The following is a 104,601-nucleotide window of genomic DNA, read 5'->3' as shown; positions in this document are numbered from 1 at the left end:
CCACGGGCAGGGGGTGGGGAAGAGGAGGGAGGGGGCAGGGTAGGGGCCGGCTTACACCGATGTCACCGCTGTTCACCTGCTGCAAAATCACCCCTAAACTTGTGCCTTGGGCTTGAGCAGTGGCAGGAATGCAGGCATGCTCAGAGGAAGAAGCAGAGCACTTTCCTCTTCTTGCTTTCCGGGGCGGACAATGCAGCCCCATGAAAACCACCCTGGAGCCCCTGGCCTATGGTCTCCCCACGGCCTGCAGCTTAGAGCAGGCACCCGGGTGGCTAAGGTTGTGCGCATGTGATGCACTTCCCAGAGGAACAGAGCTCCTCCCAGACACACACACACACACAAAAACACACACAAACAGGTGACACAAGTACACACATGTACACACCCGTGTGCAATCCACAGAGAAACAAATGCAAACAGGTGATTCAGAGACTGAGGAACTAGTGTTTCACATGAAATGCATAGATTTCTTTATTTCTCACAGGAAAATGTTCATTCTGTGAAATATAAAGAAGTTCAAATTTCATGAAGGAGAATGATGCCTAGATTTTGATACAGGCAATATAGAGAACTCCATATTTCATGGTGGACAGTCCTTATTTTATACATTAGAAATACAAAGAATTAAGTATTTCAACAAGAAACAGTGGTGCCCAAAATTTCACTTATGAAGCAGAGATAATTCCAATTCCATATTCGTTCCCCAGGTATTAATTACATACTTCATGTTGGTAAACTATCATTGAGATTTTTATTTTATTTTTATTTTTACTTTATTTTACTTTACAATACTGTATTGGTTTTGCCAAACATTGACATGACTCCACCACGAGTGTACATGCAATCCCAAACCTGAACACCCCCTCCCACCTCCCTCCCCACAACATCCCTCTGGGTCATCCCTGTGCAACAGCCCCAAGCATGCTGTATCCTGCATCGGACATAGACTGGCGATTCGATTCTTACATGATAGTATACGTGTTTCAATGCCATTCTCCCAAAGCATCCCACCCTCTCCCTCTCCCTCTGAGTCCAAAAGTCCACTATACACATCTGTGTCTTTTTTGCTGTCTTGCATACAGGGTCATCATTGCCATCATTCTAAATTCCATATATATGTGTTAGTATGCTGTATTGGTGTTTTTCTTTCTGGCTTACTTCACTCTGTATAATCGGCTCCAGTTTCATCCATCTCATTAGAACTGACTCAAATGTATTCTTTTTAATGGCTGAGTAATACTCCATTGTGTATATGTACCACAGTTCTCTTATCCATTCATCTGCTGATGGACATCTAGGTTGTTTCCATCCCACTCACTGAGATTTTCATATAGGAAATGTATACAATTCAAGCAGGGAAGTGTATGCTCAAATTTTCATATCTGAAATATATATAATACCCCATTCGTGTAGGAAAACATGTCCACGGATATCCATATGTGAAACAGGCAAGATTCCATACATGATGAAGCAAAGTATACAAGTAGATTTTCAAACATGAAATACAGGTTTTCGATTTCAGGTAGAAATATCTGCACCCATGTTTTCACATGGGAAATAGAGAAAATTACATATTTCGTGCAGAAAAATCATGTTTCAGGTTTTCATCTGCACTAAGCAGGGCATATGAAGGAAGTGCTGTAGAACAACCCAGAAGAATAGCGTAAAAAGGGATTTGAGAGACACTCCAGGATGGATAGAATCCATATATACTTATGGCTTATTAATGTTGATGCATGGCAGAAACCATCACAATACTGTATAAGAATTAACCCCCAGTTATAAAAACAAACAAACAAACAAAACCTTCATTTTGAGAAAAGTAAAAGAACAAGGGGACTTGACTCTGCTCTGTGGTGACCTAAATGGGGAGGAAATCCAAAATTGATGGGATGTATGTATATGTAAAATTGTGTCTTCTCTTTACTCTGTTTTCAGGCTGAATTCCCCTCTGGGGTGTGGAGGCTCGCTATGTATACTTACTTGTCCCAGCTTCTAAGATCCATGAGAGAGGGAGCCCAAGGCGGGGCACTATCCAATATTCAAATGGATGCCAGTTGCCTAACATAGATGGTGCAAGCTCCTTGTCTGGAACTTTATTGGCTTTCCACATAAACCAAGTTATTCAGCCTCTTTTCTCCACTTAATTTTCCTACTACATTATTCCTTCCTAATCGAATCTTATATTTATAAATAAATAAGTTTTTTCCCTCGCCAATGCAGTCTCCACTTCGAATTCCCTAGATCCACTGGGGCTGGACCCCAACATTCCCTTTCTTTCTAATTTGAGCTCCAGACCAGGTTGACAAAGAATGAAGTCTCTGGGTAAATGAGCTGATCTCCCCATCTTTATCACCATATTCTCTGCGAGGATCAGCACCACTCTATGTTACAAACCCTATGTTATGGACCTGAAATTCAAAGCAAAGTGTTGTTGAGGTTGAAAATAGTGTAATCTTTGACCTTGGAGGATCCACAATGATGCTGAGCTTCATGGAAACCAACCATCTGGCTGGAGTAGTGCATTTTCCATATTGAAAGTAGGTGATAGTTGAGTAGAAACTGGCCAAATGTTCTCTCAGCCTCTTATGTCCAAGTCAGCCCAGGCAGTCAAGTAGATAATATTGTTGGGATAAACGATGGAGGTATTTAAAGTTTTTTCCTCCTGAACGCAAGAACGTGTTTTCTAGAAGAAGCCAAGTGATGAGTGTTATTCGCTATTTCCCTCCAGTGCCTGATCTCATAAGAATGTGGTGGTGTCTTCAAGATCAAAGCAAGGCTAAGATGAACCTGATGGAGGTGAGTGAGTCTGTCCAGCAGCAGTCTGCTCCTTTTTCTTCTCCTCTCTCCCAAGGGGCAGATTCACAGCAGATTCCAGCCAAATCTCGACAAGATATAGAGAGTTGCAAAGCACAGTGAGGTGTGTGTCTTGGGTCCTTGCAGGCAGCTGGTCTAGGTCCTCGTTTTGTCATTGTTATTAAGGATTTATGGAGGACTTCCTATGCCCCTTGAACTGTGTAGATTGTCCTGGAAGGTTGATACTATTATCACACCCATTATCCAGGGGAAGGGACAGAGGCTTAGACAGGTAGTTCACTCATTCAGGGTCACACAACTAGTAGAAGCAGAGAAGCAGGATCTGAATTCACCTACTTTGGGCTCCAGTATCCAAGCATGTGTGGCCATGCTTGTCATTCTGTTGGCCAACCTTTAGTTACTAATTGCACCAGCCCTGAGATCCAGAAATTAAACCCAATTTGGTTTTTAGGTTCTTTCCGTTTGAGTCTTGGAGGAGGTGGATATCATTCACTCTTGATCCTGCTGGGCTGTTGGTGGTTCTTACCCTTTTATGATTTTCTCTTCTGTGATCCCACTCAGGGTAACCATTGCTCTAGAATGAAGACAATACAGAGCTGATGGGGATTTCGTCTTTTCAAAATTGTAGGGTATCAGATTATTTACCTACAGATGGATGAGACTCACTACCAGGAGCAGAAAACATAAATGGGTTAAATGAAATTCTTGTTAGAAAAGAGATTTTCCCATTTTTGCTTGTATATGTAGGAAATTCCTGCTGTTTTATCATTTTTTCTTTTGCTTGAGGCATGGAAATGGGTGACTTTCCTCTGGACTCAATTACAAATAGAAAAACAGTTGGATGTGCTGCAGTCATGGGATCTCAAGGAGTTGGACACTACTGAGCAACTGAACTGAACTGAACTGAACTGAACTGAAAATGTTCAGTTAAATGTTAAATGAGTTTTAACAACTCCTGTGTATCATTTGCTTCCATGCCTCCCATTCTCTGTGTCCTGGTGTGTTACATATGCGGGCAAGATTGAGCTCTGGATAAATCAGAAATTCATGTTGTTTGGTCCCCTGTCATCTCTGAATGTCAGTAAATGATGCTCTGCCAGCAAGTTCCATTTGTTCCCTGTAGTCAGCTGCAACTTAAGTCTACTGCTAACCCCACCAGGCCAGTGTGATGCCTTGTATATTCCTTTTTATTCCAGCAGTGAGCATGGAAAATATTTGTGGGGTTTTGGTCCTGCTCTTTATTCTATGACTACACTACATGCTGGGTTTGCTTGTTTGTTTCAGGTTTATCTGTTCGTTTGCTTAGGCATACATGAAATCTCAGCAGATGTTTATATACCTGTCGACCATAGCAATTCAGGGGATTCTGAGAAGTCAGATAGTAGTTGAAATGACTCTATGAATGATGAGGAACAAAGGCCCAAGAAAGAGCCAGAAGATGCTGAAGAAAAGAGGGGGCTCAGATGTACAAAAAGCCATGTGCTGTCAAGAAAAAAGGCCAAATTGCTGAACCCAGTGGAGATGGAAGAGGAGCTGAAAGCATGTCACCAGCCAGTGAGAAAGTGGACCCAAGAGCAGTCTAGGAGAAGATGAGCCCCCAGCTTGAGAAGGACTTTTCAGACAAAGCAAAACCCTTGCCTCATCCCACAAAGGATATGCTGAAGGGAAAAGGTGAAGTGGAATCCTCAACAGTGCATTTGGGCCTGGACTCCGATTCAAAGAGTGGACTTGACATAGATTTAGGAAAACACCATTCTGCATAGGAGGGTCAAAAATATAAGTAAGCCAGAAAGAAAAACACCAATACAGTATACTAACACATATATATGGAATTTAGGAAGATGGCAATGACGACCCTGTATGCAAGACAGGAAAAAAGACACAGATGTGTATAACGGACTTTTGGACTCAGAGGGAGAGGGAGAGGGTGGGATGATTTGGGAGAGTGGGAATTCTAACATGCATACTGTCATGTAAGAATTGAATCGCCAGTCCATGTCTGGCGTAGGGTGCAGCATGCTTGGGGCTGGTGCGTGGGGATGACCCAGAGAGATGTTGTGGGGAGGGAGGTGGGAGGGGGGGTCATGTTTGGGAACGCATGTAAGAATTAAAGATTTTAAAATTAAAAAATAAATCAGAAAATAAAAGAAAAAAAAATAGGAAGGAAGCCAGAGAACCTTCTCCCAAGGAGGAGGGTGAGTGACTGTACCAGTTTCTGGTTTCTTGAATTGGTCTGAGGATGTCACCTTGCCATTTGTAGTGTTGCATGTCGTGTCACCCTCTGACACCAGAAAGTGTGGCACAACAAAGCTTGGATTAGCTCCTGGTCACCTAGCTAGTTACTGAGCAGGACAAGGACTTAAGCTGGGCCTGCTCACCTTTTACCTTTTTGATACCCAATGTGGTTGACCTTGAGCACCGGGAAAGAAGTCTGTTAGAAAGGAACAGTTGCTTCTAGCAGTCAAGTCATTTTGAACCTAAGCAGTTTCTTTTTCCAGTATGTTCACAAATATACCTAAACTGTTTGTCAATGTTAAGACCCTGGACAAGACTGACACTGATGAAAGTGTTCAGGTCAAAGACCCTGATGAATTTATTCTACCTTACCTCCCCTCACGCTGCCCAGGCATCTCAAAATACATTTTCTTACTAGACTATAAGCCCTTTCGGGTCGGTGGGACAAGACTGCTGAGTTCTTCTTTAGGCCTCTAGAAATCCAAGGGGCATTGTATGATATGCACCTGTGCCTGTGGTCTGCCATATTTGCATGTAACTGACATGGGCCTGATGTTTCACAACCTTGGTGCTATTGACTTTTTATTCTAGATAATTCTTTGTCCTGAGTATTGAAGGATGTTTAGCAGTATCTCTGGCCTTTACCAACTGGATATCAGTAGCATCTATCCAGTGGTGTCCTGCAAAAGTGTCTTGACAAAGCGAAATCTCCCCTAGTTGTGAACTGCTGCCTGAGTGTTAGCAGGTCTTAACAGCTGCTGCTGTTAGGGACTGAACCAGCAGTGGCTGCTCTCAAACCTGCCACACCTCAGGCATGCAGGCAGACCCCCTACAGAACATAGGAATATTTGAAGGATATTTGTCCCATTGGCAAAGCAGTCAGAGAATTTCTCAGCTGGCTTGGCAAGTGGGAGATGGTATGCCCGAGAAAGAGAAGAATTAATTAAGGACCCAAAGGGACATGGCTTAAGGACAAATTGGAGATGATAGCCACAAAACCTCTTGTACTTTGTGAGTTACATACAGGGATCAGTTCAGTTCAGTCGCTCAGTCGTGTCTGACTCTTTGCGACCCAATGAATTGCAGCATGCAACACCTCCCTGTTCATCACCAACTCCCGGAATTCACTCAGACTCACATACAGGGATAGTCAGGTTTCATTATGTGGCTCAGTGGTAAAGACTCCATCTGCCAATGCAGGAGACACGAATTTGATCCTTGGATCAGCAAGATCTCCTGGAGAAGGAAATGGTAACCTACTCCAGTGGTGTTGCCTGGAGAATTCCGTGGACAGAGCAGTCTGGTGGGCTTTATAGTCCCTGGGGTCACCAAAGAGCTGGACATGACTTAGTGACTAAACAGACAACACACAACTTTTGACAGGAGCTATCATCTCAGTTTTGTGTCCCCTGGGGCTTTCCTAGTCTGGCTGCTTAAAGCAGGAGCGGGGAAGTGTTCTGAGCAGTTTTTCCTCTGTGTTTGCATCATTGTGAACTGTTCCGGAACCTCAGTTTGGCAGTTCATTGAAAGAGGAGGGACTGTCTCTCAGTGACACAGGGCAGCAAGAGAGAGAGGCAGTTGAGTCAGTCAGGAAGGATGGATCACCACCCCATCCCTTAAAATTATGAATGGCATCTGAAACATCCAACTCTGTGTGGATTGGGGTTTGAGGGACCACATCTGATGTTGTAGAAAGCAAAAGGGGTGGCATTTATTCCATGAAGTTTGTGGAATTGTTGTGTCCCAAAGGCAATGGAGACCCACTCCCGTACTCTTGCCTGGAAAATCTCACGGACGGAGCAGCCTGGTAGGCTGCAGTCCTAAGGTCACTACGAGTCGGACATGACTGAACAACTTTACTTTCACTTTCATGCACTGGAGAAGGAAATGGCTACCTGCTCCAGGAGTCTTGCCTGTGGAATCCCAGAGACGGAGTAGCCTGGTGGGCTGCTGTCTATGGGGTCACACAGAGTCGGACACAACTAACACAACTAAGCGGCAGCAGCAGCAGCAGCCTGTGACAGTGTTCCTATGAATGATACATTTATACTATTCCTCTCTTTCTCAAATAGGTGTTTTGTTTGGTGGTTGTTTTCACCCCTTCCAGAAAGGATTTGCGATATACTGATAGAATGGAAATCAAGACAGTGAGAAAGATGAAAATAGAATAGTGAGAGATCTGGGGGAATGTTTGTACATGAAAATAACTATTTCAGCCTTCAGAAGTAGCAACGTCAGGCTTCCATTTGGCTCTGAGCTTCCTGTCAGTCAAAGTGAAAATGGAAAAACATATGAGTGCATGAAAAGAGCTTGTGTTTCACACCCTAAATAAAAAAGTACTCCAGTTGATAAAATGAAGCTGAGCTTTTCCTTTCACTGGTGTCTGACTGAATTTTCTCTAGAATCCTCCGAGTGTGTGGGGCTTTTAAGCAATGGATGATTGTGAAACAATAATTCAGTTAGAGGAACTTTGCACAGGTTGAAATCCAGAGCCACCTGAGTATGAGTGCAGTCTTGAAGAATCGACTTCACATCAGAATGCAGTTGAGCATCTTTTCAAAGGTATGCTTTAACTCATAAGTTTATTTAGTGATGGGTGTTTTTGAGAGTGCTTGGTAACCTCCAACCAATCTTCAGTTAGGAGTTCGGCTGATACACAGAATCTGAGTGTGTGGGGCTTTTAAGCAATGGATGATTGTGAAACAATAATTCAGTTAGAGGAACTTTGCACAGGTTGAAATCCAGAGCCACCCGAGTATGAGTGCAATCTTGAAGAATCGACTTCACATCAGAATGCAGTTGAGCATCTTTTCAAAGGTATGCTTTAACTCATAAGTTTAAGTGATGGGTGTTTTTGAGAGTGCTTGGTAACCTCCAACCAATCTTCAGTTAGGAGTTCAACTTATACACAGAATCTGAATCCTCTGGCTTTTCTTGCTAGAGATCCTGGAGCAGAGGCTAAGTGAGCTCACTTCAGGACCATGACTACACTTAACCTGTATCACATCTGTCATTTCCAGCCTTCTCTTTAAAAGCCCTTTATTAATGTACAAGACAGTGACCTAAGTCTGATATAAGTAGGCTAGCTGGGTGGGATCACTTTGGAGTGTTGACATTTAAGAAGTTCTCTTCTCTATGAGACTACAGGTGATTATATATTCCTAAAGTTTTAGGACAAATGAAACTTTCCATGGCCTTTCCTCCGTCGCCAGCACTGCCCCCATTAAACCATTAGTATCCTTTAGAAATTAAAATATTTTAGTGTTTAAATTAAAACTGCCCAAGGGTGTGTCAAGCCTGGAATGTTTTCAGATTGCATACCTCTGTTTCTGTTGTTGTTGTTTGTTTGTTTGTTTTAATTGGAAAGAGCTCCAGTGGGACTCTATCAGAGTGGTAAACATGCCAGAAAGCCAGCTATTTGCTTTTGCAAGATGAGAGAGGAAAAGGATCTTTTCCTGGTTGCCCTTTGCCTATGGACCTATTGGGCTAGCATAATGACAAAGACAGAATATTTTTTAATCACATGGCTGAAATGAGAGGCACTAAAGTTGCTTTTGCAGGTTAGAAGCCTTGCCTGTGGGAGCTCTGCCTTTTAGAAGGGCCAAGCTCAAAGCCAATTCTGCCCCTACAAGGGGAAGGGGCAGTGGCTGTGACTGATATCCAAAAGATTGTCCTAGGCAACGATGGGGGCTCCTCACTCTAGGTAGAGATCTGCTCCCAGCACCACCCTGTGTTCCTACCTAGGACTTTGGCTGAATTCTTCCCCAGAGGAGCAAAAGGGCCAGTCAGTTGTGTAATGACCAAGACACCCCCACCCCCAGGCAGAAAAATCAGCCTGTCAGCACACTTTTTCTTTCACACTCCTTGGTTGTCACAGACCCACAGTTAACTGAAACTTTCCCCTAGAATAATTAAGAACTCCTGTCTTTTTAGAGTGATAGAAATCTAAAGATGACAGGCATGGAGTCATGCAGCAGAAGCATGCTGGGCCCTAAAAGAGGTGTTGTCATTAAGGGCTTCCTTGGTGGCTCAGATAGTAAAGGATGTGTGTGCAGTCCTGGAGGCCCAGATTTCTTTCCTGGGTCGGGAAGATCCCCTGGGAAGGAAATGGCAACTCCCTCCAGCATTCTTGCCTGGAGTCTCCCATAGACAGAGGAGCCTGGCAGGCTACAGTCCATGAGGTTGGAAAAGAGTTGGACAAGACTTAGCGACTTCACGTTCAGTCCTTTTTAAAAATGTGTGACGATGTGTCCAGGCACATCGTCTGAGATCAAGAATGCTGACTTACACCAGTTTTGATGTTGTTGTGGGTTGTTTTTTTTTTTGTGTGTGTGTGAACATGAGAGAATCCTCTCTGGGGATGCATGTTCATCTCTCCAGTTCCTGGAGCCCCTGCAGTCAGAGGTGGCCCCCTTCCCCTCACAGATGAATATTCTTGTGGTCACCCCTTCTCCGCTGCTCAATGCTTCTGGCTCTAACCTGCATTCTGGCCAGTCCTTCTCCCTGTCTGTCCTCGTTCACCAAAATTCTGCCTATTCCTGGGCATGTCTTGTCTAAAACCGTTCTCCTCCAAATTTGCCCTGTTGCCTATTGAAATCCTGCCCTCCACACTCATAGCCCAGTTCCTCCCAGTAGATACATTCTGAAGGGCAGTGTTTTTCAAACTCTAGTCACTTGTATTTATTATTTTTGGCATTCCCAAGACCTGATCATACAATTACTGCCTTAATATATTTTTTATCTGAAGCAGCAGCTCTTTTGGAAAAAAAAAAAAAACAAAACCTGATTTCAATTTTGGACATTAACTTGACTACCAGACAGTAGGTTAAGATGGTATTTTTGCTCGGAATAAAAGATGCAATGTGGATAACTGCAGTCAAAACAAAAGCAACTCTTCTAAATTCTCCATAAATACCATTTTGCTGGGGATTGTTCTGTTCCTGGTGTGAGTTGCCTTGAGTGTTAGGTGTCAAGGTGCCAGGACCATGCTGAGACTATTCTGGAACGAATTAAAAGAGATGAGAACAATACCCATTTTTCTCAGTGATTGTTCTTCAGTGCTTTGGCCATTGGGAGGCTGTCAATTTCCTTGGGGTACATGCTCTGTAGGTTTCCTGGCCAAGGAAAGCGTTCTTGTTATTATCCAGATGGACTTTGGTTAGTCTTTCTCAGTGCTTACTGAACTCTAATTTTGTAAAACAAGGTACTTTCAATGATTCTGTTCATCCACTGGGTTATCGGCTGGCAGGTGGGCAACTCCAGGCCAGGGGCTGGGTCAGTTGGCCTCAGAACCTCAAAGGTTTTGGCAAGTATCTCAGATGTGAACAAGCACCTGATCCAAGGAAGCTGATGTTTTAAGCTAGAACATGCCGCAGAAGAGGCCTAAGGATATAAAGTGTGAATGTTCTCATTCATGTGGAAGTCTTTGGCATGGCAGCCTGGGATGGTCACATAGAACTCAGTGGCATGGTGACCCTGCAGGTCAGTCTGAGTCCCATCTACTTTCTGTTTTGTTTTTTCATGCATTGGCTTCAGTCGTAGTAAAGCTCCACCAGCCACAACAGCGGGCAGCCAGTTGTCCCTGAAATGCTGGTCCTCATCCACTCATCCTCCCAAACTCCCACGGCTAGGGTCACGGCCACTGCCATCACCACCTGCACGGTCACGGCCCAGCCGCCGGTGATGACACCAGCACCATGGGAAGCCCGGTGCAAAGGCTGAGGCCGCTTTTATCGAAGAAGACTGCCCTGGCCATGAAGCAGGTTGACTGGAACTCATCAAGCAGGTTTCAAACGCCCTCCTAAAAGTGGCATATGCAGAAGATACAGCGCCAGCAGCAGCAGCAGCCTCAGTCTTCACAGGGGACAAGATATCCGAAGAGACAGGCTGTGAAAGGTACCGAGCCTCCCCGCTCTGTTCTCCATGGTACCCTCTCCTTTTTTGCCACATGGACAGGAGGAAAATAGCCCTTGTTTTATTTGCTTAGTTTCCCTTCTTTTCATGGCCACTGTATCCTGGAGGCCTAACACATTCCATTTGGCATTGTTATTATTTTTTTTTAGTTTTTAAATTTTAAAATCTTTAATTCTTACATGCGTTCCCAAACATGAACCCCCCTCCCACCTCCCTCCCCAAAACATCTCTCTGGGTCATCCCCATGCACCAGCCCCAAGCATGCTGTATCCTGCGTCAGACATAGACTAGCGATTCAATTCTTACATGATAGTATACATGTTAGAATGCCATTCTCCCAAATCATCCCACCCTCTCCCTCTCCCTCTGAGTCCAAAAGTCCGTTATACACATCTGTGTCTTTTTTCCTGTCTTGCATACAGGGTCGTCATTGCCATCTTCCTAAATTCCATATATATGTGTTAGCATACTGTATTGGTGTTTTTCTTTCTGGCTTACTTCGCTCTGTATAATCGGCTCCAGTTTCATCCATCTCATCAGAACTGATTCAAATGAATTCTTTTTAATGGCTGAGTAATACTCCATTGTGTATATGTACCACAGCTTCCTTATCCATTCATCTGCTGATGGACATCTAGGTTGTTTCCATGTCCTGGCTATTATAAACAGTGCTGCGATGAACATTGGGGTACATGTGTCTCTTTCAATTTTGGTTTCCTTGGTGTGTATGCCCAGCGGTGGGATTGCTGGGTCATAAGGTAGTTCTATTTGCAATTTTTTAAGGAATCTCTGCACTGTTCTCCATAGTGGCAGTACTACATTTCTCCAAAGAAGACATACGGATGGCGAACACACACATGAAAAGATGCTCAACATCACTCATTATTAGAGAAATGCAAATCAAAACCACAATGAGGTACCACTTCACACCAGTCAGAATGGCTGCGATCCAAAAATCTGCAAGCAATAAATGCTGGAGAGGGTGTGGAGAAAAGGGAACCCTCCTACACTGTTGGTGGGAATGCAAACTAGTACAGCCATTTGGCATTATTTTTAAAAATTATTTGGCAGCTTGCTTTTTTTCTTTTTCAATTTCATTTCATATACAGTATATACACATCTTCTTAAAACGGGGTGAAATGGATGCCTAGACACATAAAAATCTGTTGTGTTTATTGACTCTCTGTTTCTTTCTGCACCCTTTCTCAGAGGTATTTTTAACCATGAGATCTTTCTCTAATTCATGTATCACATATATTTATCTACGTGTGTTTATATATACATAAATGACTTCATAAAGTTATTACTTTTTTTTTCTCTTTGAAAACATAAAAATTCTACTGTCCTTACCTTTTTCTCCCCCTACCCATCAGCATGTTTTGGAGAGCAATCGATGTCAGTGCATATGGCTCTCTTTTTCTTTTGGACTGGTGATTAATATTCCACAGTTTATTTAATAAAATATTTGCATCCTGATAGACATTTCAGTTGCTTCCAGTTTTTATCTGTTGTAAGCATTGCTACAATAAATATCTTTGTATAAGTATCTTTGTGCATGTTGATGAACCCCTGGGCATTATTTTTGAAAGAGTAGAGTGTGTGAAGTGGATGATAAAGGATACCTTAATACCAAGGGATTAGCACCTGCCACCCAGTGCAAGAAGAGCCAGTGTCAAGAACCATTGCCAAAGTGCAGAATGACAGCTCCCAGCTGGAGTCTCTTTCTGGGATGATGAAAGTGGAACAAAGTGCTGATCTGATGGGGACTAGTTTGTCTGGTTCTCATGAGGACTGATACTGGTCTTGTTTCATGAGGAAACCTGCATTGAGATCCTTCATTATTGGGCTCTTGGATTGGAACTCTCACATACTGAGTGCACCATGAGGAGGAGAACTGGTAAGAGTTGCAGCACGTTGTGAAATAAAAGAGTAGCCAGATATGGAACTGGCCCCCAGTGAAACTCTTCAAAGCTTGGGGTGGAGGAAGACCCAAAGATTGAACACAGAGTATGGGAGTACAGCCAGATTGATACTGCTGTCTGAAATTTTGCTATGGCCGAACCAGGTCTGGGATCTTTCAAGTTGGGATGGGCAGTTCCAGGCTCCTGAATTCATAACAATTAAGTATAACGAGCATTCCAGGGGAACTTGGGAGCTGGCAAGAAGGAGCTCACTGATGGTATGGTTCCTAATTCCCAGATTGTGCTGTTAAACATAAACAAAACTGTTCAAAACTAGTTGAGGTAGTTAGGATAGATTTTAATCTGCTATTTACTATCGCAGTAGGGCAAAATGTCCAGCATGAACTGACATCAACCCAAATGTGTACACAGGGGACTGGGGTTTAAAGGGAGAATCTGGGAATAGGCAGGGGGAATCATGGGAACTCTATAGAGTCGGAAAGTGACACTTTTACACAAAGTGGGAAGGGGGTGTTGGTCCATGTGAAATATCTGGGTTTGCTAACTCTGGTACCTCTTAAAGGTAGGCTTCTGCCCTCCCATAGAGACTGGGCAATGGGCCCTATCCTTAAGTGTTGACTGGAGCAAATAGTCAATTTTATTGGCAGCCTTGAGTTTTCTTAGGTGGGGACTTTAAAGGCATTTGGGGGGGGGGTCATCCTAAGAGGCAGCCTTGAGCTGTTGGAAACTTAAAGACCCAGGTGGGGGACTTACTGAGAAAGGGCTCCTTGGAGCCTTGCTCAAATTTGGCCAATGTGACAATCTCTGTTCTTTGAAAACAGAGAAACTCAAAGAGTGTGGATTGGGCCCTGCTCCCACCACAGCTTCCAGATGGGACAGCCTTCCCCAGGCTGTGGGTGACCAAGAACGTTTGCTTTTTCAGGTATCCAGCAGAAAGAGATCACACAGAACCCATCCACCTCCACAATCACCCTGGTGACCAGCACCTATTTGTGGCCCCTGGTGACCAGCTCAGTTACCATGAGCACCCTTGCATCTTCAGTCAGCACGCCCATCACTACTGCTTCAGCTGATGTCGCTGCAGACACCACCAAGTACACTAGCAATGTGAGTGCCAGTGGTTGGATAGGGGAGGGCCAACCTTGGATCTTTCCAGGAATTAAAGGGGACCGGGAAGTGGTGGAATCCCTCTCCAACTTGCCTGTTCTCTTAGCATGGTCCTTGTTAGGGATGTGGTGGGCAGGCTTACCTGCTCTATGTTCACTTGTGGGCACACTCTCCATTTAGGTTCTGTCTTCTGTCTTTTAAAATTTATTTTATTGAAGTATAGGTGATGTACAGTGTTGTATTAATTTCAACTATATAAGAAAATGATTCAGTTATATACACACATAGTTTTTCATATTCCTTTCCATTATGGTTTATCACAGGATATTGATTGTAGTTCCCTGTGCTATACAGAAGGACCTTGCTGTTTGTCTACACATCATAGTTTGCATCCGCTACTCCCAGATTCCCAGTGTCCCATCCGCCACCCCAGCCCTCCTCTCTACTTGTCTCTTATTTGCCAAGTGCTTTTATGCTCACTGTTTCATCTGGGCAAGCGCACACACACACACACACACACACACACACACACACACAGAAGAATTCTGAAAAGAAACTTGCAGACGTGCGGAACTATTGGTTTATTTATTCAGTATAATGGACTTTGGTAAGCACCACTCTCTTTTTGGCCCCGGTTAATTTTTCACTCACTAGTTGATCATGTCAGTGTCCTCTTCTACTTCTATGATATATTCGGGAAGGTGAATGGGATCTGCTTATGATGGGGATTGACATGCAAGGAGGTGTCAGGGTTGGAAGTCCTCACTGTGGACAGCTGAGTGACCTGTCCCTGTGTTCTCTACTCCTCTCACTGTGGACTGGTTCACAGTGCCAATCAGGTTGGTGTGATTCCATTCCCCGTGCTTTCCGTCTAGAAACGACACAGAAATAGCATGGGACTTTGAACTTGAAATTGATCATGCACGCCTTTTCCCTGGGACAAGAATTCCTTAACAACTTTCTCTTTACAGAAAGGCAAGCCCCAATTCCTCTCACGTGGGTGATGATTTACTGACAATCATGAAGAAATTCTGCGTGGGTAATGTCAGTTTAATGATCAAGGCAAGAATACATGAGTAGGGGTAAAAGTCAATGTATTTCAGTCCTGCAGTAGTGTTTTTAGAACACTTAACAAGTCAACCCCAAATCTTTCCTGACAGATAAAAAATTTCCTGACAGATGCATTCCTGCAACATCTTTGCCCTCTGCGATCCTAATTAATATTCTCACTTCAACGAGTGATATTCTTGCCCATCAGGCATTACTGTAAGTGTATGGGTATTCTTGTTTCCACATGTGGGTCACAGTTAACTATTCCTGTGATAAAGAATTTCTTGATGTGTGCAAATATCATGGAAGTCTTTTAAAAAGTCACAATTCAAGATGTTGGAAGCATTTGATCCAGGAATGAAAGAATAGGTCAAATTCACATGCAGTCTAACAAAGATACACAAACTTAAAAAAAGAAGGAGTAAACACAAGCAATACATGTATGTTGAATAGGGACATGCAAGACAGATATGACAGCAGAGCTGTGCATAATGGCACAAGCAGGGGTGCAACATGAAAGAAGATAGGAGGCACAGGCAGACTCACAGGAAGAAATATCAACTCACAATCATGGGCAAACACAACGGACACACCCAGTCTTCATTCTAAACATAGGAAAACATGAACACATCCAGGGCACAGGAAGCAAATGCAGCTCAGGATGATTGAGCCAGAATGCTCATGAATTCATCACTAATCCACTGAGTCTCACACGCATTGATATTCAGTGGAAGAAAACCTTACACAACACATCCGAGTGTGCAGTCAAATCTAATACTACCTAGACTTTAGGGCCCAAGAGAAAGCCCTGAAGAGTCTGGGGCACAAGTCATGGCAAGTTTCCAGAGAATGACCATCCAGTCAACCATCCACAGTTCAGATTTACTGACTGATCCATGACTATCTCTACACTTCACTGCAGGACAGGTTGGAGCTAAAGCCACCCCTGGTCCTGAAGCACTGCTAGGAAATATTAGGTGTCGGGGGACACTGTCCTAAACTTTTCTTGTCTTTATCTTCTTTGCAATGCTTAAAACTTCTGAATGTGGATGAATGCCATGCAGTCCCTAGAATGACCCAGTATAAGGTCCCGAAAACCATGCCCCATTATGCTATCTCACACCTGCTGTAGTTATCACACCATACTTTCTGCTTTAACTAGCACTAGGAAAGACAGGTACCAGCCTGCCAGAGCCCTAAGGATTCTTTGAAGTTTACAGATTAAGAAAGTAAGAAGACATGTTTCCAGTGTCTCCTGGGCTGCTTGTTCAGAAAGCACCCAGAGAAGGCCAAGCCTTCTCGAGCTGTAGTTGCATCTCTGTAGGAGCAAAGCTGGGGTGTAGATAGTCAAATGGAAAAGCTGGATCGCAGCCATTCTGACTGGTGTGAAGTGGTACCTCATTGTGGTTTTGATTTGCATTTCTCTGATAATGAGTGATGTTGAGCATCTTTTCATGTGTTTGTTAGCCATCCGTATGTCTTCTTTGGAGAAATGTCTATTTAGTTCTTTGGCCCATTTTTTGATTGGGTCATTATTTTTCTGGAATTGAGCTGCATATGTTGCTTGTATATTTTTGAGATTAGTTGTTTGTCAGTTGCTTCATTTGCTATTATTTTCTCCCATTCAGAAGGCTGTCTTTTCACCTTGCTTATATTTTCCTTTGTTGTGCAGAAGCTTTTAATGCTGGAGAGGGTGTGGAGAAAAGGGAACCCTCCTACACTGTTGGTGGGAATGCAAACTAGTACAGCCACTATGGAGAACAGTGTGGAGATTCCTTAACAAATTGCAAATAGAACTACCTTATGACCCAGTAATCCCACTGCTGGGCATACACACTGAGGAAACCAGAATTGAAAGAGACACATGTACCCCAATGTTCATCGCAGCACTGTTTATAATAGCCAGGACATGGAAACAACCTAGATGTCCATCAGCAGATGAATGGATAAGGAAGCTGTGGTACATATACACAATGGAGTATTACTCAGCTGTTAAAAAGAATTCATTTGAATCAGTTCTGATGAGATGGATGAAACTGGAGCCGATTATACAGAGTGAAGTAAGCCAGAAAGAAAAACACCAATGCAGTATACTAACACATATATATGGAATTTAGAAAGATGGCAATGATGACCCTGTATGCAAGACAGGAAAAAAGACACAGATGTGTATAACGGACTTTTGGACTCAGAGGGAGAGGGAGAGGGTGGGGTGATTTGGGAGAATGGCATTGAAACATGTATACTATCATGTAAGAACTGAATTGCCAGTCTATGTCTGACGCAGGATACAGCATGCTTGGGGCTGGTCCATGGGGTTGACCCACAGAGATGTTATGGGGAGGGAGGTGGGAGGGGGGTTCACGTCTGGGAACACATGTAAGAATTAAAGATTTTAAAATTAAAAAAATAAACAACAAAAACAACAACAATGGAAAAGCTGGCCCTAAGCAGGAGATCTCATTCAGGACATCTTGAAGGGGACATCCATAAACCCGTGAACTTTGACATTCAACATTTACCCTTTGCCATCAAGAGATGCTGCTTCAGGAAGGAAAGTCGTAGAGTGAGAATTTCATGTGGGACAGAACTTCATGTGGGACATCACCCTCAGGCATGCCCACGTTGGAGCCATTCTATCTGGGATGAGAGGACAACACTGGGGTTAAATAGATGTTGAACTCCCTACCCCATTTGTGCTAGTCTATCCTTTGCCCAATCCAGAGGTGGATTTGATTCCAGAAAGCAGTCATCTACTTGGGGAGGACCACCCTAAGTGTTGACCAGTCCTTCAGTGAGCTCCATACGCTCCAGGTGTTCCCATTGGCCCTTGAACAGACTAGCGACATAGCCCTAGATAAAGGACAGGTCCGTTGTGGTTGAAAACATTCTGTGCTGAGCCATTCAGCAAGGAAGAGAAACTGTCACCAGGGGGCTCGTGAGAAAAATGTTATTTCTACACCTTGGCCTGATAGAGGCGCTTGGGCAAAGAGCTTAAGCCTTCCTTGAAAAAGGAATATTTACCACTGAGCCATAGCAGCAGCAGCAGCATGGGACACAGAGCACATGGCTGGGTAGGTTGGCCCGAACATCCTCATTCCCCTCACAGCTGCCCTTGCACACTTTGTACCTACCTGAGTTCCTGGAAAAAAACAAGAGTTCACATGACCTCAAACATCTATGATGGGAGTTGTTTTCCTTTATCTGACTCCTTGCAATTTATCTTTCCCTCTGGTCACTTTTACCAGACACTAATATCCTCACTGCCTTCCCACCCCTCACTTTCTCCCTAGGCCACAGCCCCCCACCATATACTTTATACCTGATCCCCTAAGATGTTACCTGGAAACCTAGCTCTGGGAAGCAGACTCTCAGCAAAGCTGACTATGCACTCATATACATGCTCATATACATATGGCCTTCTAGGGTCATAGTGAGTTGAATGTTAAGGCCATTTCCTTGTTCTGTACTCTTAAAATGTCTGATGATATGCGACAGAGAAGATACCTGGGGCACCAGCTTCCAACAAAATTGTGTTCCACTGTTTCAATCTCTGGTCCTTGTTCACCAGATCCTCTCCATGAACATCCACATTTCTCTTGTAAAACTTCCAGACACACAGTTAATGGGCCCCTCATCTTTCTCCATCCTCCCCAACCCCCTCCCCATAGGAAGAACTGCATCCCTGACACAACCCCAACATATGACTTAACCCCCTCTACAAATCTCCATGGACTGGTAATTCACACGCAGTAAACTGAGAATCCTACATGCAGCTGAAGTGTTTGTCCTGAAATCCTGCCTGAACAAAACGCAGACACACACAGTAGATGCTTTTTATTTATCCTTCACAATTATTTCAGGTTTATTTGTGTCTCTCGCTCAATCCATTTCAGCACCAGACCACTCTTCATTAATTTCCCATCCGAGAACTATGCTGGCCATTGATCTTCATGTGAAGCAGCTTCTTCGGTTTTCTATTTTGGGTAAATGGGGACACTCCATCATAAGTTTCTCAACATCTAGGGGGAGGGGGTTCCTTTCAAAACAGAGAGAGAAAGAAATATGTAAACCTACCTTCTCTAAAAACACTAAAGACAGCTTGAATCTTCCAAGTCAGTTCCTAGGAGAGAGTGTCTGTGCACTTTTACATTACTTCCAAGCACATAGTAAAAAACACGTATCCCAGTCTTCTCCATAGAACTATTTACAATAGCTAGGACATGGAAGCAACCTATATGTCCATCGGTAGATGAAGGGATAAGTTGGAGTACAGATACACAATGGTATGTTACTCAGCTCTAAAAAGGAACACATCTAGGTCAGTTCTAAGGAGAAGGAATGAATGTGGAGCCTATTATACTGAGTGTAGTAAGTCAGAAAGAGAAAAACAAACACGACATTAACACAAATACACGGAGTTGAGGACCTTGTAGGTGGTACTGAACATCCAACATGCAGGGCAGCAAATAAGACAGAGACATATAAAGATCAGACTTTGGACTCAGCGGGAGATGGGGATGGTAGGTTACTGTGAGAAAACAGCCCTAAAACATTTACATTAGCTTATGTAAAATAGATGACCAGTGTGAGTTTGATGCATGAAGCAAGGCAACCAAAGTCATGTTGTGGGACAACCCAGAAAGATAGGCAGGGGAGGTCAGTGGGTGGTGGGTTCAGCATTTGGAGGGACACATGTTGGCCAATGTAGAGCAAAACCTGTCTAGGTATTATAAAGTAATTATCCTCCAGTTAAAATAAATAAATAGACTGTTCTCCATAATCCTGCACAGTGGTCACTATTCTCAGAATGAGGGTAGCAGGTGAAAAAGATGCAAAAGAAAATTAAAAAACAAAACAAGTGTGATGATCAAAATCGAATCAAATGCTGGGTCACTGGGGGAACCGCCTTGCACAAAGGAGACTCACAGACCTTTTTTGAAAGGGGACTTCATGAGGAATAGTAGGTGGGTTCCAATTTAAGAGGAGCCTGTGGGTGGACGTTTTGGCCATGGAATGAGAGTTGAGAGATGTGCAGCTGACTTAGATATAAATTGGAGTGACTTTGGCCTGGCCAGGCCACTTCATCTGCCTCAAGCTTCTCTAATTAGAACCTGTTCTTCACTACATTTCTGTACCCTTGCTGTCTCTTGCTGATTCCCTCATGCCCTGGTGTCACTCTGTATTCCACAGAGTCCCACTTTCTCCACAAGTGAAATAAATGACCCAAGTTCCTGGACAACACTTATCCCAGTGCTCAAACCCTGGGTACCTCACCTCTTGTCCTCCCGGTATCTCTCGTGGTGGAGCCTTCCTCTTCACATAGTACTGCAAAGGATTGGGCCACAGATCCTTTATGATGATCTGCCAGGGAAATGAGCAAGGTCAGCACAGGGCTGGCCAGACCACAAGCCCTCCTGTGTATCACCAAAAGCTCCAACATATATCACCAGTTCTGGCCCATTGGCTGTGTGGGACCCCACCTCAGCAATCCGGTCAGATCCAGTGAAGTTGTGGTCAAAGAACCAGTTGAAGAAATTAACGCTGCTGTCATGGTGCCTGCGGCTGTATGCCTTACGTTCAAAACCCTGGTACCACTGAACTGGAGTCGAACAAGATGCTTGGTATCCTGCAGGAAAAGTCGCATGGGAGAAAGACCTAAATCGCTTTCCAATTCAACCTACACTTTTCTGCCCCCACCTCCCAAATCCAGGGAGCTGCTTCTTACCAGTGACGTTAATCAGATACTCCTTAACAATCACTTCATTCTGGAAATACCTATTCCTCCGAAAGGACAATGTGATCTTGCAGTGATGAGTGGGATGCCTGAATTCCTCCACCTGCCAGGACAAAGTGTGGGGAGCTGGGGGTGGGGTAGGTGTGAACCTTTTACAGAAGAGCTGTCCTTTCATGTTTTAAGGATAAACAATGCCCCCGCCCAGTCACCTCTCCCCCACAATCATCAGTGTCCCCTGCCTGACCTTCAAGTTGGTCATGAAGTGAAGCATGTCTTCATCTTGGTTGCTCATCAAAACTGACATTTGGGGGTGGTTCATAAACTGCTTTAAGTCAAGGAGCCTCTAGATGCTAGAGGGAAAAGTGCTGGAAAAACAAAGCTAGCCTAAAGAGTAGAATGGCACTGTTTGACTTCAACTTGCTACCAGTTAACTCGTCACATTTCTGTTGACCCAAACTGTATGAATGCTGAATAAGGTTCAAGGCTGTGCCTATGCATGCAGTATCAGGAAGTTCTCTTCCTAAGAGCATAAGCTTCATCACAGCCCCTTGAAAGTTAGCTTACTCTGGAAAACAAGCACTCCTAGCTAGAACCAGTATGACCACTTACACATCACAACATCACCCCCAAAATTCACTCAGCTTTTCGGAGAAGAACTGGATTCCAGACTACCCTTTTCTCTGAAGAGTCCCTGGTGCTAATGACAATTCTGACTGAGACCTCTGCAAATAAAGTCCAAGTTATCAGTTTGAGCTAACCAGAACGCTAGGACATCACACCTGCTTTCAGGAACAGATATGCAGGAATGGATATGCAATACACATCATCCAAAAAAGTAAATTTTGTACCAGAACTGCCAGATCTGTAAACTGCTCCTGCAATACCCCAGGTTAAAAAAAAAAAAAAATCACAAGCACCACACCAAGGGATACAACTTCGACCCAGAAGCCAGGGATTCCCTGGATGATGGCACTTCTGTGTTCTAAATGCACCCTCCGCCTCTGGCAGTTCTTATGCTTCAGGCGAGCATGCGCCCTTTGGGCTTTCTTATTCACGGGATCCAACTCCAGCTGCAGGGCCACCAGCGCCTCCAGTGCAGGCTGGTCACTCGGGGCTCTGGGCCTTGGATGTTCCTGGCCCTGATCCTCCGAGAACACCTGCTCCTGCTCTTCGTACACCACCACTTCCACCTCCTCCATGACGTCTAACACCAGCAGCTGGAACTCCTGCCCGATTCCCGCCACCTCTCCCTCCTCCAGGGCCGCACCTTCTTCCACTGCCTCCACCCAGAAGAGGGCGGCCTCCTCTCCTGACTCACCACCTGGGGCCTGCATCGCCTCTGCCGCCCCCACCAGGCTGGTAGGCCCCAGGGCCCCTCCCTCGTGAAGACCCGGGCTCACAACTAAGATCCAGGATCCTGGAGTGCTGCCACCTTCCTCTGGCCCCGTCTCACTCTCCATGCTGTTTTCACCGTAGCCCCGAGCTGCAAACAAACTGGACACTAGAGCACAGCAGACAGCCCTCACAGTCCGCCCACCCGCCACAGTACACGTGGTACTTCAACGGGTTACTTGCCCACAGCCAACGAACAGGGAAAGGGAGAGACGCATGCGCAGAACCCTGTGCCACCGCGCACGTCTAATATGGCGGCGGGAAGGGGTTGAACTCTCCACCCTGACCTCCAGACCTCATCACAGAACCAATCAAATGGAGTCTAAAGGCGTTAGCTCTTTGGACACGCCCCTCGGAGGTCTGGGCCTTCTGGCAGCAGGTGAAGATCCGCCAAACCCAACCCAGCGCAAAGTGGGTGTGTCCTCGCAAGCTATTTGCCTGCCTAACAATGTAGCAGTGCCTGAGGAGCGGCTGGGAGAGCCAGGGCACCTGCCGCTGCAATCATCCTCAAGCTTGAAATTGCCCCTGGGGCAGTGGGCGACTCCGCATGCTCAGGGATCCACACAGTTGTGACAGGTTTCCTGGGTACCTCAGGTTCAGAATTGCTCACTTTGATTGATCCAAACTGCAAGCCACGGGTTGGGGGTGGGGGGAGTAGGACGGAAGCGGGCAGGGTTGGGGGGTTGGGAGGGGAGTGCACGGTGGAGGGGGTGGGGGAAGGTGGGCGGGTTGGGGGAGGGCTTACGCCGACCTCACCGATGTGCACGTGCTTTAGAGTCATCCCTAAACTTGTGCCTTAGGCTTGAGCAGTGTCAAGAATGCAGCCATCCTCTGAGGAAGAAGCAGAGCACTTTCCTCGGCTAGCTGTCCAAGCTCCACAGTGCTGCCCCTAGCCAACCCCCACTGAAGCCCCTGGCCTACACTCGGTCAGCTCTTGGCACATCCCCCAGGCCTGTGGCTTAGAGCAGGCACCTGGGTAGTTAAGGATGTGCGCCTGCGGATGCACTTCCCAGAGGAACAGAGGTATTCCTGTAAGTGTTTCAAGTGGCCCAAAGTGCTCCTCCTGACCATTAGTTTCTCCTACCTCCCGGCCCCATAGTTAAGGTGAGCACACTCAGGTTAAGTGCCTGGACAGTTTCCACTGCTCACACTCTTGTCTCCTAGGATGTCTGGTGTTTCACACTGAGCACCTATCTTAGGCCTGACACACACACACAGACACACACACACACAAACAGGTGACACAAGTTCACACTTGTACACGTGTGCAACACGCATAGACACAAATGCAAACAGGTGTTTCAGAGACTGAAGAACCAGTGGTTAGCATGACTGCATAGATTTCTTTATTTCTCACAGGAAAATGTTTATTCTGATCTTCAGATATGATATATAGAGAAATCCAACTTTCATGAAGGAGAATAATGCCTAGATTTTGATACAGGAAATATAGAGAACTCCACATTTCATGGTGGACAGTCCTTGTTTTATACATTAGAAATACAAAGGGTTAAGTATTTCACAAAGAAACGGTGGTGCCCAGAATTTCATTTATGAAATAGAGATAATTTAAATTCCATATTGGTTCCCCAGATCTTAATTACAAACTTCATGTCAGTAAAATTTCATGGAGATTTTCATATAGGAAATGCGATTTCCTATTCCAGTTTCAGAATCCAAGAAGGGAAGTGTATGCTCAACTTTTCATATCTAAAATGTATAGAATTCCCCATTCATGTAGGAAAACATGTGCACAGATACACATCTGTGAAACAGACAAGATTCCACATATGATGAAGAAAATTATGCAAGATTTTCTAACATGAAATACCAATTTCCTGTTTCAGGTAGAAACATATGCACTCATTTTCTCACAGGTGAAATGGAGAAAATTACATATTTTATGCAGAAAAATCATCTTTCAGGTTTTCATCTGCACAAAGCAGGGCATGCAAAGCAAGTGGTCTGGAACAACCCAGAAGAATAGCGTAGGAAGGGATGTGGGAGCGGCTCCAGGATGGGTGGGACACCTGTGCACTTATGGCTTATTAATGTTGTTGCATGACAGAAACCATCACAATATTGTATTGTAATTAACCACCAGTTAAATTTAAAAAACTACTATGTTTTGAGAAAAGTAAAAGTAGAGAGGGGCTCAACTGCTGTATGGTGGATAAATAGGACGGAAATCCAAAATTGACTGGATGTAGATATGGACGTGAGAGTTGGACTGTGAAGGAGGCTGAGCGCCGAAGAATTAATACTTTTGAACTGTGGTGTTGGAGAAGACGCTTGAGAGTCCCTTGGACTGCAAGGAGATCTAGCCAGACCATTCTAAAGGAGATCAGCCCTGGGATTTCTTTGGAAGGAATGATACTAAAGCTGAAACTCCAGTACTTTGGCCACCTCATGCGAAGAATTGACTCATTGGAAAAGACTTTGATGCTGGGAGGGATTGGGGGTAGGAGGAGAAGGGGACAACAGAGGATGAGATGGCTGGATGGCATCCCTGACTTGATGGACATGAGTGTGAGTGAACTCCAGGAGTTGGTGATGGACAGGGAGGCCTGGCATGCTGCAATTCGTGGGGTCACAGAGTCAGACACGACTGACTGACAGAACTGAACTGACCTGATGTACACGTAAAATTGATTCAGTGTGACATACGTACAGCAGAAACGAAAGCAACACTGTTATGCAACTGCAGTCCAAATATGATTGTTGGAAATACAGTACATGTCAGCTATAATTCCAGCAATGAATAAATAAATGGTAGCTCTGTTTGCAGTATATGTCCTTGAGGATGTTATGCTAAGTTAACTACTTCAGTTAGAGGCAGACAAAAGCTTTTACATCACATAACATTGTAAAGTTCAAATCCCTGTGTTATAGAAACAGAATAGAATGTGGTCATCAGGCTAGTGGAAATGGCCCATGATGGCCCAAGTTACCAACTTTTACTCACAGGTTCAATAAGCCCATCAAGGAAGATACTGCAATAGAGGCAGGATGGAAAACAGAGCTGCAGGCCTCAGCCCAAAACCATTAGGGAAATTAGAAAACCCCACACCACCAACAGAATGCCTCTCAGCAGAATGTACTGAAAGATATATTACAGACTTCCCACAGGGCCCTCCAGGCCCTTAGGCCTTGGGCTGGGTAATGAACTGTGGAGCTTGGACAAGCTTGAAGACAGGCTTTGTCTTGCAGAGTCCCGGAGCCCTTGCTGGATCCACTCACTGGCCTGGCCCAGGTTTCAAAGCAATGGCCAACATGTCCCATCGCCATCTTCATGTCCGATTGGTCATGGCAGTCTCCATGGGTCACAGTATACAGGACCCAGCTCCCCATTTGGGTAGACTGAGGGTGCTGAGGGTCAGCAGCATGCTGGTTACCTAGTTCCCTCATTGAAGGTGGCTGGGCAGTGTGTGGGGGCCTTGGTAAGGGAAGGGCGCAGAGAACTGAGATCTGCGTCTTCCAACTGGGACTGGGAACTGCTGGAATTAACAAGATTGGTGCTAGATGGATGCTCTCAGACAGGATAACCAGGCTATACAGGGACCCCATCCTTGCAGCCAGGACCTTGGAAGGTAAAAGTCGATCTTCGAAATCTGCTTTCAGGGAATAGGGAATAATAATTGTTTCCCTTGAGGATTACAGGACACAGTTAGCTGTCCACCACCTTACCTCAAGAACACAAGATCTGACAGCAAGAATTTTGCAACAGCTAATCACACCCCGCTCCCCGCCACCACCCCCCCCCCCGACCTCACATTTCCTATACGTGGCCTTTGCTGAAAGCTTTGAGGGAGTTTGCAATTTTTCTTTCCATTGACTTAGCATTTTATTCTTTTTTAATACAAGCATTTATAATTATAAGCACTTTTAGATATGCATCTCACAAATTCAGATATGCTGTGGTTTTATTCTCACTCAGCTACAATATGTTTTTAATTTTTCTTTAATACCTATTTTTAAAATTTTATTTTAATTGGAGGTTAATTACTTTACATTATTGTGGTGGTCTTGGCCATAATTTCACGTGAATCACATGCACTCCCCATCCTGATTCTCCCTCCCACCTGTCCCCCATCCCATCTCTCAGGGTCATCCCCGTGCACCAGCCCTGAGCACCGTGTCTCATGCATTGAACCGGGACTGGTGATATCTGTTTCATATAGGATAATATACATGTTTCAATGCTATTCTCTCAAACCATCACACCCTTGCCTTCTCCCACAGAATCCTAAAGTCGGTTCTTTACATCTGTGTCTCTTTTGCTGTCTCGCATATAGGGTCATTGTTACCATCTTTCTAAATTCCATATATATGGGTTAATTTTTCTTTCTGACTTACTTTTCTCTGCATAATAGGCTCCAGTTTCATCCGCCTCATTAGAGCTGATCAAATGCATTCTTTTTGATAGCTGAGTAATATTCTACTGTCTATATGTACCACAAATTTCGTCTCCATTTGTCTGCCAATGGACATCTAGGCTGCTTCTATGTCCTATCTGTTGTAAACAGAGCTGCAATGAACACGGGGGCACACATGTGTTGTAATTCTGGTTTCTTCGGTGTGTATGACCAGCAGAGGAATTGTAGTTACATTTCCAGGGTTTTGAGGAATCTTTATGTTGTTCTCCATTGTGACTGTACTAGTTTCAGTTCACACCGACAGTGTGAGAGGGTTCCTTTTTCTCCCCACCCTCTCAAACATTTATTGTTTGAGAACTTTTGGATAACAGCCTTTCTGACCGGCCTAATATGGTACCTCATTGTAGTTTTGATTTGCATTTCTCTGATAATAAGTTATTTTGAGCATCTTTTCATGTGTTTGATAGCCATCTGTATATGTTTCTTGGAGAAATATCTGTTTAGTTCTTTGGCCCATTTTTTGATTGGGTCGCTTACTTTTCTGGAATTGAGTGCAGGAATTGGTTGTGTATTTTTCAGATTAGTTATTACTGTTGCTTCATTTGCTATTGTTTTTTTTTACCATTCTGAATGCTGTCTTTTCACCTTGCTTATAGTTTGCTTCATTGTGCAAAAGCTTTTAAGTTTACTTAGATCACATTTGTTTCATTTTTGCTATTATTCCCATTATTCTGGGAGATGGGTCCTAGAGGATCCTACTGTGATTTACATCAGAGAGTGTTTTGCCTATGTTTTCCTGCAGGAGTGTTATAGTTTGTGGTCTTACGTTTAGACCTTCAATCATTTTGAGTTTATTTTTTGTGCATGGTGTTGGAAAGTGTTCTAGTTTCAGTCTTTTATGAGTGGCTGACCAGTTTTCCCAGCATCACTTCATAAAGAGATTGTCTTCCCTCCATTGTATATTCTTGCCTCCTTTGTCAAAGATAAGGTGTCCATAGGTGCGTGGATTTCTCTTTGGGCTTTCTATTTTGTTTCATAGATCTATGTTTTTGTCTTTGTGCCAGTACAATACTGTCTTGATGACTGTTGCTTTGTAGTATAGCCTGAAATCAGGCAGGCTGATTCCTGCAGTTCCATTCTTCCTTCTCAAGATTGCTTTGGCTATTGGAGGTTTTTTGGTATTTCCATACAAATTGTGAAATTATTGATTCTAGTTCTCTGAAAAATACCCTTGGCATCTTAATAGGGATTGCATTCAAGCTATAGATTGCTGTGGGTAGTATATTCATTTTCACTATAGTAGTCCTTCCATTCCATGAACACTGTCTATTTCTCCATCTATTTTTGTCATTCATCAGTGTTTTATAGTTTTCTATATGTAGGTCTTTTGTTTCTGTAGGTAGATTGTGATTTTTAAAGGCATAAGCCATCCATCTCCTTGCATGTCTCTGCAACAAAGCATATCTCTGCTTTAAACTCTAGTGTTTCAATATTGCTTGGCCTAAGGATGTTGGTTGCATGAGTATTTTGTTACAGTAACGAGTTACCTCTCAAGTCTATAGAGGGTAACAGACTGAGAGAATGACTCAGTTCAAAACCACATACACTCAGAAAAGTATGAGCAGTTTTTCCTTCTGTATAAAGCAAATTAGCAGAGACTGATAGCTCCCCCAGTTACCAGGTGAATTTAGGATCAAGTGTGACAAAGGCTGTCATCCGGTCTTACTCAAGGACTGCTTACTATTTTGAAAATTTTGTAATGAGCTGATTTTCTAGGATGCACATGTAGAGTATATCTTTGTCTTGTCAGTCTTTTAGTAGTTTGCTTATAGAGTGTACATCAAATTATAGTTTAACACTTACTCCAAGATAGAAATGCTTTCCTTCCATTATGTCTTTGAGGAGAGGATTTCTAGATTGGTTATAAATTCTGAAATTTGTCTTCATCTGTATTACCCCTGGACAATCCTTTTTTTTAACCAGTTGTTTTCTGTGTTGTGGAGACCTACTTCATAGGGTGAATTCTGGTAGATAGAGCAATACCAAGTGGAAAGAAGAAACTCGATATTATGGAATAAATTGTGTTCTCTCAGAATGTGTATGTTTAAGGTGTAACAGTCTGTACTTTATGTATAGTCAGACTGCATAAATTATAATTTATTTCTGACCCGTTTTGGAAATAGGGTCTCTATATAGGTAGTTGGGTTAATATGGCTGGCACTTTATAAGAGCAGGAGATCAGTCACAATCAACACAGAGACATTATTATGTGAAGACAAAGGCAAAGAATGGCCAGTCAGAATCCAAAAGAGACGTCAGAAAAAGACAAATCTGCTGACCCTTTGATTACTGAATTGATCCCCAGGATTTGGAGAAGACATTTACTGAAGCTACCTGGTATGGGCCACTTTGTTATGGCAACACTAGCAAACCAGTACATGCACTTTCTCTGGAAAATAAGCCGTCAGTTCCAAAACAGGCATCCTTTATTACTTTTCAAAAAATTTCTTCACTTTAATTGGAGGTTAATTACTTTACAATATTGTATTGGCCCTGTCATGCATATATTTTCAGGGAATGGAAAATGCTAAAGAGCTCTTTTTGCCATCAACTGATAATCCTCATAGATACCTCATGCTCCCTAAGAGCTTTCACTGTCTCTTTAGAGATTCAGCTGGGCTAGAACGTACTCCTCTTTCATGGATCAAGTTGATCTATTAGAGTGAGCATAATTCACAGGCAGTGGTAGATGAAAATAAGTACATCAGGAAGGCAGTCTGACCTCATTAAAAAGACACAGTCCTCTCCTTTTAAATCCGAGGAGGCGAATGGTAGTGACCAAGGCGTCGCTGCCCATTGCTGTAGTGAAATCACACAGTTGTGATGTCATGGTCACCATGACATCATGGTAAGGAGGGAGGTCTAGGCGTCCCTAAACCTCCCCTCACCAAGACTCTAGGCTGTAGTAGCCATGAGGCAGCCTAGAGGATCTCAAGCCCTCTCAAACCATTGGAGCTGCCTGGGCCTGCCCCCCACACAGTTGGCCAGGTGGGTGTGTTGGTGTCACTTTGTCCACAGCAGAGTTTGTTGTCTATGGCCGCCACGCCTCTCTCCAGTCCTCTGGATTCCTGAGACCCCAAAGAGGCCACCATTCTAGCTTCCTAACTACATCTCTGGAAAATAAAAAAAGAAAACAGGAATACAATCCACTCCAGGCTGAAGGGCCCCCAACCCATGGAGAGGTACATGGTCCTCAACCCCAACAAGGGCCACTATGGGCAGCAAAACCGCAGCTCCAGGCAAGCTTAATATTAACACTTTCAGCCATGCCAGGGACACATCCCCAGGATTGATAGAGTATAGACTTCAAGTCCTCTACCAGCTCGAGAAACTGTGCTAGCAAGACCTCTCCACCGTCCATGTTAGCCACACCTGGAAGAGTCTCTACTGCAGCCCATCATGACCAAGGCATGCTCAAATGAGAATATTGGAGGTAACAGTACAGGTACAGTAGGCCTTGGAGAAGTCGAACACCCAAAGTGAAACCAATAGATGCCTTTAATTCCAGTTTTGGAGAGAAAATGCTCATCTCCCAGATGATCAGATCAATAGGATTCAAATCACTAACAACACTCAGCTTAGCTAAAAGGAAGTGCAGGTTCCCTTTATGGAGCTTAATTAATCTCAGTGCAGGCCTGCCTTCAGCCTCTCATTTCCATTCCTCAAATGTTGCCAGTCAGTCAGCAGGCAGCTCAAAATATGGACAATGGATGGGCACTCATGGAATTCAGTGAAGACTCTAAGAACAGAGAATCTTTCCCAGGCCAGGGACAGAAAATGCTACAGGTAGGTGATATGCTGGAGGAAGTTGGAAAGGAGAATGAAGGGGAGATTTCTGAGCTACGATCTGACTTCCTGAGGTGGTGGGAGCTGCTTCAGACATATCTGGAGGCCTTGGGGACTTACGGTCAAATTTAATAAAGAAAGGTGGCTACTGCCCTCCGAGCTTTTACGGTGTTAGTGCCTCAGCATATCAGACTCAATGGACGTGAGTCTGAATGAACTCTGGGAGTTGGTGATGGACAGGGAGGCCTGGCGTGCTGTGTTTCATGGGGTCGCAAAGAGTCAGACATGACTGAGTGACTGAACTGAACTGACCTGATACCAGACTAGACTAAGTGCAGTATCACCAGTTAGAAATTCAGGACATATTTCTGTTTGCCTTTCTTTTCAGCATGAAGTAATGGGACTGGATGCCATGAGCTTAGTTTTTGAAGGTTGAGTTCTAAGCCAGCTTTTTCACTGGCTACTTTCACTTTCATCAGTACAGACTCTTCAGTTCCTCCTTGCTTTCTGACAAAGGGTGGTGTCATCTACATAGCTGAAGTTGTCATATGAACATCTGAAATATGCAGGTATTTCTGGGGTTGTTGGAACTTCCTGGAGACTTGCTGTATCAGACTTGTTCCAACACCTTGAATACTTCATAGAGCTGGAGCCAGGACTCAGCTATAGTGGACGGTTCTCATAAGCATTATTCAGTTCAGTTGAGTCGCTCAGTCGTGACTGACTCTTTGTGACCTCATGGACTACAGCACACCAAGCTTCCCTGTTCCTCACCATCTCCCCTTAGCTTGCTCAGCCTTGTGTACATTGAGTCAGTGATGCCATCCAACCATCTCATCCTGTGTCATCCCCTTGTCCTCCTGCTTTCAGTCTTTCCCAGGGTTAGCATCTTTTCCAGTGCTTCAGTTCTTCACATCAGGTAGCCACACTGTTGGAGCTTCAGCATCAGTCCGGCCAATGACTATTCAGGACTGATTTTCTTTAGGATTGACTGGCTGATCTTCTGGAAATTCAGGGGACTCTTAAGAGTCTTTTCCAACACCACAATTCAAAAGCGTCAACCCATTCTTTGGCTTTCAATTTCTTTATGGTCCAGTTCTCGCACCCATCCATAACTATGGGAAAAGCCATAGCTTTGTTGGATGGACCCTTGTCAATAGATTAATGTCTCTGCTTTTTAATGTGCTCTCTGGGTTTGTCATAGGTTTTCTTCCAAGGAGCAAGTTCCTTGAATTCCATGGCTGCATTCAGAATCTGGAGTGATTTTGGAGTTGAGGAAAGTAAAGTCTGTCAGTATTTCCACTGTTTGCCTTTCTATTCAGCATAAAGTGATGGGACCAGATGCCATGATCTTCGTTTTTTTGAATGTTGAGTTCTAAGCCAGATTTTTCACTGTCCACTTTGACTTTCATCAGTACAGACTCTTCAGTTCCTCCTCGCTTTCTGAGAAGCGGTGGTGTCATCTGCATATCTGAGGTTGTCGTCTGCACATTTGAAATATGCATATCTGCATACCTGAGGTTGATGTTTCTCCCGGCTATCTTGATTTCAGCTTGAGCTTCATGGAATCCTACCTTTCCTTTGATGTACTCTGCGTAGAAGTTAAATAAGCAAAGTGGCAATAGACAGCCTTGACGCACTCCTTTCCTCCAGTTTGGGACCAGTCCATTGTTCCATGTCCGATTCTAACTGTTGATTCTTGACCTGCATAGAGATTTCTCAGTTGTTCTGTGTTGATGTTTCCTTAAACATTTTCCAGTTTGTTGTGATCTACACAGTCCGAGGCCCTAGCATACTCAGTGAAGCAGAACTGCGTGTTTTTCTCTAATTCTCTTGCTTTTTCTACGATCCAGCGGTTGTTGGCAATATACTCTCTGGATCCTCTGCCTTTTCTACATCCCTCTTGATCATCTAGAAGTTCTTGGTTCACTTGCTGTTGAAGACTTGGAGACTGAGCATTCCTTTGCTAGTGTGTGAGATGAATGCCGTTGTTGGTAGTCGGAACATTCTTTGACATGCCGTTTCTTTGGGATAGGAATGAAAACTGACCTTTTCCAATACTGTGGCCACTGCTGAGTTTTCCAAGTTTGCTGGCCTATTGAGTACAGCACTTTCATAGCCTCATCATTTAGGATTTGTCATAGTTCCACCGGAATTCCATCACCTCCTCTAGCTTTGTTCATAGTGGTGGTTTCTAAGGCCCAACTGACTTCTTGCTCCAGGAAGTCTGGCTTTAGGTGAGTGAGCACACCATCGTGGTTATCTCAGTCATTTCAGTAGTTCTTCTGTGTATTCTTGGCACCTCTTCTTAGTATTGTCTGCTTCCGTTAGGTCCATCTTGTTTTTGTCCTTTATTGTGCCATTAGGTCCATATTGTTTTTGTCCTTTATTGTGCCCTTCTTTGCATGAAATGTTCCCTTGGTATGTCTAGTTTTCTCTAAGAGATCTCTATTCTTTCTCAGTCTATTGTTGTCCTCTGTTTCTTTGCATTGAATGCTTAGGAAGGCTATCTTCTCTCTCCTTGCTATGCCTCAGAACTCTGCATTCACGTGGATATATCTTTCCTTTTCTCCTTTGCTTTTTACTTTTCTTCTTCACTCAGCTATTTGAAAGGCCTTCTCAGACCACCATTTGCCTTTTTTGCAGTTCTTCTTGGGGATGGTTTTCATCACTTCCTCCCATACAGTGTTACAAACCTCTGTCTGTAGTTCCAAGCATATTTCACACCTAGTGACCTGTGGAATGCAGTGAGCCAGCCAGCAGTCTCCATCACAGCAGCAGGTGGTGGGGCTGTAACTGCCACCCTACCTAATCCCAGGCCTTACCCTCTACTCTTTATTACTGATGTCATCATTTTATTTAATCCTCCAACCCCTTCCTCCGCAACTTGGGTACTATTCCAGGTTCGATGCATGAGACAGGGTGTTTGGGGCTGGTGCACTGGGATGACCTAGAGGGATGGAATGGGCAATGTGGTGGAAGGGTGGCTCAGAATGGGGAACACATGCAACACCACTACAATATTGTAAAGTAATTAGCCTCCGATTAACAAAAAGTTATAAAAGGAGATCAGTCCTGCGTGTTCATTGGAAGGACTGATGTTGAAGCCGAAACTCCAATACTTTGGCCACCTGATTCGAAGAGCTGACACATTAAAGAGACCGTGATGTTGGAGAAGATTGAAGACAGGATGAGAAGGGGACAACAGAAGATGAGATGGTTAGATGACATCACCGACTCAATGGACATAAGTTTAGGTACACTCCAGGAGTTGGTGATGGACTGGGAGGCCTGGCGTTCTGTGGTTCATGGGTCTCAAAGAGTCAGACATGACTGAGCAACTGAACTGGACTGAAGTCTCTTATGTGTGAACCTTCAAGTTGGCAATTTTGAAAGACGTGAATGTTTGCATGTCTAATCATGTAAATTAGTTCACATCTCTTTTAAATGGCTTTTACTGGAGCATCTGTTAGAAAAGATGGAGCATTTGTATTTGTTTTTCTTAAGCAGACTTTCTCATGAATTTGAATTAACTTACTGGCAACCATCTGGGGGAGGCCAGGAGAGACCAGGCTTCCCACCCTTTGACTCAGCACATGACATTAACCCCATAGTGATAGCTGGAGCTTCCGAGCCCTATTTATTGGCAACAGGCACCCAGATGCACTTTGTAAGTCTTTCTGTCTCCTTACAGCTCCACAGAGCTACAAAATCTCCAGTGGCTGTACCAACAGTTCTCGGACATGAAACTTGGGTAAGTGCTGCTGACCTGGCCTGCACTGACAAAGGTTCTGGATAGGAGCTTCTTGGCATGTCTAGAGCTGGGCCCAGATGTGAACTGAGTCAAAAGTAGGCTGGGGCTACTTACCACTCCTAGGGAGAACACAGCATCCTGGGGAGTCTAACCTGGAGAAACCGTGTATGAAGCAAGAGGTGGCAGGAACCCCTTTTCCTCTCTTCCAAATACCAACATCAGCAACAAATGCAACACAACAGCTGTGGTAGCTGCTCCTGCTTGTGAGCTGCGACCTGTTGTAAAATTGAACAGTAGTCTGAACAGTTTGATAATTGTCCTTTCAGCCTAAAGATCCACCCTGTCTGGCAGATTAGATCTGCTGCCGCTAAACACTTCAAGAAGGAAGTATATCTAAGTTGTTGTCCCAGCTCTGTTCATCTTAGCTGTGTGCCTCAGTTTCCTCATCTGTGAAATGGGCATTATAATAGTATTCACCTCCTTAAGATTAGAGTAAGGATTAAAAGAGTTCCTCTTTATAAAGTGTTTACAACAGTGCCTACCAATCACGGGTGCTGTATAAGTATTTGATAGAGAAAAAAGCCTATACAAATGGTAAATTTTGAAGTGAATTGAGTGGAAATTTTTCTGAGGATTTATGTGAGCACTTCCTGCGGAATCACCACAGGGCCCCATTGTCAGTATCCTCAGGACCTGACATTCATGATCGTGCTGACATTCATGGTCAGCAGGGTGGACGTCCATTTTACAGATGAAGACATTGGAGTTTGGGAAAGCTTAGTGACTCTCTGCACTGGCTCACATGACCAGGGCATCCACGACCCTGGGGTTCCCCCCGTTAGGATTCACCTTCTGACCTGGTGTGAACAATCCCATGGCCTGTGATGGGGATGAAGTTGGCATCCTCTTTCTCCCCGCCTCTGGCAGAGCTGACCATGCAGAGATGTGTCTGAGCCTCAAGCAGGAGCAGGACCAGCTCATTGCTGAGGTGAAGAAGCAACTGGAGCTGGAGAAGTGGCGGGCAGTGGATGAGACCGAGAAGTAGCAGAGGTGTGCCAACTGCAAGAAGGAGGCCATTTCCTACTGCTGCTGGAACACCAGCTGCTGTGACTACCCCTGCCAGCAGGCCCACTGGCCAGAGCACATGAAGTCTTGCACCCAGTCATGTAGGGCCTTAGGAGTGCCCCCTGGCCCAGACTGTGGTGGATGGGCCCTTGGCTCCCCCTGGACCGCAGAGCACTTGCCACACTTACTGACCACCAGTGACTCCTACATACATGAGAACAGCAGGCAGACACATAGCCAAGTCTCCAGGCACCATTGTCTCCACCCTCTGGTTTCCTTGGCAGCATTCACTTGTGTGAATGGAGCTTGTAATGATATCCCAGATGACTTTAGTTTCATGTGGTTTGCTGTGGTTCTCTACTGGGGACAGTATTTGTTTCTGCCCAAACCAGTGTTGGCATTCCTTGGTAGAGAATCTGCCTGCAGTGCAGGAGACCTGGGTTCAATCCCTAGGTTGAGAAGATCCCGTGAAGAAGGAAATGGCAACCCTTTCCAGCATTCTTGCCTGGAGAATCCCACAGGCAGAGGAGCCTGGCAGGCCGTAATTCATGGGGTTGCAAAGAATCAGACATGACTGAGTGACTAAGCAGACACACACACGCACACACACACACACACACACACACACACACACACACACACTAAATGCATCTTCTACCCCATTCTACAATGCACACTGTACAGTGCATAAGCCGTAGAGCTCATCTTGGACTCAAGGCTATAAACAATCACCAGTTCTTTTGTGAAGGATAAAGTGTTGATTTGGAACTAATCTGTCTTTAAAGTCTCTTTCTAATGAACAGCAAGCAGATCCCAGGCCAGGAAACTCTAGCTGGAAACAACATTTAGTTGGAATGTATTAATAATATGCATTATTAATATTTTATAGTTAGTGCCTATTTATGGCCAATATTAGATTTCTGTGTTTAGAAGTAAAAGTATCCACTTCAAATAATTTATTTAAATACAAATAACATAAATAATGTGACAAGGGAATGTGTAAATAGATTGCCACATTTTTCAAAGGTGGTAGATGAATGACCCAAGTTTGAGAAGCTCTAGGCTGTGGTTGGTAAGCTTTTTTTATAAAGGCCCAGAGAATGAATGTTTTAGGATTTGTGGTCCATGTGGTCTGTCAAAACCTCTCAATTATGTTGTTACAGGGTGAAAGCAAGTGCATTGGGGTGAACAGTGGCCTAAAATTGGAAATTATGAAATTGGAACAGCCATACTGTTTGCTTCAGGAACATTCTTTTCTCTCCAGAATGATTTAATAAAACTTAAATCACAGTTTGTTAAAAATGAACATATCTTCACACACAGTCTGGAATTCCTGTGTCTGGGAAGGCTTTGATCCTACTATTCTTGGCCCTCACTGTAACCTTGGTGGGGCTGTGTGTCATCTCTTAACACGTGGTTTGCACAGAGCAGGGTTCCCTGTAGTCCTGGGAGCTATTATGCTCGGCTTATATGTGGCTTCTGTCCCCCTCTGCACTCAGCCACCACCCGTCAGCAGGACATAGACCCTGAGGTGAACACAGAAACACTAAATAAGTCATCCCAGGGCACCTCCTCCAATACTCAGGCAGCAACCCTTGGAAACCAGTGCCTTGAATGAGAAGGGGACACCAGCTGAGAAAAGCAAGGACAGTGGCCCAGTGAGGATCCATCCCACACACCTTGGGGCCAAGCAGAATCTCAGACCTGTACCCCTCCCAGCTCCATGGCGATTCCTATGGTGTGGGAGGTTGTCTGTCTTCAGGCTGCAGGTAGAGGTGACAGAGTCTCTGCAGGTCTTCGTCTCCCCAGGTGTGTGTTGAGGGCAAGTGTTGTCCAATAGGACCTTCTGTGATGGTGGAAATGTTCTACATCTCCTCTGCCCATTGTGGGGCCACCAACTGGCCTCTTTTGGCACTTGAACTGTGAGCCTTTGAACTGGGGCTAGTGTGACCAAGAACCTGGATTTCAGATGGTATTAAATTGATTTAATAAATTAATTTAAATACAATAGCCATGGGTGGCTGGTGACTGCCATATTGGACACAGAGATCGAATCTCTTATATTCTGAGGGTGTGGTATATGGATAGTATGCAGACATTATTTTAGAGGATGCATTGGTCATGTTTGACTTTTGTAGTCATTATGATTTTACTTCATGTGTGTTGGAAAAACATTAAGTCATCCCAGAAGTCAAACGTCTTTGACTTCATTGATACCATTGCCTAGGAAGAGGTTATTGTGAAATAAATCAATGTAATATGATATATAGACAGGATTCGCTATCCATGGATTTCTCACCTGTAGAGGCAACCAGCCAAATTTCCCTCTGTGGTTGAATCTGTGAATGTGAAACCCTCAGATACAAAGGCACAGTTGTGTTCATCCTTCTAGGCCATTTTATAGAAGGAATTTGGATTTTAGTATCCTTGGGGGCTCCTGGAACCATTCCACCTTGGGTACTAGGGGATGGCCGCACTTCCTTTTGAGATAAAGTAGAAATCCAGAGAAGCAGTAGGTAAGAGAGGGGGGAGTTGAGGAACAGTGTTCTTGAAGATGAGGCTCTATAGTTGAGTAAGGGGCCTCCCTATTTCTGTGTCCAGGCAGACAGAGCAAAAAGGGGCACAGGGTTAAGGCCACCCTGGCTGGCCTGGCCTTCCCTCCCTGAGCATGCCAAGCAGGGGGCATGGCAGTGTCATTGGAGCCGTGTCCATGGATGCCTGGACCTCCCTGGGTTGGGCAGTGGGCAGGGGGGTAGGGGGGTTGAGGGGAGAGGGTGGCTCTGTTTCCCACAGTGCCTTGCCTCCATCTCTCTCTTTCTGTATTTCTAGACCCTTGACCTCTCTGGCTCCAGGGAGATGCCCTCTCCTTTCTCTTAGGCTCCAATCTAGGCTCTGGTATGTTGCCCCCTAATGGGTGAATGTGCTCTTATGTTTTGCCAGGGTAGAGGGGAGCCATGTCCTCAGGGAAAGCCTGAAGGTTTAAGGTCAGTGGTTTTCCAACTGTGGCAGCCTAGGAATCATTCGGGGCACCCTGGGCCAGTCAGTAGAGGTGACAGATGGCTGGGCAAGCAGCTTTGTGGCATTTCTCCAAAGGGATCAGTATTTACCTTATTTGAATTTTTTTTTTTTTTTGAGTTTTGAATCAAAGAAGACAGATTCTTTGCTGACCTTGGGTGAGGTAGAAGATACATTTGGTTCGGGCAGTTCTTCTGCCCTCAGAAATGACTGTAGTGAATGAAACTGTGTGAAACTGTCCCTGAGGTCCCAGCACCAACATTCCTTGGAGGCCTTCAGAGGAAAAAAGCATTTCTAGGTAAGTGATCTTTCTGTAAAAATCTTTCCTCTCAAGGGATAACCTGGCAGCCTGTTTCGGGTGGCACTAACTTTTCTAGTTTTCATCTTCTGTGGAGTTTATGCTGTCTTCTTTCCTAGCCCAATGGGCTTTCCCTTGCATGCTCTCACACCAGTCTTAGGGCATTTCAAAACAGTTCATCCTCAGAATTCTGCGTTTTTCAGGGTCCTTCAGCTCCAGTATCTTTCTCTTTCCCAGATCATTTTCTTCCACTGAAAACCAAACTTTTTTTTTTCCACTTCTGCATATTGAATACATGGAGGAAGAAAGGGTGTCCCTTGTTAGGGTGGCTGGAGGTTTCCCAGTGGCACTGGAACTGGGGTTTAGGTTCAGGAGACATGAAGGGAGAGTGGCATGAGCTGACTTTAGGAGGAATATGAATAGGAATAGGCATGGAATTATGACTGAATTGCCTGTCAATTCCCTTCTCACTCTCACTAGGGTCTTGTGATTGCGTCTTGAGCACACGTTGATTTTGGAGCTGAGGCATCTTCCTCATCCCTTCTTCTAGCTTCTCTTTTTGACAAAGGCAGAGCAGACCTGAGACTTCAGCAGCAGCATAGCACCCACCTCAAGTTTCCTGCTACAGTTTGGTTTTCATTATGTTGATTTGTAGAGTCGCTGTCTGTGTGTGGCAGGTATTGTGCTTTCCTGCTTTTGGTGATGATTTGAGTTTCTGATTGCTTTAAGTGCAAAGTGACTTTATAAACATCAGCTGAGGCATACATAGGGGGATTTTGGATGTTCAAAGCCACCGAGGTGGTTGACCTGGGGAAGGGTTCAAGTTGGGAAAACACTGCTGCAGGCAGGGAGCCCTGTTGAAGTTTTGGATTATCAAAGTGATGCCATCACATGGGAAGATGAGGATTGGTGGTGCTGTTGGGTTTGGAATCTGGTGGGACAAGGAGGCTTGCAAGTAGGAACGTGGTTGGGAGATACAGCATCTCCCAGTTGTGAGGTGCATGAATGTCACGGTCTTCATAGACAGGGACTGGGGGCTGGAGTTGACAAGAAGAGGGACACAGGGGACGCAAGTCTCAAGTGAAACAAGGATACTTTATTTGCAGAAATGCATGTTTATATATCGTCAAAAAAATGATTACTCAGCCATTAAAAAGAATGGAATTCCACCCGTTGCAACAAAATGGATCAGTTCAGTCGCTCAGTCGTATCCGACTCTTTGCAACCCCATGAATCGCAGCATGCCAAGGCTCCCTGTCCATCACCAACTCCCGGAGTCCACTCAGACTCACGTCCATTGAGTCAGTGATGCCATCCAGCCATCTGATCCTCTGTTGTCCCCTTCTCCTCCTGCCCCCAATCCCTGCCAGCATAAAAGTCTTTTCCAAAAGTCAACTCTTTGCATGAGGTGGCCAAAGTACTGGAGTTTCAGCTTCAGCATCATTCCTTTCAAAGAAATCCCAGGGCTGATCTCCTTCAGAATGGATTGATTGGCTCTCCTTGCAGTCCCAGGGACTCTCAAGAGTCTTCTCCAACACCACAGTTCAAAATGGATAGTCATTTAAATAAAAGGTCACTGAAGAGAGTCACTGAAGGGAATCCCAGCAGGTGCTCTTTTCCCATGATCTCAGTCCTGAGAACTGCATGCAGCCCTGCTCATTCCGGTTTTCCAGGAACTGATAAGGAACAGATAGTCCTTGAGAAATGGCACACAAAGCAAGAAAACATACTGGATCCCTTAAAGTTGAACATCCCCTGACAATTTCCCCTTTTTTTAGTTTCTCATAATTGGGGGTGACTGTGTAGGAAAGATAAGCATCTGAATGCAGAGTTCCAAAGAATAGCAAGAAGAGATAAGAAAGCCTTCTTTAGCGATCAAGGCAAAGAAAGTGGAAGAGAACAGAATGGGAAAGACTAGAGATCTCTTCAAGAAAATTAGAGATGCCAAGGGAACATTTCTTGCAAAGATGGGCTCGATAAAGGACAGAAATTGTATGGACCTAACAGAAGCAGAAGATATTAAGAAGAGGTGGCAAAAAATACACAAAATAACTGTACAAAAAAGATCTTCCTGACCTGGATAATGACGATGATGTGATCACTCACCTAGAGCCAGACATTCTGGAATGTGAAGTCAAGTGGGCCTTAGAAAACATCACTACGAACAAAGCTAGTGGAGGTGATGGAATCCTATTGAGCTATATCAAATCCTAAAAAAACAATGCTGTGAAAGTGCTGCACTCAATATGCCAGCAAATTTGGAAAACTCAGTAGTGGCCACAGGACTGGAAAAGGTCAGTTTTCATTCCAATCCCAAAGAAAGGCAATGCCAAAGAATGCTCAAACTGCTGCACAATTGCACTTATCTCACACGCTAGTAAAGTAATGCTCAAAATTCTCCAAGACACGCTTCAGCAATACGTGAACCATGAACTCCCTGATGTTCAAGCTGGTTTTAGAAAAGGCAGAGGAACCAGAGATCAAAGTGCCAACATCCGCTGGATCATGGAAAAAGCAAGAGAATTCTAGAAAAACATCTATTTCTGCTTTATTGACGATTCCAAAGCCTTTGACTGTGTGGATCACAATAAACTGTGGAAAATTCTGAGAAAGATGGGAATACCAGACCACCTGACCTACCTCTTGAGAAATCTGTATGCAGGTCAGGAAGCAACAGTTAGAACTGGACATGGAACAACAGACTGGTTCCAAATAGGAAAAGGAGTACATCAAGGCTGTATATTGTCACCCTGCTTGTTTAACTTCAGTGCAGCATACATCATGAGAAACGCTGGGCTGGAAGAAGCACAAGCTGGAATTAGGATTGCTGGGAGAAATATCAATCACCTCAGATATGCAGATGTCACCACCCTTATGGCAGAAAGGGAAGAGGAACTAAAGTGCCTCTTGATGAAAGTGAAAGTGGAGAGTGAAAAAGTTGGCTTAAAGCTCAACATTCAGGAAACAAAGATCATGGCATCCGGTCCCATCACTTCATGGGAAATAGATGGCGAAACAGTGGAAACAGTGTCAGACTTTATTTTTTGTGCTCCAAAATCACTGCAGATGGTGACTGCAGCCATGAAATTAAAAAATGCTTACCCCTTGGAAGAAAAGTTATGACCAACCTAGATAGCATATTCAAAAGCAGAGACATTACTTTGCTGACTAAGGCCCGTCTAGTTAAGACGATGGTTTTTCCAGTAGTCATGTACGGATGTGAGAGTTGGACTGTGAAGATGGCACAGTGCTGAAGAATTGATGCGTTTGAACTGTGGTGTTGGAGAAGACTCTTGAGAGTGCCTTGGACTGCAAGGAGATCCAACCAGTCCGTTCTGAAGAGATCAGCCCTGGAATTTCTTTAGAAGGAATGATGCTGAAGCTGAAACTCCAGTACTTTGGCCACCTCATGCGAAGAGTTGCCTCACTGGAAAAGACTTATGCTGGCAGGAATTGGGGGCAGGAGGAGAAGGGGACATCAGAGGATGAGATGGCTGGATGGCATCACTGACTCGATGGACATGAGTCTGAGTGGACTCCGGGAGTTGGTGGTGTACAGGGAGGCCTGGCGTGCAGCAATTCATGTGGTCGCAAAGAGTCGGACACGGCTGAGTGACTGAACTGAACTGACCTGTAGATACTTTCGTGAAAAAGGCCCTGACCAATTGAGTTTGTTTAGTTTGAATAATTTTAGTTGAAAGGCATCAGTATAGTGCAACTATAATCACCAGGATAATTATCAGCGTTATAGCTCCAGATAAAATACTATATATAATTCTTTGAAACCATCTTCTGGGTCTAGCCCAGATAATTGATCAGCTAGCTGTTTGGCTAAGGTTTCCAAATTGTTGGAAGAGGGTAGACTCTTAGAGAAAGTTTCAAAGATTTTCATTTGCAAAAAGTGTCCTTCTAAGGAAGGATTATTATGTATATCTTGTAAATGAAATTTGATTTGTTCCTAATTATAAGCACTGTGGTTGAACCCAACAGGAACAATGGAAAATTGTCTAGAATTCCAATGACGTTTTAATAATACTTGTTTTTATAAATCTATTAATTGATCTCCGACCCATTGGATGGCTGTTTCTAATTTCTTTATTTTACCCTGAACTTTCTCATCTATTGGAGCCTGGGTGGCCCACATAGGATGAGCATCTTTAGTCCAATTTTTAATAAAATTTTGTGTTTGAAATGAAGTTTGTAAAGCGACCTCTGCAACAGCAGCAGTGGTGCAAATGGCTGTTAGTCCCCAAATGCCAAGAATTTACCATCCAATGAATTGCTTATATCGTCAGAGTAATTTATTGAGTAACTGGGAGGCAGGCCCTTCCATGGGACCTTCTTCCCAGGGTCGTTGGAGATCCACTGGCAACCACAGACTATGTTGAGATCGAAGAATCAGAAGGGATTTGTTTTTTAGAGAAATAGAGGAATTAAGGCAAGTAAACAATTTGCAATCTGTACAAGTCACAGACCGTAAAGTCTTATTAAATTGTAAGTTTCCTATGGCTATAACAAAAGGAAGGGGAACACAAGCTTGTATAAAATATGAATGATTATAACGGAAGGAATAGTTACTATGACTAGGACTGGTCTCTGTGAAATATCCAGTCCAAGTTCCAGGTTTTTCAGTACTTGCAACAAGTTTCCAGGTGTCCCATTGGTTAGGCCCAATTCATTTATTGAGGACAATTTGAGGGCAAGGAGGTGCCATTCCGCTATCAAGCCAGCCAAGGAGTCCTTTGTCATGGAAGTGTTCCATTGAACTGTTGGTAATCTTCCATGTTACTTAAGTAACATAATCACACATAGTACTATTAATATCATCTGAGCAGTTAGATAGCCACATACCATGGAGTCGCCAATCAACAATGGTGTAATTGGCCACAAACATTAATTTTCCTGATTTAGCTTGACATCTACCCCAATAGACAGGAGTATATTTAAAGTCCTTATAAGTAAACCTCTTAAGTTCCAACTTTTCTCTTTTTCTTGGAGTTTTGGTAGTGTTGACGTGGTTTGCATAAAAGGACAGGGCAGTAAACAGTCCAAGCAATGTGTGGAAGTTATTTTTTGGAGGCAAGACAAAAGCCCACGTTTGTCGACTAACATTAATACATAATTCTGCTGGGTCCATGCATAAAGGAAGGATTTTATAGCCTAGAAAAATGTTAATTAGTCTTCCTTCTTCCTCAGGATGAGAGGGCCCCTCCAAGCTCCAAGGAGGAGGCATATATACTGAGTCATTAGTGGCTATGATCGGTCCTATATCTGTCCATTCTACAACCTGCGATAAAGGGGGGTTAGGTGTATAAGCCCAATAAGTGTGATTAATCAAGTCAGCCTGAGCAGGGGAAGCAAAAGCAAACATAGTGACAAAAATATTCTCAGGATTCCATGGCGTTTCCTGTTGAGAAATCAGATTTTCAGCTTAATTAGTAAGTAGGGAGATCATGAGTTTAGTGTTTCTTGGAAATCTTTACAGCTGTCATGGCTTGTACTGGAAACACCTCCTCCCGGGGATTTTGCCTTTTCCTCTGTGCCTTGAACATTGGTGGCTCCCCGGGGGTGGATCTTCCGAAGAGGGAGCCAACTGACTTGGTTGGATCCATCTGGAGAAATACAAGCATACCCCTTTCCCTGTAATATTAATTTTCCAGATTTCCATGATTTAGTCAGCCCATCTTACTACCAAATGGGTAGAGGAAGAGAAGTGTCCTTCAGTTTCTTGAAATGTTTTTCTGCTTTTGTCAAAATATCTCCTTGCGGTAAATTTAAAAAATTTAAAACAAACAAAGCTTTATTAACAGTAGTTATAGGATTAGAGAATATATTGCATTGGAATCTAGTAAATCCTGCTCTGGATAAGGAAGATTCTAATGTTCCTGTATATTTCCCCTTTTTAATTTTTTTTTTTATTTGTAGTCTCAGTATATGATGTGCTCATTCAACAATGTCTTGTACTTGTGGATTGTAAGGAATGTTTGTAATAGGTTTACTAGAAAATGATTAGAGGAGTAGTTTGAATTATCTAGAAATACAGGCAGGGCCATTGTCTGTTTTAAAAGAATTAAGTGTTTTCACTATAGCAAAAGAAGCTAACAGGTGGGTTATAACATGTTGTGTAACCCTTGAAGAGGTGTGGCCCATATAAAAGAGGAATTTGTATCGACTGAGACATGTAAGAAGGAAAAGGGAGAAAATTCAGGACAATGAGTTACATCCACTTGCCATAGTTTATTAGGTTGTAATCTTTGAGGGTTAATACCTTATTTAATAATTCAAAGACATAAAGGCCTACAACGAAGGCAATTATTAATGACATTTTTTAGCATGGCAGTATGGAATATTCCAAATTTGGTGTAATGAACCAGCATTATTGTGTAATAGAGCATGTTGCTTTGCAGGAGTAGTAGTAAAAGAGACAAGTGTATCAGCTTGTTCATTGTCGTAAGACATAGGACCAGGAAGACAAGAATGTGCATGAAAATGGGTAATATAAATGGGGGAAGTGTGGTTTTTAAAAAGAGATTGTAGTCTGAGAAAAAGTTGTTGAATAATAGACTGATTGGAATTTGTGTATTTTATAAATTTTATGAATTTTATCTATCATAATACAAAAACTGAATATAAAGAATCAGAAACTATGTTAGTAAGTTCAGGATGTAGGTGAATAACCTGGATGAGAGTATATAACTTATTTTGTTGGGCAGAGTGAGATTTAAGTATTAAAAAACTTTATATTCTTTGAGAGACCATAACAAGGCTTTAACATTTTTTGTCCCATCTATGTAAAAAACATCAGCTTGAGGAATAGGTTGTGATATGACAATGTGAGAGATAGTAAATTTAGTGTTTTTGAGGAAATTTCAAAGTTTGTTCCAAGGATAAGGAAATGAAAAAATTTCGAACTGTTTTAAAAAGGCTATTTGGAAGTCAGTAGAAGTTTGTATTTCACATTGAGGTTTACTATAATTTTATGAGGATCAGAGCCAATTAGAGCTCTAGTTTTGTTTTTTATTGTTGATAATTATTAGAGCAATCAAATCAAGATAGGGTGTAAGTGACCTTTCTCTCTAAAACTGGGTATATATCCATTTCATTGGGTGTTTTTGTAGGGCAAGAAGTCTTGTAGGGGAATGGAGAGAGGGGAGTATGAATAACTCTAGAGGTAAGAAAGTGAAGTCACTTGGTCGTGTCCGACTCTTTGAGACCTCATGGACTGTAGCCCACCAGGCTCCTCCATTCGTGGAATTTTCTAGGCAAGAGTACTGGAGTGGGTTGCCATTTCCTTCTCCCAAAAAAAAGACACTGCAAATAGCAGAGGATAAGAAATTGTTTTTGCAATTTATTTTGTACTAAGCAGAGTTTTTTCTCATGTCTCTTAGGAGAGTGAACGAGGGCTATTTAAATCAGGATCTCCTTTTAAAGTGTTAAATAAGTCAGCTCTTAACTTGTAATGTCCAAAGAAGTTCTAATCCAGTTTATATCGCCTAAAAGTTTTTGAAAATCATTTAAGGTTGATAACTTATCAACACGAATCTGTCAGTTGGGGAGTGATCTGTTTTCTATTAACAATAAATCTCAGGTAATGGTAAGGTGTAGAGGTTTGAATCGTTTTAGGGGCAATGGTTAATCTATACTCTTTTAAGTATTGTTGAGCTACGTCAAACATCTGTTGAGTTTTTAAAATAGAAGGAGCTGAAAACAATACATCATCTATATGCTGAATAACAAGAAGGTTAGGAAATTGCTTATTCACAGGTTTAAGAGCTTTGGTTACATAATATTGACACATGGTGAGAGAATTCATCATTTTTTGAGGCAATATAGTTTATTGTTATCGTTTGCAAGGCATGATATGTTTAGGATAAGGGAGAAAGCAAATCTCTCTCGGTCTAGAGGATTTAATGGTATAGTGAAAAAGCAATCTTGCAAATCTATACTAATAATATGTCAGTTTTGAGGAATAGTGGTAGGTGATGAAATTTTTGGTTATAACGTACCTATAGGTTTTATGGATGTATTAACCTTTTGAAGGTCTGTTAAAAGACACCATTTGTTAGACTTCTTTAAATCACAAAAATGGGAGAATTTTAAGGGGAACAGAATTTTTAAATATGTTTTTTAATTTGAATTGTGTATCTATAAGTTTTTTGGTAGCCTTTAATTTTTCTTTTGTAAGGGGACACCGCCCTGTCCAAATAGGCTCATCATTTTTTCAAATTATTTTAATAATTATATAATTTATTAAATGAGCAGTGGCCCCTAGGAAAAGTGTGGAATATATATTTGAGTTTGTCATTGTGTAAGTAAATTTCTTTCTATTAAATTAAGGGGTGTATCAATCACAAAAGGTTGTAATGTTGTAGGCTGGCCTTTTGCCTCTCATATGGATATATTTGGACACTTTGGTAAACCTCTTGTACTTTGGTTTGAGATAGTTTTGCATTTTGGCAAGAAATTTTTTGTAAAGGCCAAGATTTGGGTCATAAATATTTGGAAATACTGGTAGTATCAGAGCTAGTATCAAGAAGACCAGAAAGTCTTTTGTCATTAATCTTGTTATTTATATTTGGTCGTGTATATTTAGATATTATTGATGTTCATAAAGATTGTTTTTATCTGTGTTACCAAATCCACCCGTCTGTATATCATTAGAGGAGTTAGTAGAAATGCAATGTAAAAGAAGTAATTGAGCAATTTTGTCCCCCTTTTTGAATTGTCATAGTATCTGAGATGACACAATAATTTGAATTTTTTTCATATAATCTGAAACAATTATTTTAGGATGAATAGTAATTTTCTTAGAAGTCAGACTAGATCAGCCAAGTATACGGCTGAAGATTTGTGGGGGTAAGGGTCTATAAAGTCTGGTAGGTATTTTATTTTATTTTTATTTTTTTAATTTTTTTTTACTTTACAATACTGTATTGCATTTGCCATACATTGACATGAATCCACCACAGGTGTACATGAGTTCCCAACTCTGAACCCCCCTCCCACCACCCTCCTCATATCATCTCTCTGGGTTATCCCCGTGCACCAGCCCTAAGCATCCTGTATCCTGTATCGAACCTAGACTAGCGATTCGTTTCTTACCTGATAGTATACATGTTTCAATGCCATCCTCCCAAATCATCCCACCCTCTCCCTCTCCCTCAGAGTCCAAAAGTCTGTTCTTTACATCTGTGTCTCTTTTGCTGTCTCACATACAGGGTTATCATTACCATCTTTCTAAATTCCATATATATGTGTTAGTATACTGTATTGGTGTTTGTTTTTTTTTTCTGGCTTACTTCACTCTGTATAATCAGCTCCAGTTTCATCTACCTCATTAGAACTGATTCAGATGTATTCTTTTTAATGGCTGAGTAATACTCCATTGTGTATATGTACCACAGCTTTCTTATCCATTCATCTGCTGGTGGACATCTAGGTTGCTTCCATGTCCTGCCTGTTATAAACGGTGCTGCGATGAACACTGGGGTACACATGTCTCTTTCAATTCTTGTTTCCTCGGTGTGTATGCCCAGCAGTGGGATTTCTGGGTCATAAGGCAGTTCTATTTCTAGTTTTTTAAGGAATCTCCACACTGTTCTCCATAGTGGCTGCACTAGTTTGCATTCCCACCAACAGTGTAAGAGGGTTCCCTTTTCTCCACACCCTCTCCAGCATTTATTGCTTGTGGACTTTTGGATCACAGCCATTCTGACTGGTGTGAAATGGTACCTCATTGTGGTCTTGATTTGCATTTCTCTGATAATGAGTGATGTTGAGCATCTTTTCATGTTTTTGTTAGCCATCCATTTGTCTTCTTTGGAGAAATGTCTATTTAGCTCTTTGGCCCATTTTTTGATTGGGTCATTTATTTTTCTGTACTTGAGCTGCATAAGTTGCTTGTATGTTTTTGAGATTAATTGCTTGTCAGTTGCTTAATTTGCTATTATTTTCTCCCATTCTGAAGGCCGGTAGATATTTTACAAGGGACTGTTTGAAGAAAAAGAAGAACATCATTTAGGGCTGGTATATCAATGGCAGCACTACCGGATGTTGAAGGTTTGAGGGAAAAGATGGAGTTTGTCCCTGGTTTTTGTTGATGGGGACCTGGGGAGTCCCCATCTTTGACTTTTTCAAAATAGGGTTCCTTTCAACATCATATTTCGATTGACATTTTTTAGCCCAATGTATCTCTTTATGACATCGCAGGCAGAGTCTTGGAGGTTTTGTAGTAGTTATAATGTGTGTGTGTGTATGTGTGTGTGTGTGTTAGGGCAATTTTTTTTAAATGGCTCTTATTCCCACAAACAAAACTTCTTTCATTTTCCTTTTCAAAGACAGTAGCCACTGTTTTAGCTAACATTTGTATTTTTTGAGTTTCTGATCCTAAGCTGTGACAAGCCTACAAATAATCAATAACATTTCTGGTCTCACTAATCAGAGCGATGGCTCTCTGACATTTTTGATTTTCATTTTTATATGCAAGCTTTTTTTTTTTTTTAATTGCACTCTGGCCTCTTCTGACAACACTACGGGAGATAGCAACTCTCAGTCCAGCTAAAAAATCAGCATAGGCTTTATTAGGCCCTTGTAATATCTTTGTTTAGCTACCTTTAGGTTTCTCTTGAGGAGTAATTTGATCCCAAGCTTCAAGGGCAAATTTTTTCAATTGTTCATGTAACAACGGAGCCATTGTATCTGTCTTCACTGAATCAAATTGTCCTGTACTGGTTAGCATTTTAAAAGTAATTTGGTTTGGGGGAGCGCCAGCTCAAATATTAGAATTGTCATGATCTCGGGCCATATCATGAAACCAGATTAACTATTGAAGATTATTTTTTTGGTTTAAGAAGAGCTTTTATCAAAATTGGCCGATCATAAGGAATAACATTTTCAATAGAAGATGTCATAGCATTGAGAAGTTTTTTTTTTGTTTGTTTGTTTGTTTGTTTTTTAGTAAAAGGTGAATGAGGGCCTTACATAGTTATAGACTTTTTCATCTGAGACATGTGAGAAAAATCAATGTCTTCGTATTGAAGTATTAGTTGTCCTTGAACATTAACTTTTTTTTATCACAGGAAATGCAAAAAGATCATAAGCCTCAGAGACTTGAGATTGTAAAGCCAGTAAATCAGAAAGTCTTCGTTGTGAAGGAGAATGAGCGTATCGTCTGTTTTCATAAATATGAGTGCTTGTTAGGGGCTTATCACTGTCATCCAGAAAAAAGTATTGGTGGCTTTAATGTCACAGACAGCATCAGAAGAATCATCATCAGATTCATCTTGTCCTTGAATCGAGGGGACCTGTGGTTTCGTGTCCATTACAAGAGGAGGAGGAGCACTTGGGACAGCCGGAGCAGGGATAGTGGGAAAGTTTTGAAACATTTTATGTTGTTTCAATCCGGCCTTTTGTAAAGTCTTATCATCTAATTTATATTTGTATAATAAAATACAAATTGTATAGTGATATACAAATATGCGCTTGTTGACAAATATCACAGGGGCTAGAATTGCCTTGAAATGGCAAGAACACAGCCTTAATGAGGGCCCACAGGTGCGAAAAATCTATTGGAATATTTTCTCTCCATCTGTGGCTTGTTTAACATTTTTTTTTAAATTGAGTTCCAAATTTCTAAATCGAAACTGTCTTCATCAGGGAACCAGGGATTATATTCAACCACTGTTTGGAGACAAGCCTGTATTTGCTGATGTGAAACCCAAAGTCCTTGAACCTTAAATAAATATTGAAGTAAAGTGGAAAAGGGTGGGGTGCCGGGGGCCAGCGTGAGGAATTCCGCCCATGGCAAATGTCATGAGGAACGAGGCTTGGCATACGCAAAGGCGTGATCAAGCCTCAGGAAACCCTCTGTTCCCGAGCATCTAACCCCAAAACCAGAGTCTGTTTTATGCTCTCACCTACACCTCTGACTTTACGGGGGGCTCTCCCCCATAACCGTTTCTCTCGGAGAAGGAGTAAATGTGCAGCTCCAAGGCAATAAAAATTCTTGGGCGTGACAAGAGTGTTTGAGCTTACGGACTCCTCTGAAGGTTATCTAGCCCACCTGTATAGGTTTGTCCAGCCACATGTGATTGCTTGCAGCCTCCCAACCTGAGAGGCACAAGATGTTTTAGACTTACTAAAGGCAAATTCTTTTGGGGAGTTAAAATTATTAGTATAGTTGGTTAGGAATTATATTGGTGAAGGGTCTCTTCATTTGTTGTGTCAATAATTGCTGCTAATTCCCTGCTCTGGGTGGGACAAGGATGTCTCAGGTCAAACCTCTCTGCTGACAGACTAGCTTGTGTGACAGGATTATCCTTACTGCCGCCACTAGGCACATGACTGTTTACTACCTCTCAACCATAAACAGCACAGAGAGTTTTGGAGTATTTTTAGAGTCTTAATTAGCGTAGGACTTTCTCTTCTTGTTGAGTCAATGATTGCCGCCAGGCCTCCATATCCTTAGGCACCTGGGAATATATTAATCAATGTATTTGGAATATAGCAAAGGAAATATGGTAGTTTTTGATGTTAGCAATACTAGGCTTTTTGAGTTAATGGATTTTCTCTTTTGTAATAGATCACTGTACTTTGTTATATATCACTGTGTCCTTGCTGTGTAAGAATGTAACTTTATCATATCTTAAGACTAAATAGATCTTAAGGGGAGCATTGGTGAAAGGATTTTCATTTGCTGGGTTGATGTTTGCTGCTTAATCTCCATGTTCCCTACCCTTATAATGAATATAACTAGCATATAGGAAGAAATAAGTATTAACCTTTAAGCATATAGGAGAAATAAGAATTAACCTTTAAGACTAATCATGTTAACCTTGGGTTGAATAAATTCCTTTCTTGATTGTAACTCACTACACCCTCACCCTATAGGAATGTAACTTTATTTGGAGGGTGGTGCCTGGTTTAAGAAAAAACACCCTTGGAAGAAATAAGTTTTTTTGGTTATCAGAAAGAAAGGATCATAAAATGTCAGCAGGTCTCACTCATGGCCAGAAGATGATGTAATATTCCTAAGACCTTCTTTTTTTATACATTTATGTGAAGCACCTGATTTTGATAAAGGTCAGGACTGCTGACCGCCACGTGACTCTGTATTCATCCCTATGTGTAACAAAAGGTATATAAGCAAACCCCAAAATAAAGAAATCGGATCAGTTTCCGGAAAGACTGATTCCCCCATGTCGCTTCTTTCTTGCTCCCGTTTTTCTGGCTGAATTCCCATCTGGAGCATGGATGCTATTCCACGTAATCCAAGTTATTCAGCCTCTTTTTCTCCACTAATCTTCCTACTACACTATCCATTTCTAATCTCTCTCTATCTGTGATTAAATATGTATTTTTCCAAAGACGCCGACTCCGTCCCCACCTTCGAATCACCCTGGATCCACCGGGGCTGGACCCCGGCAGTGGGGCTTTCCAGCCATTTGTCACATAATCCTGAACTTACCGATCTCCATAGGTCCCAATTGTCACTCCGTCTGCTTGCCAAGGGCATTCCCCAGGTCCCTGTTTGGGGGCCAGTTGTGAAGGTCTTCATAGTCCAGGACCTGGGGACTGGAGTTGATGAGAAGAAGGACGCAGGAGACCCCAGTCTCGAGTGAAACAAGGGTACTTTATTTGTAGAAACTCATGCTTCTATATCTTCAATAAAATGATTACTCAGCCATTAAAAATGAAATTCCACTCGTTGCAACAAAATGGATAGTCCTTTAAGTAAAAGGTCACTGAAGGAAGTCACTGACAGGAGTCACTGAAGGGAATCTAAGCAGGAGCTCTTTCCCATGATCGCAGTCCTGAGAACTGTGTGCAGCTCTGCTCATTCCAGTTTTCCAGGAATGGATAAGAAACAGAGAGTCCTTGAGAAATGGCACACAAAGTAAGAAAACATATTGGCTCCCTTAAAGTTAAACATCCCCTGACAGATGGCAGGTGTTTCCTGGCCCAGGAGTTGGTGGACCACACAGTCTTTATCAGAACTGCCGTTGTCAGTTGAAAGCAGCCACAGATGGCACATAAACAGATGCTCCTGTGCTACAGTGAACTTGCACTTGGAAAAGCAGGCATTGGGCTGCATTTGGCCTGTGGGCCATCATTACTTCACCCCCAGCCTGAAGCACCATGGTGTGCAAGGGAATAGAAAGGGAGGGTGGAGAGAGCAGGTAGGGATCTAGAGTTGCTGGTGAATTGGTGCAGAGGGTGGAGTGGGGAGAAGAACATCCCAAGGAACCTGATGACTGGGGTGGGGGCCACCGGGGAGGGAAAGATCCTGAATTGTCAGCATTTATTAGGGAGTGCTTCAGTATTACTCTAGAGTGTGAGCTGGGCTGGAGGTCCCTCGAGGCCTGACCAGGACTGTGAACTCAAGTCTTTTCATTTTCCCCCTGTTTACACTCCACAGCCATCTGGCTGAAGGGTTGTGTCAAAGAAGACAGACCAGCTCATTTTCTGATTCCTCATATGCCTCATGGCTTCTGTTAGTGCTCAGTGCTTGCTGACAGTGTAGGTGGAAGCTGGAGGAAAGTGGACTGTACAAACATGGAGGTTCCTGTGCTCTTTATCAGATTCTGGAACCAGGCTGGTTAAGATGAAGGTCTAGTTGAGAGGGAGAAAGGTTAAATAGGAGCTTCCTTGGGGTGGGCATGAGCCTCTCCTGTTCCCTTGTCTCTTCATTTTAAAATTTTAAAGTGATGCATGCATGTCGAGTTGACCCGTGAACAACATGGGTTAGAACTGTGCAGGTTGACATCTGTGTGGATTTTTTTTTCTTCGTAATGAATACAGTTCTACACAGTCTGTAGCTGGTTGAATCTGTGGATATGGCTATGGAGGGCTGACCATGAGACTTAAGTTTGCATGGAATCTGGTATCCATGGTGGGTCCTGGGATGAACCCCCTGTTCCATCCCTGATGGGATGACTGTAGTCAGAGAAAATAAAATCATGCACAGAAAAACTATCCCTCGTCCCAGTCTCCATGGTTATCACTTTGCATCTGGTACTTATTTATAAATAATGTGTTTCCCCATATCTCTGTTTCTCGACTCTACCTAGACATTGCTTGTTGACTTCTGGCTTTAGTAGATGAGAATCCGGGGTACTTATCACTTCTCTTCTCCCCTCTCTCCCAGACCACTCTGTCACTGTTTGACATGCTCTTTGGGCTTCCTTGGTCCAAGATAACACTGATTCCTTAGTCCTTGTTCTCCCAGCTGGAGGAAACTGTCTCTGGATCCCACTCTTGGTGCTCCATCTCCTCCCTCATCTCTCCTCCACTGTCATATTCAGACTTTTCCATCTTGCTGCTCTGATTCCCCATCATCAAGGTGGAGAACATGTGCATTCTATTCTATAACTGCAGTTGGTCCTTCTCAGTTCTGGCTGTTGGCTGAGTCATAAATGTTGGCAGGTGACCATCTGTGTTTCCATCATTATGGTCATGCTGTTTGTCGCAGAGTCAACTAGGGCACTGTGATTATATTTCCATCTCTGTATAGCCTTACTTTTCCTTGGAGGTATTTTCTCCCCCCTTACCCCATATCATATCTTCAATAACCTCCCTGCCAAATTCTTCCCCATGACAGATGTTTTATTGAGACACGTTTCCTGTCACACATTTTGGGCTCTTCCATTTCAAATAATTATGTGTTTGTGTCCTACCATCATGGCTTAGGAGCGGTCCACTGAAATCTCACCTGTGGCTCCTCCCTGAACTCTTCTCACTACATGCACCTCCATCACACTCTCTTTCCTGATCTGCCGTCAGCCTTGGCAGTAGATTCATGATTACACTTGCCCGAAATAATCTGGGTTCCTTCGATGGAGCCTTGCCACCTAAGTGGTGGAGCCAGCACTTCCCATTTCCCTGGATGTATTAAGCTCTCAGCAGAGCCAGTGGTTATGAGAGAAATTTGCTTTCAAAATTCTGGGAATTTGTGGCTTCACAAAGTTGATTTTATGTCATTGTAACCTAAATAGAATATTGACAAGTAGAGACATTACTATGCCAACAAAGATCCGTCTAGTCAAGGCTATGGTTTTTCCTGTGGTGATGTATGAATGTAAGAGTTGGACTGTGCAGAAAGCTGAGTGCTAAAGAATTGATACTTTGAACTGTGGCGTTGGAGAAGACTCTTGAGAGTGCCTTGGGCTGCAAGGAGATCCAACCAGTCCATTCTGAAGGAGATCAGCCCTGGGATTTCTTTGGAAGGAACGGAGCTAAACCTGAAACTCCAGTACTTTGGCCACCTCATGTGAAGGGTTGACTCATTGGAAAAGACTGATGTTGGGAGGGATTTGGGGCAGGAGGAGAAGGGGACGACAGAGGATGACATGGCTGGTTGGAATCACTGACTTGATGGACATGAGTCTGGATGAACTCCAGGAGTTGGTGATGGACAGGGAGGCCTGGTGTGCTGCGATTCATGGGGTCACAGAGAATCGGACATAACTGAGTGACTGAACTGAACTGAACTGAACTGATGCCTTATTTCCACCTGTAATCTTGTGCAGTGTCCAGTGATCTTGTTCATGGTTTAGTATGCATTTTAAAAAGTGTTAGTCCTCTTTGAATGCCTTAAGTTGGAAAATGGTGACATCGATCCACCAGTTCTCCAGTGCTAAGATCAGCAGCCTGTTGGAGACCAGGATAGCAAGCTGGTGGGGTTGCACATACTCAAGCTGTCTTCCAGACTGTAGCTCTCTGCCAGTCTCTGAAGGTGCTGTGCTATCTCTTCAGTTAGCAACAGGTGTGACAAAGAACATGCCTCTGCCCCAAGCACCATGGACGACCCGCCTCAACCAATCTACCCAGCCCAGAAGTATAAGTATGAACCCACCTCATGGCAGCCAACAGGGAACTTTTCCCAGCAGCCAAAGAGCTCGCCTTGTGAGTGTCTGTATGTGTGTGTTTTCTTCGTGGGTGTGTCTTTTCCTGAGTGATGGGTCTTGGCTTTGCCTGGTTTCTTCCTCGCTGTGCCTCTCATGGCCACTGGAAACTGCAGTAGAAAATGAGAGAGTGAGGATGGATGGTCTGGTTTCTCTCTCTCTCTCTCTGCCTCTCTCTCTCTCTCTCTCTCTCTCTCTCTCTCTCTCTCTCTCTCTCTCTCTCTCTTTCTCTCTGTCTCTCTCGACCACGCTCAGCAGCTCATGGGATCTTAGTTCCCCACGCATAGATTGAACCTGTAAACCTGCACCCTTGACAGTGGAAGCACCAAATCCTAACCAGGACTTGCACCTGGTGGAAAGCACCAAGTCCAAACCAGCACCAATTCCCCTAACCAGGGAATTCCTGATCTGGCTTCTTGAAGGAGCTCCATCCTTGCTCTTTTCATGATGTGCCCTGGAGTAACACCCATTGTCCTCTACAGTGACTGGCTGAACTAGCCAGCGTGCCCTGTCCTGTCCATGGGAGAGGTCAGGCTCTTCAATTACTCAGGTGGCCAGCCTGGCTCTGGGATGTGGCTTCTGTGCTAAGCAAGCTAAGCCCTGCTGCCTAGCTGGTCTCTCTGCCTTCAACAGAGCTGGGGAGACTGAATGTAACTTCACTGCATTTTTGTCAGAGTTTCCGTGTCGTGATGACCAGCTGCATCACTGACCTTCCAGAGGACTAACAGTGTGGGTGTCATGAGTAGGGAGGAATGCGTAAGAAGAGATGGACAAGAACCATAAGAGAGCTTGACTGCGGACCCCAGCTCTGCCCTCCACAATAACACCTGCTTTGGGTCCCAGATGGAGGTGATGAGGAAGCGTTCTCTCCTGAGTGAATATATAACTTGGGAGGTCCTTATCACTGTCTTTGCTTCTTCTCTTCCAGAACCAGAGCTCAGGAAATCACCATGCCTGCCTATCACTAGGTGATGATAAGAGTAGTCACCCTTCTAGGTGATGGTCTGGTCCCTTGCTACCTCACTCTGATTCTGTCTCTAAGCTTCACAGTTCAGTCAGTTCAGTTCAGTTCAGTTCAGTGGCTCAGACATGTCCGACTGCCTGTGACCCCATGAATCGCAGCATGCCAGGCCTCCCTGTTTATCACCAACTCCCGGAGTTCACTCAGACTCACGTCCATCGAGTCAGTGATGCCATCCAGCCATCTCATCCTCGGTCTTCCCCTTCTCCTCCTGCCCCCAATCCCTCCCATCATCAGAGTCTTTTCCAGTGAGTCAACCCTTCGCATGAGGTGGCCAAAGGACTGGAGTTTCAGCTTTAGCATCATTGCCTCCAGAGAAATCCCACAGCTGATCTCCTTTAAAATGGACTGGTTGGATCTCCATATTTGTCTCTGATATTAGGTGTGATGTCCTTGCTGTTGCATACTTATATTAGGTGTGATGTCCTTACCCTTTAGGCTAGCTTTGTTCTTCCAGCACTTTTCCCTCTAGCATCTAGATGCTCCTTGACCTACAGCAGTTTATGAACCACCCCAAATGTCAGTTATGATGAGGAGCCAAGATGCAGACATGATTCACTTCTTGTCCAACTGGAAGGTCAGGCAGGGGACACTGATGATTGTGGAAGGGAGGTGACTGGGGAGGGAAGAGAGCATGGTTTATCCATGAAAACAGGAAAGGACAGCTCTTTTGTGAACAGATTTCATCCCTGGGCAACCATTCACCCCCTGACACTTTGTCCTGGCATGTGGAGGATTTCAGGCATCCCACTCATCACTGCAAGATCACATTGTCCTTTCAGAGGAATAGATATTTTACGAATGAAATGATTGTTAAGGAGTATCTGATTAGTGTCACTGGTAAGAGTCAGGTCCCTGGATTTGGATGGTTGGGGGAGAAAAGTGGAGGTTGAATTGGAAAACGATTTAGGTCTTTCTCCCATACACCTTTTGCTGCATACTGAGCATCTCATTCCACTCCAGTTCAGTGGTACCAGGGGTTTGAATGTAAAGCATACAGCCGCAGGCAACACAAGAGCAGCATTAACTTCTTCAACTTGTTCTTTGATCAAAACATCACAGGATCTGACTGGATTGCTGACTTGGGGTCCCATGTGGCTACTGGGCCAGAACTGGTGATTTATGGTGGAGCTGTTGGTGGTCCATGGGAGGGCTCATGGTCTGGCCATCCCTGTGCTGACCTTGCTCATTTCCCTGGCAGATCATCATAAAGGACCTGTGGCCCAATCCTTTGCAGTACTATGTGAAGAGGAAGGCTGTACCACGAGAGGTACTGGGAGGACAAGAGGTGAGGTGTGCCCAGGGGCTGAGCACTGGCATAAATGTTGTCCAGGGACTTGGGTCATGTATTTCTCTTGTGGATAAAGTGAGACTCCATGGAACAGAGTGACACAAGGGCATGAGGGAATCAGCAACAGACAGCAAGGGTAGAGAACTGTAGTGAAAATCAGGTTCTAACTAGAGAAGCTTGAGATAGATGAAGTGGCCTGTCCAGGCCAAAGTCACTCCAATTTACATCTAAGTCAGTTGCACATCTCTGAACTGTCATTCCATGGCCAATAAGTCCTCCCTCAGGCTCCTCTTAAATTGGGGCCCACCTACTATTCCTCATGAAGTCTCCTTTCCAAAAAGGTCTGTGAGTCTCCTTTGTGCAAGTCTGTTCCCCCGCTGACCCATCATTTGATTCCATTTTGATCATCACACTTGTTCTTCTTTTTTTAAATTTTCTTTTACATCTTTTTCATCTGGTACCCTCATTCTGAGAATACTGACCACTGTGCAGGATTATGGAGAATAATCTTTTATTTATTTTAATTGAAGGATAATTGCTTTACAATGCCATGACAGGTTTTGCACTACATTGGCCAGCATTAATCACCCATAGGTATACACATATCCCCACAAATGCTCAACCCACCACCCGCCGCCCTCCCCTTCTTGTCTTTCTGGGTAGTGCCACAACATGACCTTGGTTGCCTTGCTTTGTGCATTAAACTTGTACTGGTCATCTGTTTTACATGAGGTAATGTAAATGTTTTAGAGCTATTTTCTCAAACTAACTCACCATCACCATCTCCCCCTGAGACCAAAGTCTGTTCTTTATATGTCTGTGTCTTATTTGCTGCCCTGCATGTTGGATGTTCAGTACCACCTACAAGGTCCTCAATTCCATATATTTGTGTGAACGTACAGTGTTTGTTCTTCTCTTTCTGACTTACTACACTCAGTATAATAGGCTCCACGTTCATTCCATCTCATTAGAACTGGCCTCGATGCGTTCCTTTTTAGAGCTGAGTAACATATCATTGTGTATCTGTACACCAACTTCCTTATCCCTTCATCTACCAATGGACATATAGGTAGCTTCCATGTCCTAGCTACTGAAAATAGTTCTATGGTGAAGACTGGGACGTGTGTTTCTTAATATGTGCTTAGAGAAAATGTAAAAGTTCACAGACTCTCTCCTCTGGAAACTACCTTGAAAGATTAAAGCTGTCTTTAATATTTTCAGAGAGGGTAGGTTTACATATCTGTTTCTGTGTCTGTTTGGAAAGGAACCCCTTTCCTCCCGATTTTGAGGAATGTATGATGGAGTGTCCCTCTTTACCTAAAATAGAAAACCTAAGAAGCTGCTTCACATGAAGATCAATGGCCAGCATAGTTCTCTGGATTGGAAAGCAATTTAGAGTGTTCTGGTGGTGAAACGGATCAACAGGGAGACACAAATAAACCTGAAATAATTTTGAAAGCTAAATAAGAAGCATCTAGCATGTGTCTACATATTTTTGGGCAGATCCTCAGAACAAACACTTCAGCTGCATGTAGGATTCTCAGTTTACCACGTGGGAATTACCAGTCCATGGAGATTTGTAGAGGGGGTTAAGTCATATGCTGTGGTTGTGTCAGGGGACACAGTTCTTCCTCTGGGGTGGGAGTTGGGGAGGATGGAGAAAGAAGATGAGGGGCTCATCAACTGTGTGTCTGGCATTTTTATAAGGGAAATGTGGATGTTCATGGAAAGGGTCTGGTGAACAATGGCCAGAGATTGAAAGAGTGGAATGCCATTTTGTTGGAAGGTGGTGCCCCAGGTATCTTCTCTGTTGCATATCGTCAGACTTAAAGAGTACATAACAAGGAGAAAGCCTTAATATTCAACTCACTATGAACCTAGGCCATAGGTATAAAAGTGTGTATATGAGTACATGGCCAGCTTTGCTGAGATCCGCTTTCTAGAGCTAGATTTCCTGGTAACATTTTAGGGAATGGGGGAATAAGGTATATGGAAGAGGGCTGTGGCCTAGGGAGAAAGTGAAGGGTGGGAAGGCCTTGAGAATATTAGTTTCTGACAAAAATGACCAGGGAAAAGATAAATTGCCAGGGAACAGATAAACGAAGGAAAACACATCCCATCATAGATGTTTGAGCTCATGTGAACTTTGTTATTTTTTTTTCCAGGAACTCAGTTTAAGTACAAAGTGTGCAGGGGCAGAAGTGAGGGGAATGAGGATGTTACGGCCAACCTATCCAGCCATGTGCTCTGTGTCCCATGCTGCTGCTGTTGCTGCTGCAATGGCGCAGTGGTTAATATCTCTTTTTCCAGAAAGGCTTAACCTCTTTGCCCAAGGCCCTCTATCTGGCCAAGATGTAGAAATAACATTTTTATCATGAACCCTCTGGTGACAGTGTCTCTTCCTTGCTGAATGGCTCAGCAAAGAATGTTTTCAACCACGATGGATCTGTCCTTTATCTAGGGCTATGTCACTACTCTGAGGGCCAATGGGAACACCTGGAGCATATGGAGCTCACTGAGGGACTGATCAGCACTTAGGGTGGTCCTTCTGAAGTAGATGACTGCTTTCCAGTATTGCATCCACCTCTGGATTGGGCAAAGGACAGACTGGCACAAATGGGGTAGGGAGAGTTCAACATCTGTCCCTCCAGTGTTGGCCTCTCATCCCAGATACCACGGTTCCAACGTGGACATGCCTGAGGGTGATGACCCACATGAAGTTCTGTCCCACATGAAGTTCTCACACTACAACATTTCTCCCTGAAGCAGCATCTCTTTGGAGGGCAAAGGATAAATTTTGAACGTGAAAGTTCATGGGTTTATGGATTTCCCTTCTAGATACCCTGAATGAGATCTCCTGCTCAGGGCCACCTTTTCCATTTGAACATCTATACCCTAGTTTGCCATGGCGTGGCTTTCTCTGGGGGGTTTCTGAACAACCACCCAGGAAACACTGGAAACATGTTTTCTTACTTTTTTAATCTATAGACTTCCAAGAACCCTCAAGGCCCTGTCAGATGGGTACCTGTCATTCTCAGCACCAGTTCAAAACAAAACAAAGCCGAAACTATGGTGTAATAACTCTGCAGAGGTTTTGAGATGGCATATTGAGGCACGGCTTTCAGGATCTTAGACTGGGCTCATTCTAGGGACTGCATGGCATTTATCCACATTCAGAAGTCTTAGCAAGGCATTGCAAAGAAGTTAAAGACAAAAAGTTTAGGACAGTCTCCCCCAATGCCTAATATTTCCTACCGGTGCTTCAGGACTAGGGGTGGCTTTAGCTCTAACCCGTCCTTGAGTGAAGAGCGCAGAGTAGTCATGAATCAGTTAGTAAACTGAACTGTGGATGGTTGGCTGGATGGTCATTATCTGGAAACTTGCCATGACTTGTGTCCCAGTCTCTTTATGGCTTTCACTTGGGTGCCGGGGACCAGCATGAGGAATTCTGCCCATGGCAAAGGTCATGAGGAACGAGGCTTGGCATACGCAAAGGCATGATCAAGCCTCAGGAAACCCCCTGTTCCCGAGCATCAACCCCAAAACCAGAGTCTGTTTTATGCTCTCACCTACACCTCTGACTTTACGGGGGGCTCTCCCCCATAACCGTTTCTCTCAGAGAAGGAGTAACGTGCAGCTCCAAGGGAATAAAAATTCCTGGGCGTGACAAGAGTGTTTCAGCTTACAGACTCCTCTGAAGGTTATCTAGCCCACCTGTATAGGTTTGTCCAGCCACATGTGATTGTTTACAGCCTCCCAATCTGAGAGGCATGAGATGTTTTAGACTTACTAAAGGCAAATTATTTTGGGGAGTAAGAAATTATTAGTATAGTGTGTTGGTTAGGAATTATATTGGTGAAGGGTTCTTCATTTGTTGTGTCAATAATTGCTGCTAATTCCCTGCCCTGGGTGGGACAAGGATGTGTCAGGTCAAACCTCTCTGCTGACAGACTAGCTTGTGTGACAGGATTATCCATACTGCTGCCACTAGGCGCATGATTGTTTACTACCTCTCAACCATAAACAGCACAGAGAGTTTTGGAGTATTTTGAAAGTCTTAATTAGCATAGGACTTTTTCTTCTTGTTGAGTCAATGATTGCCGCCAGGCCTCCATATCCTTAGGCACCTGGGAATATATTAATCAATGTATTTGGAATATAGCGAAGGAAATATAGTAGTTTTTAAGGTTAGCAATACTAGACTTTCTGAGTTAATGGATTTTCTCTTTTGTAATAGATCACTGTACTTTGTTTTAAATCACTGTGTCCTTGTTATGTAAAAATGTAACTTTATCATATCTTAAGACTAAATAGATCTTAAGGGGAGCATTGGTGAAAGGATTTTCATTTGTTGGGCTGATGTTTGCTGCTAAATCTCCATGTTCCCTACTCTGATAATGAATATAACTAGCATATAGGAAGAAATAAGTATTAACCTTTAAGCATATAGGAGAAATAAGTATTAACCTTTAAGACTAATTATGTTAACCTTGGGTTAAATAAATTCCTTTCTTGATTGTAACTCACTGCACCCTCACCCTATAGGAATGTAACTTTATTTGGAGGGTGGTGCCTGGTTTAAGAAAAAACACCCTTGGAAGAAATAAGTTTTTTGGTTATCAAAAAGAAAGGATCATAAAATGTCAGCAGGTCTCACTCATGGCCAGAAGATGATGTAATATCTCTAAGACCTTTTTTTTAAATATACATTTATGTGAAGCACCTGATTTTGATAAAGGTCAGGACTGCTGACCCCCCCGTGACTCTGTATTCATCCCTATGTGTAACAAAAGGTATATAAGCAAACCCCAAAATAAAGAAATTGGATCAGTTTCCGGAAGGACTGATTCCCCCATGTCGCTTCTTTCTTGCTCCCGTTTTTCTGGCTGAATTCCCATCTGGAGCATGGAAGCTATTCCACATAATCCAAGTTATTCAGCCTCCTTTTCTCCACTAATCTTCCTACTACACTATCCATTTCTAATCTCTCTATATCTGTGATTAAATATGTATTTTTCCAAAGACGCTGACTCCGTCCCCACTTTCGAATCACCCTGGATCCACCGGGGCTGGACCCCGGCACTTGGGCCCTAAAGTCTAGGTGCTATTAGATTTGAGTGCACACTTGGATGTGTTGTTTAAGGTTTTCTTCCACTGACTATCAATGCGTGTGAAACTTTACAGATTAGTGATGAATTCATGAGCATTCTGGCTCAATCACCCTGAGCTGCATTTGCTTCCTGTTCCCTGGATGTGTTCATGTTTTCTCTGTATAGAATGAAGTCTGGGTGTCTCCATTGTGTTTGCCCATGAATGTGAGTTAATGTTTCTTCCTGTGGATCTGTGTACGCCTCCTGTCTTCTTTCATGATGCACACATGCTTTGCCATTATGCACAGCTCTGCTGCCATAGCTGTCTGAGTTCTTGCATGTTCCTATTCAACACACATGCATTGTGTTGCTCATATTCACTCATTTTTAAAAAAAGTTTGTTGATCTTTGTTAGATTGCATGTGAATTCTTGAATCAAGTGCTTCCAACATCTTGAATTGGACTTTTTAAAAGAGTTCCATGACATTTGCGCACAGCAAGGAATGCTTTACAACAGGAATAGTTAACAGTGACCCACATGTGGAAACAAGAATACCCATACACTTACAGTAATGCCTGATGGGCAAGAATATTACTTGCTGAAGTGAAAATATTGATTAGTATCACGGAGGGCAAAAATGTTGCAGGAATGCATCTGTCAGGAAATTTTTTATCTATCAGGAAAGATTTGGGTTTGACTGGTTAAGTGTTCTATAAACACTACTGAAGGATTGAAATACATTGGCTTATACACCTACAAATGTATTCTTGCATTGATCATTAAACTGTCATTCAGATCAGTTCAGTTTAGTCACTCAGTCGTGTCCAACTCTTTGCGACCCCATGAATCACAGCATGCCAGGCCTCCCTGTCCATCATTACCCATGCAGAATTTCTTCATGATTGTCAGTAAATCGTCACCCAGGTGAGAGGAATTGGGTCTTGCCTTTCTGTAAAGAGAAAGTTGTTAAGGAATTCTTGTCCCAGGGAAGAGGGGTGCATGAGCAATTTCAAGTTCAAAGCCCCTGCTATTTCTGTGTCATTTCTGGGAGGAAAGCACAGGGAATGGAATCACACCAACCTGATTGGCACCGTGAACCAGTCCAAGGAGACAGAAGTAGAGAACACAGGCACAGGTCACTCAGCTGTCCACAGTGAGTACTTTGAATCCTGCTAACCTCTTTGCATGTCAATCACCCTTATGAGCAAATCCCATTCACCTTCCAGGATATATCATAGAAGTAGAAGAGGGCACTGACTTCATCAGGTAGTGAGTGAAAAAATTAAGTGGACGAAAAAGAGGGGTGCTTACAAAAATCCATAATACTGGACAAGTAAACCAATGTTTCCCCATGTGTGCAAGTTTCGTTTTAGAATTGTGTGTGTGTGTGTGTGTGTGTGTGTGTGTGTGTGTGCATGCACAAACGTGCACTGGAAAAAATGCGCGTGTGAGCTCTCTGAACTGGCCTGGCTGGGAGATGGAAGAATGGATACTGAACACATGAAAGAGCTTGTGTAAGGTACAAAGATCTTGGGGCAGTAGAAGCACTGACATCCTGGAAAATAGCCCAGGGATCTCACCAGTGGAGCAAGCTGTGTTAACAGGCATGTAAGTGTAAACATGGATCCCTGAGCAGAAAGGTGAGGCAGGCAAAAAGCACCTTGTGGAAGTCTGGGAGGATGCCAAGGCTCAGAGAAATAGAGTGGGCCAGATTCCCAGGCACAGAAGAGGGGCTATGCACAGCCCCTAAGACACCTGGCTTTTGTTTTGAACGCAGTCATCCATATTGCATCTTTTATGCAGAGCACAAAATATTATCTATTGTCTGGTGGGTCAGCTGCTATAGAATCTGTCTGCAATGCGGGAGACCTGGGTTTGATCCCGGGGCTCCGGAAAATCCCCTTGGGAAGGGAAAGTTCACCTCCTCAAAAGTCCACCCCCTCCAATATTCTGGCCTGAAGAATTCCACGGATTGTATATGGGGTCACAAAGAGTCAGACACTACTGAGCAACTCCACTTCACTTCACTTTAGTTTTTTTTTTTTTTTGTATTTGAAATATTTGAAATGTATTTTTAATATTAAGACAACAGAGAATTATCAAACATTTGCTAACAGTTATACACACTTTAAATAACATGTTCATGACATTACAGTTTCTGAGTGATCACAGGAAGTCTTAGATCTAGGATCAGAAAACTTTTCAAGTTATTTTATACACATTTCTTATCCTATTTTTCAGTTTTTCTTGGAAGTTTGAAATGGTATTTCTTTGCAGCCCAAGTTTATCTCTTTACATAGCAATGGTGAAGTTTTGAAACTGTTTTAGAATCTCAAAATAATTTCAAATATTTCCATTTTTATGTTAAAAGCTACTTAGATTTCTCTGTTTTGTTGTTGTTGCCTTTTTTTTTTTTTTTTTTACTTTACAATACTGTATTGGTTTTGCCATACATCAACGTGAATCCACCATGGGTGTACATGAGTTCCCCATCCTGAACCCACCTCCCACCTCCCTCCACATACCATCTCTCTGAGGCATCCCCGTGCACCAGCCCCAAGAATCCTGTATCCTGCATCAAACCTAGACTGGCGATTCATTTCTTACATGATCTTATACATGTTTCAATGCCATTCTCCCAAATCATCCCACCCTCTCCCTCTCCCACAGAGTCCAAAATCTGTTCTATACATCTGTGTCTCTTTCGCTGTCTCACATACAGGGTTATTGTTACCATCTTTCTAAATTCCATATATATGTGTTAGTATATTGTATTGGTGTTTTTCTTTCTGGCTTACTTCACTCTGTATAATTGGCTCCAGTTTCATCCACCTCATTAGAACTGATTCAAATGTATTCTTTTCAATGGCTGAGTAATGCTCCATTATATATATGTACCACAGCTTTCTTATCCATTCATCAGCAGATGGACATCTAGGTTGCTTCCATGTCCTGGCTATTATAAACAGTGCTGCAGTGAATACTGGGGTACACATGTCTCTTTCAATTCTGGTTTCCTCAGTGTGTATGCCCAGAAGTGGGATTTCTGGGTCATAAGGCAGTTCTATTTCCAGTTTTTAAAGGAATCTCCACACTGTTCTCCATAGTGGCTGCACTAGTTTGCATTCCCATCAACAGTGCAAGAGGGGTCCCTTTTCTCCACACCCTCTCCAGCATTAATTGTTTGTAGACTTTTGGATAGCAGGCATTCTGACTGGTGTGAATGGCACAAAGACAGAAATATAGATCAGTGGAACAAAATAGAAAGCTCAGAGATAAATCCACACACCTATGGACAACTTATCTTCACTTTAGATTATAAAGAGGCATCTCTGTCAGCTCACTAAGGGAGGGTGACCTAGACTAGGAGACTCTAGTTCTTGAAGAAGAACGAGTGACTGTGAAAAATTCTAGGGGTGTGACTTTTGACTATTGTCATGATAAGGGGTCACTACACATGGGGGAGAAAGCAATGGCACTGCACTCCAGTGCTCTTGCCTGGAAAACCCCATGGACAGAGGAGCCTGGTCGGCTGCAGTCCATGGGGTGGCTGAGAGTCGGATACAACTGAGTGATTCATTTTCACTTTTCACTTTCATTCATTGGAGAAAGAAATGGCAACCCACTCCAGTGTTCTTGCCTGGAGAATCCCAGGGATGGCACAGTCTGGTGGGCTGCCATCTATGGGCTCACACAGAGTCTGACGCGACTAAAGTGACTTAGCAACACACATGGAGGAGGGGGCCTGCTTCATCTCATACCTTAGGCTTGAATGATTTTCAAATGTTCTGTCAGATAGTTAAGTAACTACAAACCTATTCATAATAACCTGAGTGGAGACCCTTATCTGCACGTTGTCACATAAATTTAATAAAAGTTTTCCAGGGCTGGAATTATTGTGTAAATTGGAGAAGTCTATATTTCATTTTATTCAGAGGCTAACCATGGGTTCTTTTGCAGTTTGGGCAATCACATGGTGACCACAGTACCTCGATGGTCTTTGTGAGTGGCTGAGACTGCACACTTGTGTCCTCCTGCATTTTGCCAGGATGAATCCTCAGTGATGGCATATTTGGGTGCAAGGCTGTGTGCTCAAACATTTACCTACTGGAGCACGTGCTACTGTGAATATAAATACATGTGTGCTCAGTCGTGTCCAACTCTTTGTTACCCTATAGACCCAACACTTCTCTGTCCATGGGATTCTCCAGCCAAGAATACCAGAGTGCGTTGCCATGGCCTCCTTCAGGGGAGCTTCCTGACCCAGGGACTGAACCTGTGAATCTTACATCTCATGCATTAGCATGTGGATTCTTTAGCACTACCGGCACCGAGGGACCCTTGAGTAAAAATGAACTTTTCTTGTTTCTTAAAAAAAAAAAAATTAATCTGGACCATTTCTTTTTTCTTACTGTTGTTATTTTTATTGTCTTACTCTTATTTTTTGCAACATAGTTTTATTTTTTATAAATTTATTCATTTTAATTGGGGGCTAATTATTTTACAGTATTGCAGTGGTTTTGCCATATATTGACAGGAATCAGCCATTGGTGTACATGTCTTCCCATCCCAAACACCCCTCCCACATCCCTCCCCATCCCATCTCTCTGAGTCATCCCAGTGCACCAGCCCCAAGCACCCTGTCTCATGCATGGAACCTGGACTGGCTGTCTGTTTCACATATGATAATATACATGCTATTTCCATGTGCTATTCTCACAAACCAACCCACCTTGCATTCTCCCACAGAGTAAAAAAGACTGTTCTATACATCTGTGTCTCTTCTGCTGTCTTGCACATAGCGTTATCGTTACTACCTTTCTAAATCCCATATATATGCATTAGTATACTGTATTGATGTTTTTCTTTCTGGCTTACTTCACTCGGTTTAATAGGCTCCAGTTTCATCCACCTCATTAGAGCTGATTCAAATGTATACTTTTTAATGGCTGCATAATAGTCGACTGTGTATATATACCCCAGCTTTCTTATGCATTCGTCTGCTGATGGACTCTAGGTTGCTTCCATTTTTGAGCTCTTTATTGAATTTGTTATCATATTACTTCTGTTTTATGTTTTGGTCTTGAGAAACATGGGATCTTAGCACCCTGTAGACAGAAGCTGCACCTCCTGCATTGGAAGGTGAAGTCTTAATCACTGGACCACCAGGGAATTCACTCCCTATTTCTTTTTGTGTTCCTAGATGTTGATATCCAGGACAGTTTTTTTTTTTTTTTCTGACTGAAAATTTTCCTGGGGCAGGACATTTTGGTTTTAAGGAGGTTTTGTTATCCATCAGTATTTCATTTCAGGATAGTAAATGATCATTTCAAAACGTCTGCTACACCACCTTAAGAAACCCCCTTTAACATGAGACGGCAAGTGAATAGTAGTGACAGCTTCATGGACTCCTCTGTCATCTTCCAGGTGGGAATGAGAGGGCATGTAGGGGGGTGCCCATGACCAGAGTCCTAAGCAGGTTCTCAACCTAACTTTGATAGAAGCAAAGTTTATTTTGTTCACTGTCACATGCTCAGGGCAGAGGTTCTTCTCAATTAGATCTGTACATGGAAAAGGGGCTCAAGACTCCCCCTCCCATCCCAACAGAGGGCTTCAGGTAGGCTCACCAGAGACCAGCTCTTGACCTGGCACACCAGTTCTGGATTCATGTGATAATTCATGAGGTTCACACCAGTTTGGTCAAATAATGATGTATCACCCCTATTAGTCAGTTCACTAGCTCAGTGGTGTCTGACTCTTTGAGACTCCATGGACTGTAGCACACTAGGCTTCCCTGTCCATCACCAAATCCTGGAGCTTACTCAAATGCATGTCCATTGAATCAGTAATGCCATCCACCATCTCATCCTCTGTCATCCTCTTGTCCTCCTGCCTTCAATCTTTCCTAGCACCAGAGTCCTTTCCAATGAGTCACTTCTTTCCATCAGGTGGCCTAGGTATCCAGGCTTCAGCATCATTCCTTCTAATGAATATCCAGGACTGATTTCCTTTAGAATGGACTGGCTGGATCTCCTTGCAGTCCAAGGGACTCTCAAGAGTCTTCTCCAGCACCGCGGTTCAAAAGCATCAATTCTTCGGCACTCAGCTTTTCTCATGGTCACCCTTATAACTCTTATTAATGTTGTCTCCTCTAAATTGAATGAATGCCTGCCATGTGGCATGTGGGATCTCAGCTCCCCAACCAGGGATCAAACCTGTGCCCCTGCATTGGGGCCAGTGTTAAGGACAACCAGATAACAAATTCCCTCTAAATCAATTCATTTTGGAAGTTAAAGGAATCTGCTTTAAAAAGAAGTGCTTGGACTAAAAGTTGGAGTCCCTCTGAAGGCCCCAGGTATTTCCATAGCTGCACTGCCCCCACCCACCCTGCCCTTTGCTTTATGCATCCCTGTGGGCACTTTGGCTCTCCACAGGAGCTCCCAAAGGCCCCAAAGGCCTTGGGACCTTTGAACTCCTTGGTTCCTCTCCCAAAATTCCCTCCCTCTGGTGCTCAGTTGGCTTACTTCTTCTCCTCCCACCTTTGTTCTGCTGTCACCTTGAAACCAGGCAGATCTTGATGGTGATCAAGCCTGCCCACCCCTAGAGCCTGCTCTGTTCTCCATTCTCCACTTTATTTTCCCCCAAAGCTCTGGCGGTCACCTGACACACTTGATACACATAGGTGCTGACTGCTTGTCCCCAGGCTGTCCACAGCTGAGTGAGGGGTGAGACGGCCTGTGTGTTTTGCTCACTGCCTGTGCACAGCAATTGTGTAAGAGAGGCCAGCACACAGTAGGTGCTTAGCTAATGGAGCTCACACTCCACGTGGAGGGTCAGTGATGATGCCATGTGCCTCAAAGGTAACTCTGTTGACAGGATAACGCCTTGGAGGAGGAATATGGAGAGCTGGGGGAGGGACATGCAGGCAGGCCTGACTAGCTGGAACATGGGAGTGTGAGCTGGGAGGGAATCCATCCTCTGCAGTGAGGCTAAGGCTGGAAAAGGATGAGTCCAAAGAGCGGTGCAAGAGGGGGAGCCTTCCAGGATGCTGAGATGATATATGCAAAACTTTCTAGCTTTCCCTCTCAGGAACCCCTTCCTCAGGACCCTCCATCTTCTCGTGGCTTTCATTCACTGAGACCCTAAACTTTTTTCCATTTCCTTAGAACCTGTTTCTGTGGCAGGAAGGGGGAAAACAGGTTCCTCAAATTAAACTCTGGGACATTAACAATCCAGTTCCAAGCTCGCTGGGTGGGGCAGGGGTAAGGGGGGTTGGTAGGCTCTCTGGGATGGTGCAGACAGGTCCAGACCTAGGACTTTACCAGCTCCTTATTTTCCAAGCATAGAGCTGTGGCCATCATAAAACCCCCTGCAGTGAGAAGCCTTTGCCTCACAACTCCAGAGTTGTGACCATGACTACACTTAATCTGTGTCACATCAGTCATTTCCAGCCTTCTCTTAAAAAGTCCTTTTTTTAACGTACCAGACAGTGACCTAAGTCTGATATAAGTAGGCTACTTGGGCGGGGTCGCTTTTGGAGTATTGACCTTTAAGAAAGTCACTTCTTTTTGAGAATACAGGTGATTATATACTCCCAAAGTTTTAGGACAAATACAATTTTCCTTGGCCTTTCCTCCCCCTGCTCCCGAGTAAACTATCAGTACCCTTTAGAAATTAAAATGTTTTAGTGTCTAAATTGAGACCCCCCAAGACTGTGTCAAGCCTGGAATGTTTTTAGATTGTTGTTGTTTTCTTGTTTGTTTTAATTTGGAAAATAGCTCCAGTGGGAATCTATGAGAGCAGTAACAATAGTACAAAATCAGGTATTTGCTTTTGCAAGATGAGAGAGAGAAAGGACATTTTTGTGGTTGACCTTTGCACAAGGAGCTATCTGGCTAGCTAATCAACAAGGACAGTATATTTTTTATTCACATGGCAGAAAAGAGAGGCACTGAAGTTACTTTTGCTTGTTAGATCTTGCCTGTGGGCTCTCTGTCTTTTGGAAGGGACAAGCTCAAAGCCACTTCTGTCTCTGCAAGGGGAAGGGACAGTGGCTGTGACTAATATCTGAAAGCTTGTCCTAGGCAAGGATGGAGGCTCCTCATTCTAGGTAGAGCCCCCCTCTTTGTTCCTGCCCAGGACTTTGGCTGAATTCTTCCCTAGAGGAGCAAGAGGGCCAGTCAGTTGTGTAATGACCAAGACACCCCCACCCCCAGGCAGAAAAATCAGCCTGTCAGCACACTTTTCCTTTCTCACTCCTTGGTTGCAACAGACTCACAGTTAACTGATACTTGTCCTAGAATAATCAAGAACTCCTGTCTTTTCTGGGTAACAAAAATCTAAAAATGACAGGCATGGAGTCATGCAGCAGAAGCATGCTGGGCCCTAAAAGAGGTGTTGTCATTAAGGGCTTCCTTGATGGCTCAGATAGTAAAGGATGCGCGTGCAGTCCTGGAGGCCCAGGTTTCTTTCCTGGGTCGGGAAGATCCCCTGGGAAGGAAGTGGCAACCCACTCCAGCATGCTTGCCTAGGAAATCCCATGGACAGAGGAGCCTGGTGGGCTGCAGTCCATGAGGTTGCAAAATAGTTGGACATGACTGAGTGACTTCATTTTCACTCCTTTTTAAAAGTGTGTGATGATGTGTCAAGGCACATCGTCTGAGGTCAAGGATGCTGACTTGCACCTGTGTGTTTTGTGTGAACACGAGAGGATCCTCTCTGGAGGTGCATGTTCATCTCTCCAGTTCCTGGGGCCCCTGCAGTCAGAGGTGGCCCCCTTTCCTTCACAGATGAATCCTCATGTGGCCACCCCCTCTCCACTGCTCAGCATTTCTGGCTCTAATCTGCATTCCAGCCAGTGCTTCTCACTTCCTGCCCTCACTCACCAAAATTGTGCTTATTCCTGGGCATGTCTTGACTAAAACTGTTCTCCTCCAAATTTACCCTGCTGTCTGTTGAAATCCTGCCATCCACACTCGTAGACCAGTTCCTTCAGGTAGATACATTCCGAAAGGCAGGGTTATTCAAACTCTAGTCACTTGTATTCAATTTTTTTTTCTCATTCCCAACCTGATAGTACAATTACTGCCTTAATATATGCTTTATCTGAAGCAGCAGCTCTTTAAAGAAAAATTGATTTCAATTTTGGAATTAAACTTGACCACAAGACATTAGGTAAAACTGTATTTTGTGCTCTGCATAAAAGATGCACGATAGATAACTGCAGTCAAAAGAGAAACAATGCTTGTAAATTCTCCATAAATACCATTGTGCTGGGGATGGTTCTATCCTTGGTGTGGAGTTCCCTTGAGTGTTATGTGTCAAGGTGCCAGGCCATGCTGAGACTATTCTGGAAGGAATTAGAAGAGATGAAACACAATACTCTCCATTCTTGGTGATTCATTGTTATTCAGTGCTTTGGCCTTTGGGAGGCTGTCTCATTCCTGTAGGTTTCCTGGCCAAAGAAAGTGTTCCTGTTAATGTCCAGATGGACTTTGGCTAAGTCTTTCTCAAATTGCTTAGTGAACTCTAACTTTGTAAAACAAGGTACTTGCAAGATTCTGTTCATCCACTGGTTCATCGACTAGCAGGTGGGAACCTCCAGGCCAGGGACTGGGTCATGTTGGCCTCAGTCACCCAGAGGCTTGGTAAGTATCTCAAATGTGAGGAAGCATGTAACCCAAGGAGGCTGATGTTTTAAGCTAGAACATGCTGCAGAATTGGCCTACATATATAAAGAGAATGTGCTAATTATCAGGGAGGTCCTTGGCATGGTATCCTGGGATGGTGACCTAGAACTCACTGGCCTGGAGACCCTGCAGGTCAGCCTGAGTCTCGTCTAATTTCTGGTTGTTTTTTTTTTTTTTTTCATGTGTTGGCTTCAGTTGTAGGTAAAGTTCCACCATCCATAACAGCGGGCAGCCAGTCTCCCGCTGAAATGCCGGTCCTCAACCGTTCATCCTCCCAAAGTCCCAGGGCTGGGGTCACAGCCACCACCGTCACCACCTGCACAGCAGCCATCACTACCACCAGCACCATAGGAAACCCAGTGAAAAAGCAGAGGCCGCTTTTGCCGAAGGAGACTGCCCTGGCCATGCGACAGATTGTGTGGAACTCATCAGGGAAGTTTCAAACGCCCTCCTAGCAGGGTGTGTTTAACTCAGCAGGGAAGTTTCAAACACCCTCCTGAGAGTGGCACATGCAGAAGATGCAGTGTCTGCAGCAGCAGCAGGAGAGCCAGCAGCAGCCTCAGTCTTCCCAGGGGACGAGATATCAGAACAGACAGGCTGTGAAAGGTACCGAGCCTCCCCGCTCTGTTCTCCACGGCACCCGGTCCTTCTTTGCCACATGGACAGGAGAAAAATCGTTCTTGGTTTCTTTCTTTAGTTCCTGTGGTTGCCCGCCCACTGTATCCTGGAGGCCTGACACGTATCATTTGGTATTATTTTTAAAAATTATTTTCCAGCTTTGTTTTGAACTTTTCTTTTTTCCTGTTCTTTTTATAAACAGTATGTACACATCTTCTTAGAACGGGCTGAAATGGATGTCTAGACAACAAAAATCTGTTGTCTTTATTGACTTTCTATTTCATACTCCACTCTTTCTCAAAAGTATTGTTAACCATAAGGTCTTTTTCTAATTCATATATGCATATATATTTATCTACATATATATATATGACTTCATACAGGTTATTTTTTTTTTCTATTTGAAACATCAAAATGGTAAATTGCTTGCCTTTTTCTCCCCCCACCTTTCAGCATGTTTTGGAGGTCAATCCATGTTAGTGCTTATATCTCTCCCTTTTTCCTTTGCACTGGTGTACAATATCCCACAGTTTATTTAATAAAGAATTCGCCTACAGATAGACATTCAGGCTGCTTCCAGTTTTTACCAGTTGTAACCAGCCCTGCAATGAATACCTTTGTGTAAGTTTCCTTGTGCATGTCCGTGAACCATGAGGCATAATTTTTGAAAGAGTACAGTATGAGAAGTGGATGGTAAAGGATACCTTAATAACTAGGGATTAGCACCCACCAGCCAACGCAAGAAGAGCAAGCATCAAACCACTGCCAAAGTGCAGAATGACAGCTCCCAGAAGGAGTCTCTTTCAGGGCTGATGTAAACCGAACAAAGTGCTCATCTGATGGGGACTAGTTTGCCTGGCTCTCATGAGGATTGATACTGGTCTTGTTTCATGGGGAAACCGGCACTGAGATTCTTCATTACTGGGCTCACTCTCACATACTGAGTGCACTATCGGGAGGAGAACTGGAAACAGTTGCAGCAGGTTGTGAAGTGAAAGATTAGCCAGATATGGAACTGGCCCCCAGTGAAACTCTTCAAAGATTGGGGTGGAGGAAGACCACAGGATTGAACATAGAGTATGGGAGTACAACCGGATTGATCCTACTGTCTGAAGCGTTGCTGTGGCAGAACCACGTCTGGGATCTTTCAGGCTAGAATGGGGAGTTCCAGGCTGCTGAATCACAGCCCTTAAGTATAATGAGCTTCCAGGGGAACTTGGGAGCTGGCAAAAAGGAGCTCATTGTTGGTATGGTTCATAATTCCCAGATTGTCCTGTTAAAGATAACCAAAACGGGCCAGAACTAGTTCAAGTAGTTAGGATATATTTTAATCTGCTATTTACTATTGCAAAAGGGCAAAACGTCCAGCATGAGCTGAAGTCAATTTCAATGTGTACATAGGGGACTGGGGTTTTACAAGATTAGGGAATACGGAGGGGGAATCATGGGAATTCTATAGAGTCAGAAAACGACAATTTTACACAAAGTGGGAAGGGGGTGTTGGTTCATGTGAAATATCTGAGGTTGCTAACTCAGTTACCTCTTAAAGGTAGCTTCTGCCCTCTCATAGAGACAGGGCAAAGGGCCCTATCCTTAGGTATTGATGGGAGTAAATAGGCAATTCTATTGGCAGCCTTGAGTTTTCTTAGGTGGGACTTTAAACAGGTGTGGGTCATCCTAGCCTTGAGCTGCTGGAAACTGTATTAGTCCTTAAAGACCTACATGGAGGCCTTGCTGAGAAAGGGCTCCTTGGAACTATGCTCAAGTTTGGCCAATGGGAGAATCATTGTCTGTTGAAAGCAGGGAAACTTGAGAGTGTGGATTGGCCCCTGCTCCCACCACAGCTTCGAACTGGGACAGCCTTCCTCAGGCAGTGGGTGACCAAGAACCATTTGCTTTCACACCTGTCCAGCAGAAAGGGATCACACAGAACCCATCCACCTCCACCATCACCCTGGTGACCAGCTCCTAGTCGTCACCCTTCGTCACCAGCTCAGGGTCCACGAGCACCCTTGCATCTTCATTCAGTCCTGCCCATCACCACTGCTTCCTCTGATGTGGCTGCAGACACTACCAAATACACTAGCCAGGTGAGTGTCAGTGGCGGGATAGTGGAGGGCCAGCCTTGGATCTTTCCAGGAATTAAAGGGGACCAGGAAGTGGTGGAGTCCCTCCCTGACTCGCCTGTCCTCATGGCATGGTCCTTGTTAGGGATGGGGCAGGCAGCCTTGCCTGCTCTGTGTTCACTTGTGGGAAAACTCTCCATTTAGTTTCTGTCTTCTGTCTTTTAAAATTTATTTTATTGAAGTATAAGTGGTATACAATATATTAATTTCTGCTATAAAGGAAATGATTCAGTTATATACACACATAGTTTTTCATATTCCTTTCCATTATGGTATATCACAGGATATTGATTGTAGTTCCCTGTGCTATTAAAGAGGGGCTTGTTGTTTATTCTATGTATAATAGTTTGCCTCTGCTAATCTCAGATTCCCAATGTGTCCCATCTGCCCACACCCCAGCCTTCCTCTCTACTTCTCTCTTAATTTGCCAAGTGCTTTTTTGCTCACCGTTGAGTCCGGGCAAGTAAAGTTGCAGATCTCCTTGCTGTCAGATGAGCATGCTCTGGAGTGATATGCAGTTCATATCGTAGAGCTGAGGGACTCAAAAGCCCCACCAGAATTGCAGGTCTCTGGGGAGTCCCTTCTGATCCCTGCTGGGACCTAGAACAGTAATTGCTACATAGTTGTAGAATGAAAGCAGGTTGCTGCCTCATGTCTCCTTGGGCTTCTCATCAGTAACTTTTAAAAAAATGTGTACAATTTTTAAACTCTTTTTTGAGTTTGTTGTACTATTTCTTTATTTCCCTTCTTTGAAAATGTTTTGGGTTTTTTACTACAAGGCGTGTGGAATCTTATCTCCCTGGCTAGGGAATCAAAGCTGTACCCCCCCACATTGGAAGGCAAGGTCTCAGCGACTGGACTTCCAGGGACATCCTCACACCCATTTTATAGATGAGCACACTGAGATCTGGCCAGGTGAAACAGCTTGTCCAGGGTCACAGAATCTGTGGATGTCTAATTGGCATTTGAATGGTAGCAGCCTGGATCTAGAATACCCTCTTGACCTGGCTTTGAGCTCACTTGTGAATTCACACCAGGCCTGCTGACTATAGCTCTCGGGTGTCCACAGACTGATTGTTCTTACATGTGGCTTTTTAAACCAACCCCGCTGAAGAGTCAGTGTGGCTAAAGAAATAAAATCCAAGCCTTGGGCTTATGTCTCTTATTTAGTATATCTATCCTTTCATTTTGAATAAAAGGAGAATTTTTATCAAGTCTCTGAGTTTCAGAACAGGAAGTGTTCAACTATTAGGTGCGGTCACACCTCAAGTGTTTTGGAATTGCCTCTGGGGCAGCCGGTGATGCCATGTACTCAGCGATCCACACAGCTGACACAGAGTTCCTGGTTACCTCAGTTACAGAGGTGCTCACCTTGGATCCAAAGTGCAAGCCACGGACAGGGGTGGGATTTGGGGGGAGGGGTGGGGGAGGGGTAAGCTTACCCCAGCCTCACAGATGTGCACCTTTTGCAGAGTCCATCCCTAAAGTTGTGCCTTAGGCTTGAGCAGTGTCAGGAATGCAGCCATGCTCTGAGCAAGAAGCAAAGCACTTTCCTCGGTTTGCTGTCTGGGCCCCCCACCGCAGCCCCATGCCAAACTACCCTACGGTGTGAGCTCTTGTCCTTTCCAACCCCACCCTCCACCCATCCGCCCTGGCCTGAGGCTTACAGCAGACTCCTGAGTGGCTACGGTTGTGCACATGGGGATTCACTTCCCACAGGAACAGAGCTTCTCCCAGACACACACACACACACACACACACACAAACAGATGACACAAGTACACACGTGTGCACACATGCATGTAATGCACAGAGACACAAATGCAAACAGGTGTTTCAGCGACTGAAGACACAGTGGTTCACCTGAAATACATAGATGTCTTTATTTCTCACAGGAAAATGTTCATTCTGATTTCAGATGTGAAATATAGAGAAGTCCGACTTTCATGAAGGAGAATAATGCCTAGATTTTGATACAGACAATATAGAGAACTCCATATATCACAGTGGACAGTCCTTGTTTTATATGTGAGAAATAGGGAATTAAGTATTTCATAAAGAAACAGTGGTGTCCAGAATTTCATTTATGAAAAAGAGATAATTCCAATTCCACATTGGTTCCCCAGATCTTAATTACATACTTCATGTCAGTAAAATAGCATTGAGATTTTCATATAGGAAATGAATACAATTTCAGAATTCAAGCAGGGAAGTGTATGCTCAAATTTTCATATCTGAACTATATAGGAGTCCCCATCATGTAGCAAGACGTGTGCAGAGATATCCCTATGTGAAACAGACAAGATTTCATATATGATAAAGGAAATTATACCAGTAGTTTTTCAAACATGAAATACAGGTTTCCAGTTTTAGGTAGAAACATCTGCACCCATATTCTCACATGGAAAAAGAGAAAAATCATCTTTCAGGTTTTCATCTGCACAAAGCAGTGCATGTAAAGCAAGTGCTCTGGAACAACCCAGAAGAATAGCATAGGAAGGGATATGGGAGTGGTTCCAGGATGGGTGGAACCACTATATACTTTTGGCTTATTAATGTTGATGCATGGCAGAAGCCATTACAATATTGTATAGGAATTAACTCCCAGTTAAAACAAAACAAAACAAAACTAAACTAAACTAAACTAAGTTTTGAGAAAAGTAAAAGAACAACGGGATTTGACTTTGCTCTGTGGTGACCTAAATCGGAAGGAAATCCAAAACTGATGGGATGTATGTACACTTAAAATTGATTCACTTTGACATACATACATCAGAATCTAAAGCAACACTGTAATATGATTATAGTCCAAAAATAATTGTTGGAAATACATTACATGTCAACTATAATTCCAGCAGTGAATAAATAAATTTTAGCCCTGTTTGCAATAGATGTCCTTGGGGACATTATGTTAAGTTAAATACTTCAGTTAGAGGAAGATGAAAGTTTTTACATCACATGACATTGTTAAGTTGAAATCCCTATGTTATAGACACAAGTAGAATTTGGTCATCAGTCTAGTGGAAATGGCCCATGATGGCCCAAGTTACCAACTTTGACTCACAGGTTCAATAAGCTCACCAAGGAAGGTATTGTAATAGAGGCAGGATGAAAAATGGAGCTGCAGGCCTCAGCCCAAGACCATTAGGGAAGTTAGAAAACTCAACACCACCAACAGAAAGCCTCTCAGCAGAATGTATGGAAAGGTATATTACGGACTTCCTGCAGAGCCCTCTAGGCCTTTAGGCCTTGGGCTGGGTAATAAACTGTGGAGCTTGGGCAACCTTGGGGACAGGCTGTGTCTTACAGAGTCCCGGATCCCTTGCTGAAGCCACTCACTGACCTGGCCCAGGTTTCAAAGCAATGGCCAATGTGTCCCATCCCCACCTCCATGTCCAAACAGTTGTGGCAGTCTCCATGGGTCACAGTGTACAGGATCCAGCTCCCCATTTGGGTAGACTGAGGAGGCTGAGAGCCAGCTTCATGCTGGGTACCTGGCTCCCTCATTGAAGGTGGCTGGGCAGGGTATGGGGGACCTGGCAAGAGACGGGCACAGAAAACTGAGAACTGCCTCTTCCAGCTGGGACTCGGCACTTCTGGAAGTAACAAGCCTGGATGAACGATGAATGCTCCCAGACAGGATAATCAGGCTACACAGGGACCCCCTCCTCACAACCAGGACCTTGGAGGGTGACAGTCAATCTTGGGAATCTCCTTTCAGGGAATAGGGAATAATATTTGTTTCACTTGAGGATTGCTGCTACTGCTAAGTCACGTCAGTCGTGTCCGACTCTGTGAGACCCCTTAGATGGCAGCCCACCAGGCTCCCAGGGATACTCCAGGTAAGAATACCATACTGGGTTGCCATTTCCTCCTCCAGAGGATTACAGGAACACAGTTGGCTGACCACCACCTTACCTCCAGAAAACAATATCTGACAGCAACGAGTTTGCAACAGCTAATCACAACCCCTCCCTCACGTTTCCTATATATGGCTTTGCTGAAAGCTTTGGAGGAGTTTGTGATTCCCGACCCCCCGCCCCCCGCCACACCATTGGCTTAGGCTTGCATTCTTTTTTAATACAAGCATTTAAAATTATAAGCACTTATAGACATGCATCTCATGAATTCTGACCATCTGTATGTTTATTATCGCTCTGTTAAAATATTTTCTAATCTTTCTTTTTTATTTTTTACTTCTTAAAATTTTTTATTTTAATTGGAGGTTAATTACTTTACATTATTGTGGTGATTTTTGCCATAGGATCACATGAATCAGCCATGGGTGTACATGCGTTCCCCATCCTGACCCTCCCTCCCACCTCCCTCCCCATTTCATCCCTCAGGGTCATTCCCGTGCACCAGCCCTGAGCACCGTGTCTCATGCATGGAACCTGGACTGGCAATCTGTTTCATATACAATAATATACATCTTTCAATGCTATTCTCTTAAAGCATCTTACCCTTGCCTTCTCCCACAGAGTCCCACCCAAAGTCTGCTTGTTACATCTGCTTCTCTTTTGCTGTCTCGCATATAGGGTCATTGTTACTATCTTTCTAAATTCCACATATATACATTAATTTTTCTTTCTAACATACTTTGCTTGGCATAATAAGCTCCAGTTTCATCCTCCTCATTAGAACTTATTCAAATGCATTCTTTTTAATAGGTGAGTAATATTCCACTGTCTATATGTACCACAACTTTCATGTCCATTCACCAGCCGATGGACATCTAGGTTGCCTCCATGTCCTATCTATTGTAAACACTGCTGGGATGAACACTGGGGAACACATGTCTTGTAATTCTGGTTTCCTCGGTGTGTATGCCCAGCAGAGGGGTTGCTGGATCATATGGCAATTCTATTTCCAAATTTTTTAAGGAATCTTTATGTTGTTCCCTGCTGGGGTCCAGCCCCAGTGGATCCAGTGAATTTGAAGTGGGGACAGAGTCGGCGTCTGGGAAAGGACTATTTAATTAGAAATATAGAGAGATTAGGAAAGAATATTGTAGTGGGAAATTTAGAGGAGGAAAGAGGCTGTATTCCTTGGTTTACATAAAGCCCCAAGACAAGGGACTTGAACGGTCTACATAGGGCCACAGGCACCCGCTTGAATAGCGGAGGGTGCCGTACCTTGTGCTTCCTCTCGAGTGGGTCTTAGAAACCTGGGCAAATTTATAGACATGGCTAGCCTCTATGCTCCAGATGGGAATCAGCCAGAAAATAGGGTAAGAAAGAAAAGAAGACATGGGGGAACCAGTCTTTCCAGGAACTGGCCCATCCTTTATTGTCCAGAAAACTTTTTATACTTTTGGTTGTACATAGAGATCAATAGATAATGCAAAGCTATGCAGCATCAGCAGCCCTGACTCTTCTTGAGATCAGGCTTTCTCTCTGCATACCTATCTGTATGCACAAGTCTTAGGTGATTTACATAATCTTCTGGCCAGGAGGCCTTTAGCATTTTATGGCCCTTTTCTGATAAGGGTCCGTCAGCCAGAAAACTTATTTGCCTTAAAAGGGTTGTTCTTCCCAAAGTCTTGTGCCACTCTCAGAAAGCACTAATTAAGGTTACATTCTTACATAGCAAGGACACAACAATTTATAACAAGGAAAGAGGAGTACAGTGATTTATAATAAAGAGAAAGTTCACTAACTCAAAAGTCTAGTGTTGCTAACATCAAAACTACTATATTCCTTTTTCTATATCCCAATTACATTGATTAATATCCTCCAGGTAGCTAAAAGATAAAGAATATGGAGGCCTGGAAGCAATCATTGACTCAGCAGTGAAACCCATCATCAATATCATTTTTAGCTCTTTAGAAAAGACTCTATATCTTTAAGATGTTTTAAGCTTCGTGCCTCTCGCAGTTGGGGGGCTGTAAACAATCACAAGTTATAAAAGTCTCTAACTGTCATGCAATTTAGAGAGCCATCAGAGGGATTTGAGCTGAGACACTCCTTTCATATGCAGGAGACCAGTTGAAGCTCTAAGTTAACTTTTTCCAGAGAAAGGAGGTCAGGGATAGCCCCCTGTAATGTCAGAAGAGTATAGTATAACAGACAGTAAACAGACAGATTTTGTTTCAGGGTAGATGCTCAGGAAGAGAACCCCTTGAGACCTAACTCGCCTTGCCCAGTCAGGTGTCTCCGCATGATCTTGTCATGGGGGGATCTCCTGTGCTGGCTCCCAACAGTTCCTCATTGTGGCTGTACTAGTTTGAATTCACACTGAGAGGGTTCCTTTTTCTCCACACCTTTTCCAGCATTTATTGTTTGTAGACAATAAACAGATGGTACCTCATTGTAGTAATAAACAGATTTTTGGTAATACAAAATAAATAGGTGTTTGTGACAATAAATAGATGGTACCTCATTGTGGTTTTGATTTGCATTTCTCTGATAATGAGTGATATTGATCACCTTTCCAAGTGTTTGTTAGCCAAAGGTAATGTCTTTTTGGAGAAATGTCTGTTTAGTTCTTTGGCTGATTTTTTCTTGGGTAGCCTACTTTTAACTGCAGATGTTGTTTGCATAGTCTTGAGACTAATTCTTTGTCTGTTGCTTCATTTGCTATTATTTTTCTCCTAATCTGAATGCTGTCTTTTCACTTTGCTTATAGTTACCTTTGTTGTCCAAAAGCTTTTAATATTAATTAGATCCCCACCCCCTTTTTTTAAGTTTTCCTTTATTCCCATTATTCTGGAAGGTGGGTCATAAAGGATCCTTCTGTGACTGACATCAGAGAATGTTTTGCCTATGTTTTCATATAGGAGTGTTATAATTTGTGGTCTTACATTTAGAGCTTCGATCCATTTTGAGTTTATTTTTTGTGCACGGTGTTGGAAAGTGTTCTAGTTTCATTCTTTTATGAGTGGTTGACCAGTTTTCCCAGCATCAATTTTTGAGGACATGGTCTTCCCTCCATTGTACATTTTTGCCTCCTTTGTCAAAAATAAGGTGTCCATAACTGTGTGGATTTCTCTCTGGGCTTTCTATTTTGTTCCATAGATCTATATTTTTGTCTTTGTGCCAGTACCGTACTGTCTTGATGACCGTTGCTTTGTAGTATAGCCTGAAATCAGGCATGCTGATTCCTGCAGTTCCATTCTTCCTTCTCAAGATTGCTTTGGCTACTGGAGGTTTTCTGGATTTCCATACAAATTGTGAAATTATTGGTTCTAGTTCTCTGAAAAATACCCTTGGTATCTTAATAGGGATTGCATTCAAGCTATAGATTGCTGTGGGTAGTATATTCATTTTCACTATAGTAGTCCTTCCATTCCAAGATCACTGTCTATTTCTCCATCTATTTTTGTCATTCATCAGTGTTTTATAGTTTTCTATATGTAGGTCTTTTGTTTCTGTAGGTAGATTGTGATTTTTAAAGGCATAAGCCACCCATCTTCTTGCATGGCTCTGCAACAAAGCATATCTCTGCTTTAACTCCAGTGTTTCAATATTGCTTGGCCTAAAGGTGTTGGTTGCATGGGTATTTTGTTACAGTAGCAAGTTATCTTTCAAGTCTATGGACGGTAACAGACTCTCTGAGAGAATGACTCAGTTCTAAACCACATACACTCAGAAAAGTATGAGCAGTTTTTCCTTCTGTATAAAGCAAATTAGCAGAGACTGATAGCTCCCCCAATTACCAGGTGAATTTAGGACCAAGTGTGACAAAGGTTGTCATCCGGTCTTACTCAAGGGCTACTTATTATTTTGAAAATTTAGTAATGAGCTGATTTTCTTGGATGCATATGTAGAGTATATCTTTTGTCTTGTCAGTCTTTCAGTAGTTTGCTTATTGAGTGTGCATCAAATTATATTTTAACACTTACTCCAAGATAGAAATGCTTTCCTTCCATTATGTCTTTGATGAGAGGATTTCTAGATTGGTTATAAATTCTGAATTTTGTCTTCATCTGTATTACCCCTGGACAATCCTTTTTTCTAACCAGATGTTTTCTGCATTGTGGAGACATACTTCATAGGGTGAACAGAGAGAGAAAGATACAGCAGTACCAAGTGGAAAGAAGAAACTCAATATTATGGAATAAATTGTATTCTCTCAGAATGTATATCTTGAGGCTCTAACAGTCTGTACTTTATGTATAGTCAGACTGCATAAATCATAATTTATTTCTGACTCCTTTTGGAAATAGGGTCTCAATATAGGCAGCTGGGTTAATATGGCTGGCACTTTATAAGAGCAGGAGATCAGTCACAATCAACACAGAGACATTACTATGTGAAGACAAATGCAAAAAATGGCCAGTCAGAATCCAAAAGAGACATCAGAAAAAGACAAATCTGCTGACCCTCTGATTACTGAATTGATCCCCAGGATTTGGAGAAGACATTTATTGAAGCTACCTGGATGGGCCACTTTGTTATGGCAACACTAGCAAACCAGTACATGCACTTTCTCTGGAAAATAAGCTGTCAGTTCCAAAACAGGCATCCTTTTCTTACTTTTTTAAAAAATTTCTTTATTTTAATCAGAGGTTAATTAATTTACAATATTGTATTGGCTTTGTCATACATATATTTTTAGGGAATGGAAAAGGCTAAAGAGCTCTTTTTCCCATCAACTGATAATCCTCACGGATACCTCATGCTCCCTAAGAGCTTTCACTGTCTTTTTAGAGATCCAGCTGGCCTAGAACGTACTCCTATTTCATGGGTGAAGCTGACCTAGGAAATATTAGAATAAGCATAATTCACAGGCAGTGGTAGAAGAAAATAAACACATCAGGAAGTCAGTCTGATCTCATTAAAAAGATACAGTCCTGTCCTTTTATCCTTTCCATACATCTCTTTTTAAATCCGAGGAGGCAAATGGTAGTGACCAAGGCATTGCTACCCATTGCTGTAGTGAAATCACAAAGTTGTGATGACATGGTCACCATGACATCATGGTAAGGAGGGAGGTCTAGGCCTCCCTAAACCTCCCCTCACCAAGACTCTAGGCTGCAGTAGCCATGAGACAGCCTAGAGGGTCACAACTCCTCTCAAACCATTGGAGCCGCCTGGGCCTGCCCCCCACACAGTTGGCCAGGTGGGCGTGTTGGTGTCACCTTGTCCACAGCAGAGTTTGTTGTCTCTGTCCGGCACTCTTCTCTCCAGTCCTCTGGATTCCTGAGACCCCAAAGAGGCCACCATTCTATCTTCCTAACTACATATCTGAAAGAAAAAATAAGCCAGGAATACAATCCACTCCAGACTGAAGGGCCCCAACCCATGGAGAGGTACATGGTCCTCAACCCCAACAAAGGCCACTATGAGCAGCAAAACCACAGGTCCAGGCAAGCTCACCATTAACACCTTCACCCATGCCAGGGGAACATCCCCAGGATTGATAAAGAGTATAGAGTTCAAGTCCTCTACCAGCTTGAGAAACTGTGCTAGCAAGACCTCTCCACCATCCACGTTAGCCATGTCTGGAAGAGCCTCTACTGCAGCATATCGGGACCAAGGCATGCTCAAGTAAGAACACTGGAGGTAACAGTAAGGTACAGTAGGCCTTGGAGAAGACGAACACCCAAAGTGAAGCCATATAGAAGCCTTTAATGCCAGTGTCGGAGAGAAAATGCTCATCTTCCAGATGATCAGATCAATAGGATTCAAATCACTAACAACACTCAGCTTAGCTAAAAGGAAGTGCAGGTTCCCCCTGTGGAACTTCATTAATCTCAGTGCAGGCCTGCCTTCAGCCTCTCATTTCCATTCCTCAAATGTTGCCAGATAGTCAGCAGGCAGCTCAAAATATGGACAATGGATGGGCACTCATGGAATTCAGTGAAGACTCTAAGAACAGAGAATCTTTCCCAGGCCAGGGACAGAAAATGCTACAGGTAGGTGATATGGTGGAGGAAGTTGGAAAGGAGAATGAAGGGGAGATTTCTGAGCTACGATCTGACTTCCTGAGGTGGTGGGAGCTGCTTCAGACATGTCTGGAGGGCTTGGGGGCTTATTGCCAAACTTAATAAAAAAAAATATGGCCACTGCCCTCCGAGCTTTTATGGTGTTAGTGCCTCAGCATACCAGACTCGATGGACGTGACCCTTAGTGAACTCCAGGAGTTGGTGACGGACAGGGAGGCCTGGCGTGCTGTGATTCATGGGCTCGCAAAGAGTCAGACACAACTGAGCGACTGAACTGAACTGAACTGATGCCGGACTAAGTGCAGTATCACCAGTTAGAAATTCAGGACATATTTCTGTTTGCCTTTCTATTCAGCATGAAGTGATGGGACTGGATGCCATGAGCTTAGTTTTTGAAGGTTGAGTTCTAAGCCAGCTTTTTCACTGTCCACTTTCACTTTCATCAGTACAGACTCTTCAGTTCCTCCTCGCTTTCTGACAAAGGGCCGTGTCATCTACATATCTGAGGTTGTCATATGAACATCTGAAATATGCAGGTATTTCTGGGGTTGTTGGAACTTCCTGGAGATTTGCGGTATCAGACTTGTTCCAACACCTTGAATACTTCATAGAGCTGGGGGCAGGACTCAGCTATAGTGGACGGTTCTCATAAGCATTATTCAGTTCTGTTGAGTCACTCAGTCATGACTGACTCTTTGTGACCTCATGGACTACAACACACCAAGCTTCCCTGTTCCTCACCAGATCCCCCTAGCTTGCTCGGCCTTGTAGACATTGAGTCTGTGATGCCATCCAACATCCTGTGTCATCCCCTTGTCTTCCTGCCTTCAGTCTTTTTCAGGTTTAGAATCTTTTCCAGTCCATCAGTTCTTCGCATCAGGTAGCCACACTGTTGGAGCTTCAGCACCAGTCCTTCCAATGAATATTCAGGACTGATTTTCTTTAGGATTGACTGGCTGATCTTCTGGAAATTCAGGGACTCTCAAGAGTCTTTTCCAACACCACTATTCAAAAGCATCAACCCATTTTTTGGCTTTCAGCTTTCTTTATGGTCCAGTTCTCACACCCATCCATGACTACGGGAAACGCCATAGCTTTGACTGGAGGACCTTTGTCAGTAGATTAATATCTCTGCTTTTTAATGTGTTCCCTGGGTTTGTCATAGCTTTTCTTCCAAGGAGCAAATGTCCTTGAATTCCATGGCCTCATTCAGCATCTGGAGTGATTTTGTAGTTGAGGAAAGTAAAGTCTGTCAGTGTTTCCACTGTGTTCCTTTCTATTCAGCATGAAGTGATGGGACCGGATGCCATGAGCTTCGTTTTTTTGAATGTTGAGTTCTAAGCCAGATTTTTCACTATCCACTTTGACTTTCATCCGTACAGACTCTCCAGTTTCTCCTCGCTTTCTGACAAATGATGGTGTCATCTGCATATTTGAGGTGATTCCAGCTTGAGTTTCATTGAATGCAACCTTTCCTTTGATGTACTCTGCATAGAAGTTAAATAAGCAAAGTGACAGTAGACAGCCTTGACGTACTCCTTTCCTCCAATTTGGAACCAGTCCATTGTTCCACGTCCGATTCTAACCGTTGATTCTTGACCTGCATACAGATTTCTCAGGGGCAGGTAAGTTGTTCTGGTGTTGTTGTTTCCTTAAGCATTTTCCAGTTTGTTGTGATCCACACTGTCTAATGCTCTAGCATAGTCTGTGAAGCAGAACTGCATGTTTTTCTCGAATTCTTTGCTTCTTCTGTGATCCAGCGGTTGTTGGCAATATACTCTCTGGATCCTCTGCCTTTTCTACATCCCTCTTGATCATCTAGAAGTTCTTGGTTCACTTGCTGTTGAAGACTTGGGAGACTTTGAGCATTCCTTTGCTAGTGTCTGAGATGAGTGCAATTGTTGGTAGTCTGAACATTCTTTGACATGCCTTTTCTTTGGGATAGGAATGAAAACTGACCTTTTTCAGTACTGTGGCCACTGCTGAGTTTTCCAAGTTTGCCGGGTATTGAGTACAGCACTTTCATAGCCTCACCATTTAGGGTTTGACATAGTTCAGCCAGAATCCCATCACGTCTACTAGCTTTGTTCATAGTGGTAGTTCCTAATGCCCAACTGACTTCTTGATCCAGGAAGTCTGGCTCTAGCTGAGTGAGCACACCATCGTGGTTATCCCAGTCATTATCAATAGTTCTTCTGTGTACTCTTGGCACCTCTTCTTAGTATTGTCTGCTTCTGTTAGGTCCTTACCGCTTTTGTCCTTTATTGTGCTCCTCCTTGCATGAAATGTTCCCTTGGAATGTCTAACTTTCTTGAAGAGATCTCTAGTCTTTCTCAGTCTATGATTTTCCTCTATTTCTTTGCATTGAATGCTTAGGAAGGCTATCTTCTCTCTCCTTCCTATGCCTCAGAACTCTGCATTCACGTGGATATATCTTTCCTTTTCTCCTTTGCTTTTCACTTCTCTTCTTCACTCAGCTATTTGAAAGGCCTTCTCAGACCATCATTTGCCTTCTTGCAGTTCTTCTTGGGGATGGTTTTCATCACTTCTTCCCATACAGTGTTACAAACCTCTGTCTGTAGTTCCAAGCATATTTCTTACCTAGTGACCTGGGAAATGCAGCCAGCCAGCCAGCAGTCTCCATCACAGCAGCAGGTGGTGGGGCTGTTACTGACACCCTACCTAACCCCAGGCTTTACCCACTACTCTTTATTACTGATGTCATCATTTTATTTAATCCTCCAACCCCTTCCCCCAAATTTGGGTACCATTCCAGCTTTGAGGCAGTGTGCTCGGGGCTGGTGCACTGGAATGACCTAGAGAGTCAGACATGAGCTGGTCTGTCTGCTTTGACACAACCCCTCAGCCAGATGGCTGTGAAGTGCAAACAGGGAAAAATGAAAAGGCTTGAGCTCATAGTCCTGGTCAGGGCTCAAGGGACCTCCAGCCCAGCTCACACTCTAGAGTAATACTGAAGGACTCCCTAATACTGACAATTCAGGGTCTTTCCCTCCCACACGTCCCCCACCCCAGTCATCAGGCTCCCTGGGATGTTCTTCTCCCAGCTCCACCTTTTACATCATAACTGAGTGACTGAACTGAACTGATGACCTTATTTCCACCTGTAATCTTGTGCAGAGTCCAGTGATCCTGTTCATGGTTTAGTATGCATTTTTAAAAGCGTTAGTCTTATTTGAATGGCTTAAGTTAGAAAATGGCAACATTGACCCACCAGCTCTCCAGTGCTAAGATCAGTAGCCTATTGGAGACCAGGATAGCAAGCTGGTGGGGTTGCAAGGACTCGAGCTCTCTTCCAGACTGTAGTTCTCTGACAGTCTCTGAGGATGCTGTGCTATCTCTTCAGTTAGCAAAAGGTGTGACACACAATGTACCTCTGCCCCAACCACTGTGGATGACCCGCCTCAACGAAACTACCCAGCCCAGAAGTATAAGAATGAACCCACCCCATGGCAGCCAACAGGGAACTTTTCCCAGCAGCCAAAGAGCTCGCCTTGTGAGTGTCTGTGTGTATGTGTCTGTTCTTTGTGGACGTGTATTCTCCTGAGTGATGGGTCTTGGCTGTGCCTGGTTTCTTCCTTGCTGTGTCTTTAATGGCCATTGGAAGCTGAAGTAGGAAATGAGAGAGTGAGGATGGATAGTCTGGCTTCTTTCTTTCTCTCTCTCTCATTTTTTTTTTTAACAGACTAGACAGCTCATGGGATCTTAGTTCCCCACGCATAGATTGAACCTGTAAACCTGTACCATTGACAGTGAAAGCACCTAATCCTAACCAGAACTTGCACCTAGTTGAAAGCATCAAATCCAAACCAGCACCAATTCCCCTAACCAGGAAATTTCTGGTCTGGCTTCTTGAAGGAGCTCTGTCCTTGCTCTTTTCATGATGCATCCAGGAGTAATACCCATTGTCCTCCACAGTGACTGGCTGAACCAGCCAGCGTGCCCTGTCCTGTCCATGGGAGAGGTCAGGCTCTTCAATTACTCAGGTGGCCAGCCTGGCTCTGGAATGTGGCTTCTGTGCTAAGTAAGCTAAGGCCTGCTGCCCAGCTGGTCTCTGCCTTCAACAATGCTGGGGAGACTGAATGTAACTTCACTGCATTTTTGTCAGAGTTTCCGTGTCGTGATGACCAGCTGCATCACTGACCTTCCAGAGGACTAACAGTGTAGGTGTCATGAGTAGGGAAGAATGTGTAAGAAGAGGTGGACAAGAACCATAAGAGAGCTTGACCATGGACCCCAGCTCTGCCCTCCACAATAACACCTGCTTTGGGTCCCAGATGGAAGTGATGAGGAAGTGTTCTCTCCTGAGTGAATGTATAACTTGGGAGGTCCTTATCACTGTCTTTGCTTCTTCTCTTCCAGAACCAGAGCTCAGGAAATCACCATGCCTGTCTATCACTAGGTGATGATAAGAGTAGTCACCCTTCTAGGTGATGGTCCCTTGCTGATTCTGTCTCTAAGCTTCACAGTTCAGTCAGTTCAGTTCAGTTCAGTTCAGTGGCTCAGACATGTCCGACTGTCTGTGACCCCATGAATCGCAGCACGCCAGGCCTCCCTGTCCATTACCAATTCCCGGAGTTCACTCAGACTCATGTCCATCGAGTCAGTGATGCATTCCAGCCATCTCATCGTCTGTCGTCCCCTTCTCCTCCTGACCCCAATCCCTCCCAGCATCAGAGCTTTTCCCAATGAGTCAACCCTTCGCATGAGGTGGCCAAAGTACTGGAGTTTCAGCTTTAGCATCATTCCTTCCAAAGAAATCCCAGGGCTGATCTTCAGAATGGACTAGTTGGATCCCCTTGCAGTCCAAGGCACACTCAAGCGTCTTCTCCAACACCAGAGTTTAAAAGCATCAATTCTTTGCTTCAGCTTTCTTCATAGTCCAGCTCTCACATCCATACATAACCACTGGCAAAACCAAACCCTTGACTAGATGGACCTTTGTTGGCAAAGTAATGTCTCCATTTTTCAATATGCTATCTAGGTTGGTCATAACCTTTATTCTAAGAAGAAAGTGTCTTTTCATTTCATGGCTCCAGTCACCATCTGCAGTGATTTTGAAGCCCCCCAAAATAAAGTCTGACACTGATTCCACTGTTTCCTCTTCTACTTCCCAGGAAGTGATGGGACCAGATGCCATGATCTTCATTTTCTGAATGTTGAGCCTTAAGCCAACTTTTTCACTCACCTCTTTCACTTTCATCAAGAGGCTTTTTAGTTCCTCTTCACGTTCTGCCATAAGGGTGGTGTCATCTGCACATCTGCAGTTACTGATATTTCCCCTGGCAGTCCTGATTCCAGCTTGTGCTTCTTCCAGACCAGGGTTTCTCATGATGTACTCTGCATAGAAGTTAAATAAACAGGGTGACAATATACAGCTTTGACATACTAATTTTCCTCTTTGGAACTAGTCTGTTGTTCCATGTCCAGTTCTAACTGTTGCTTCCTGACCTACATATAGGTTTCTCAAGAGGCAGGTCAGGTGGTCTGGTATTCCCATCGCGTTCAGAATTTGCCACAGTTTATTGTGATCCACACAGTCAAAGGCTTTGGTATAGTCAATGAAGCCAACTTCTTTTGTTCAAATATTATCATCCCACCTCAAGAAGTTAAAAAATGTTTTGTCCCAATCTGTCTAAACTTGGTAAATGATCTAAAGTACAATGGGATCTTAGTGATGTGCTGATGGGTCTCAGAGTCAGCCACCCCACTGAACCTGCAGGCTGGGCCATCTCCAAGCTGGACGGAAAACTCGTTTGGCTCTTCCTTCAGTGTTGTCACATCTTACTCATCCACAGTGTAACTTGTTGCAACGCACATGTCCTTGTAGCTCCCTTAGGTCTTACTCTGGTTCTTTCATCCTTCAGTTGGCCCCTTTAGCTTTTCCTTACTGGGAGCCAGTAGATCTTAACCATTAAACCAGCTGGGTTTAACCATTGTGGCCCTCCCTCCTTTTCCTTTGGCTGGTTTAGGTATAAGTCTGTTTTCAAGTTGCCTATACAATGATGAAACAAACTCCATTAACAGAAGTAAGAAGAGAACGCCAAATCTCAGTGCCTTTTTTAGTGCCCAAGTTTGAACATAATAAGGACCTGGGGTACTTGATATCTGCTCATGCAGCAAGGGTGCCTAAACCAAGTACTGCATAAGAAACATCTTCCTCGATAAGTCAGTACCTTTCCCCACTAATCTTTATTTCCTCTGAGCATGATGCCCTTCTATTTTTTTCCAACCAGCTCTTGTTAAATCCTTAAAGACCCCAAAATTCAGGTCAGTAAATGGTGGCAGGATTTTTCCCCTGTGTGTTGGGGGGAGTCGGGAGAGGAAGGTGGCTTCCTGGTGGAGCAGGTGCAGACCAAGTAGAACCGGGTAGGCAGGAACGGCCAGGGATGGTCAGGAATGCTAACCACCCCCCTCCTTCCTCTTGGCTTCCCTCCTGCCCAGACCATTCCTGGAGCAGTAAACCCAGTTGTTGGAGAGGCAGTGAGGAGAAGCAAGGGTCAGCCTGCTCTGAGCATAACACTGGTACCAGTTCAAAGAGCCTCATTCCAAAAGAGTCCCATCTGGACACCTTCTGAGAGTCGGGACATGCTGGGACAAAAGCCACCCATCCTGCAGAGAGAAACAACCCAGACACCAGAGAAACTGGAACCAGCAAAAAGACATTAGACAGGAGGACCGCCACCCTCATACTTGGCCTCTACACCTGGTATGCAGGGCAGGCCACACTGTCTCATGTCTGGCATTACCCTTGATGAATACTGTTCCACCCATATGGAACCTTTACTTTAATGTAAATAAATGCATAATTTGTGAATGTCATCAAGCCTAGAGTACCTTCCCCTTTTCACATTTGTATTAACTTTAACTTATAAAAATGACAGAGAGAGAGAGAGAAGAAGAAGAAGAAGAAGAAAAAAAAAACACAACACACCCAACAACAAAAAGAATGTTTGGATGCTGGAGAAAGGATGGCCAGCCTGCCATCTGTCACAGGGGTACTGAGAGGGCACAAGGGTCACTTTGCAGTGCACAGCTCCTCCTCTATGATGCCCCATGAGCTGTTTCCATCTGTATGTCTGTACACAGCATATTGGGATCAGGAATTTCCAGCACAGAGTTCAGTGCTGCTATGGACACACCACATGTACCTATTGGCCCCTTTGAAATACTATGTCACCATGCTATAAAAGGGAAGCTCTCTGGACCAGAAGGGTATGTGGAGGAGCTCATTAATTTGATGTGATTTCTATGATGACTCCACTCAAATAAAGGGAAAAAAAGAAAAAACAAAAACACTTCACATCCTTGTTTACAGATGATTTACTAGAAGCACTCAGCTCAGTTTGCAGAAGAGAAGGCCGTAGAAAGTATTCAAGTCAGTAGCTCTGAAACAGTTTTCCTTTGTTTTGTGGTTTCTTTAAAGACACTCACAACTTCTTGGTAAGAGATGACCATGCTTCACGGAGGTGAGAAGTCAAAAGCAAGACACATGCGGAGGATATTTGAGATGAAGCATGCATGCAATATTTATACAGTGGGATTTTATGGTTTCAATGTTGGCATAAAACAAAGGCAGTTTGACAGGAAGGAGACCGCCACTGTGCTATTACATTACATGTGCTTTAGTACCATTTTGTGTGCTGTTTAAAACAAGAAGCATTGAACAAAGCAAAAGGGTGATGTAGGTATATGAGAAAAAATAATTGTATAATATCATTCCAGTATATTTTGTTGTACATTTTAGTTTTGTTTCCTTTCTCTACATTATTGATAAGAGGACGTGAATTCTACAGTTTCCAGGTAGTTACTCATATTAGAAAAGAAATTTTAAAAAGAAAGTACTAGGAGGAAACAGGAAAGAACATATGTCAACTGCAGTTGTCAAAAGAACCCAAACACAAAACAAACAAAAAACTAGCCTATCTGGCCTTATTTGTGAGCATAATTGCTTTTAGCATTTATTTTCTTCGTATAACATTTGTATTAAACTTAAATATCTTTTATGATGATGGTATTTCTTTGTGACTGAACGAGTGGGTTAACGTGGTATGCTCTTTCGGGTACTCCCCACGACCTAATATTTTCAGATTCTTCACATTATTTAAATTAAACTGTTTTAGGGGGAAAATGCCTTGGTCATCCTCAAATTTGAAGTTTTCCATTTGGTCGGGATGGCTGTATCAGGTTTAAACCAAAGATGGAGACGGGGCCACATGAGGTTGTGAACATTTTTCTCCACCTTATAAATAATGGTCCCCACTGGGAGCTTTCCTGGGAAGTCCAGTTCTTGGGGATTTACTGACAGAGATGGAGACAGAAGGGAAATCCTGGGTCAGTCTCAGAAGAACACTGGGAGAGAGTGAATTTGTCTTTCAGTGGCCAAGATGGCAGCCTGGGCTAAAAGGAGCTCTGTGGGCAACATGTGACCTTGACTCTGCCCAGGCACACCCTTGTCATTTCGTCTTCATGGGTCACATAAGTGTTGTTGTTGTTGTTAGTTTTTTTCTTCTCAATCATTTAAACATGTGAACACTCCTCAGCTCCATGGCTGGACAAAAGCAGGGCATAGTCCCCTCATGCTATCCCTGGATGATGCTGTGAAAGGAATGGAATGGGACTGATTGAGAGAGGACTACAAGAGCTTCCTTGTTCTTCTTTCTGGCTATGGGAGCCTACCATGTGAAAGGTGACAGGCCATGTCACAACCCCAGGAAGATGGATATTCAATTGGCCTGCAGACACCAGCCACAGCCAGCATACCAGCCTTGTGTGCAAGTCATGAGTTAGGTGAGGGGTCTGTGGGACTCATCTCAGGAGGTTATTTCCAGGGCTCAGTGACTGGCCAGGTAAGAGAGGAAGGACTTGGAGGTTTCAGACTGCGGGGCATGGCCTTCTCCCTCTGACTTTAGTCTGAGTTGGGTGTTTTCAGGGCTCAGTGGCTCAGAGTCTAGAAATGAGCGGAAGAGGGAGGCCACCATGTTGTCTGTCACAGTACTTGCTCCTGTCCCAGAACAATGGCTGGGTGCAGGGCAGGATGGGCACCCACAACTCCCTGATGCCACCACTCCCCCCCACCCACCTTGTCCCCACTGCCCAGCCCAGCACAGGGGTGTGTCTAGGGATGACCTTTAATGCAGCCAGGCACTATCGCCACCTCATGGTCTTCATGGAGAACTCCAGCCCTTAAAGCTGGAGCTAGACCCAGGAGGGCACCAGTGGAGGTTGATTCAGGCAACAGCTGTGTGTTGAGCATCTTTGTGAGCCAAGCACTGAGGACACAGCTGCTGCCTCCATCCATCTGACATTCTCACTGGGAAGCAGATCTGTATATGATAGAATCCTAGCTGGGATAGAATCAAATAAGTAGAGAGTGGAAGGGAGGTAGATGGTGTGACTGGGGAGAGCCTCCTGTAGAACTGGCCTTTGAACTGAAACCTAAAGATGGTGGGGACTGAGCATGATGTCTTGGGCAGTGATTTCTAATGCTGGATGAATTTTAGAAGCACCTGGCAAGTTTTAAAACAACAATAAATGTCCAGGTTGCCACCCTCTTTCCCCAAATAATGGCCTCTGACTCTCTGAGGTGGGGCTGGGGCACCCATAAACTCATCGGGTGATTCTGCTGGGCAGCTAGATCTCAGAGCCTGTACCCTGATTGGAAGAACGTCCCAGGTAGAAGGGAGAGCAAATAAAAGACCTGAGGGGGCGTCTGGACCTTCAAAAAGAGGAGAAGGGCTACAGAGGCCAGAATGAGGGATTTGACATTGGAGATGGGGCTGATGAGATCAGAGAATGAAGAGCAGTTGAGGGGTATGGGGGCTGAATTATGATCCGAAGGAACTGGGAAGTCAGGGTGGTTGGCATTTAAAAAAATCTTTATTGAGATAGTATTTAAAGTGTATAATTGATTTGGGCAGTTTCCCTTTTATTTTTAATGTAATAAATAGGATGTATCAAAAATTGTCCCTTGCACCAGTTTTTATGTGTGTGATTCACTGACATTAGTCAAAGCTGGGTTTAAAACATGTAAATCAGCAGGTAAAGGAACATGATAAATGCCCATCAAACCAAACAAAAGAGGAGATAGGGCATCCACCTGAAAAATAAGTCAGAAATAATTTTTAAAAATCTTGAAAATAAAATGGAGTTACAGATAAATAGCCTGGTGACAAGCATTGAGAAGAGGGGAAAAATGTTTAGCAAGGACTTAGAAGACATAAAAAGGAATCAATCAATAATGAATAATGCAATCAATGAGATCAAACACACTCTGCAGGGAACCAACAGTATAATAAAGGAGGCAAAAGATAGGATAAGTGAGGTTGAAGGCAAAATGATAGAAATAAAGGAAGTAGAGAGGAAAAAAGAAAGAAAGAATTTTTAAAAATGAGGACAACATCAGAGAACTTTAGGACACTGCTAAATGCCCCAGCATTCAAATGAAAGGAGTCCCAGAAGAAGACAAAAGAAAGGCCATGAGAAAATTCTTGAGGAGATAATAGTTGAAAACATCCCTAAAAAGGCCAGGGAACTAGTCACCGAAGTCCAAGAAACCCAGAGAGTCCCAAACAGGATAAACTCAAGGTGAGACATCCCAAAGAATATATTAATCAAATTAACAAGATCAAACACACAAAATACAAATATTAAAAGCAGCAAGAGAAAAACAAGAAATAACACACAAGGGGATTTCCATAAGGAAACCAGTTGATCTTTCACTAGAAACTTTTCAGGCCAGAAGGGAATGGCAGGGCATGCTTAAAGTGATAAAAAAGAAAAACCTACAACCCGGATTACTGTACCCAGCAAGGATCTCATTCAAATATGAAGGAGAAATCAAAAGCTTTACAGACAGCAAAAGCTGAGAGAATTCAGCACCACCAAACCAGCTCTTCAACAAACTCTATAGGATCTTGTCTAGACAGGAAACACAAAAAGGGTGTATAAACTCAAACCCAAGATAACTAAGTAAATGGCAATGGGATCATACTTATCAATAACTAACTTAAATGGAAGTGGGTTGAATGCCCCAATTGAAAGACAAAGACTGCCTGAATGGATACAAAAACTAGACCCCTATAGATGTTGCCTACAAGAGACCCGCCTCAAAATACTGGACACATACAGACTGAAAATGAAGGGCTGGAAAAAGATATTCCATGCCAATAGAGACCAAAAGAAAGCAGGAGTAGCAATACTCATATCAGATACAATAGACCTTAAAATCAAGGCTGTGAAAAGAGACAAAGTATGTCACTACATAATGATCAAAGGATCGATCTGAGAAGATGTAACAATTATAAATATATATGCACCCACCATAGGTGGGCATTTAACAACACCGTATGTAAGGAAAATGCTAACAAGTATGAAAGAGAAAATTAACAATAGCACAATAACAGTGGGAGACTTAAATACCCCACTCACACCTATGAATAGTTCAATGAAACAGAAAATTAACAAGGAAACACAAACTTTAAATGATATAATGGACCAGTTAGACCTAGCTGATATCTATAGGACATTTCACCCCCAAAACAATGTGCTTCATCTTTTTCTCAAGTGAACATGGAACCTTCTCCAGGAGAGATTACAACCAAGGCCATAAATCTAGCCTTGGTAAATTCAAAAGAATTGAAATCATTCCAAGCATCTTTTCTGACCACAATACAGTAAGATTCTATGTCAATTATGGGAGAAAAACTATTAAAGATCCCAACAAATGGAGGCTGAACAACACGCTTCTGAATAACCAACAAATCACAGAAATTTTAAAAGAAATCAAAATATGTGTAGAAGTGAATGAAAATGAAAACACAACAGCCTAAAACCTATGGGACACTATAAAGGCAGTGCTAAGGGGAACATTCATAACTATACAGGCTTACCTCAAGAAACAAGAAAAACGTCAAATAAATAACCTAGCTCTACACCTAAAGCATCACTGACTCGATGGATGTGAGTCTGAGTGAACTCTGGGAGTTGGTGATGGACAGGGAGGCCTGGCGTGCTGAGATTCATAGGGTCGCAAAGAGTTGGACACGACTGAGTGACTGAAGTGAAGTGAAGCAACACCTAAAGCAACTAGAAAAGGAAGAAATGAAGAACCCCAGGGTTAGACAAAGGTACAAAATCTTAAAAATTAGTGCAGAAATAAATGCAAAAGGAACAGAAGAACAATAGCAAAAATCAACAAAGCTAAAAGCTGGTTCTATGAGAAGATAAATAAACCTGACAAACCGTTAGCCAGACTCATCAAGAAACAAAGGGAGAATATTCCAATCAACAAAATTAGAAATGAAATTGGAGAAAAATCAACGGACAACACAGAAATACAAATGATGAAAAGAGACTACTATCAGCAACTATATGCCAATGAAAAGGACAACTTGGAAGAAATGAACAAATTCTTAAAAAACTATAGCTCTCCAAAACTGAACCGGGAAGAAATAGAAAATCTTGAAAATCCCATCACGAACACGGAGATTGAAACTGTAATCAGAATCTTCCAGCAAACAAAAGCCCAGAACCAGACGGCTTCACAGCTGAATTCTACCAAAAATGTAGACAAGAGCTAACGCCTATCCTCCTGAAACATTTCCAGAAAATTACAGAGGAAGGTAAACTTCCAAACTCATTCTATGAGGCCACCATCACCCTGATCCAAAATCAGACAAAGATGCCACACAAAAAAGAAAATTACAGGCCAATATCACTGATGAACATAGATGCAAAATTCTTGACAAAATTCCAGCAAACAGAATCCAACAACATATTTAAAAGATCACACATCATGAGCAAGTGGGCCTTATCCCAGGGAGGCAAGGCTTCTTTGATATGTACAAATCAATCAATGTAATACAGCATAGTAACAAATTGAAGAATAAAACCCATATGATTATCTCAATAGATGCAAACAAAGCGTTTGACAAAACTGAACATCCATTTATGATAAAAACCCTCCAGAAAGCAGGAATAGAAGGAACACACCTCAGCATAGTAAAAGCTATATGTGACAAACCCACAGCAAACATCCTCAGTGGTGAAACCTTGAAAGCATTTCCCTTAAAGTGGAACAAGATAAGGGTGCCCACTCTTAACACTACTATTCAGCATAGTTTTGGATGTTTTGGCCACAGCAGTCAGAGCAGAAAAAGAAATAAAAGGAATCCAAGTTGGAAAAGAAGAAGTAGAACCCTCAGTTTGCAGAAGACATGATCCTCTACAAAGAAAACCCTAAAGACTCCACCAGAAATTTACTAGAGCTAGTCAATTAATATAGCAGATTTGCAGGGTATAAAATTAGCACCCAGAAACCCCTTGCAATCCTATACATTAACAATGAGAAAACAGAAAGATAAATTAAGGAAACAATTCCATTCAGCATTGCAGCGAAAAGAATAAAATACTTAGGAATATATATATATCCCGTAAGAAACAAAAGACTTATACATAGAAAACTATAAAACATTGATGAAGGAAATCAGAGAGGACACAAATAGATGGAGAAATATACTATGTTCATGGGTTGGAAGAATCAGTATAGTGAAAATGAGTATACTACCCAAAGCAATCTATAGAGTCAATGCAATCCCTATCAAGCTACCAACGGTATTTTTCAGAGAACTAGAACCAATACTTTCACGATTTGTATGGAAATACAAAACACCTTGAATGACCAAAGAATTCTTGAGATCTACAAATGGAACTGGAGCAATCAACTGCCTGACTTCAGGCTATACCTCAAAGCTACAGTCATCAAGACAGTATGGTACTGGCACAAAGACAGAAACATAGATCAGTGGAACAAAATAGAAAGCCCAGAGAGAAATCCATGCAACTATGGACACCGTACCTTTCACAAATGAGGCAACAAAGAATGAAACTAGAACACTGTCTAACACCATACACAGAAATAAACTCAAAATGGAGTAAAGATCTAAATGTAAGACCACAAATTATCAAACTCTTGGAGGAAAACATAGGCAAAACATTCTTCAACGTAAATCACAGCAGGATCCTCCACGACCTGCCTCCCAGTGTAGGAGAAATAAAAGCAAAAATAAACAAATGGGACCTAATTAAACTTAAAAGCTTTTGCAGAACTAAGGAAATTATAAGCAAAGTGAAGAAGCCTTCAGAGTGGGAGAAAATAATAGCAAATGAAGCAATGACAATTCATCACGAAAACATACAAGCAACACCTGTAGCTCAATTCCAGAAAAATAAACAACCCAATCTAAAAGTGGACCAAACAACTTAACAGACATTTTTCCTAAATAGACAAACAGATGGCTAACAAACACATGAAAATTTGCCCAACATCTCTCATTGTCAGAAAAACGCAAATCAAAACTACAGTGTGGTACCATCTCAAGCTGGTCAAAAGGCTGCTATCCAAACCTCTAGAAACAGTAAATGCTGGAGAGGGTGTGGAGAAAAGGGAACCATCTTAAACTGTTGGTGGGAATGCAAATTAGTACAGCCACTATGGAGATCAGCATGGAGATTACTTCAAGAAAACAAACAAACAAACAAACAAAACAGCACTGGAAATAGAACTGCCATCAGTCAGGCAGTCACTTCAGTTGCTCAGTCATGTCTGACTCTTTGCGATCCCATGAATTGTAGCATGCCAGGCCTCCCTGTCTCTCACCAACTCCCAGAGTTCACTCAAACTCATGTCCATCGAATCGGTGATGCCATCCAGCCATCTCATCCTCTGTCTCCCTCTTTTCCTCCTGCCCCCAATCCCTCCCAGCATCAGAGTCTTTTCCAGTGAGTCAACCCTTCGCATGAGGTAGCCAAAATACTGGAGTTTCAGCTTCAGCATCATTCCTTCCAAAGAACACCCAGGGCTGATCTCCTTTAGAATGGAATATTGGATTTCCTTGCAGTCCAAGGGACTCTCAAGAATCTTCTCTGAATCCACAGTTCAAAAGCATCAGTTCTTCAGCACTCAGCTTTCTTCACAGTCCAACAGTCACATCCATACATAGGATTCCACAGGAAAAACCATAGCCTTGACCAGAGGGACCTTTGTTGGCAAACTAATGTCTCTGCTTTTCAATATGCTATCTTGGTTGGTCATAACTTGTCTTCCAAGGAGTAAACGTCTTTTAATTTCATGGCTGCAGTCACCATCTGCAGTCATTTTGGAGCTCCCCAAAATAAAGTCTGACACTGTTTCCACTGTTTCCCCATCTATTTCCCATGAAGTGATGGGACCAGATGCCATGATCTTCATTTCCTGAATGTTGAGCTTTGAGCCAACTTTTCCACTCTCCTCTTTCACTTCCATCAAGAGGCTTTTGAGCTCCTCTTCACTTTCTGCCATAAGGGTGTTGTAGTCTGCATATCTGAGGTTATTAATATTTCTCCCAGCAAACTTGATTTCAGCTTGTGCTTCTTCTAGTCCAGCGTTTCTCATGAGGTATTCTGCATAGAAGTTAAATAAGCAGGGTGACAATATACAGCCTTGAGGTATTCCTCTTTGGAACCAGTCTGTTGTTCCATGTCCAGTTGTAACTTTTGCTTCCTGACCTGCATATAGGTTTCTCAAGAGGCAGGTCAGGTGGTCTGGTATTCCCATCTCTCTTAGAATTTTCCACAGTTTCTTGTAATCCACACAGTCAAAGGCTTTGGCATAGTCATTAAAGCAGAAATAGATGTTTTTCTGGAATGCTCTTGCTTTTCTGATGATCCAGCAGATGTTGGGTATTTGATCTCTGGTTCCTCTGCCTTTTCTAAAATCAGTAGGTGTATCCATTGGCTAAGCCTACATTCCATGTGGTTGTAGGTAATTGAGTCTTAAGTACCATCTAGGTGCATCTAATTGATTGGGCCTAAGTCACATGGTTACATTCTGACTGCAAGGGAGCTTGGGAAAATGAGATTCAGGCTGTTTCTAGTGCAGGTTCATAAGATGGAAAATTAAACCACTGACTAAAAAGTCTTCTGGGTCTCCTGCATTGCAGGCGGACGCTTTATCCTCTAAGCTACCAGGGAAGCCCCAACGCACTACTCACTGCAGACTTTCAATCTTTTCCATCAGCAGAGTCTTTTCCAATAGTCATCTCTTCACATCAGGTGGCCAAAGTATTGGAGTTTCAGCTTCAATATCAGTCCTTCCAATGAACAGCCAGGACTGATCTCCTTTAGGATGGACTGGTTGGATCTCCCTGCAATCCAAGAAATTCTCAGGAATCTTGTCCAACTTCACAGTTCAGAAGCATCAATTGTTCGGTGCTCAGCTTTTTCTACAGTCCAACTCTCACATGCGTACATGACCACTGGAAAAACCACAGCATGAACTAGACAGACCTTTGTGGTCAAAGTAATGTCTCTGCTTTTTAATGTGTTGTCTAGGTTGGTTATAACTTCCCATCCAAGGAGCAAGCGTCTTTTAATTTCATGGCTGCAATCAACATCTGCAGTGATTTTAGAGCCCCCTCTCCAAATAAAGTCAGTCACTGTTTCCACTGTTTCCCCATCTATTTGCCATGTAGTGATGGGACCGGATGCCATGATCTTAGTTTTTCATATATTGAGCTTTAAGCCAAACTTTTCACTCTCCTTTTTCAGTTTCATCAAGGGGCTCTTTGGTTCTTCTTCACTTTCTGCCATAAGGGTGGCGTCATCTGCATATCTGAGGTTACTGATATTTCTCCCAGCAATCCTGATTCCATCTTGTGCTTCCTCCAGCCCAGTGTTCTCATGATGTACTCTACATATACGTTAAATAAGCAGGGTGACAATATACAGCCTTGATGTACTCCTTTTCCTATTTGGAACCTGTCTGTTGTTTCATGTCGAGTTCTAACTGTTGCTTCCTGACTTGCATATAGGTTTCTCAAGACGCAGGTCAGGTAGTCTGGTATTCCCATCTCTTGAAGAATTTTCAAGAGTTTATGTGATTCACACAGTAAAAGGCTTCGGCATAGTCAATAAAGCCGAAGTAGATGTTTTTCTGGAACTCTCTTGCTTTTTTGATGATCCAGCGGATGTTGGCAATTTCACCTCTGGTTCCTCTGCAGTTTCTAAAGCCAGCTTGAACATCTGCAGTTTCACAGTTCTTGTTTTGCTGAAGCCTGGCTTGGAGAATTTTAAGCAGTACTTTACTAGCATGTGAGATGAGAGCAATTGTGCAGAAGTTTCAACATTCTTTGGCATTGCCTTTCTTTGGGATTTGAATGAAAACTGACCTTTTCCAATCCTGTAGCAACTTGCTGGCATATTGAGTGCAGCACTTTCACAGTATCATCTTTTAGGATTTGAAATAGCTCAACTGGAATTCCATCACCTACACTACCTTTTTTCATCGTGATGCTTCCTAAGGCCCATTTGACTTCACACTCCAGGATGTCTGGCTCTAGGTGAGTGATCACACCATCGTGATTACGTGCATCATGAAGATCTTTTTTGTACAGTTCTTCTATGTATTCTTGCCACTTCTTCTTAATATCTTCTGTTCTGTTAGGTCCATACCATTTCTGTCCTTTATTGAGCCCATCTTTGCAAGAAATATCCCCTTCATATCGCTAACTTTCTTGAAGAGATCTCTAGTCTTTCCCATTCTATTGTTTTCCTTTATTCCTTTGCATTGATCACTGAGGAAGGCTTTCTTATCTCTCCTAGCTATTCTTGGAACTCTGCATTCAAATGGGTATATCTTTCCTTTCTCCTTCGCTTTTCACTTCCCTGCTTTACACAGCTATTTGTAAGGCCTCTTTGGACAGCCGTTTTCCTTTCTTGTATTTCATTTTCCTGGGAATGGTCTTAATTCCTGTCTCCTGTACAATGTCACGAACCTCTGTCCATAGTTCATCCGTGACTCTGTCTATCAGATCTAGTCCCTTAAATATATTTCTCACTTCCACTATATAGTCATAAGGGATTTGATTTAGATCATACCTGAGTCGTCTAGTGGTTTTCCCCACTTTCTTCAATTTCAGTCTGAATTTGGCAATAAGGAGTTCATGACCTGAGCCACAGTCAGTTCCCAGTCTTGTGTATGCCGACTGTATAGAGCTTCTCCATCTTTGGCTGCAAAGAATATACTCAATCTGATTTTGGTGTCAACCATCCGATCATGTGTAGAGTCTTCTCTTGTGCTGTTGGAAGATGGTGTTTGCTATGAGCAGTGTGTTGTCTTGGCAGAACCATATTAGCCTTTGCCCTGCTTCATTCTGTACTCCAAGCCCAAATTTGCCTGCTACTCCAGGTGTTTCCTGACTTCCTACTTTCACATTCCAGTCCCCTATAATGAAAAGAATATCTTTCTTGGGTGTTAGTTCTAGAAGGCCTTGAGGGTCTTCATAGAACTGTTCAACTTCAGGTTTTTCAGCATTACTGGTCAGGGCATAGACTTGGATTACCGGGATACTGAATGGTTTTCCTTGGAAGTGAAGAGATCATTCTGTCGTTTGTGAGATTGCATCCAAGTACTGCATTTCATATTCTTTTGCTGACTATGATGGCTACTTCATTTCTTCTAATGGATTCCTGCCCACAGTAGTAGATATAATGGTCATCTGAGTTAAAATCACCCATCCCAGTCTATGTTAGTTCGAGGATTCCTAGGATGTCAATGTTCACTCTTGTCATCTCCTGTTTGACCACTTCCAATCTGCCTAGATTCATGGACCTAGCATTTCAGGTTCCTATGCAATATTGCTCTTCACAGCATCAAACCTTGCTTCTATCTCCAGTCCCATCCACAACTGGGTGTTGTTTTTGCTTTGGCTCCATCCCTTCTTTCTTTCTGGAGTGGTTTCTCTACCAATCTCCAGTAACATACTGTGCGTCTACCGACCTGAGGAGTCCATCCTTCAGTGTCGTATCTTTTTGCCTTTTCATACTGTCATGGGGTTCTCAAGGCAAGAATATTGAAGTGATTTTCCATACGCTTTTCCGTTCAGGAGGGATACACGACAAATCCCTGACAAGCAGGGTTGGCGTTTCATAGCTTACTTATGTGATCATAATTCACCCCGTATCTACCTCTCTGGCAAAGTGCTGCCAAATTCAGGATGCTGTAAGTAGGAAGAAGGAGGATGGCTGTTGGACAAGTAACAGCTTTAGTCAGTGGTTGCATTTTCTGGTGATGAATATGCAGTCAAATTTTTTTCTCTGGAGTCACAATTTCTATGTGCCCCAGTCTTCTCATTTGTAAAACAAGATAGACATAGTATACAGCAAGTATTGGGTGCATTTTACAGACAAGCAGCAGAGAAAATCACCCAAGATCACCTAGCTAATAAAGGTAGAACAGAGGTTTGACAGGGCGCTCAAATATTTAACCTTCACTCTATGGCAGTGTTTCACAAATTTTTCCCTTCACATGAGTGATTTATTTCCATAATCAACATAGCAGGTTTTACACCAGTTACAACTTCTGCTGTATCTACATGCTGCCTGTACTATCA

At 43.3% G+C, this 104,601-nt stretch overlaps 1 protein-coding gene and 1 pseudogene across 1 annotated transcript; one reads left to right on the top strand and one right to left on the bottom strand.

The window, feature by feature from the left end:
- The first annotated feature begins 2,772 nt into the window (after positions 1 to 2,772).
- LOC132659067 (MYND-type zinc finger-containing chromatin reader ZMYND8-like) lies at positions 2,773 to 91,749 on the top strand (annotated as a pseudogene).
- On the bottom strand, positions 19,060 to 22,241 carry LOC132658863 (testis-specific Y-encoded protein 3-like). The gene is made up of 6 exons (XM_060408473.1): positions 21,714 to 22,241; positions 21,026 to 21,103; positions 20,773 to 20,884; positions 20,528 to 20,673; positions 20,322 to 20,408; positions 19,060 to 19,083 (listed from the first exon to the last, which is right to left on the bottom strand). The coding sequence occupies exons 1-6, from the start codon at positions 22,239 to 22,241 to the stop codon at positions 19,060 to 19,062; spliced, it is 975 nt and encodes a 324-aa protein (XP_060264456.1).
- Positions 91,750 to 104,601: the final 12,852 nt, after the last annotated feature.

The sequence above is a fragment of the Ovis aries genome, chromosome Y (genome assembly GCF_016772045.2).
Source record: "Ovis aries strain OAR_USU_Benz2616 breed Rambouillet chromosome Y, ARS-UI_Ramb_v3.0, whole genome shotgun sequence".
Taxonomy (NCBI): domain Eukaryota; kingdom Metazoa; phylum Chordata; class Mammalia; order Artiodactyla; family Bovidae; genus Ovis; species Ovis aries.
Note: the sequence above shows the minus strand (reverse complement) of the source record. Positions and strands in the feature narration are given on the sequence as shown.

Bases quoted from the DNA above. Each gene is read 5' to 3' on its own strand.
- LOC132658863 (XM_060408473.1), bottom strand. From the start codon at position 22,241: ATGGAGAGTGAGACGGGGCCAGAGGAAGGTGGCAGCACTCCAGGATCC. The intron at 21,104-21,713 runs GTATCCCTTGGT...GACTTAAAGCAG, and splicing joins CTGGCTTCTGGGTCGAAGTT to TTTATGAACCACCCCCAAAT. The intron at 20,674-20,772 runs GTAAGAAGCAGC...CTTTTCCTGCAG, and splicing joins GTATCTGATTAACGTCACTG to GATACCAAGCATCTTGTTCG.